This window comes from Ictidomys tridecemlineatus, chromosome 12, assembly GCF_052094955.1.
Source record: "Ictidomys tridecemlineatus isolate mIctTri1 chromosome 12, mIctTri1.hap1, whole genome shotgun sequence".
Lineage (NCBI taxonomy): Eukaryota > Metazoa > Chordata > Mammalia > Rodentia > Sciuridae > Ictidomys > Ictidomys tridecemlineatus.
In genome coordinates this window covers 64,540,991-64,685,169 of record NC_135488.1, presented here as the reverse complement: position 1 = coordinate 64,685,169, position 144,179 = coordinate 64,540,991, and the positions used below count along the sequence as shown (strand labels likewise).

At 38.3% G+C, this 144,179-nt stretch overlaps 2 protein-coding genes and 2 pseudogenes across 3 annotated transcripts; 3 read left to right on the top strand and 1 right to left on the bottom strand.

Annotated features, from left to right (window-relative positions):
- The first annotated feature begins 2,308 nt into the window (after positions 1-2,308).
- LOC101964738 (large ribosomal subunit protein eL8 pseudogene) lies at positions 2,309-3,043 on the top strand (annotated as a pseudogene).
- A 15,588-nt stretch (positions 3,044-18,631) lies between these two features.
- LOC106144769 (small ribosomal subunit protein eS24-like) lies at positions 18,632-19,318 on the bottom strand (annotated as a pseudogene).
- Positions 19,319-27,830: 8,512 nt separating this feature from the next.
- Positions 27,831-92,843, top strand: Anxa4 (annexin A4). Its single transcript, XM_005322108.5, has 13 exons — positions 27,831-28,200; positions 63,454-63,508; positions 70,716-70,803; positions 74,408-74,502; positions 77,903-78,016; positions 79,415-79,505; positions 81,422-81,501; positions 83,415-83,471; positions 85,241-85,334; positions 87,922-88,017; positions 88,604-88,662; positions 90,287-90,409; positions 91,795-92,843. Exons 2-13 carry the CDS (start codon positions 63,506-63,508, stop codon positions 91,852-91,854), a joined length of 960 nt encoding a protein of 319 aa, XP_005322165.1. The 5' UTR covers positions 27,831-28,200; positions 63,454-63,505; the 3' UTR covers positions 91,855-92,843.
- Positions 92,844-96,740: 3,897 nt separating this feature from the next.
- Gmcl1 (germ cell-less 1, spermatogenesis associated) lies at positions 96,741-143,878 on the top strand. 2 transcript variants are annotated; one of them, XR_005727254.2, is made up of 15 exons: positions 96,741-97,256; positions 103,756-103,879; positions 105,684-105,780; positions 106,834-106,931; positions 109,045-109,157; positions 109,801-109,866; positions 110,925-111,009; positions 112,950-113,040; positions 118,127-118,264; positions 123,325-123,394; positions 126,679-126,754; positions 130,941-131,086; positions 133,853-133,940; positions 141,554-141,769; positions 142,316-143,878. XR_005727254.2 is itself a non-coding variant. In XM_005322110.4 (14 exons), the coding sequence occupies exons 1-14, from the start codon at positions 96,997-96,999 to the stop codon at positions 141,680-141,682; spliced, it is 1,581 nt and encodes a 526-aa protein (XP_005322167.1). In that variant the 5' UTR covers positions 96,741-96,996; the 3' UTR covers positions 141,683-143,878. The 2 variants fall into 2 exon arrangements, 1 of the variants encoding a protein (XP_005322167.1); XM_005322110.4 differs by having other exon boundaries at positions 141,554-143,878.
- The last annotated feature ends 301 nt before the right edge of the window (positions 143,879-144,179 follow it).

Below are 144,179 nucleotides of genomic sequence, written 5' to 3'. Positions count from 1 at the left end.
TACACACACACACACACACACACACACACACACACAAAAGCACATCCTCTAAAAAATGAAAGGGGGTGGAAGTACATGTAGCTCAGTGGTAAAGCATTTGTCTAGCATGCATTAGGTCCTGCGCTTGATCCCCCACAGGACTAAATAAAGAAAACAAGAATTAAGGATTAAAAAGTATAGTACAGTATGTATATAGGATTCTTTACACTAGCATCATCACAAAAATGTGTTGCACTAAGATATTAAACAGTGGCTACCATGTCACTCACTAGGTGAAAGGAACTTTTTAGACCTGTTATAATCTTATGGGACCACCACCCAACATGACATATGATCTGTCATGGACTGAAAGGTCACTGCACGGAGTTTGACTGTGCTTCACTGTGAGCGAATCCAGCCTTCCGTCCAACATCTGTAACTACTAATGGTTGTTGCAGAATTGAGGGATTAAGAACTATAAACTGTCTACGGCAATACTTTTTCTGTGGAGTCCTGAGAGATTAGGGGAGGGACAAAGAAAAGGGATTCGATAATAACCCTGAGGCCTGGAGAAAACTGTGCCATAGGCTGAGTGCCTTTCAGTACCTTCTGGGTCCATACGTGTCTCTTCTGTGGAATATCTCATTCTCTGTGACCCTTCTCTCAACATCAGGTTCCTCAGTCTTCCTGATGCCCCAGACTGGTCCCTTATTCTGTTTGCTTATCCTAGGCAATGCCCAAACTCTAATCAGCCTGGATCCCTACGGTGCTTGCCCTTGAGGCTTGGATTCCTACCAGGTGGCAGGCCATCTAAGAAACTCAGCTCAAGCGACCTTTGTGATCCCTTCTGAACAGGATGTTTTAACTGTGGCCTTCTAGGCAAGAAAGCTGAAATTAAAAGTACTAGTTTTCATGGTGGAAAATCTGGCTAGAGAGATGCTCTCAAGAGAAGCACAGGGCCTTGTGTCTATAGTTGGGTGAGGCATAACTCAGCATGTTCTGCATCTCATAGCAGATGTTTGGTTTGGAAAGTCCCTCAGTTATTTGGCTTCCAGAGTCTTCTCTCTCCATGGGACTCCTCTGTGGGAAGACAGAACCCATCAATCACAATCCTCAAGTGTCCAGTGCATGCTGTGTGACCCTAGGAGAACCTCGCTTCTAGGTACATAACCCAAGCAGGACCATCTCCATCCCCATCTGCAAAGGTCCCCTAGATGGTCAGTTCTCAAAGAAGACTGCTAATGGGGGAGAAATTATAATACAAATGTCATCCGCATCCACTTTTCTTCTCTTCCTGAGATTCAGCCAGGAACCAAGAGTCTTAATCCAATCAGCAAATTAATCCCCCTGTTAGGGATTAGCTGAGTGGTAACTGAAGTGGCAGGGTGTGGCTGGAGGAGGTGGGAATTAGGGTGTGGCTTTGGGGTACATATTTGTATCTGGCAAGTGGAGTCTCTCTCAAAACCCAATCATTTCTCCTCTGAACCTCCTTGCATTGTCTCACACGTGAGCTTCTGGGGGACATCTCACATCCAAACCATAACACCAGTCCATATTCCAGCTTTGCTTGGGAAACGCTTAGCCAGAAGCTGGAGGAGGGCTCAGCAGGGGCCGGAGCATGAAGGACCTTTGAAGTATGCAAAGCTAGGGGTCCTGATGTTAGGAAGCAGCCATGGGAGGGTTCTGAGTAGGGCAGTGACTTGATCAGATTTATGGTTTTAAAAGATTCCTAATACTGCAGTGTGGAAAGCTGACCAGAGGAAACCACAGCTGGAGGCAAGAAGTCCAGTTGGCAATTTTACACTCTCTGGCTGCGCACGAAAATCACCCAGAGAGAGATATAAAACAGGTAGGGCCTAGACATATTTTTTCTTTTCTTTTTCTTTTTGCCTCCAGCTCCCCAGTGATGTCTGTGCATCCCACTGCACTAGACTGGTATGACCAGAGTTCAGCAGAACCTGGGAGTAGCCAGGAAAATTATGTGGTAGAGGGAGCTGAGGTCCCTGTCTTCTGTGGGTAGCATCTAGACTATTCTGTTTTCTCTGATTCACACCATTGTTGGTCCAACTCATTTTTAAATTTGAAATTATCACCAATATTAAAAATACAGCTCTCTCCCTCTTCATCTCTCCTCTTTTCTCTCTCTCTCTCTCTCTCTCTCTCTCTCTCTCTCTCCTTCTTTCCTTCTTTCTTTTCTCTTTGTTGCACTGCTACAATAAAGATCTTTTGGTTGCTCCGAGTGTTGTGGTCACTTTTCTTTCACTGATAGCTTTTTTTTTTTTTTTCACATTTCTTACATTTAAGTATGAGTTCGGCTCTCCTCCAGTCGCCCAAGATGCCAAAGGGAAAGAAGGCCAAGGGGAAGAAGGTGTCCCCGGCCCCCACCATGGTCAAGAGGCAAGAGGCCAAGAAGGTAGTGAACCCGCTGTAGGAGAAGAGGCCAAAGAACTTAGGCATCGGACAGGACATCCAGCCCAAAAGGGACCTTACCTGCTCTGTGAAATAGCCCTGCTACATCCAGCTACATTCACCCAGGCCTCGGTCAGCCAAACAGCCACCCAGCTGCTTAAGCTTGCCCACAACTACAGACCCGAGATCAAGCAGGAAAAGAAGCAGAGGCTGTTGGCCCGGGGTTAAAAAAAGGCTGCTGGCAAAGGGAATGTCCCCACAAAGAGATCACCTGTCCTTCGAGCAGGGGTCAATACTATCACCACCTTGGTGAAGAACAAGAAGGCTCAGCTGGTGGTGATCACACAGGACGTGGATCCCGTAGAGCTGGTTGTCTTCCTGCCTGTCCTGTGTCGCAAGAAGGGAGTCCCTTACTGCAGCATCAAGGAAGGCTAGGCTGCCTGGGACATCTGACGTACCTTCACACAGGTTAACTCGGAAGACAAAGGAGCTCCTGGCTAAGTTGGTGGAAACTATCAGAACCAACTACAATGACAGATATGATGAGAGAGATCGTTGCCACAGGGGAGGCAACATCCTAGGTCCAAAATCTGTGGTTCGCATTGCCAAGCTGGAAAAGACAAAGAATAAAGAACTCACCATTAAACTGGGATAAATGTACTCTTTTGCATTTCTGTACATAAAAATAATAAATCGTCCTTCAACCAGTATCTTGGGCTGAAGGGAGTAAACTTGTTCCAGGCAGTAGCAAGGGCATGCCCGTAATGTGAGAGCTTTAGAAACTCATTGTGTAACTTGCATGAAAAGGCTGAATATAGCAGTAAAATGCTCAGAAACCAAGCCAGGGTTTTGTGATTGACCAGGCACTGCCTTATTTAAGATAGCAATGAATATGAGTCTATAAAGCATTTATTTATACTGATGTTACCACTGTAAGGGTAAAAATTCTAAGCTGATTCTAAGCCACAAAGCCTGAGTTAAAGTGTAAAAGACCGGGCATTGTAAAGTTTTGTAAGCTACAAGGCCTGGGTTAAAAAGTAAAAGACCAGGTATTGATAAAATTCCTCTGCTACCCCCAAAACCTGTAATCCCTGTAGCTGTTAGGACAATACTGAAACTGCCCAGTAAATAATCCCACTAACTCTCTGGTTGTCTAATAACCTGGGATTCTGTGTAGTTTGTCACATAGTTATTTAGACCCTAAAACCAATCAGTTTGAATGTGTACCTCGCTTAGGAGTGAACAATCACCCCCCTCCAATCTGTTCCCGCCAATGAATGTACTAATCATGTCTCAGAGTTGTTGTTTAATTTTCCCGCGCCTCATGATGATTTGTTCTGATGTATTCAAAGCCCCCCCGCCCTCCCCAAAAAGTGTACTTAAGCTCTGCTTGACCTCTGCTCTGGGCTCTGGGCTGCTCTCGCTTTTTGAGTGAGCCTGCCTGGGGCCTCAGCATGCTGAATTGGATCCTCAATAAACTCCCTCCTGCTTATTGCATGAAAAAAAAAATACAGACTGCATGCAAACTATCCAGAACCCTGCTTCTCTGAGAAAGCGAAAAGGTCTGGCTACCCCTGGGCCATATTTTCTCATAGTACCAAACCAAGTACTGACTGTCCACCTTAGAAATGGCTGGCACTCCCCACGCCTCTGCAGCCCTGCAGCTGTGTCCATTCCCACCACTGCAGCCAAATGGAAGTAGCTATTTCTTACCTAGTCCCAGCTGCTCTGCTCATAGAAGTTAATTGCCTAGTCCCAATACAGGCTGGAGTTAAAACTCAAGAGCTGGACTTGGGGTGGGAATACCTGTTAAGGATTTTGGAAGTATTGCAACACCAGTACCCTGGGAGTACTGCAACACCATTGGCAGGTTTCACACAGAACAGTAATGTGATCAGATCTGTTAAAAGATCAGTCTGAGCAAGGTGCCACCATGGAGCTTATCTATAATCCTGGCTCCTCAGGAGGCTGAGGCAGAAGGATTGCTCAAGCCTAGGAGTTCAAGGTCATCCTGGGCAACAGCAAAACTCCATCTCAAAAACAATTTTTTTTTTTAACTAAGCAATGATGACAAATCAAGACACCCACTCAATCTCCTCCAGCTATTTCACAGAAAAACCTTTAGTTATTCCTGTAGTCAATTTTCAGGAAGAATGGCTATTTTCACCAATGATTTGTCAGAAATAACAGGAAAAATAGCAAGACAGGAAAAAAAATTGAATTGAACTAGAAACTGAAAGATTTAAAGCTGAGTCCCAGCTTTGATATGGGTTTCTTTTCCTTTGCCTGCTTCCTCCATAAAATGGAAATACAGACATTCCCAAGTACTTCACAGGTCATCTTGAAGGTCAACTCAAGATCTTGAGGACTTTATACATAAGCAATGATTTATAAACTGCAAAGTGATTCATAAATGTAAAATAGTGTCATTTCCTATTTATTCACCAAATTTATGGTCCTACTATGTATTTGGTTTATGTTATGCCTGTGGATATAAAAATGAATAAGATAAGTTTCAAGGGCCCATGATCTACTGGAAATAGCAGTGATGTAAAGAAGTATTACAGGCCCAGTGCAGTGACCGGCAATCCCAGCGACTTGGGAGGCTGAGGCAGGAGGATCTCAAGTTCATAGTTAACCTCAGTAACTTATAAAGACCCTGTTTCAAAAAAAAAAAAGGAAAGTAATTATAGGTATGTACCCCAAAAATTAAATACAGAGATTCAAATACATTATTAGATGCCAATGTTTGTGGGAGCTTTATTCATAATAGCCCAAAGAAAAAAACCACATTTTTAAAATATACATGCAATGGAATATTAGTCAGCCATAAAAAGGAATGAAATTTTAATACATTACAACATGGATGAAGCTTTAAAATGTGCTAAGTGAAACATATGCCAAACACAAAAAGATAAATATTATGATTCTACTTACATGAAATATGCAAATTTTTAGAAATAGAAAGTAGATTAGAGTAGTAGAGTGTGGAAAGAGGAATGAGAATTTACTGCTTAATGAATATAGAGTTTCTGTTTGAGGTGAAAAAAATTTGGGGAAATAGCAGTGATAATCACATAACATTGTGAATTTAACATCACTGAATTGTACACTTTAAATGGTTAAAATAGAGTTGGGGATGTAGCTCCAAGGTAGAGCACTTGCCTAGCATGTACCAAGCCCTGGGTTCAATCCCCAGGACCACACACACACAAAAAAAAAATTGTTCAAATGGCAAATTTTATGTTACATATGTATTTTGCTGCACTAAAATATGGCTTGACTGAGTTGTAGAGCACATACTTAGCATGTGTGAGATCCTAGGCTCAATCCCCAGCACCAAAGAAAGAAAGAACACAAAAATGGTCTAATGTTGGACACAGTGCACAGTGGTGCTCAACTATAATCCCAGCAACTCCACACGCTGAGGCTAGAGGATCACAAGTTCAAAGCTAGCCTCAGTGACTTAGTGAGGCCCTAAGCAACTTAGCAAGACCCTATCCCAAAATAAAAAATAAAAAGGGCTGGGGATGTGGCTCAGTGGTTAAAATACCTTGGGTTTAATATCTGGCACAGAAATAGATAGATAGATAGATAGATATAGATGGATGGATGAAATCTGGGGATGTATCTCAGTGTTAAAGGGCCCTTGGGTCAATCCTTGGTACAGGAAAAAATTACTTAAAATGTATCACAGTTCAGCTAAAGATATTAGAAGACAAAGAACAGAGTAAAACCAAAGAAAGTATGATAGAAAGAATGAAGAGAAAAGCAAATATTGTTGAAACAGAAAACAAGCAGTACAGAAATTCAACAAACAAAAAACTGAGTTGGGGAGGGGAAGCTTGAAGGATATGGAAAAATGACAACCCCCCCAAACCGTCTGATCCAGAGGAAGATGGAGGAGGAAGGCAATCATTAATCCTCTCCCAATACATCCTTTCCCAGTAACAATGGGCCTCCAGGGTTCATCCCCAGCATCTCCACCCAAAGCAAACATTGACCCCTTCCCAGCCACCAGGGGTCCTGAAGGGAGGAGGCAGATACTGAACCGCTGGGCCCTGGACTTTCACCCTTTCCCACTGCAGATGAGTCCTGGGAGGAGAAAAGCAAATAGTGAAGCTCTGGGGTAACAATGGGTCCCAGAGGAAGGAAGATAAGCAATGAACACTGAGTTCTGAGCTTTTCCCAGTGACAATGAGTTCCGGGCTTTTTTTTTTTTTTTTAACAACTCCTTTCCTGACTATCCAAACCTTCAGTCTCCAATAATTAAACCACCCTCATTGTCAACTATAAAACTCAGAGTCTCTCTGCAACTGACAGCCATTTTCGTACTCAGCAAAAAAGAGCCCTTCAGTGCCTGACTGATTGACTCTGCAGCCAAATAAAGGAAAGCTGGCGGACCCGTTTGAGATCTGCTTCTGTCCCAGTTCTTTGTGTTTTCCTAACGGTGCCCAAACCATGTTGGTTATTTTTGCTGACAAAGCTAATTAAATCAGTGTAAAAATTATAATAACATGTGATAAAGTGTAAGAGAGGTGAAGAAGCTGCTGGTTATAGAGCAAGGAAGAAGACCTCATAGAAGATGAGCTTCCTGAACTGCGAATTGGGGAGAGGAGATTGGGTGTTTTCTAAGGCACAGCAGGAGGTGGATGCTGCCAGGTACAGAGAGACTCTTGTTCCAGTCACCTCTGTCTCTGTTTTCCCGTTCCTGGGACCACCTATGGACTCACACCAGGGTAATATTTAATGTTTGCTGCAGGCAATTGAGGTGCTTGCAGAAGATACCGATGCAGCAGCCCATGGTTGTGCAAGTTGTCCACTGTACACGTTTTTCTGACAGAGGAAGGGGAGGGAAGCTGAAATACAATCTGTTTTCCATTAACCAAGCTGTTCACCCTGGGGCTTCCTCCACCCACATGAAAGACTTTTCTAATTTGCACAAATGCATGAGGAAGTGGACTTTGAGGGAATCCCCTCAGTTCTCTCCAGTTTCAAAGCATCTTTTCAAAAGATCCTTTCAAGCCCTTCAATGGGTAACTGACGCACCCCCGGCGATCCACCGTGGGAGAGTTACTTTCTGCCAAGCGACCTGGGTTCTGAAATTCGTTCTCGCCTGCAGCTTTCATTCCCTGTGGTAACCTCTCTCACCACTAGATGGCAACCTCGCCCATGGACTGGAAGCCCATCACAGGTCTGACCGTGAACTTGGGAGGGGAGGGCGGGGGTTAGGGGGATGGGAAAGACTCGAGGCTGGGACTCTCGGGTTGCCAGAATTGAGTCCTTGCCGGCTTTTGTTACGCAATTTGAAAAACACCCATCATCCCGCCGCACGGTTTCGTTAAACAGAACCTCAGTTCCCGGTGCTCATCCAGCTAATCAAAGTCCCTCCTTTTCTTAGGTATCCGACTCCTTCAGTCTGCAGATTTGTAACCCCAGGAGAAACACGTGGAGCCTCAGGGATCCTGCTCCCATCGGACACCCTTCTGGAAAATGCCACCAGGACTTGTTGAGGACGTAATGAGGAGGGAGTCCCTTTGATGACCCCAGGTCCAGGCAACAAAGAGCTATTCATCATTTTAGATTTTTTTTTTAAAACTGGAGCATAATTTACATACATTCAGAGTCACGAATTTTAAGTGTACAGTCAGTGAGATTTAATAAATGCATACGTCACCACCCATTGGAGGTAGAGTGTTTCTTCTTCGTTTTCTTGTTCACCTCCAAAGTCAATTTCCTTGACCTGAGGAAGCTCAAGGCCCAGAGGCCAGCAGACAGTGGGTGAGGCAGGAATACTGGACATATTCTTAAGGCTAATGTGCACTACCACAAGCTAAATACAAGTATTCATTACTCAAGGCCTTATGTTATAAATTTTATTATTAAGACTGAGGAACTGGGAGCCGGGTACTGGGGATTGAACACAGGGGGGTTTTACCAATTACATTAAAGCTATATCGTTTTACTCCAATAATGTTGCCATACGCTATTCTATAATTTATGCTTCTCAAAGGTCTATGATCTTTCTTTCTTTTTTTATTTTTATTATTTTTTTAATGCAGTAGGGATTGAACTTAAGGGTACCCTATCACTGAGCCACATCCCCCAGCCCTGTTTTTTATTTTGAAAAAGTCTTGCTAAGTTGTGTAGGGCCTAAGTTGCTGAGGCAGCCCTTGAACTTTTGATCCTCCTGTCTCAGCCTCCTGAATCGTGGATAACAAGCATGCCTGGCAAGTGATCAGCTATTTTAAAGAAAGAAACAACATTTTAAGAAGCAGCTCAATTTACCGAACATTTTATTTTATTTTATTTTATTTAAAGAGTGAGAGAGGAGAGAGAGAGAATTTTTAATATTTATTTTTTAGTTCTTAGCGGACACAACATCTTTGTTGGTATGTGGTGCTGAGGATCCAACCCGGGCCGCATGCATGCCAGGCAAGCGCGCTACCGCTTGAGCCACATCCCCAGCCCTACCGATCATTTTAGTTATAGAATTTTCTTCCACATCTTGGAAATGCACAATGTTCTCTAAAGTGTATGCAGTCACTGTATCATGATTTATTTATTTTTGTGACATTTTTTTTTACTATGCAGTTAGGCTGCAGCTGAGAAAGTTATCAGAACGGTTCAGTAAGACCAATTATTTGTTTTAAAAATAATTTTTCCTTCAGAGACAATCAAAACATCCTTCAGCCTAAGAGCTGGATCTATTTGTTGTTTGTTACACACTAGAGAAATGCACTGATTTCTATCAAGAGACAGGTTGTTTCATGTGCACTCTTTATGGAACCATCACATAACATAGGGGAAAGTGCACAGTTCAATGAATTTGCAGGGAGTACCATGCCCATGTAATAAGGACCTACATCAAGTATTAGAATGTTTCCAGTGCTCCAGAAACTCTCCATTTGCTCCCAAGGTAACCATTATCTTGACTTTAAAAACACAGATGAATTTTACCTGCTTTTTGAATGTTCCACAAGTAGAATTATATAATAGGTACTGTTTTATGCCTGACATCCACTACCCAAGGTTTGGTTTGGAAAAAATATCCATGTTGTGTGAATTTATAGTTTGATATTTCTTTTGCTGTAGAGCTCTCTGTTATGTGACTATACCATAACTTATTTACTCATTTCGTTACTGATGGACATACAAATTATTTCCAATTATTGGCTATTAACAAATAATACAGCTATGAATTTATTTTTTACTTGTCTCAACCTCTGGCCTCAAGTGATCCTGCTGATTCAATCTCCTGAGTAGCTGGGACTTTACAGGTACACACCACTGTGCCTGGTTTAATGGACATTTAAATTTTTTATAATGATTGACTATGACAAATAACACTGCTATAAAGTTTTTGAAAATATTACTTGAATACATGCCTGTAATCCCAGCAACTCAGGAAGATGAAGCAGGAAGATGCCAAGTATGAGGCCAGTCTTGGCAATTTAGCAAGAACCTGTCTCAAAATTTAAAAACAGGAAAAAAAAATTAAAAGGCTGGGGATGGGGCTGGGGATGTGGCTCAAGCGGTAGCGCACTCGCCTGGCATGCGTGCGGCCCGGGTTCGATCCTCAGCACCACATACCAACAAAGATGTTGTGTCCGCCAAGAACTAAAAAATAAATATTAAAATTCTCTCTCTCTCTGTCTCCTCTCTCACTCTCTCTTTGAAAAAAAAATATTAAAAAAAAAAAAAGGCTTGGGATGTAGCTCAGTGGTAGAGTGCACCTGTGTTCAATCCCCTGAACCACAAAAAATCTTTTGAAGAACTTTACATACATTGCTGAGTCATAGAATATATATTTGTTCATCTCACATTGATGCTACCAAACTGTTTCCCAGTTGGTATCAGTTTGTACTCCCACCAGCAGTGTGTGAGTAGAGCCACACTGACATTTGATGTAACTAGTCTTTTTCATTTTAGACATTCTGGTGTGAGTGGTGGTTTTTCATCGGGTCTTTAATTGGCATTTCCCTGATGACTAATAGAGCTGGGCATTTTTTCATGTGCCATTTGGCTAACGGTATATAAAAGGAGTTTTATAAAGTGCCTATACCAGTCTTTTGCCAGTTTCCTGCAAAAATACTTGCACAGGCACTTCATGAAGATTTCATTTTTCCTTCAGTTTTTCATTTTGAAGTAATCTCAGACATTGACAAAGAGAATTCAAAATAATCCTATATTTCCTTCATCCGTCTTGATATCTTACATAATTGTCATCTAATTATCAAAATCAAGACATTATCAGCCAGGTGCAGTGGCACACTCCTGTAATCCCAGCAACTCAGGAGGCTGAGACGGGAGGATTTCAAGTTTGAGATCAGCTTCAGCAAATTTAGTGAGGCCTTAAGCAACTTAGTGAGGCCTTGTCATAAAATAAGGAAGGAAAAAAAAAAAAAAAGAAAAGAAAAGTTCTGGGATATAGCTCGGGGTAAAGATATATATATATATATATATATATATATATATATATATATAGAGAGAGAGAGAGAGAGAGAGAGAGAGAGAGAGAGAGAATTCGGGCATGCTTGAGCGCCCCCAGGTTCAATCAACAATACCCTCCTCAAAAAAAAAAAAAAAAAAAGTTGAAAAAAAAATCAAAAGAGATTGTCATTGACACTCCACAGTAGATCTTATTAAAATGTCATCACTTGTCTCACTAATGTCTTTTTCTGGACCAGATTTCAATTCAGGATTATGTGTCTTATTTACAGTCTTTGATCTGCACTAGCCTGAGACAGTTTTGCTATCTTTGTCTTTTATGGACTTAATACTTCAGAAGAGAACTGGCGGGCTGGGGATGTGGCTCAAGCAGTAGCACGCTTGCCTGGCATGCGTGCGGCCCGGGTTCGATCCTCAGCACCACATACAAACAAAGTGTCCGCCAATAACTAAAAAAAATAAATATAAAAAAAAAAAAGAAGAGAACTGGCCAGTTATTTGGTAATATACCCTCAATTTGCCTCAAGAAAATCCTCAAAATTAAATTCATATTATGCATCTTTGCAAGGAGCGATGTATCCTCAGTACACAAAATCAGAGCAAGATGATGGGGATCTGTCTTATCAGTGGTAAGACTAACTTTGATCACTTGGTTAAAGTTCTGTGAAGCACTATTGTTTTCTTTTTGTAGTCAATGAATATATAATGAAACAACGTGTAAATATCCTGTTTCTCATCATGTTTTTGCTCTGCAATTTTGGGGATTTCTTTTTTGTGTGTGTATGTGTGTGCTTGCTTGTTCTTGGTTTTTGGTGATGCTGAGGACGGAACACAGGGCCTCACACATGCAAGGAAAGTGCTGCACCACTGAGCTACATCCTTAGCCCAACAGTGTTGTTTTTTTTTGTTTTTGTTTTTTTTTTTTACAGGATTCTTTATACATGCTTGTTATTAGCCCTTTTAAATACATGTATTGTAAATATATCATTCCACCCTAAGTCTCACTTTTCAAAATTTTTCCTCATGTCTTTTGATGAACAGAACTCTTAAGTTTCATATAGTTACATTTGCATATTTTTTCCTTTATGGTTAGCAATGTTTGCATCCCATTTAAGCAATCTTTACCTATCACAAGATCACAAAGATATTCACCTATGTCTTTGAAGGAATGTAGGGATTTTAACCTCCAAATAAGGCACCCTGATGCTACTAATTTTATATTAAAGTCACTTAGAGAGCAGCAGATTCTGGAGGAGGTTTTAGTCAGACACTTCCTTGTCTGCTTAAAGGTGGGACTTGTCAAGGAGGAAAACAATTAACTCTGGTACCTTCCATAAATTCTCATTAACCAAATTGATATGGCAGGAAGAAAGACCTCACCTGGTGTCCAGACAGGCTTTTGTCATACACCATTGTCTTTATTCAGTCCCACAAGATATTCCAAAGAGAATCATTTACAATACTTTGTCCCAGGCCATTGTATACTTCTCTAGACCAGTTAAACTGCCCTAAAAAATAATATGCTATCATGGTTAATCAGATTTGCATTGTTGTCACCATAATACCACAAGAACAACTCAGAGGAGAGAAAGTTTATTTTGGCTCATGGTTTCAGAGGTTCAGTCTGTGGTTGGCCAACTCCAAGGCAGAAGCGTCATGGCAGAAGAGCAGGAAAGCTGCTCCACTCAAGGCAGTCAGGAAGGAGAGAGGGGGTGGGAAGAGAGAAGAAAGGGCCAGATATAGTCCCCATAGCCACACACCCAGTGACCTACTTCCTTTAGACCCACCTATCTGCCTACAGTTACCATCAAGTAGTCAATTTCAATGATTAACCCATCAAATGGATTAATCCACTGGTGAGGTCAGTGTTCTCAAAATGCAATCTTTTTCCCTCTGCTACATTGCCTAACACATGGGATTTGGGGGCACATTCCAGATCCAAACCATAATCACTGTCTCTCAAAATTTGTCTGCTTCTTCTCTTCACCTCTCTTAAGAAAAATATATTTAAGCTTCCTCTATTTGACCTTTTCTTTGAGACTCATGTTTTGTGTAAGACTCCTATGCAGTGATTTTTTTTCCTGTGCACATTAATAAATTGAAAACATTTTCCTCCTATTTAACCTATTTTCAGTTCATTCCAACAAACCTTCAGAGAACAAAGGGAAGCCTTTTGTTTTGTCTTGACGTCTTCTTCTAAAAACTTTTTCTTTCATGTTTAAATCTCCAATATGCCTGTAAATGATTCTCACTTAGGTAGATATCAAGATTCATTATTTTTTTTTCATATGGTGTCCAATAGATCTAGCACCATTTATGGATAAGTCCATTCTTTCCCTCACTATACTGCCACCTGTGCCATAAATCAGTTGACCTTATAGGTGAGGGTCTGTTTCTCCTTCTATCCTCTGTTCCGCTTGTTTATCAATCTTTGTGTGAACAGCATATTGACTTAAGTCCCATAGTATTAAGTCTTGATAATTTTATGCCTCTACCTTTGATCTTTTTCTTTAAGATAGACTTGGCCAATTGGGGCCCTTTGCATTTTAGTCAAAATTTTAGGATTAGTTTGTCAGTTTCCACATGCATACCACAACTTCTGATGAAATTCTTTCTTTCTTTCTTTGTGGTGCTGGGATTAAACTCAGAGTCTTGTGCATGCTAGGCAAGTGCTCTACCAACTGAGAGCTACATCCCCAGCCCTGATGAAATGATTTTGATTGCATTGAGTTTATAGATCAATTTGGGAACATTTTATATTTAAAATATTGAGACTTCTAATTTTGCACATAGCACCACCCTCCATTGAATTAGATCTTTCTTCTCTCTCAAGGTCTTGCACAAATTCCATTGATTTTCCCCTGAGTTTTTAATATTTGAGAATTTACTTTTAAATATAATCACATAAGAATAGCATAGTATAGAGCAGTGGATCTCACTGGGAAGTGATCTCATTCCCCAGGACACTGTTGGCGATGTCTGGAGATATTTTATCACATGTGGGTAGTGGTACTGGCATCTAGTGGATGGTCAGGGATGCTGCTAGGCACCCTACAATACCAGGGCAGTCTCTCACGACAGTCATCCAACCCAAAATGTCAACAATGTCCTTCTCAAGACATCTCGGTTCAGAGTTAACACTCTCAGAAAGATGTCAACTGAAATTCATTATTTTTGTATGTTACTCATGGATTTTTGTATTACACATGACGTAGTGATCTACAGTGACATTTTCATGATATTAAAGTTAGTTTTTAAGAAAGCTAATCTTTATTACTGGGATGTGAATCAAAGTTGGCATTTTCAGAAGTTTATAATAAGATCCATAATTATTGAGATAATTCTCCATGAGTTTTGCTTTTCTTGACATTTTCTGGACAAAAGGCATTGAGAGTCTTGTTTCAAAGATGCTTGCATAACAGACAGCCTTGGGAAGATAAAAAGAGCAACTTCCTACAGAGAGATATGGAGATGTCCCTCCCTAAAGATATTCTGAGGTATTAAAGCTAGAGACCTTACTCTTCCTTTCCTGGGAAAATTTGTTCACATTCCAGGCTAATAAGACCTGGGGGGATAAACAAATTTGCTAGCAGTACCCTTATAAGACTAGGGGCTTCCTAGGTTTAGTGTTCCTTGGCTGTAACAGATTCCAGTACCCATCTGGCATCCGTCGGGCTGCATGTGGCCCATGGGACTTGGAGTGAACATGAAGCTCATGCCGTTGTTGTAGGAGAAGACCTGTCTTCTAAGAAGGATCTAGTCAAGTTCCAAGAGAGAAGGGAGAACTTGTCTCAGACCAATGAGGTTCTTGGCAGATGCGATGGAAAAGAATTCCAGCATGTAAGCCAGTTACAGATATAGATAGAGGTTTATTTAGGAAAGCAGATACACATTCAAGGTAGAATGTGGGCTATCTACAGAGGGAGTGTGAGGAGGGCCTTGGGCCTGAGCCTAAGCAACTCCACATTAAAACTCCAGTTTGAAACCTGCAGTCTCACCAGGTATACCCAACGAAGCCCTCCAGTGTGGCTGTTAGGCCATACTGTCACAAACAAGTCACTTCTCCCCACCCTAATAAACTCAGAGTGAAGTCTCTGGCTGTCCTCCCCTGATAAGAGAGAAAGGCGAGAAAATCAGGGTAGGGATCAGCAGACCAGATGTTTTAACCCCAGGCCAGGGTAAATGATGTCACTGGGAGATCCAGTGGCAGCTGATGAGGATTGAAAGGGGAGGGGGTCAAAATCCCCAAAATTTGATATAAATAATATAGAGCAAATGAAAAGACTTTCATCCAGCCAATACTGATGCCCTCATGCTGAGAGCCTGATGAGGACCTGGACTGACATCCCAACACTTCTCGTCATTTGCTGATCCTCTGCATTTTCCTCACTGCTCTCAAACTCTACAGCCACATCTTGACCCTGGTGAGAGCCACGACTTCTCCCCGCGACCCAACTCTCTCCTTGACCAGCCATCAGCTCCACCCCAGGAGAAGCCTGCCTTGGTTCCTGATCTGATCACCTGGGTCTGAGTGAGTGTGAATCTGCTGGACTTAAAGTCTAAGGCTTGAGACTCTTGATCTGACACTTGAATTTAGCATGCAGAGGGAATGTCTGTCATGAGCCTGTCATGATTAAGTGTGTTTGCAGTGCTTAGAATTAATCTAGGATTGTTTGCTGTGAACTAATTAATCTAGAATTCTTCACTGGGAACTGATTATGTCTATTGCAGTGCCTAGCATTAAGGATTGTCGTTTTCTTGATTAAGAACCTATAGAGTGAAATTGTATGGAGTGATCTGAGTGAATAAAGCATTGACTAGGGCAGAAGCGCATAGACATTCTTTCTTTCTCTCTCTGGACTGCATAAGTTGCTCTTTTTTGCCCTTGATGACAGACAACAACCTGTAGGTGTGGGGTGTTAATATTTATAGAGAGACAGTTGCAGGGGCTGGACGACAGGTGGAGCTATACAATTTCACACCAGTTTTCCTTGTGCTTTTGAATAGCCCGAATGTTATAAGTGAATGGGTCAAGGTCCTAGATCAAGGGCACGGGGTGCTTAGGAATTGCAGTTTGTTTCATGGGTGCTTTCTGCATTTCACTGGTTCATGGGAACTTACTTTGAGACTCAGTATTTCTCCCTTTATCCCCAAATTTCTATCTCACTCTAACAAACTCTTAAAATCTACCTGAGCTTGTGTTTTCTTAAGGCTGAATCTAAGGGAGTGAGGTAAACTGAACTGGCAGTTGCAGTAATCTCTGCTGCTTAGGGATTGCTGGACAATGCCCATCAAGACCTACCTCAATGTAAGAAGGGCAGGAGGCTCTGCCAAAGTCATCTATTTGTTTTCTCTATACTGTAGTTACATTAGGGAGGTGTGGTTAGGTAAGGCAAAATTGTGTTTCAATCAAGGTTCCCCAAACCTGCCTCTTAGGTACATGGGTTTATATTATGGGATATGGGATATGGGGTATAGGTATATGGGTTTATGTATATGGAATACTGGTTTTGAGACATTCAGAAGAATCAAAAGCCACTGTGTCATTTTTTGTATTAAAATTCATGACTTAGTTATAGCCATCAATAGGTCTCCCTGGGCCAACAGAATGCAGAAGGATTGACAGTTTGGGTCAATCCCACCCTATATTTGAGACTTATTTCCCAAAGGCTGAGTTCTATTCCTGGGATCTCAGAACTTTCTTCAGAGACATCTCTTCTTCCCTCACAGGGTCACCTGCAATTACTGGGTCTTTGTCATTTAATTAAGCTTAACATGACTGGCTTCTTCCCATCTTGCCTGGTCTCCTCAGACCTCTGAAGGACCTTTCCCACCAATTTGCCAAACCTACCCAGACTTGCTTGAACCTAGTAGTGGTCATAACCTCAGCTCTACAAAAATAAAATTTAAGCCGGGCACCGTGGTGCACGCCTGAAATCCCAGCAGCTTCAGAGGCTGAGGCAGGAGGATCACAGTTTCAAAGCCAGACTTAGCAATAGCAAAGCACTAAGCAACTCAGTGAGACCCTGTCTCTAAGTGAAAAATACAAAATAGGGCTGGGGATGTGGCTCAGTGGTTGAGTGCCCCTGAGTTCAATCCCTAGTTCAAAAAAAAAAATACAAATATTTAGAACATGGGTTATGATAATTTTCATCCTGGAATATTTGTGACTGCTGTGTTCTATGGTAGCTAATTTAACTGCAGTCTCTTCAGGGTAATCCACATCCACTTGGAGTATTTGGGAAAACAAATGAGACTATGTTTGTTCCTATGATCAGAGCTCATTTTCATAGTGATGGTTTGATTTGATGAGGCTGTGTGTAAGCTGTAGTACGGCAGCAGGAAAGGCACAAGGTAGAAGAGAAAGTGTTTTTAAAACAGCAATGTGGGGCTGGGCATGTAGTTCAGTGGCAGAGCAAGCCTAGCATGTGGGAGGTCCTGTGTCCAATCCCAGCACCCCTAAAAAAAAAAAAAAAGAAAAAGAAGAAGGAACAAATAACAATGGGGGAAATGCCCTTCTGGCTGCTGTCAATCTTCTGAGTAGAGTGAGAAATGGGGTGGGCATTTCCCTGAGGGTAGCTACAAATTTGTTGTCATTTGATTATCAAACTATGCTAAACTACAGAAAAATGCAAGTGATTAGCCTCCCTGTGGTCACAAAAGTTTTCCCTTTTTGTTGATCTGTAGTGTTCATGATATCCAAAACAGGTTTTCAGTTTTTTTGGGAGATGGAGGTATTAGGTATTGCTCTTTAAAGGCAGGAAAAACTGAAAATAGCAAGTGCTGCTGCTTATCCTTAGATATATTTCCTTAGATATATATTCCTGAGTGTAACTGAGTGATAGAGCCGTTGCCTAGCATGCACCAAGCCTTGGGTTCAATCCTAGCACTCCCATTCCCCACAAAATAGATAAGAGAGATGTATATTTACTGTAGAATATACATACACAAATATGTTGATGGACAATGATTTAGCAGCTGCAGTAATCTCTGTTATTTGTGGATTAACATTGGGAATGAGACTGGAGGTGTTGCTCACTATATCTGTCCTTTCGGCAAACATGAAGTTCTGAGATCTAGCATCTGGTAGTGAGATAATTGGGCAATGGGGGTTCTTGAAGACTATCATGCTGCTGAGAGAGGATCCACATCAACAGGTGTGCTAACTGCAGGTGGGTAGTCCATTGGTCACCATGCTGTGACTTGTGTGGCTTAGGAGCCCAGGCTGGAAGTGAAGCAAGCTGAGGCGCTATCTCCCCATCAAGGAAATGATCTGGCTCACTTACGGGTGTGAGGTAAGGGGGGGGGGCGGCACAGAAGATGGATCTGGTTTCAGAAGTTAGAGCTGCCACTACCACTGAGGAGTGGGGTGGAGGATCTTTTCTTCATGCTTAATTTAGTAGATTGAAAATGGAGATTTTTCTTTTAATGAGACTCTCTTTTATGGAGTTTGTGTAAACATTTTACTCAGCCTAATGCAAGCCTAATGTGATAGAGGTGCTCTATTAGATAAACTAAGAGATCAATGCACTTTATGGTCCCCAGATGGGTTGGTGCCAAAGCAGCACCAAGTGTCTAACAGAAAGACAGTACACAGAGGAGAGGGAAGCCTGCTCCCTCTTTCCCTCCCTTCCTTCCTTCCTTCCTTCCTTCCTTCCTTCCTTCCTTCCTTCCTTCCTTCCTTCCTTCCTTCCTCCCTCCCTCCCTCCCTCCCTCCCTCCCTTCCTTCCTTCCTCCCTTTCTTTCTTTCTTTCATCTTTCTTTCTTTCTTTCTTCCTCTGTCTCTCTTTTTCTTTCTTTCCCTCTTTCAAGTATTTGCAGTTTATCAAGCCTCTCATGAAAATTTACACAATCATCACAGACAAGGTCATTCATTGCAGAATCTTTACTCCTGCTTTTTGCCAGCACTGACATTGGCCTTTGAAGTCCCCTTGACTTTCCTCCTTATATTCTTGTATTCTTTTCAATGTTTCCTTGAGGTCTTTTACTTCTCCTCAGCCCATGTCCTGTAAGTTCACATCTGGATTCATTTTTCTTTAATTAATCTAAGGCATCTTAAATCATTCCCAAGCCAGTTACCTTGTCACTACTAAAATGAATTCTTATCCAAGTACAAAGGTGACATCTGGAATGGTCTTGTACATTTGGGCTAGTATTTCTAGAATTCCTTTCTTTTCTTTTTCTTCACCCCCACCCCACCCCCACCCCCTGCCCGTACCAGTGTTTGAGACAGGGTCTCACTAAGTTGCTTAGAACCTTGCTAAGATGCTGAGACTGACTTGGAACTTTCGATCTTCCTGCCTCAGCCTCTTGAGTCTCTGAGGATTACAGGTGGGTGTCCTGAATTTCTGTCTTAGATGCCATCACCTTCCCAGGATGAAGGACATCCAATGACTGGTTGTTTCCCCTGAAGTAGTTGGTTGGTCGTGAATGTCTTGGTCTGCATAATTACTTTGTGTTCATGATGGTGGTCCTCAGGCACCTAGGAAGGAAAACAACTGCTGTTTCTTTCAACAAGACTTTCAGCTCTTAAAAATATATGTCAATTAGGTAGGCTGGGGTTGTGGCTCAGCAACAGAGCATCGCCTAGCATGTGTGAGGTCCTGGGTTTGATCCTCAGCACCATATAAAAATAAATAAAGATATTAAGTCCAACTACAACTAAAAAATAGATAATCTACAAAAGAAGAAGGATCAGTTTAATATCAGATTTTTCTTTTCTTTTTCTCGGTACTGAGGAGTCAACCCAGGAATTCACATATGCTAGGCAAGTTTTCTACATGAAAGCTACACCCCCAGACCCTAGATTTTTCTTTGATACCAATAATTCTAGTAGATAATGAATCTTAAAGGATGGTGTCAAAATCTTGAAAGATGGCCTAGTTTCCTTTAGAGCTCTCAAACATGGCATCTTCATAATCAGGTAGTAGAAAATACTATTGATAGTGGTTGGCCATGGTTGGTTAAAAGTTTTATTACCAAGAGCTGGGTTGTAACTCAGTGGTAGAGCGCTTGCCTAGCACGTGCGAGGCCTTGGGTTCAATCCTCAGCATTTCTTGCATATTTAAGTAAAATAAAGGTCCATTGACAAATACATACATACACACACACACACACACACACACACACACATATATAAAGTTTTATTACCAAATTTTGATTTTATTTAACTGTGATCAGAAAAATAGCCAACTATAACATATGGTTTAGAATAGACCAAGTACTCTCCCAAAAGTTTAATATATATTAAGTCATTTTATCCTCATAATTTAGTCCCTATTAGGAAGGCACAGTCATCATCCCTATTCTAAAGATAAGTACATACAGAAAAAGATAAATGACTTTCTTAGAGTTACCAGCTTAAAAAATGACAGTGTTAGGGTTCAAACTCTATTCTTACTTTAGAATTTTGGGGTTTCTTTGACTTTACTGGGTATCAAATCCAGGGCCTTGCACATGTTGGGCAAAGTGCTCCACCACCAAGCTGTACTCCCAGTCCTATTTTAGAATTTAATGAGGTTTTCTTTGCAAATAAATATTTTGTCAGTTTTTATAAATATTCAGTAGGTGATTCAGTAAAATAATGGAATCTAGTCTATAACCATTAATTCTATATCATAAATAATATTCAGATTAGATCTATATTTTTGGTAAGTTTTATTTATGCAAGACATAGCAGACGCTGTTTAAAATTTATTTCTGCTTTATGTTGTAAAACAAGACAAAAAGTCACTCTTACCTATTAGGTGTTACATTTTCTAAGTTCTAGAAATTTTTTATGGTTCTATATATTATTGATGCTTACTCATCCTTGAAAGTTTAAAAAGCTTTGCTTTTGTCCCCTAACAGAATGAGCTAATTCTTTCTGGATCCCTGCCTAACTCTTTGGATGCTGCTGGAATCTTCCTCTCATATCTTAGGCTGCAGGGCTGGTTACCTTCCAGCAGCCTGAAAGGATTGTGGAGAGGGCCAGCTGGCAAGGAATGTCACCTGTGTAAACTTTCTTTTTAATGCTCTGCAAAGTCACTGTCCCTGGGGGCCAAGGGTTATCTGGCCTCAAGCCTCAGCTCCTTCTTGGCCAGTGGTCAGACTGGATGTAACCTGGCTATTATCCTGAAATTGTTGAGAGTATCAGAAGAGAGACTTGCCCCTCAGTGAAAATTCCCTCTCATTACATGCTTTATGCCATTTCAATGAGTATTGGGAAGGGAGATTCAAAAGTCTGGTTTAAAATCCCACTTTCATATGGAAGTGTCCTGGATATCTATTGCTCCAAGAAGCATTTGTGTTGTGAAACAAAGTCATTTACTTTTTTTTATCATTCTTCACAGTTTTGAAGATTGAACCCAGGGCCTCATGCGTGATAGACAAGGGCTCTAACCACTGAGCCACATCCCAGTCCAATAGTTTTTTGTTCTTCTTCTTTTTTTATTATTATTTATTTATTTTTTTTAGTTGTAGATGGTCACAAAACCTTTATTTTATTTATTTATGTGGTGCTGAGGATTGAACCCAGTGCCCCACACATGCAAGGCAAGCCCACTACCACTGAGCCACAACCCCAGCCCTAGTTTTTTGTTATTCTTATAACTTATGATCCTGGTGACAGACAGGGCTCAGCAAGATAGTTCTCACTGAGTGTGTCACCTGGATTCCATGAGGCAGGAAGCATGCTGAAAACATTTTAAATCTTCCTCATTCTCCTGTGCAGCATTGGGATCGGGATTGGGAAAACTCAAACTGCCGGGGGCTGGAAGAGGCAGCATTCCTGATTCCCTCTTTGTCTGTCACCTATCCACATGGTCACTGGAGCATGGTGGTTTCAGAGCAGCTGTATGTACGTGCTCCAAAGGCATGTGTGCTAAGCAAGAGAATTGGATGGAAGCTAGGCCACCTTTTGAGCCCCAGCCTTGGAGGTCACAAATACAGTACTTTTTTTTTTTTTTCAGCCATAGAAGGCTTTCCAATAAGATAACCCTGTCAATGGGGGAGGACTTCTGTTGATGGAGGAGGGCAGGGTTTTTAAGAGATGTGGGACTGAATATAGTTTTGCAGCCAATTCTGAAAAAGCCTTCCATAGGCAGTTTAATGCAGTATGGTTGAATTAATAAATGATTGTATACATTAATAGTAATGCTTATTGACACCTATGCAAGTATGTGCTTAGCAACTCAGCTCTGGTGAGGATTAACTAGTACTATATATGTAAAGCACTTAGAATGGTGACGGGCACACAGTTAGTGCTTAACTCTAAGTTGAGGAAAGCTAGACATCCATAGCTATAGTGTTAACTGATTGCCTTCCCACAATCCAATTTTCACTTGTTCACTCTGCTATTTGCCATTTCTTTCAAATCCTAAGGTTTAGGTCCTTGTTTTGAGGGAACACACCATCTGAAAGTTTTTTGATGAAAAGTACACAGGAGGTAAATATTTTGAAATTGTGAATGTCTGAAACTGTCTTTACTCCCCTCAACTTGGCTGCTAGTTGGAATGGATATGGAAATCTATTTGGAAATTATTTTCCCTCAGAGTTATAAAGGCATGATTCCACTGTCTTTCAGTTTTTTGTGCTGTTGTTGATAAATTTGGTGCCATTTTTATTTTTACTTTTGCAGTATAGGAAATTAAACCCAGGACCTTGCACATGCTAAGCAAGAGCTTTACCACTGAGCTACATCTCTAGTCCTTTTTATTTTATTTGAGACAGGGTTTTGCTAAAATGCCAAGGGTAGTCTTGAACTTGAGATCCTCCTGTCTCAGCCTCCCCAGTGGCTGGGATCACAGGTATGTACCACTATGCCAACTTCCCACTTGATTCTTGATCCCTTATACGAAACCTCCTTTTACCCTCTGGTTGCTTGTAAGCTCTCTAAAATTTTATTGTGATGTGCCTTGGTGTGGTTCTCATTTTATCTATTGTGCTGGGCTTAGCAAGTGCTTTCAATGTGGAAACTCACACCCTTTAGTTCTGAAAAAATATAATTGAATTATTTTATTGACTTCTTTCCCTCTGCCTCCTAGATTTCAGGACTAGCTTTCTAATTTTCTTATTATTTCCTACCTCTTTCTCTTCTGTTTGCCTTTTGTCTATGTAAGCAGCTCTCTGCATGTATAAATTCAACCAACCATGGATCATGTACTATGTAGTTAAGCGTACAGCATGCACCTGAATGGAACATCCATAGACATTTTCTTGCCACTATTCCCTGCACAATACAGTGCAACAACTATTTACATAGCATTTGCATTTTATTAGGTATTATAAGTATTCCAGAGATGTTTCAAAGTATATGGGAGGATGTGCAGAAGTTAAATGCAAATACTAGGCCATTTTATCTAAGGGATATCCAGAGATTTTGCTATTCACAGGAGTCCTGGAACCAATCCCCTAGGATACGGAGGAATGACTGTGCATTCTATTATTTTCCAGCTTTATATTCTTACTACTCTGCTGAGGTTTTTTTTTTTTGCTATCATATTTATAATTTAAAAGACCTCTGTTTTATTCTCTAAGTACTAATTGTTAAACAGTATCTATTCTGTTTTTTTTTTCTAAATTTATTTCTCAGAGGAGACCAATAACAGATCATCACTTTTCTTTCCTCTTTCCATATAGTCTGTTTCTTCCAAGCTTCTTTCCTGTTATACTTTTGGGATTCTTTCTATCATGTCAGATTCTTCCCTTAAATTCTGAGGATCTATGTTTTTTTTGTTTTTTTGTTACCAGGGATTGAACCCAGAGGTGCTTAGCCAGTGAGCCACATCCCCAGCCTTTTTTTATATTTTATTTAGAGACAGGATCTCACTGAGTTGCTTAGGTCCTCCCTAAGTTGCTGAGGCTGGCTTTAACCTTGCAATCCTCCAGCCTCAGCCTCCTGAGCAAGTAAGATTACAGGCTTTTGCCATGCCATCTAGCTATCTATTCTTTTTTTTTTTTAATTTTAGTTGTAGATGTATACAATACCTTTATTTTATTTATTTATGTGGTGCTGAGGATCAAACCCAGTGCTTCAGGCACTCGAGGCAAGTGCTATACTACTGAACCACAACCCCAGTCTTGGCTATCCATTCTTAAGTGTGCCAAATTTAGCAAAAAACAAAACAAAAAACAAGACACCTAGTTAAACTTGAATTTTACATAGACAACAGATACCTTATAGGAAAAGTACATTCTGTGCAGTGTTTAAGACATGTTATATATTTTATACTTCAATAAAAATTATTTGTTGTTTATCCAAAATTCATATTTAAGTGTCCTGTATTTTATCTACTAACCCTAAAAGTGCAATCAACAATACTTTCTGGACACCTTTGTGCGTACGTGAGTGGGTGAGGCTTGACAAGGATAAATTTACTAACAGGTTGCTCAGTTTCCTTGAGCAATTGAATACAGTCTCCTTAGATCTTTGCTCTTAGATTTCTCCTGAGAGAAATACTCCAAACTGTTAATGAATATAAACTCTTAATGAATATAATCCTGGCTGCCAGTTTCTAGCAGGAATCAAGTGGAGGAATAATATTGAACAATTAGTTCAATATTCATTTTCTTAATTTTCATACGACTCTTCAGTTTCAGTACAGAAGGCCTATCCTTGTGTTCATTTAGTACCCAAGATTAAAGATGGCTGCAAAATCTTTGCACACACACATTCATTCAGGGATGGAGGCTGATTCTCCTTTCCTTGAAACGGGGCTGGTCTCAGTGATTTGCATGATCTATAGAATGCAATGGAAACGATGCTCAATAGTTTCCAAGCCTAGATAATAAGAAGCTTAGTAACTTCTGCTTGTATCTCTTGTATTATTTTTCTGGAAACCCTGACTCTCCACATAGGAGATCTGACACCCTGAAACTGCCATGTGAAGAGAGAAGGTGTAAGTGCCCTGGGTATTAGTGCCAGCTGAGATCAGCCTTCCAGTTACTCTTGCTATGGAGTCAAATATAGAAGGAGTCTTCCAGACTGGCTGAAAACCACCATGTAATTATACTTTGTGAACTTCGCTGATGCTTCATGGAACAGAATTCCCCAGCCAAGTCCTATCCAATTTCAGACCATAAAATCATGAGGGACAACAAAATGGTGAAAAAATGGTCATCGTTTATGGCACCAAGTTTTGGGATCGTTTAGGTAGTCTAACCAGAACACGGCAACAATATCTGGGTGTCTCCATTCCAGGGATCCTGTTCTTTATCCCTTCTGAGAAGGCACTTCAAGTCTTCCATGCACATTAAAGAGGGACAACAGCAGCTGTGCAGGAGGGGATGAGGGACACTAGCTTCTTCCTGTGCAGCTCACAACCAATCCTCCAGGAGGTCTCAGGCTCACCTACTTTCAGAAGCACCTGATGCTGCAAACTCTCACATCCCCAGAGATCTACATTGTCATCTTGCTTCCTGGCTTTCCCTTCTCCTTATTCCTTAGTTCTCTCAAGTCTGCTAAATCAATTATCCTGTTTCTCTACTTTCCAGGCTCCAATTTTTTTTATTATTTTTTTTCTGTCTGGTTCCCTTGTTCTTGTGAGATTTAAAAAAAAAACAACTTTTGCTTTACTTGAATTTTGAGAGGATCTGAGATAACTATAGGTATTCATTCTGCTATCTTTAATTTAAAGGCTCCTTTGAGCCTTTTGGACAATTCTGATACTGAAAGGTTGATCCTTGTCCTGGAATTGGATCCAATAACGAAGGCAAGGTTTTGAGAAAAAGGAAAAAGAAATTGTATTACTTTGCTAACAAAGGAGAAATAGAGGGGACTCCTATCCCAGAGGCTGTGATTCTAACTGCCAGAGGAAACAGAGGGCTTTTTTTTTTTTTTTTTTTTTTTGGTACCAGGGATTGAACCAAGAGGCACTTTAACACTGAGCCTTGAGTCTTCCATGCACATTAAACAGAGGCAGCAGCAGCCTTTTTATATTTTATTTAGACACAGGGTCTCCCTGAGCTGCTTAGGGCCGTGCTAAGTTGCTGAGAACAGCAGGCTTTTAAAGAAGGAATACAAAGGCTACATTCCAGCTGTGCCCTGTCAGAAGTCATCTGTAGCATTGAGAGATAGCTGTTTCTCAGACCCGCTGGTGCCAGCCCCGGGGCGAAGATTGCTTTATTCCTGTAGGTCAGGAGCCAAAGGACGAATAACTGGGCCTAGGATGGGAAGAAAGTTAATCTGGCTTCTTTCATGGTGAGGGAGGCAAAGAGGGAGAAGGAAAGAAAAAACAAATATGTTAGTTTAAAAATAGACCATAGTGGCAGAGAAGCGAGGGTTGTATTCTTTTTTTTTTTTTCTTTTTTTTTCTGGAGTAGGGGTACTAGGGATTGAACCCAGGGGCATTTAACCTTTGAGCCACATCCCCAGCCCTTCCTATTTTTTATTTTGAGACAGAGTCTCACTAAGATGCCTAGGGCCTCACTAAGTTGCTAAGGCGGAAGTGAGTGTTATATTCAAAGCACTAAGGGGACCCCTGTTACAATTCTATTAATTTTTAAAATACCCTGTCTTAGATCAGGTTACCTAGAAGCAGAGCTACACATAGGGATTCTCCTGCAAGTATTTCAGTGAAAATATTCTCAGGAAACCCTGTAAGTGAAGGAAGTAGGATATGGCCTAGAGAGAAGCTAAGCAAAGATGTGATTCCTTTTGTAGTTAAAACTCAGGCTGACACACTAGAGGAGTTTTGGCCAGATTTACTTCTGGCCTTTTGTGCCTCATGAAAGCCTCTTTCTGTGGCTTCCCAACCTGTTCCAAATTCGAAATTTTGGGGAGGAGGCAGTAGCAGGGATCTGGGGTCTGGGTACAACTGTGTAGTAAAGGTTCTTCAACTGGGTGCTAAGTTGTTCTTTTTTCTAAGGGATATAATAGTGTCTCTAATTTTTCTCAAGAGGGAATTATTATTGTTTGTGTGTGTGTGTGTGTGTGTGTATGTGTGTATGTGTGTGTAGGGGGGTACTGGAATTAAATCTGGAGTGCTTTACCACTGACCTATATTCCCAGCATCCTCCTTTCAAAATTTTGAGACAGGGTCTTACTATGTTGCCCAGGCTCCCAGGCCTGGGAGTTTGACCTCACACTTAGAATCTTCCTGCCTCAGCCTCCCAATTAGCTAGGACAACAGATGTGTGCCACTGTGATGGCCTTATTGCATTCTTTTTCTACTATTGGCCCTGTTAATTTTGTTTCCTCAAGGTCAGTTCCTAAACAGAAACTCAGAAACTTTTAGGTTATCAAATATATATAAAGCACAGAACCAAGTCTGGATCCTAAAACTCATGCTCTGAACCACATTAAACCACCTCCTCTAGCTACATGTTTATGAAGTAATTTAATGTTGCCTCTTCACCTTTAAAGGTTTTAATAACCACTTGGATTTTGGTCCGTTGAATAGCAAACATTCCCCAAAGCTACCTATCCTTTGTCAAATAAAATAAAAATTTGCTGGTAGTTGCAACAGATTTCTCTCCAGCATTCACTGAGCACCTACGATGTGCCAGAAACAGAATCCTGCGCAGGCACAAAGACAACCTAGACCTAGGAAGTGGCTTCAGGAGTGTTGTGTTCAGTGGGGGTAAGAAGATATGAACACACAAAAGTGTGTCCTACTAGTGTTTACAGGTTTAAGAGAGAAAGATCAGCTCTGCTCCCAATTTTCTATTCTGGAAGTTTCTCTGACCTGCTAGGTGCAACAGGAGGGAGAATTTTTCTCCTCAAGGGAGATGTGGAACTGCTGGACACTTTTTGGAATGTATGTTTTATGTGACAGAGGGAAATGAAAAGTGCCATTCAGATTTCACTTTCTACTTTTCCAGCCACAGGCTCCCCATGATCCTGCTGGAGTGAGAAAGTGCCTTTTTCCAGGGAGAAGGCTGGGATTCCAAGCGTGACTCGGGACAGGGCACTGAACTGGGCGCTGCCCACGCAGGGAAGGAGAGGGCGAGGTCGCCGGGCTTGGGTGGCACCGCTGGGGACATCGGGACACCCGATAACTCGCGAACACACTGGTCCACTCTGCGGGGGCAGGAGCGGGGCTGGAGGTGCCGGGCCGGCTGGGCGATCTCGGCAGCGGGACGAGGCGCGGGAGTCGGGACCCCGGGATCCGGGGACTGGTCGCCGCCTGGGGCTCGGGCACGTGCGGGAGCAGCCCACTCGGGGCCAGGCTGGCTTCTCGTGGGCGTCTGGGGCTCCAGGTGCGCTTTGTTTTGGGAGGGACTTTCCGGTTCCGTGGGCAGAGAGACAACCAGGAACTCGGGCTCAGTCTCCACCCCGAAGTGGGGCGGATCCGCACGGGATAAGACTCGTTGCAGGGCCTGGACGCGGGTGTGACCTCCGCAGCCACAGAGGACTAGCGAAGCCGGGTCTCCGCACGAGAGGTAAAGGGATCGTGGCCCGGGGGTCCTGGGCTCCGGGAGAGGGGTGTGGCGGCCCGGGAGCGCCTCTCGGGGATGCCAGTCCCCAAGCTGATTCCAGTCCCCAAGCTGATCCCAGGAGAGGGTGCCCGACGCCGGCCTGCGGGCGGGCCTCAGTGGCCCGCAGGGTGGAAGCAGGGCCAGCCGGCTGGGACTCGCTCTGGATGGGCCAGAGGGAAACATCACAGTCCCTACCCTCTGACACCAACCAGAAGGACACTCAGAACAATGGGTAGAGCTCAGGATGCCAGTCGGAGTCCATGTGCTGAGCTTGGGCGTTAAAACCCAACGATGGAGTTAATACTGCCCGGAACTAACTCAGTCTAACACCTCTTAGTTTTACTTTTTAAATCTCTCTCTCCTTTCTCCTAGACTTTTGCCTCTTTATTCCTGTGTGTATCTACTGATCCCAACACAGTGCCTGGCATGTAGAATCGTATTAAAATATGAGCCCCATGTTGTGTGTCTGTCAGCGGCACAATTTCGCTTTCCCCCTGTCTTTGGTCAGCCGGGCGTCTTGGGGACCAAAGAGGATGGCTTTCCAACAGGCCACCAACTCATAGTGTTCTCCAAGTAGATGCAGGTCTTCTGTGAGTGTTTTGGGTCCCAAGTCACTGGTATCTTTCATGAAAACTGGGCATCTGCTCTCTCCAGCAGATAGTGGGAGGATGGATAGGGTACCCTCCTTCAAATTGCCCATCCAGCTGACCATAAACTCCAGGACATCCCACCTGCCCTTCCATGCAGATGGCTACTCATAACCAAGCCCTACTCTTCAGTTACCAAAGGAATTCTCAGATGACAGACAGGTGGAAGAGCAAGTTGGAGAGGAAGGGGACAGGAATGAGAAAATGGGTAAGCACAGCCATCCAAAAGCGGCTGACTTCCCAGAGTTCTAAATGGCCAAGATCAGAACAGGGACTTGATACATACACACACAGACATAAAAGCACTGGACCAAGGGATTCTATGAATTTCCTCCTAGACAATCTTGCTCTTGGTCAAATATAATTTTTCCTCCAGAGCATTTTTAGAGGGTAACATTCATCATCAGGCTGGACCCATCAGCATTTAAAGGGTGAACTTCCTTGATGTCCCCAGATTTGTGTCCTGAGGCAGGTTTCTTTGTGTACAGCTTTCATTTATTTTCCTGATCTTGCTAATCTGCTCCTAGACTAAGCCTGCTCTTCTCCAAGGGAGATCAAGGTTAGTGGTAGGCATGGGGGATAGTGGTCAGTGTGCCAGAGACTACTTGAAGCTACAGAATAATCAAGAAGGGATTTTCCTTGGGCATCAGTTTTACCCAATTATTTGAAGGTTTAAAACATTTTTTTATGCTGGGCATTGTCGTGCCCATATATAACACCAGCTATTCAGGAGGCTGAAGCAGGAAGATCACAAGTTCAAGACCCACCTGGGCAACTCAGTGTGAGTGAGACCCTGTCACAAAATGAAAAAAAAAATAGAGGGGGTGGGGGTGGAAATTGGGAATGTAACTCTGTGGTATAGCACTTTGCAAGCATGCGTGAGTTCCCAGGTTTGATCCCAGTACTGCAAAACAAAACAAAAATCCCCACGTCTTAAATGAAAACAATCACAAAAATTTTGAAGTAGAATCCAAAAATCATATGCATTTTATATCTAAAACAAAAAGCTTCGGAAAAAGTATTGTTTGGCCTTTGGACAGCAATTTTGCCCCAATCTAGCCCCTGAGGGTTTGTTCTCCCTGCAGTTAGGGCTACTTGAGGAGGCAGTTTGGCAGGTACTTCCGTGTCTTCCCTGGAGCGACTTTGAGTAACAGTTATTTTATCGTAGGGTCTTCTCATTTAACCTTCACTTCAACCTGTTGTGAGATTACTAAGCTTGTTCTACACATCCCAACGCTCCAAATCATGGTCTGTGGTCAAAGTCAGACCCCTTGGGAACTGAGGCTTAAAACCACTGTGGACACCAAAACCTGTCATTTTATCCTCTCTACTCTACTATGATTTGATTAGTGCCTGGTTCATAGTGATTTGGTATCTAGATTTATGGTATCCTGGCTTATTAACTAAATCTTGATCAACTATTTTTCTTGACTTTCTTCTTCTCAGGGTGTTAAATGAAATAGGAGTGAAAGAAGTAGAGCTGTTTTGATTAGAAAGGGAAGGTTGTGGGGGCTGGAGTTGTGGCTCAGGGGTAGAGTGTTTGCCTAGCACATGTGAGGCCCTAGGTTTGATCCTCAGCACCGCATAAAAAAATAAAAATAAATAAAATAAATGTATTGTGTCCATCTATAGCTAAAAAATAAATATTAAAAAAAAAGAAAGGGAAGATTGTTCTGGGTGTAGGGGCACACAGTGGCCACTCTAAAATCTGTTTTGTTTTGCAGTTCTGGGGATTGAGTACAGAGGTGCTCTACTACTGAGCCACATTCCCAGCCCTTTTAATTTTTTATTTTGAGACAGGATCTCCCTAAGTTGCCGAGACTGGCCTCTAACTTGTGGCCCTCTTCCCTTAGTGTCCTTACTTTCTGGGGTTACAGGTGTGTGTCACCACACTCAGTGTTGACCCTAAATTCTTGAGGGGCTTGGTGTGTAGAAGAGGGAATAAATTCAGTCTTTGTATTGTTGGGTAGAGTTTTGGAGGAGTCTTTCAAATGCTGCATTTGGTTGAATAAAAAGATGTCTTTTGAAACCTGTAGTCTGGGTGTCCTTGGAGTTGGTGACTCTTATCAGGTAGATGTCTAGGCAGAGGTTTAGCAGATTCTTCTTTACTTTTCTTTCACTGGAAATTGAACCCAGGGCCTTGAGCATGCTAGGCAAGCACTCTACCCCATGATCTACATGCCCAGCCCTTTATTTTATTCTACTTGTTTATTTTTGATACTGGGGATTGAACCTAGAATGCTTTACCACTGAGCTATATCTTCAGTTCTTTTTCTATTGAGACAAGTTCTTACTAAATTGTTGAGGCTGACCTTGAACTTGTGATCCTCTTGACTCAGCCTCTGTTGCTGGGATTAGTCATGTTTAACCTCGCCTTGCCATTTTCAGTTTTGGGGACAGGGTCTGACTAAATTGCTGAGGCTGGTGTTGAACTTGTGACCCTTCTGCCCAGGGAGCAGGTATGTGACATGCATCTGTCGTGGCAATCCTTTTCTGATGGGGCTGTGAAGGGCAGAACATTAAACTAAAGCTTTAGTTCTCAAACTTCAGGGTGCATTAAAGACCCTAGGAAACTTGTATAATATGCAGATTCTTGCCTCACTCCCCAAAATTCTGATCCAACATTACAGGTTGGGATCCAGGAGAATTTAAAGGGATCCCAGATTCAAGTGTTGTTAAGGCCTCACTTTGAGAAACTATACTTTAGAAATACTTATATGAGCACATGTGGTGGCACATAGCTCTAATCTCAGCGGTGTTGGGAGGCTGAGGCAGGAGGATCACAAGTTCAAAGCCAGCCTCAGCAACTCAGTGAGGCCCTAGCAATTTAGTCAGACCCTGTCTCAAAATAAAAAGTAAAAAGGGCTGGAGATATGGCTTAGTGGTCAAGTACCCCTGGGTTCAATCACCAGTATCAAAAAATAAAGAAAAGAAAAGAAAAGAAAGAAATGCTTATATAAATATATGCATACTTGATACACTGAATAAAGCATTAACTAAACCGTGATATTCCCAAGGGAATTTAGGCCTGTGGTCATGCTACTAAATGCTAGGTAATGTAATAAATGCTAAAATTCTATGTAATGGGGGTAAATACTAAAATTTTTCCATTCTCAGTAATAGTTCTTTGTTTTATCAATCTCCTTTTTAATTTGATTAACAGATTTTTTTTTCCTCCAAACTCATCTCTTAGTTTTACAGTGCTTAATACCTCTAGACCATATGGCATTCCAACTAAAGGTTTTTGGTTGTTGTTGTTTCATATAATTGAAACTGAGATGGATCCATCCATGAAGATTAATTTCCTTAGGAATTTTGCATTTCTGTTTAAGGCCTGTTGGTTTTATTGGGAGTAATTTGTTCATGTTTGAACTAGACTGAAGGATATTGCTGTGGAAACCTAATCCTCCATCTTGGAAGACTCCTTTTCAAAGGTTCAAGTAGTTTGAAGTCAATAAACAGACATAGTGCTTCTTGGTTCAGTGCTTGGTGTAAAAACTAAAGTGAATGTTATATTCACAATTAGCAGCAGGGATAAATGGCAGCTAAAGGCCAGACTGTGAATACTATGTAAAAGACCTTTTGTATATCACCCCCCCCCCACACACACACAGCATTAACCTTTTACAACTAGTTGCAGAGCATAAGCTGTGTGACCTGTCATACAGTGGGAACACCTCCAAACTGCACCCCACCCTATTGCTCTGGAGTCATTTCTCTGAGTCAAGGTGCTCAATCCCCTAAAGAAGTAGCAAATCAAATCATTACCAGAAGCTAACAGAGGGGCCCTGTGGTTACTGGGAACAAATTCTGATTTATGATGGGGAATTGAACCACCCCTACTGGAGAACGGAGTAGGGGTGAATATCAGCCCCCTGCATCTTCTCCCTCCTCTTCAGGGAGCTGAGGCAGGTTTTCTCTGGATCCTACGTAGTGTCGACTTGTGCTTTTCTTCTGTTTGCTATTGTGCAAAGACCTATTGACCCAATGGTTCTTATTCTCTTAGAGATACAAATTCCTGTAAGGCTGTGATTAAAGCTATGGATCCTCTCTTAAGAAAAATAAATACATACTTCACGTTTTTTATACAGTTTCAAGGGGTTCACAAACATCATTTCAAACCCACTCATGGATATCTAGAAAGTTCCTAGATGTTGCGTTAAGAATTGCCCTGAAATTTGGCAATGTTTGTCAAACCAACAAAAATGCATTTACCTTTGTTCTAGCCATTTCAGTTATAGTTTATCCTAATGATACTTGGGCATGAATACAGAGGCATGTGTACAGGATGTATGCATTGCAGACTTGTTTTAATAGCAAAAGATTGAGAAGGAATAAAATATCAATCAGAGAAGGACTGGTTAAATTATGGAATATCCATGTAATGCAATACCTTGTAACACTGAAAAAAGATTCAGTTTGATAGGCAATGAATAGAAAGATATTGAAGTATATTTTTTTTCTTTTTTTAAAAAAGCAGAATATAGTTTAGCATGGTATGCTACCATTTCTGTATATGAAAATGATGGGCACTATATTCTTATGTACTTGCTAATGCACTAAATACTTCTGGGAAGATACACAGGAAAATTATAACAGTGTGTGCCTTCAGAGAAGGATGTGAAAGTCTTACAGACTTATAACTATGTACTTTTTTTGTACCATATGAATTTTTATCATATTCATATATCACCTATTTATTTTTTAAAAAACAGAGAATTACAGATAGTACCTGCCCCTTAACATTGTTTATGAAGAGGGAGAATGAAGTAGAAATGAGGAATTTATAATTATCCAATTTTTCAACCTCAGAATTAACATAGGATCCTATAGTTCCTTATTTGTATACAAAGAACTAGCATGCAATCATGGTCCAGTGTCTAATGAGATGCAGTAGCAGCTGCTCATTCTTCCCATATGTTTTCATTGGGTTATTGATTCATTTGGCTGTACTCCAGCTGATTCCAAAAAGAATATAAGATGCCTTGAATTTGATGGTGGGGAAAGCTGTTTTTAAACAATCTGGTGTTTTTAGGTAATCCAGTGTTTCAGAAGCAGAGAGAGGAGGTAAATGGGGTGTCAGGACCTATTGAGTAGATGTAAGTGGCTTACAGTCTCCATTAGTTAGGATAGATGTTGTCTTTCTCTCCCTATCCGCTCCTCCCCACATCACAGGATTGTATAAGTGGTTTGATTCACTATGTACAGACTTTCATGGAATTACAAGAGGTATGCTTAGGTTCATCATGGATGGTCAGAGAAGGCTTCCAGGAGGGGTAGCCTTTACATTGAGGATGGGATAAGTGAAGAAGGCTTATGCATGTGCACAGGGTTCACAGAGCAAGGCCAAGGCATGCTGGAGTTGCAGCTCATGGACCAGAGCAGGGTAGTCCCAGAAAATGGAGCTGGAGGGTCTCAGAAACTGAAGTTCTTTTGTAAGCTGTGGGAGATGGAACAGATCTGTCTTGGGTAACAGGTCTTAGATGGTCCAAGGATCCCATAGTAAGAACTGGCCTGAACTGTAAATCCTATTTTCTTTTACATCTGCTCCATTGTCTGATGCAGTTATGTTGTAAATGTTTTGGATAAAATTAAAAGTGCTGACCAGATACCAGGAAGGGAATGAAGGCAAAGATTTCAAAACTCAGAGAAACACGACTGCTTCCCTGCGCTAAACCTGGCCATGTCACCAGAATTCATCTTAGACATCGTCTTCTTCCCTGGTTGACTTCATCTGGGAAAGAGGCCTATCATATGTGCTCCTGTGTCTCTCCATGATTTCCCTTTGCAACGCTGTTCAGACGTCATTCTGTCTGGTCACATGCCTGTCTCTGCTACTTATCAGATCCTGAGCCCATCTGAGGGCAGAGACCATGCAGCCCCTATCCTCTGACCTAGCACTATGCTGAGCACCTCGTAGGTGCCTGCTAGAGATGTGCTGAGTGAATGGATGATTTCCCATGACCTGGAAAAGGTCATCCAGCCTCCAAGCCTGGCCTGCCACAAAATGATTCAGTTTTGAAAACTGCTTTTGTAGTCTTTGTGCCTGTTGACCTCTTCATAGTGTCCCTACATTCCAGGCCAACTCCAAACTAAATACTCTTTTTCCAAATAAATCTTATGATTTGTAGCCATAGCTGAAGCTTCATTTTTATGGGCCTTCCTGACTGGAAAACTCTTTCCCTATTGAAATGCATTGTTGTTCAAAGCCCAAGTCAAATGAGAGCTCTTTGAATCTCTCAAGGGATATTTTACTCTGTCTCCTGCCACCTTCCAGCCCCAATGAGAGTTCTTACATGCTGCTCTATCATTAGGTTAGCTCTACACCTGTTGTTTCTCTGACTAGGTTACCTACTCCTTGAGAGCAAGATGGTGTCTCTTCCATCTTTGTTTCTTCCTCAATGCCTAATAGACAATAGGGGCAAAATAAATATTTAAATACCTGTACATACAGCAAATGACAGTTCTGGAACTGGGATCTGAAGGCCACCTGCATAAGAGTCAGACTGGACTATGCTGTGAGGAGAATGATCAGGAATACTTATTTAAGCCTAATGAATAAGGCCTCTGGGTCCCACCCAAGATTTACTGACTTAGGTTTTAGAGTTCAGGGTATTGATCCCCACCCTCCAATTTATATTTCTAAATGCACCCAGGTAACATTTGCACACTTTGAGACTTCCCCCAGATACCATGCTAAGTGGCTTACCGTCTCCATTAGTTAGAATCCATAACTGCAAATATCATAGCCTGACAACATCCAAGACCAGAAGAAAGGGGAAGTTAGGAGACCAACTTTTCTTTTTTAGACTGGAGAAATTTCTTTCCTGGAAGACTCTAAGAAGGTTTATCCTTATTTTTCACTGTCCAGAAGTGGGTCACAGGGCCACACTTAAGTGATTCATGGCAGTTGGAATGGGGGCTGCCTTGACCCAATTATTATAACCTCCTGGGACCAGCCCCACCTTCCTGGTTTGCCAAGACTAATCCCTAAACAGAAAGAAGGTTATCTTAAGGAGGAAAGAAGTTGTAATGAAGGTTGATGATATTGCCTATTCATTTTTTTTATGTTGATGGAACTTTATTTTATTCATTCATTTATACATGGTGCTGAGAATTGAACCCAGTGCCTCACACTTGCTAGGCAAACACTCTACCACCGAGCCACAATCCCAGCCCAATATTGCCTGTTCTTGAAGAAATCCTGCACAATAGCCTCTACCATCCCAGTTTTATGCCAGAATAAGTCAGTTTTCAGATGTGGGTTAAATCTAGAAGACAGAGCAGGAACTGGAACTCAGCTTTTTCTGGATTCTCTGCCTGCTCCCTGTTACAGTCTATACCAATACCCATGTGTGTGAAGAAAATTGAACTTGGAGTTTCACAGACACTGTAAAACAGATTAGGCCAACCAGGAGTAATGCATACTTCAGTGGATGTTTTGAGAATTTTAATGTTTACATAATCTTTGGCAAACACAATTTTTATGGAGTTCACGTTTATGCATTCCCCTTATTATTATAGTCCCCTCTTCGCTTATACTTGATGTAAGATCATGAATGATAGTCCATACCTATGAAATGCCCACAGGGTATTTTATAGACCTTTTCAGGCATCAATAGAACCAAAATTCTCAAACTCAAGAATGCATCAGAATTGGGCTGGGGATGTGGCTCAAGCGGTAGCGCACTCGCCTGGCATGCGTGCGGCCCTGATTCGATCCTCAGCACCACATACAAACAAAGATGTTGTGTCCGCCGAAAAACTAAAAAATAAATATTAAAAATTCTCTCTCTCTCTCCCTTTAAAAAAAAAAAAGAAAGAATTCATCAGAATCATCTGGAAAAGCATCCTAAAATCCAAACTGCTGGGTCTCACCTTCAGAGTTTTAGATTCTTTAGGTATGATATTAGGCCCAAGAGTTTGTACTTTTTTTAAAATTTTTTTTTAGTTGTAGAGGGATGCAATACCTGTATTTTATTTATTTATTTTCATGTGATGCTTAGGATTGAACCCAGTGCCTCAAATGTTCTAAGCAAGCACTCTACCACTGAGCTACAACCCCAGTCCAAGAATTTGTACTTTGAATAAGGTCCCACTGGTGATGGTGATGCTGTTGGGTCAGTGAATTCGACTTTAAGAACAATTATTCTGGTGCACTCACTGAAGTGGGTGAACTTCTTTCAGATTGAAATACTGATCTGAATTTATGGGGAAAAAATGATATAATAGGATGTAATTGTGTATGTGGCACATTCCACTTTTCCAAGTTCTTTTGGCCTCCTATTAAAGTTGCCCTGCTGACACCTGCCCTCTGGTCTCCCCATGTCTGGTCTGATTCACCTGATCTTCTGTACTTTCTGATTGTGAGCTGGGATTATTCTTTGGCCATGAGAAGGCCATGGATGGTTGTTTGGATACTAACTATGATCCTAAAAGTTGGACTTATAATCTAGCTTCAAACTTAAAAACGAATGAAATTCTGATACATGCTACAAAATGGATGAAACTTGAAAATATTATGCTAAATGTAATAATCCACACACAAAAAGGACAAATATTATGTGATTCTACTTCTATGAGGTATCTAGAGCAGTCAAATTCCTAGAAACAAAAAGCAGAAGTTACCAAAGGCTGGGATGAGTGGGAAAGAGGGAGCTAGTGTTTGTTCAATGGGGACAGAGGTTCCACTGAGGTGACGGAAATGCTCCAGGACGAGACATTGGTAATGGTTGCAAGGCACTGTGAATAGACTTAATGCCACTGAATTGCTAATGATAAATTTTGGGTTATACCACTCTTGAAAATATAGATTGTACTTTCATTACTATTTATCTCTCAGTGGTGTGTTGGATCCTTATACCAGCCCATTGAGAGGTGATGATTAGATATTTAGGGGTTTTAGGTCAGGATGTGGCTCAGTGGTAAAGCACTTGCTTAGAATGCACAAGGCCCTGGCTTCAGGCCCCACCACTGAGGGGAGAAAATTAGGGGGTTTGCAACTTGATTGTTAACTATAGCCATTATTTAAAATTAAAGCACATGAACTTATGATTAAAATATAAATATCTGTAAATATGTTATATTTTGAACAAGTCATTCCCTAATTCTTTATTACTGTGTGAGTGTGTATGTGTGTGTGTGTGTGTGTGTATGTGTGTGTGTTGCTGGGATTGAACATGAGCTATATCCCCAGGCCCTCTTTTTACTGAGTTCTGTTATCTATTACATGCATACAGTGGAAATAGCACGAAAGTGTATGCTACTGCCCTTCTATTCCTGACTTTGGGTTCAGGGACATTACATTAATCTTGAAATCCTTCAGGTTGGAAGTAGTTACACCAAAGAAATGGCTACAATTCAGAGTTCTTTCCTTGGAGAGTTGCCTGTTAGGCTGATCAGCACACCCCCAGCCCTACCATTTCTAGTGGGTGGGGTTGCGGAAGGTTTGTGGGACCTACCAGCTCAACTTTCTTTAACTGAGCTCTGCCCTTTTCAAACAGCCGTGCCTTTGGGTATTTTTGCTGTGTCTAAAAAAGAAGAGGTTGTGAGTAAGTTTATTCATTGGGGAGGGGAACAAGATGACTCACACAGTAAGCAAGTTGATTTAACCTTATGGGCAAGAGTTTCCTCAACTCTAAAATGAAGGGGATGAGAGAGAGAAACTAGTAGGAATAAAACAAAACGATTATTCTAGCAATTGGGTAAGATTTTTTTTTTAAGTTTTATTATGGGAAATTTCCAATATATACCTAAATAGAGAACAGCAAAATGAACCCCATCCAACTAAACAATTATCAACATTTCACCAAAAATGAGACTTTTTAAACCATTGAACTAATAAAAGAGAGGAGTACAAAAGAGGAAAAGATGGACAGGTCTGATTTAAAATTTTTCTCCTATGTTTTGACTGTATAAAACTATAAGGAAGATATTACATTGGAAAATACTTATGATTAATTTTTAGGTATAAGACATTAAATTTTATAATATATTCACAACTTATATATAACTGTTAGTAAAGCATCAAGATCCTAAAAATGAGCAAAAAATGCTAACTGATAATTCACAAGAAGGAATATAAGTAGGTAAAAAAGAGAAAGATTTAATGTTCTTACTACTAATTGGAAAAGGCAAATTAATAAAAAGTTTTAATATAACATTTAAGTATTAAATTGTAAATAAATAAGCAAGAAAGCAAGCTGGCAGATGGCTGGCTGGGCTTTGCACATCATTATAAATTTGGAGGACAACTGGAAATATTCATAATTATACATCACAAATAATGAGTCAAAAGAAGAAGAAAATATCCATAAAGCTAATTATAAAGATTGTTATTATGGTATCAAAAAACAAAAAAAACCTGTGGTGCATACTTGTAATTCCAGTGACTCAGAAGGCTGAGGCAGGAGGATCACAAGTTCAAGACCTAGTCTCAAAAAATAAATAAAAGGACTGAGGGTATAGCTCATATTAATGTGCCCCTAGGTTCAATCCCCAGCTCCCCTCCAAAAATGTTGAGCAACTAATAATATGGACATTGAGTAAATTATATCAATGATGGATGAATAAAAATTCTGTAAAATGATAAATTTGAGTCAGATGAGCATGCTACTTGAGAGGCCAAGTCAGGAGGATCATGAATTCCAGGCCAGCCTCAGCAACTTATTGAGACCCTGTCTCAAAATAAAATAAAAAGGGCTGACAATGTAGCTCACTGGTAGAGCACTCCTGTGTTCAATCCCCAGTACCACCACCACCAAAAAAAAAAAAGAATATAAATATGGTAATAATGTAGACTGTGGAAAGTTAACTGGAAAGAGTAGACACAAAACTCATATACATACTGTGATTACTACTATGCTAAAACACTAAAGCAACCAGAAAATAAAAGTAGATGGTATGTTTACATTGTTTTAAGATGTTCTTTTCTATGTTGAAAGCTGATTTAATAATTTATGAAATAAAATGAAAGGGAAAATAGATTGCTAAAGACCTTCCAGTCTCTCAAATTCCATGAAAGTTAATCTTTTCCATTTGTAGACATGGAAGATCAATTATTTTCAACCTTGCAGTGGAAAATTCTGCCTCTCCCCATTCTTTGGAGTTTGGGAAAGGAGTTTTATCAGATCACACAGGCAACTTAAATAATAACAGGGGGGAAGTGAAGTTATAGTGACAAAGTTAGTGCTAATAGTCTGTGATCCATACTTCATTGTTACTACTGTCCAATCTTGAGGTTGCTAAAACAGAAGTAAAGCCAAATAATTCATTCTGTCATGTACATACATTATTTTTTAAATTCAAAATAAATAAAGGTTGAGCTGGGTATGGTGTTGCACACCTGTAATCCCAGCAGCTTGGGAGGCTGAGACAGGAGCAAAACCAGCCTTAGCAAGTGCAAGGCACTAAGCAACTGAGTGAGACCCTGTCTGTGAATAAACTACAAAAAAAAATACAGCTGGGGATGTAATGCCTCTGAGTTGAATCCCTGGTACCAAAATTAAATAAATAAATAAACAAACAAATAAATACAATTAAAAAAATAAATAAAGGTTGTTTGTAAAAAGTAAACTGATATTTGTTTTATCTTTTCTGTGACTTCTTAAGGTGTTAGATTAAATTTTCTATGACCTCTGTAAAGGGTCTTTGTTTCTTTTAGAAGGATTCTATTTTATGTAAAAACAATTTAGTGGAAACCAAGCAGTAGGGGGAAAAATGATATTGAGATATGATTTGGTAAGCCCTGTTAGATATACGCATTTTTTTTGTAGATGGCCAGAATGCCTTTATTTAATTTATTTATTTTTATGTGGTGCTGAGGATGGAACCTAGTGCCTTACACAAGCTAGGCAAGTGCTCTACCACTGAGCTACAACCCCAGCCCTCACATGTTTTTAAAATCAAAAATTTCTTTTTACTTGAATAAACTGGAAGAAAAGAAGGATCCTAGAAAATTAATCTTGACCTTGATGTCCTAAGTATGGGATATTTAAACCAGAATCATTCATCTTAAAGGATTTGTTACTGTGCTAGTCATTTTTCATCTCCTGTTTAGAATATTATGTTATTCTCAAACCTAACGAAATAAGTATGTTCACACAAACAATTATTTAGAATAAATTATGACATGTCAGGCACTTTGCTGGCCAATGAGGGTAGAGTAGTAAATAAGATAAATTTAGAACTCATCCTCTATCCAGCAGGCTTCTCAGCCAAGAAGAAGTTTCTACACATGTATTTGGGTGTGTCTTTTTTTTTTTCCTATGAGAACTTAGCTAATCTGAGACTTTAACTACCTATGCTGAGTGTCTTCAAAATCTTTATTTTGCCTTAGACCTTTCTTCTCAGCTTGTTTTTTCTATTTATTTATTTTTAGAATGCATATTTTTCCCTTCCTTTTAAAAATTTATTTTTAACATAAAAAAGTAAAAATTAAACTTATCAATGGGATATCATATAATGTGTCAATACATGTATATATTGTGTAATGTTTAAATCAAAGTAAATATCACCTCAAACATTTATCATTTCTTTCTAATGAAAACTTTCAAGATCCTTGTAGTTTTTTGAAATGTACAGTGTATTATTGATATCGATAGTCACCTTACTGTGCAAAAGCACTCCAGAACTTCTTGCTGCTTTCTAATTGTAATAATTTAGTACTCATTGATCAACTTTTCCCCATATTACTCCCCCAAGGCTCAGGTAACTACCATTCTACTCTGGACTTCCATGAAATTAACTTTTTTAGTTTCCGTATGTGAGTGAGATCATATGGTACTTGTCTTTCTGTGCCTGACTTATTTGCTTAACATAATATGGTTCCATCCATATTGCCTCAAATGCAGAATTTCAGTCTTTTTTATGATAGAATTCCATTGTGTAAATGTTCTATATTTTCTGTATCCATTCATCAGTTGATAGACACTTGGATCATGTCTATTTTGGGCTATTGTGCATACTGTTGTAGTGAACATGGGCATGCAGACGTCTCTTTGACATATTGATTTCATTTCCTTTGGACCTATACGCTCTGGTAGGATTACTGAGTCACATGGTAGTTCTATTTTAATCTTTTGAGGAACCTCCATACCGGTTTTCCATAATGGCTGTACTAATTTACATTCCCACTATTCTGATTCTCCACATCCTCACCAGCACTTCTCATCTTTAATCTTTTTGATAATAGCTATTCTTGTTGGAGCAAGGTTTTGATTTGCATTTCCCTGATGGTTCATGATGCTGCATAATTTTTGTGTACCTGTCTTCTTTTGAGAAATGTCTAGTTAAATCTATTGCCTAAATTTATTAGGGTTTTTTTTTTAAAAAAAAATATTTGTTTTTGATGTTGGGGACTGAACCCAGGGCCTTGCATATGCTCTACCACTGACCTACACCCTTAGCCCTCTTCTGAACTCTGGAGTCCCAATGGAGATCCACTCCGATGTTGTAAAGTTAGCTGGAACTCAACATATCCAAGAACGAATAAATGGGATGCCAATACCCAATTGTCCAAACAAAAAGCAGGTTCCATGCTTGACTCTCTACCTTCACTAACAAAACTGGGACAAAGTTCTGTCTGCTCTCTCTTTAACATTTCTCAAATTTGTCCCTTCATTTCCATCCTTGTTACTGTTCTTATTCAGGCCCTCATTACTTTTTACCAAAGCCAGCATATTCTTAACCTGTGCCAGGGTGGCAATAATTTAAAACCTCTTACTGTTCTTACTATTGTCACTCTTCAGCTTACCCCCAAATTTCCTAAAGGTGCCCAATTGCCTAGGATAAATTAAAACTGCTTAGTTGTGACTGGTTTCTGCCTACCACCTAACACACACATAAGCAGATACTTGGTTCAGCTATTTGTTCTGCTTGGAATGAATTAGTTTTCTTCTGTGTCCTGGTAGCAGTTACCCATCCTTTAAAACTCATCCTCTCCAAGATATGCCTCCCATCTGCTCCCATGAAGAGATTTGGGCTAAGTGTCTCCATAGTCCTTGGTACATGAATATATGAATGGCAAAAGAATGTTTTGTTATTGTTATTGTTAATGTTATTCTGTCAAACACTGAGGGTGCCCAATAGTATTCTGAGGTTTTTTTTCCTGAATGATTAAATTGTTTTTTTGTTTTTTGTTTTCAGAATAGGCTGTCCTTTAATAGGTTTTGATCCTTTTGCCTTGTCATGAGGCCATGTTGTATCTACCCGTCTCTCTTCCGTCCTTCCCTCTTTCCTTCCTTCCTTTTAGAAAAATGGGGAAATGAAGACACTAATAAGATAAATAAACTTTTTTGTGAGATTTAAAGAGATAATAACCATGCATGTGAGTTATTAAAGACAGGATCTGACTGTGATGGGTTTTTGGTCAACATTAGCTGTCATAACTCTGTCTACAACAGTGCCAGGCAATGCAGTATCAAATGAGCCACGAATGTAAGTTGGATTTTCGGTAGTAATATTTAAAAAGTGAAAAAAAAAGACATGAAAAATTAACTTTAATTATATAGATTTGGAACAAGGGTGTAGCTCAAGGGTAGAGCACATGCTTAGAATCTGCAAGCCCTGAGTTCAATCCCCAGTACTACTACCACCACCACCACCAAAAAGATGATTTTACCCAGTATAATCAAAGTATTATCATTGTAACACGTAACCAATATAGAAATTCCTAATGAGATATTTTACAGTCTTCTTTTTATTCTATGTAATAATCTGGTGTGTATTTGACACTGACGGCACATCTGAATTTGAATGTTAAAGTTTCATCTGTGTTTAGATTTCATACAGTTTTCACCTAAATTCAAATGCTTAACCTATCTCAAACATAAAGTTTTTTCCAGTGACTATATCAAGTTTCAAAAATTTTTCCCTTAATATTTGCATTTACATTGAAAAAAATGGTTCATCTTTTTAAGAAGAGTTTGAAGTGATAAGCTCATCACTTTCAAAGCTGCATCAATCCAAGTTGACTGAATTCATTAAATCTTTTGCCAGTTTCATCTCTTTTTTGTTTATTGTGCTAGTTGTAATTCTTCTGTACTCCATGCATTTCTACAGCAGGAAAAAGTCTTCATTTAAAAAATTGTAAAGTCCACAGTTATTTTTTAAACTAAAAAAGGACTTAATTACATTATACTTATTAAAGTAGTAAGAAAAAAGAAAATGGAATTATGACAATATACATAGTTACCAGTGTAACTTATGCTGCCTGCAAATCATATTCAAATAAATACATTAAAATATCATGTCAGTGCCTAGGAAAACATCCAAAGCAAAGAAAGATGCTGGCACCAAATAGATTAGTGGTTACGTGCAATACTAGAAAGATGCCATGTGCCTGCTGGGTACACTTACCAGGCAAGGGTTAAAATGAAATGTTGCTCTATGGAAGCAATGAAGTTTTGTGTAATGGGAAAACATGCTACATCAATTTTAAAATTTAATGAATTAGAATGATATAAAATTTAAAATGTGGTTTCACCATTGCTCTAACCACTTATCAGTTGCTCAGTAACCACAGGTGACTTGTGGCCACTGTGTTGTACAATGCAGGTATGGAGGCTGCTTATCAAAAAGACAGGTGAACAGCCAGACATGGTGGCGCACGCCTGTAATCCCAGCAGCCCAGGAGGCTGAGGCAGGAAGATTGCGGGTTCAATCTTCCCGCCTCAAGTGTGAGGCACTAAGCAACTCAGTGAGACCCCCATCTCTAAATAAAATACCAAAGAGGGCTGGGGATGTGGCTCAGTGGTTGAGTGCCCCTGAGTTCAATCCCCAGTGCCAAAACAAAAACAACAACAACAAAAAACAACAGATGAACAAAACACCCGAGGCCTGTCCTGGATACTTTTTGGTGTTGGCATCAGCTTTACAGAAGGAAAGGGATTGTTTATACAGTACTGGTCTGATTCCCAGTTTCTACTGGGTTTTCTTTTTTTCCTCTGTTAATGGTTGGTTGTCTGAGGAAAAATAAAATACCAAACACACGCATAAAGTGTACACACAGTGTATAAAATATACCTCCCAGCATGCATTTCTCCTAAGGTTCTTCTCACTGAACACATCTCCCTGCATCTATTCTGTCATCATAGTTGCCACACCAACACCCCTTGGCAGGTGTGGGAGAAAATGGCACCAGTAATTGGCCTATGTCATAACTTTTCACCTCAGAGGCAGTAGGGTGAGGTGGGGTAGAGTTTTCTAGATAGATCCCCATATTTGACAGAGCTGATAGAAAACTATCTTACAGGGCTGGGGTTGTGGCTCAGCAGTAGAGCACCCGCCTAGCACATGTAAGGCCCTGGGTTCGATCCTCAGCACCACATGTAAGTAAATAAATAAGGATATTGTGTCCAACCCACAGCTAAAAAATAAATATTTAAAAAGGAAACTATCATACACACACACACACACACGTTATCCAGCATCATCTGCCTTAAGTTATTTTCAATTCCTCCCAGCTTCAGACATAATCTCACATCAGTTCTAGTCTTCTGAGTTTTGTCATGAAAGTCTTCCTTCTCTCTGTGCCTTCACAAGGCTTTCAAAAAGAAATTGATAGGAGCTTCATCAGAAAATAGCAAATTTCCTGTGTGAATCAGAAATCCACTATGGAAGAAATTTAACAGTTCTGTTTTTGTGTTCTTCTGCCAAAGTCAGCTTGGATTCTGGAAAGATTTGGGGAGGGAACCCAACCCTGGCCCAGTGAGGGTGTGGCTTGTCCTGGGGGAGGAGGAGCTAGCTGCCCGCAGAGCTGGGAGGGGATCATTGGCAGGACACAAAGGCCTCAGAATAAAGCCAGACATTGGAGAGAGAAGTGTTTACCCTCTGCTGGCTTCCTATGTAAATGTGGGAAGGAAAACTAAGCTGCTATTAACAACAGATGTGGTGGTGGGGTGCCTGTACAGCCAGAAAGAAAGGACTGGGCTGCGCACATGTGTATTCCCACCTACAGGTAAGAAAACCTAGCAAGATGACTGGAAGCCTGGCCACATGACTGAGGCACCACCAATCCCTTCCCCACTCTAATTTACTTTTTGAATTTTTATTTTTCAAATTGTGAATGGACAGACGATAGTTGTATATATCTGTGGGGTACAAAGTGATAGTATGACTTATGAATAAAATCCAGAAAAATTAAATCATATTAACATATCTATAATCTCAAATACTATTTTTTGGTGGCGAGAACATTTGAAATTTACTCTTTATGAATTTGAAATGCATAATACTTTATTATTTACCATATTAACCACATTATAGGGTAAACAAGTCAAACTCCCAGATTCCTCTGGTGTAATTAGGGCTTTTGTACCCTTTGGCCATGGTCTTTCTATTCCCCCTACCCTCCCAACCTCTAATGGTAACCTCTATCTATCTATCTATCTGTCTGTCTGTCTGTCTGTCTGTCTATCTATCTTTGTAGATGGACAGAATAACTTGATTTTATTTATTTATTTTTTATGCTGAGGATCAAACCCAGTGCCTTACACGTGCTAGGCAAGTGCTCTGCTACTGAGCTACAACCCCAGTCCTCTCATGGTAACCTCTGCTTTGGGGGTTAGAGTGTTTTCGATTCCACATGTAAGAGGTTCTGTCTTTCTGTCCTTGCCTTATTTAACTTGGCATAATGTTCTCTGCTTCAACTCATATTATTGTAAATGACAAAAAATTTCAAAGCTAAATTGAGGGGTGCAGCCATACAAACCTGTACTACCAGCAATTCAGAAACCTGAGGCAGGAAGATCACAAGTTCCAGGTCAGCCTCAGCAACTTAGTGAGGCCTTCAACTACTTAGAAAAACCTTGTCTAAAAAGTAAAAAATAAAAAGGGTTGGGGATGTGCAACAGTGGTAAAACACCACTGGGTTCAATTCGCAGTACCAAAAAATACCTAAAAAGTATTCCATTGTGTGTATACCACAGTTTCTTTGTCTATACATTTAGGCTGATTCCATAACTTGGCTACTGTGAATAATGCCGCAATGAACTTGGAGATGCAGATATGTCTTCAACATACTGATTTCAAACCTTTGTAAATATCCAGAAGTAAGGCTGTTAGATCATACAGTAATTTTGCTTTTAGTTTTTTTCTTTTTTGTGGTGGTCGTGGTAGTGATGGTCCCAGGATTGAAGGCCTCAGTCAGACATGCTAGGCAAGTCTCTACCACTGGGCTACACCTCCAGCCCTGTTTTTAGATTTGTGAGGAAGTTCCGTACTGTTTTCCATAATGGCTGTACTAATATTCCCACCAACAATGTACAAGTTTCCCTTTTCTTCACAACCCTTGATCTTATTTAGATCCAACCTGTTCTGTTCCTTTCCTGCATAGTCAGGATTTCGTCAAGAAACACGGATTAGATTTTAATTTCTCTGGAAAACATTGTAAGAGAAAGGCCATGTACTAGAATCTGGGTTCTTACTTTTATTCTGATGAGGGACACTTGCTTTATCTTTAAGACTTATGATGTTTCTGAAGGAGGAAAATGGAATTGAGTGACTTTGCATGTTTTCTTGTGAGGTTTTGATTTTAAAATAATTCTGATAACAACCAGGAAGTATGATGTAACCCTGTGGCAGAACCTAACATGCTTGTCAGATTTTCTCTTTAGATAATTGTTAAACCTGAAGAGACGTGATTTTAACCACGATGCTGTGCAAAAGCCGTGGATTTTTGGATTTCACTCAGTTGGATTTTGCCTTGACTCCAAGGATAATCAGGATTTTGTCAAGAAACACGGAGTAGATTTTAATTTCTCTGGAAAACATTGTAAGAGAAAGGGTAACAGTAGCTGCTTCCTGTGAGAGGTGATCATAAGCTCACAAGGCTGAGACCTTGACCTCAGGTTGTATATATGCATACAAGTAATCATGATCGAGGTAAAGTATGCATACCACAGAATGCACAGATCCTAAGAGGTTAGAGGTGTTTTTGTTTGTTTGTTTTGTTTTGTTTTGTTTTGTTTTTAGGAGCTCACATGTAAGATATTTTTTGATTATAGTAAAATACACACAAGATAATATTTAGTATTTTAACTTGTTAAAGTGTACAGTGCAGTGGCATTAGGTACATTACATTGTGTTGTAGCCATCACCATCCATAGAACTTTTTTCATCATATAAAACTGAAACCCTGTACCTATTTAACTGTAAAGAGCTCACTAAACAGATAATCTAGAATATGTAGATGTAGTGGAATGCCGCAGTCTGGCTGGGCACAATTCAGGAGCCACTTGTCAAAAGAAACTAACTTTATTTTTAGAACTACAAACGCCAAACAAAACAGCTCCTCAGGAAAAAACCCTCAGAGCCCAACTGCCACCACCGGCTTCCCACAAGGCTCTCACTCCACGCAAGCCTCACCACCTCCCAATACCCTCCTGCTCTTGAGGCCGATTGGCTGGGTCGCGTGGGCAGAACCAAAGAAGTCCCCCAATGAGCAGCTCCGTTATCTGAAAGGGCAGGGAAACAGCCCAATGAACATCACCGCAGAGGAGCCAATCAGCTGGAAGTTTGCTGGGGCCCCTTTGGCTGTGGCTCTCAACAGTGGATAAAGGTTACTTGGACAGAATAGTGTATGGATTTAGCCCTGACGTGACTACAGCCATCTTGAGTCCTAACTGCCGTGATTGCCCCTGAGTAATCCTGATGATTTTCCCTGCATCGTTTCCCAGCTTATCCCAAATAGACACAAACCATTTCAGTATTCTGTGGAGATGGACATCTGGACCCTAATGCCAAGAACAGACCTGACTCTTTGATATTAGCTTGAGAGAAATTAGGTCTCTTCTTGCTTGGGTGAAGATCCTTTTGTCCTAGCCACTTTATAAGGCCCTGTCTTTTTGACCCAAATCATGAGAATCACCTTATCTTGCTGCCACACTTAATCAGTAAGTCCTCCATTGCGCTCTGTGCAATCCTGGATCTGTCTATATTTTTCAGTCTCATGGCACATTGGAGCCTGTTCTCGTACACTGGGTCCAGGTTGTCCTGGAGCAAATAGTAATACAAAAAGAGTAGCTAGAATTTATTGAGTAAATATGTGTTTGTGATCCCATGTACTTTATATGATTAATCTTTGTAACAACATTATAAAGGAACTATTGTCATAAATTCCACATAAGCAAGGAGTAAGGCACAAGAGACTTCGCCTTGGTTCAAATCACATAGTTAGAAAGTGTGTCTACTAGGATTGTAAATCCAAGGGGTTCTGCCCCAGGGCTCCAGGTACTTTTTTATGGAGGGAGAATGGTGTGGTCCTTGTAGAAGAAGGTTCTGCTCCTCTGAATGACCATTATTGACTAAGCTGGGAAATTGCTTGTGCCATTTTTTAGGTCTGGACCTTTCCATTGCCGATTCTCATTGGCAGGATGGCATGGATTCTCCAGTCCTGGGGTGTACCTGTACTGTCCATGATGTCAGCATCTTTCAGACCTTGGGTCAGCTGAGAACCCAACACATTTTGACCCTGCATATTACCCAGAAGAGGTCCCATCACTTATCTGTAGACAGAAGTGTTTCTTACCCACAGAATGAAGGTGTGGGCTGGGCACTCTCCAAAGTCTTCTTTACCCTGACAAATCCAACCACCATGGAGGAAATATACTCTTTCTGGGAACAAATATCCACACGCCCTCCCCCATTTCCACTTCTGCTTTCTTTGGGTGCTCACATTTCATCCTTGGAATTGCTCTCTCAGCTTTGGCTTGCTTAACAGTATGATCTGAAGCAGGGAGAAATCAACTCTGAGTGAGCAAAAAAAGAGCTGTGTTTAAGTTTGGGGGCACAACCCCTACTAGCATGAGTAGCATGGAGGTCTTGGAAAAAAACATGTCAGAGCTGTGCCAACCTCATGTTAAGCTTTGAATGAAAGTCCATAGTGTTTTCCATTCATCACAAAAGCTGAAAGAGTTAGTTCTGGCCTTCCTTTCTCTCCTTATTGTTATAGACTAGATAGGCTTAATATTGCTGCACTCAGATAGACATAACCAAACGGAGCCATTATGTCTAACCTCCTCTGACACTGAATTCAGAGGAACCCAAGGGCACGATGCATGTCTATATTGTGGTCAGATGAGTCATGACCTCCCCACCTGCATTCCCAGGATGCTGGGCCCTGTTCTGTTCTAAAGCAGAGCACAGAATGTGCCTGGTTGGAAGGCTTCTGCCCTCTCAGCTGGAGATGGCATGACTCTGACCATGTGTCTGCTCGAAGGGACATTACCACAGAGCTGGGTCAAGTTGTTCTCTACCAGAAAGGCTGGGAGACCCTGTCAAAAGGCAAATCTGGGAAAAGAGTGTTTTTATAATTGTTGTTTTGTGTTTCTCATGTACCATATTAAGGGTATGAAGAACAAAAAAAGCATCTAGCTCAGCAAGAAACATGACAATTTAAAGTTTTTATTCCATTATTATTTGAAAAGCTTCTAAAACTGTCATCTGCCTTAATACTTTTTTTTTTTTTTTTGGTACTGGGGATTAAACCCAGGGGCGCTTAACCACTGAGTCACATTCTCAACGCATTTTTATATTTTATTTACAGACAGGGTCTCACCAAGTTGCTTAGGGCCTCCCTAAGTTGCTGAGGCTGGCTTTGAACTCACGATCCTCCTGCCTTCACCTCCAGAGCCACTGGGATTACAGGCTTGCACCACTGTGCCTAGCTTATACTTAATTATATGTATAAGTACACGCACCTGTATTTGATGTGGATACAATATAAAGGTCTATAGAGTCAGACCTGTGAAAACACCTTTTCTTATCATCTATTATTTGAATGGCCTGGAACCCCAGGTGTAACTCCTCTAAAATGTAAATTATCCTTTTGGATTCACTGGATAATGAGAGGGCAAAAATGACATAGTATTGATAAAACACCTGAACATTCAATACAAATAAAGTCTCTCTAGCTCCAGAGGACAGAACAAGGAATGTTAAGGCCAGCTTTCCTGCTGCTGAGAGCCACTGAGCAGGGAGGAGTAAACCCCAGGACCAGAGAGACAGATGATGACAAGAAGCTGAGAAGGTGACCAGAGAGAAAGGTTGCAAGGAGAGTCCTCACACTGGGGAAGAAGTGTAACCAAGTCTTTGTCAATGGTCTCCAGGATTTTTGTTTTAATTTTTTTTTTTTTTTTTTTTTTTTACTAGGGATTGAACCCAGCAGCATTTTACCATGAAGCCACATCCCCAGTCCTTTTTATTTTAAGACAGCGTCTTGCTAAGTTGCTTAGGGCCTCACTAAATTGCTGAGGCTGGTCTTGAACTTTTAATCCTCATGCCTCAGTCTCCCGAGCCCTTGGGATTATAGGTGTGTGCCACCACACCCAGCAATGTCGGGCTGTTCTTAAACATAGGGGATAATAATTTGTAATAAAGAGAATAGAGGTGGAAATTAAAGTGTGTCTTGTAACACCTAGAACAGTACCTGGCGTGGAGCAGGCAGGCATTCAGATAATACTGGTTGTATGAATGAATGAATGAATATGAGACAACAGTGAAAACTATTCTATCAGTCCCATGAGGTGAGCAATAATCACTGTTGCCTATACATCAACTTCTTATTTCTATGGTCAGTGGCCTAAGACAGGAGGACTCCAATTTGCCTGTAATTGAGAGAGAACAGTTTTTCAAAGTTACCAAAAAAAAAAAAAATCCATCCAATCAAATTCCAAAGGTCCCTAGTCTATATGTGGTGCTAGGAGCTACTCAGATAACCAAATAAAAGGAAAAATAATGACCAAAGACAACCTGAAGCACTAGATGATGCAAGCTGAATACAGCACCCAGAGACACAAAGGAGATCAGATGCACGTTTATAAAGTTTATTATAAGAGGCTCTTATTTTCTGTCCTACTTGAAACCATGCCTGGGAAAATGAGACAAGATATTTAACAAGGCAAGGATTAAACAGAACATGCAGGATCCAAACAGTTCTCATTTAGGCTACATTGGATCTTTTTTTATTTTTATAAAACTTAGATATTTAAACGTACCTCTTAAAACAATGTAGAACTAAACCACAGCCAGTTTTTGTTGTATCGTTCAGCTGGCTTTCACAATGGACAAACTGAGTGTTTTGTCCCAGCACAGCAATTTGCTAACCATATGACCTCAGCACATTACAAAACCTTTCTAATGCCTCACTTTTAGCTTACAAAATGGAAATAATAACCAGGATTCCAGAGGTTACTGGGTAGATTGTTAAAGATAACATAGAAAAGTATTTAACGTATGTTCCTTGCCTCCTTGCCCTGCCTTTTAGATAAAGGAATTATTGGGAAAGAGTTGAAACTTTAAGATTTTGGCCTGATGTGGAAAGATTGCAGGAGTGGAAAGGAGATGTTTTAAATTATATGGGAATTCCCCTTTTTTGAACTTATAAGTTGAAATTGTTATTGTGTTTCAACACAATGTTGAAAATAAGTACTAAATTTGGACAAAAGATTGTCACCTGCTGAGTTGGAGTAGATTCTTACCTAGGTTTGCTTAACAGGCTGGTGTTAAAAATGAAATTTCAAGCTGGGCATGGTAGTGCCTGTAATCCCAGCGGCTTGGGAGACTGAGGCAGGAGGATCATGAGTTCAAAGCCAGCCTCAGGAAAAGTGAGGTGCTAAGCAACTCAGTGAGACCCTGTCTCTAAAATACAAAATAGGGCTGGGGATGTGGCCCAGTGGTCGAGTGCCCTAAGTTCAATCCCTGGTACCCCCCCAAAAATTGTTTCAAGAAATTAAAAAATTGAACTGGCTTTTTTTTTTTTTAAATTGATTCATGAATTAGGCAGTATCCTGTCTATAAAACAGAGGGAGCTCCATTGAGGATGACCGGACAGTTGGCTTTTATGATAGCTCAAGCAGGCACAGGGAACAGCATAATACAAAAAAATAAAAAATAAAAAAGCAGATCAGTTACTTCAGTTACTTTCCTTGTAATCATTAGAGCAGAGATGAATTTCTTATGCAGAGTCACAGCCAGTGGCCCTTTTCTCCAGTCAGTTATTGTGAATCTCCATTGTTTGTTGTTGTTGTTGTGTTGTTTTCTGTTTGTTTATTTGTTTTTAAAGTGTCCTGTTTGGAGATTTTCCTGGTTTTTTGTTTGTTTGTTTGTTTTTTAAGTTTCAGTTTTATTGCATGGCACTTAGCATGAGTGACTGCATTTTTAAAAAATACTTTTTTAGTCGTTGATGGACTTGTATTTTATTTATTTATATGTGGTGCTCAGAATCGAACTCAGTGCCTTACACCTGCTAGGCAAGCGCTCTACCCACTGAGCCCTTGCCCCAGCCCTGAGTGACTCCATTTTGATTTGGTCAGTTGGAACCTAGTACAGGAGCTCAATTCAAAACAATGGTCCTACATATATTTTATTTATCACATGATGCCTGGTGAATAAAACCTCTTAAACTTTAGAAGGATCTAAGTTCCAAGAAAAAAGAAAAAAGATAAAGAATTGCCCTACTTCATAGGCAGTTTTGAAAATCTTTAGTGCTTGGGTGGGGCCCAGTTACACCCTCCACAAATCCACAGAGCAGAAGTTTAAATTTGTCCTCTTGTGGGATGTAAAATGAAACTGTACCAAAGAGAAATGGTGAGTGACTCACTCGCATGTGCTCTTCCAGGGAAGTGAGCCTGTGCCAGAGTATGAATGTGCCATGGACAGCAAATCCCTTCATGATGAAGGATTGGGTTGCCTGTCCTGGGAGGTGGTGGGAGGCCACCAAGTTTAAGTTGGAGCCTCAAGGATGGTATTTGTCCTGGATGAATTCACTACAGTGCAACATCCAGTAGGCATAGAGAAATTGTGTTTATCAGCTCACCAAGAAGGGGTGCAGCCCTCAGGAACAGGCACACACAGACACACACAGACACACACATATACACAGCTGATTTGTGTATTTCCTTGTGTAGTGGTGCACACCTGTAATCCTATCAAGTCAGGAGGCTGAGGCAGGAACATGGCAAGTTCGAGGTTAGCCTCAGCAATTTAGCAAGAACTTGTCTCAAAATAAAAAATATAAAGGGCTGGGGATGTAGCCCAGAGATACTGGGTTTGATCACCAATACCAAAAAAAAAAAAAAGATTGTTACTTAGACAAAAATCCTCTTGCTCCAGGTTTATAGAGGAAGCCAAACCTTAGTCCAAAGGTTACTTGGAAACCATGGAATCAGAACAGAATATTAATGAATAAAATCACAGTAGGGACATATCTGGCCCCTGTACTGCTGGATCCCCCTTTTCCTATAGGGCAGGACTTGGATGAATATTTCAGAGTAAGTTTCTATGATGGTGTGTGTATAGATAGATAGATAAATAGATAGATAGTAAGTGGACACAATATCTTTATTACTTATTTTCAGGTGGTGCTGAGGATCAAACCCAGGCCCTCACACCTGTGAGGCAAGCGCTCTATCACTGAGCTACAGCCCTAGCCCCTCTATGATGGTTTTGAGTGGCTCTTGTATTGCTGGTGGACACAGTTCTTCTTTAAATATGCTAATGCCTTTCCGACAAACCTGCTCAGCCCAGGAAATTTTCTTTCTCACTGAGATGAATTTGCATATCTTTGTTTTGATGGGTATTTGCTGATTTTACTATCTAATGCTCAGGGAAAAATCTACTTTGCCTGTTTCCAAATTCTCCTTCAGATGGGGGGAAGCCCCTTACTGCTGCCTCTACATATGGTCTACCAATAGTGCTTGAAATCAGAGGTCCTTTCTCCCACATACCCGCAATTTGCCAAAAGGATGTAAGAAACTGTGGACTTGAGTCAGCACACCTGGCTTGTTGCAGTGGTGCCCTACAATGACAGTGTGGTACAACAGGGTGATTTATGGGACAGTGCACAATTATCCTGTACATCACTCTGAAAAACAATACAGATGTTTTATCAACATACCTGATTTTTCTTTATGAATCCATTGTGAATTATTTCTGACTTTATGTAACCTTACCTGAAATAGGCTGAATTTATTTACAACTTTTTTTCTGTATATAACTGCTATTGGCATAGGTTTCAGATGTTTATTTCCCAGCTTGTTTTCCATTGTTCTTAAACTATGTCTTGAAAACTTCCCTATCCCAAAATCTAGTGGTAGAATTCCCTTATTAAGAAGTTGCAATCCCAGAGTTGGTAGTGGTGGTGCACACCTGTAATCCTAGCAGCTCGGCAGGCTGAGGCAGGAGGATCACCAGTTCAAAGCCATGCTCAGCAATTTAGCAAGGCCCTAATCAACTCCGTGTGACCCTGTCTCTAAGTAAAATATAAAAAGGGCCAGAGATGTGGCTCAGTGGTTAAATGCTCCTGGTTTAATCCCCAGTACCGAAAAGAAGAAGTTGTGGTCCCCCACATACTGTATAATTTGGGTTTTTTTAAGACATCTCTACTAAAATGTGCCACCTTCGGGCTTCCATCTTGGAGTGTCCTGATGTGTTTAGGGTCATTTGAATCACTCCTGAAATGAGAGTGTGTTTGCATTTTACAGATATAAAACTGAGGCATGGTTGCTCATTATTTTGCCTGTCTATGAAATCAAAGCTTTTAAAATCCCAACCCAAAGTCTTGAGTCATTGTGAACCTGGTCATATGGTTCAGTTTATGGAATTGTAGGAAGGCCCTCAGAGAGAAAGAAGAAAGGAATCCAGGAAGCTGAGGTAGCTGAGCTTCTTGCAAAGGATCTGCAAAGAGCTTGACACTAGAGGGCAGGTAGGAAATGCTGGAGGGCTTTTGTAGGTGAACCTTCTGGAAGCAGGACCTTTCATCCTTCAGGGCAGATCGTTTTATGTAGCAAGAAGACCTTCTGTGCTGGGGAGTGTAGTTCTTTCCTTCCCTCTCTGCTCCTCTTCCCTTGCCAAGAGTCATTGTGCCTTACTAGGAGCCTGACACTACTAGAAAGCAGTTGGGTGGACTAACTTGTGTTATCTGATGTGTAATGAAAGAACCAAGGAGTACCACTTTCTGCATTCATTTCTATAAGCTAGTTAGAATCTCCTTTGGTGCTAGTAGGACTTAAATAAATACACAACAGCTGCCTCTGTATAAATAGACTTAAGCTGTGTGCTGTCCACATTTCAAAATAAACTGTCTGGCTAAAAGCACCTGGTGTTCAAGTATGATACAGGCTTTTCCCTTTGGTAGAATATTTCTAGCTCATTCAATAATGACTCTCAGTATTTCCAGCAGGCTTTGCTCAAGCCAGCTTTCCACTTCTTAGTGGAGTAAAAAGGAGTAGGAATGTTCCTATTAAAGGTTGCTTTTGCGGGTGGGACCTCTTCCCTGCCTCTTCACTTGTCATTTATTCCAAAGCTTGAAGCACAAGGAGGGCGCTGGTTCCTAAAAGCTGCAGCTGCCAGAGTTTTTCAGCCAGTCAGCAGCAACTCAATTCAACTCACGCAGAAATTATACTGAAAGCCTAGTGGGGTGGCGCAAGCCCTATAATCCCAGTGGCTCCAGAGGCTGAGGCAGGAGGTTTGTGAGTTCAAAGCCAGACTCAGCAACTTAGTGAGGCCTTAGGCAACTCAGTGAGACCCTGTTTCTAAATAAAATACAAAAAGGGCTGGGGATGTGGCTCAGTGGTTAAGTACCTGTGGGCTCCATCCCCAATACCAGAAAAAAAAAAAAAAAAGGAAGGAAGGAATAAATTAATTATACTGTTAAACTGAAAGAGGGAGATGGGTGTCCATTCCCATGATATAGAACAGTGCCTCTACACAAAGCTATGGCTCAGGACTATAAAAGTCTCAAAGACCTCTCTCTGCTCCTGACAGGTTTTTTTTTTTTTTCCTGTTTGGCTTCTGTCATTATCTGTCTCATTCACCTTATCGGGGTTTTTTTTTTGTGTGTGTGTGTGTGGTATTGGGAAATGGAACCCAGGGGTGCTCTATCACTGAGCTACACCCTCTGCCTTTTATTATTTTTATCTTCAGACCAACTGACCAAGTTACCCAGCCTGGCCTTGAACTGTGATCCTCCCTCCTCAGCCTCCTGAGGGGCTGGGATTACAGGTGTGTGCCACCTCAACCAGCTCATTCACCTTATTTTTTTTAGTAATCATTTAAGATTTCCCAAACATCTAAAAGCAGTCTCTGAGCTCTGTGTCTTTTTTTTTTTTTCATTCTCTTGTTAATTAATCACAGCATTTGTCATAATCCGGGTCATTGGTGTACTCGGCAGGTGAAATCCTCCTTATCATAAAGCCAGGCCCACGCAGCTTTTATAAGGAGCATATGCCTCCTCTGCAGCGCTTCACTTGGCATTTATATAGGGAGTGGCACAGTCTCCTTTTTCAGAGTAATCAGACCTCACATTGGCTTTCATTCAGTTCACCACTCTAGTGTTCCCTCAGGAGTATCTGGGGTGTGTGTGTGTGTGTGTGTGTGTGTGTTGGGGGATCACGTACATCCACCTAAGTTCTCCATCTCTCTGTGGGTGCCAACCGGGTGTCCTGCACTTTAACTCAATTCCCTAGTGAGCTGTGGGTCTTGCAGCAACCCAGACACATTCCTCTCTTCTGCAGCATTCAAAACCAAAGATTCTACCCCTAAATTAGTTACTGGCTTGAGTCATTTTAGTGAGGGCTCCTGGAGAAACTGGTGATACCCATCTACAAAAGGAAACAATTCCTGCACACTCTTCTCCCTGGTTCTAGCAGTGTCTCCCGTCTGGCCTTCCTCCCATGTGACCAGAGTTCTTAGCAGTACTTTCTATAGTCTCTGTGTAATTTTTCCTGAAGGGTTGTCTATGAAGTTAGTGATCAGAGCTCAGACTCACTGAAATTTGAGCTTGGTCTGGCACCCAGGGCCAACTTAGAGCTCTCTTCTTATTTCCTTTTAGCTCTTACAGATAATGATAATCAGGAGATTTCCGTTTCATGTTTTCTTGTTGATTTGCAATTCCTTATGCATTCAGTGAGCCAACTGGTCCATGAGGCCACTCAGGAATGGAAGATTGTCATCCTTTCTCTTCCCAAATCATGTTTTTGTGGGCAGCCATGTTAGCAAGTCTCATTTCTGACACCAACTAGGTAGAGAAAAACACCTTTTCACTGGTTCTGCATTCATGAATTCAGCTAACTGAACATAGAAAATTTTTGGAAAAAAAATCCTTGCATCTATCTTGAATGTGTTATAGACTTTTTCTTGTCATTATTCCTTATTAAATACAGTGTAACAACATTTATATAATATTTATATTATGTTAGATATCACAAGTAATCTACAAATGACTTAAAATATATATGGGAGAATATGTATAGGTTGTATGCAAAATACTACACCTTTTTACCTAATGGAATGTAGTATCTATGGATTTTGGTATCTGAGTCCTGCAATGAATTCCCTTTGGGAACTGAAGCACAACTGTGCTCTCAATACTTTATTTCTGGCACTGCGTGGGCGGATAGGTGTGGTGCCTTTCCTCATACATCTTAAAGTTCATAGTTAACACTCTTATAACAAAAAAGACAGGATAACAAGGGAAAGGCATTAAAAAAATGTATTTAATCAAGGTTCTACATGATGCAGGAGCCTTCAGAATGAATACCCCCCAAGACGCAAGGAAAAGTCTATATCTATGCTTAGGTTTAATGAAGCTTGGACAGCCATGGAGAAATGTGATTGGACAGGAGAATATGATCTAATGGTAATCGAGTGAGTGTAGAAATCCAGCAAGACCCGTCTGTTCAGATTCATTCCTTTCTTTTGGAGGCAGAGCAACTGTAGAACGAGTATCTTATGATCTACTTTCAGAATAGGTCAGAGAATTTCTTTATGGCCATTTCCTACACAGGAAGATGAGGGAAGACTAGAGTAATGTTTTTGAGCCTTATGATTTGCTTTGGGGCAGGAGTTCTAGTTTCTATGATCCACCTTGAAGAAAAGGAATTCTAGTTTCTGGAATTGCCTTTGGGAGAGTCAAAGAGGGTTGAGAGACAGGAAAGCAGAACAAGGTCAAAGTTCTTGGTTTTGAGACTGCTTCCAAGACCTTCCAGTTTGCTTTGGTTCAAAGAACTCAATATGCCAAAGCACTATACTTTGGGATATTGTGATCTGAGCTCCAGCAATCAGATGTATGTGGGAGGTTCCCACATCAAGCAATTCTGCAAGTATCCAATTCCCAGTGCATACCAACTGGGCATCCTACAGTTTAACTCAATTCTGATACTACCTGGAATTACAGATGAGGACTTAGTCCTATGGGACTGTCCCTACCTCTGATGCCAATCCCAAGTCCAGGTTTTGCTTCTGACCAACTAGCCATAAATCAGAGGTTCCCACAATCCCTGCACTCATTCTGTTCAATTGTTTGCTGGAATGGCTCTCAAAACTCAGGAAAACAGTTTCCCTACCAGGTTATCAGGTTTCTATAAAAGGGTACAACTCAGAACAGGCAGAACAAGCTCTGAGGGGGCATGGAGCTTTGGTGGATGCTTTCTTTTTTTTTTTTTTTTTTCAAATCTGTGCATTTATTTATTTTATTTTTTTTAAAGAGAGAGTGAGAGAGGAGAGAGAGATAATTTTTTTTAATATTTATTTTTTAGTTCTCGGCGGACACAACATCTTTGTTGGTATGTGGTGCTGAGGATCGAACCCGGGCTGCACGCATGCCAGGCGAGCGCGCTACCGCTTAAGCCACATCCCCAGCCCCTGGTGGATGCTTTCTTATGGTGGATTAAATCATCGACCGTTTGTGATTTAAATCAGTCTTCAGATCCTTTCTCCTGTGGAAGTTGCAGCCCTCAAATCACATAGTCAGTTCTCCTGGCAACCAGTTCCCCATGCTGTAGTCATGTAGGACTTCTCCAAAAGTCACCTCCTCACACAAACTCAGGAGAGGTTGAGAGGGGCTTGTTCTGAATAACATAGATGTTTCTTTTGCCATTTAGGAAATTCCAAGAGTTTTTGGAATTCTGGGTGGGCAACAAGATGAAGACCAAATACATATTTCTTATCATAAGTCACAATATCACGTAACCCTACTCCATCTTTATCTCATGCCACTCTTGCACTTGTTCAGGAGACTTTTGTTCCTCCTTCAAACACAATAAGCTTTTTCTGCCTCACAGCCTTTGCACTCTGCTCATTCTGCATAAAAATGATCACTTTCAGGACTTGAATGGTTATTCCCCTCATGTAGGATTTAATTTAGCCCAGATATTACCTCTTCAAAGACACCTTCCAGATCCCCATCCTTGCTGGCTCCTGGCTGGTAACTTATCTCCTGATCCTCCATATCATAGTAAATATTTTCATCTTTGTGAACCCTATGGTGATCTCTGTTACAACTACTCTTGTAGCATAAAAGTGGCTATAGACAATATATAAGTAAATGGCTGTGGTTATAAGGCAATAAGTCTCTTTATAGAAACTGTTAAAAGATTAAATTATAATAAATCTGGTTTTGCAGATCTTAATTGGCTTTTTTTGTGATTCCAGAATCAGGTTAGCCTAGATCCAAAATTGTTCAGCATGCTCACTCTATAACACGGGCAGGTTTTATTTATGCTCACTCTATAACATGGGCAGGTTTTATTTATAGACAGAGAAAAGAAAGTGATTTGCAGAAAACAAAATGAGGCCAGGTGCCGGGATGCACACCTATAATCCCTGTGGCTTGAGAGGCTGAGGCAGGAGGACTGAAAGTTCAAAGCCAGCATCAGCAACTAGCAAGGCCCTAAGCAACTAAGTGAGGCCCTATGTCAAAATAAAAAATAAAAAGGGATGGGGATATGGCTCAGGGGTTAAGTGCCCCTGGATTTCAATCCCTGGTAACAAGGAAAAAAAAAAAAACACCAATCTGAGATACAGAGACAGCCCTAATGGTTTTTAGTCCTCCTCTTGTTTGAAGATGGGTTGAATTGTTGACAGTCACCCATGATTGGCTAAGACTCAGCTACCTGTTATAAGAGTAGGTTACCGTCTGTTTGCTCTTTAAGTGAGGTTACAATTCACTGTGTGGATAAACTTGAAAGCCAAACTTAGGATGCATTGGGAGCAGCTTTAGAACAAACTTAATAGCACTGAAGTTTGAATTTCATGAAGATTTCACATATCATGAAATATTCCTCTTTTTTGGTCAGCTATTTGATAACGTGAAAATCATCATTAGCTTGTAGGTTACTAAAGCAGGATTTGACCCTTGAATGATTGTGCTTTACAGCTCCCTGCTCTATATCATTATCCTTATGTTATGTTTTTATTTTTCCTACTGTCTGACATTATCTTACATATTCATTTGTTTGTTTTTCTCTCCCTCTTCTGGTAAGCTCCCTGAAAGCAGGTTATTTGATGTATCCACTGCATTATTTCTATTGACTGAAGCTGTGCCTGGAACATAGAGATGGTCTATGAATATTTGGTGACTTAAAGAATAAATTTATATTGTAGGAGACTGCCACATCATATGACCAGTGTTTTTCCTCTCCTGATTGGTTGAGGCTCTGTCAGTCACTTCCAGTGATCTGGCCACTCTTAAGTAGCTAAAGATGGTAGCCCCAATCTTGGGATTAGAAATAATGCAACCAAATGTGTCTTCATGCGTGGGCATGCCTTCCTACATCCCCAGGGATTGAGCTACACTCACCTGTTCTTTTGAGATATTACCCCTTACCCTGTTTGGGATAGAATGTTCCATGGAAACGCCCTTTGTGTGTCCCCTTCTCTTTCTCTGCCTTTGGGTGTGGCCTTCCTAGATGTCATGACAGCAGACATCATGAAGCTAGACTCAACCCCCTGAAACCTGACCCCTTGCCTCATTTGAATAGCTTCTCCTCAATAAAAGGGTTCAGTGCGTCCTCTCGCTCTCTCTTTCTGTGGACCCTTAAGGTCAGAGGAGCCATCACAGGAACCCAAAGAAAAAGGTATCTCTGTCTCTTGTGTGGTTATTTGGCACAGCCCAGTTCCCCTGGAGTGACCCCTGAGTGTTTTAGTCGCGAGCAATGTGGCATTATATAGTTCCTGAGTCACTATATCTAATAAGGTCTCACCTTTAAGCATCTCATGTATATCATATTACAGGTGACACACCCTATCCAGGTCTTCCCCTCTCCCTGGCTGTTCCTATAGTCATCTCTCAAGCCTTCCTGACCTCTCGCCCCTCATTCCAGTCCCTCTCACTTGTGTTATATACCCTGATAAAGTGTTTCTTTTATCATAGCCTTTCTCAGAAAATAACAACTTATCACTGTCTTTCCCATACCAAGCCCACCCCCCTCCTTTGGGCATTCAAGGCCCTTACCAATCAATTTCCCTGCTTTGCCAACCTGTCCCTGGGCCTACTCTGTAAGGAGCCCTCTGCTCCTGCAGCCTCGTCTCCTCATTGTCAAAAGAGCAGAATCTACTGCTCTTTTCCGGCTCAGCTCTTTGCTCAGGAGGTTCATCAGAACCAGTTGGCTTTCCCTGTAGGAAGGAACTGGACCCCTTTAGAATGTGAGGTCAGTGTGCAGCAAGTGGTGGGGAGACCAGGAAGCGAGGCACTGGGCCTGAGGAAAGCTGGAGGATGGTAAGTAATCAGGACCAAACATGGCAGAAGAGTTAATACGCGAGTTAGGAGGGTCTTAGTTATCATTGAAAAACGCTGCTTGGTTGGGTGGACCAGGCCAATTATTATTATTTATTTTTTCAACCCACTGTGCAAACAAACATGTGGAGAATCTTGTTAAAATGAAGATTCGGGAAGTAGGTCTTGAGTGGAGGCCTGAGGTTCTCCATTTTTAATAAGCTCCCAGGATGCCCAAACTTCTGGTTCTGAGATGATTCTTTGAATGTTGAGGGTCTAATTAAATGCTCAGAAAAAAGTGCTTTGTCCATGTGACTTACAGGAACAGAAGGCAGTCGGCCTATCCCTCCAGGGCCTGCCCATATGTCATGAGAACCCCACAAAGGAGTGAGCCCACAGCAAAGACGTTTCTTACATTCTAAACGACTAACAGAAATGTAGGATGACTCAAGTCTCCTTGATGATGAAGGGGATGCTGGAAACTGAGGACAAAGCTGAATGTGTGAGGCGGCAAGAAAGGGAAGCAGCATCTTTAATCCTGAGATGGTGGCAGTAAAAATAGCCGCTGTGAAAAAACAGATTCTAATGTTGGCTGGCTGGCTGGCTGGCCTGCACACACACACACACACACACACACACACACACACACACTACACTGTAGGCTGAAGTGCTATACTTTTTTTTTTTTCCTGATACAGATGGATTGTCTCTATGGAGAAGAGAGATAATCCATCTGATCATCTTCTGATCTACCATAGAATACAGTTCAGAATCCATTTCTGGCTTGAGGACTAGTCATGGTACTTTACCCTATCAAAACAGCTTGGGTTGTTTCTGTCATGTGCATCTCCAAACAGAAGAGTATTTTGTTGGTACAATAAATGTGACTCTGATATCAGTTCCTCTTTAACGATTAGCCTGGTCCTTGTATCTTTGGTTAATCATTAGCTGGTTTTTTTTTTATGAATTTGTATGTCCTTTCCTCTTGGCCTTTGTCAAACTATAAGGTATCGTAATGATTTTTAAGGCCACTCTCCTCATCACAGTGATCTCACCTTTCTTTTTTTTTTTTTTTTCCAGAGGAACTTCTACTCGCGTGACTGGACTCTGATCTTGGCATAGAACCGTGGCAATGGTAAGTTGTGGAGTGTCTCACCCTACTTAGTGCCAGGTACAGTCAGGTACAGGATGTGTATTCAAGGGACTGTTGATTTAAGCAAAGTGTTGTTTGCTCAACAAAGAGGAAGTAGGAGGGCATGAAAAGACAGTTCCTTTCTTTTTTTTTTTTTTCATTTTTTGAATACCATTTTAATTTTTTTCAGGGGTAGTGAGTAACTTGACCCTGAAAATTAATTCAAACAGAATCCTTTGAATTCTTTTGAATATAGAAATGAGAACATAGACATGAGTTAGAGTTTTCTCTCTGCAGAAGCGCATTGCATGATCAATTTAGGCAAAAGAAAAAGGAAAAGTAAGAGATGACTACTGTGACCATTTTGATGTGGCCCCATCGGGACAGGCTAATCCCCAGGGGTGCTTCTTAGCAATGTGTGCTGGTCGTCTGCCTCCTGCTTTCAATTAGGATCAGGCTCCTTGGTTATCTGATCTGTGGGACAGGCATGAAATTGGATCCCTTTGAGAGTTCTGTGAAGTTCAGTGCTGATATGGAAGGGGGGAGCCTTTTGGCTACAAACGTGGCTGTACCTAAGGTTGGCCATCTGTTCTTCTCCCATCCAAAGTAGGTTTCTGAATAGGCAGGAGATTTCGATCCCTGGTCTTCTGGGAAGAAATACTAGAAGAAGCAACTTATACCTGGAGAACAATTAAAGATCCTGACAGCTCTGAATGACTTCTTTTAGGAAGATGGATATGTAAACCATCCTGAACACATGGGAATATAATAATAATAATATAATAATAATGTAGATGGACACGATGCCTTCATTTTGTTTATTTATTTTTATGTGGTGCTGAGGGTTGAACCCAGTGCCTAACACCTGCTGGGCAAGCACTCCACCACTGAGCCACAACCCCAGCCTCGGAATATACTCTTAAAAAATGTTTTTTGCATTTGACATTCCAGAATTTTCTTCATGATCCCTGACACTCAAAGGCTTATTCATGTTTACACCAAATCTCTTACGCTTTAATTTAAAATCCACTTCTTGTTGCTTGATTCTTTTTGGACACAAGAACAATTATTCAGAATGTTTATGGTGTCCTTTCTGTGTTCTGGGTGTAGTACTAAGATCTGGGGACTCAACATTAGTGGATACTATTCCTATCTTCAGCAAGCTCACAGCTTTCCTCTACATGAAGATTGTAATCCAGTGATTTTTTGGTGTGCTCTAGAGAATCACCTCAGTTGTTTCCCTCTTTTCTTTAGAACCTGTCTTTCCATCATGACTGTCATTTCACTGGACAGAGTAAGGTCATTTTTAAAAGAAAAGAAAATCACACGATACAGCTACAATGTTGAAATTCCCCACTATTTAATATCATTTTACTTTAGACCTTACTCTCATGTAAATGATTTTTAAAATTTTTTAGTTGTAGATGGACACAATATCTTTCTTTATTGATTTATTTTTATGTGGTCCTGAGGCTCAAACCCAGTGCCTCACATGTGTGATACAAGTGCTCTACCATTGAGCTGCAGCCCCAACCCTGCAAAAATGATTTTTTAAATAGTAGTAACAAGAGGGTAAATAACATTTTTGAATTCTGGGGTTTTTTTTTCCACTTAGTATAAGAAAATGTTCAAAATAAAATGATAAATGAACTAGGATACAAAAGTTATGTATTCAGGCTGGGGATGTGGTTCAAGTGGTAGCGCACTCGTCTGGCATGCGTACAGCCCGGGTTCGATCCTCAACACCACATACAAAAAAAAAAAAAAACAAAGATGTTGTGTCTGCCAAAAACTAAAAAATAAATGTTAAAAAATTCTCTCTCTCTCTCTCTCACTCTCTCTTTAAAAAAAAAAAAGTTATGTATTCACTCCAATCTTATGTTTTCTCTAATCTCTATGTTAACATTTATTTATATTACATTTTATAGCATATTAAAATTGTTTACTCTAATACTAGACTAAAATTATTTACTGTAAACTATGGGTGTTTGTTTAGTTTTCTTAATTCTTTAGTTTGTTTTGAATTTTCTGATTCTCTACAATGACCGTATGTATTTTGGAGCTTTTTATTTTGATTTTTTGCAGTACTGGCTATTGAACCCAGGGGTGCTCTACCAACTGAGCTAATGCCCAGCCTTTTCAATTTTTAATTTGAGACAAGGTCTTGCTAAGTTGTCCAGGCTGGCCTCGAACTTGCCATCCTCCTGCTTCAGCCTCCTGAATTCCAGGTGTGTCTCACTGCTCCTGGCTGGCTGACCATACATTTTTTTAATATATTTTTTTAAGTTTTTAGATGGACACAATATCTTTATTTTACATTTATATGGTTCTGAGAATCAAACCCAGTGCCTCACGCATGCTAGACGAGCGCACTACCATTTGAGCCACATCCCCAGCCCTGACCATACATTTTAAAAACCATTGTATTCAAGTATTTTAAATGATTTTTATGAGTTGTAAGTTGCTTTTAGTGAGATGCATAGACTTTAAGGTTGCTGGAGAGTTTTGACCAGATTTACTACCCAGGCAGCCCACTCCTCCATCAATACAGTACCTTTTATCCCTCCAAGAAGCTCCTCCATGCCCTCCCAGGTCAGTCCCCTCTCTGCTCTGCACTCCATCCCATAAACACAACTACTGTTTTGACTGTCATCTCCATAGAGGAGGTTTGTCTTTTCTAGCACATCCCACAAGTGGAATTAAAGCATGTGACTCTTGTGTCTGACTTTTCTCTGAGCATTATATTTTTTGTAACTCATCCATGTATCTGTATGAGTTGTCGTTTCTTCCACCTTTCCTTTTTATTGCTCATTAGTATACCACTGTATTGTACTAGAATCTTTCTGGTATTTATTGTTTTTCTTATTAATATAATAACAATAATACTTCATTGATTATGGTATAGCACCTACTTCTTCCTGCCAGTCCCCCAACCCCAGTACTGGAGATTGAACCCAAGGGCACTCTACCACTGAGCTCCATCCCCAGCCTTTTTTATTTTTTTGAAACAAGATCTCACTAAGTTGTTGAGGCTGAGCTTGAACTTGCAATTCTCCTGCCTTAGCCTCTCAAGTAGCTGGGATTGCATACGTGAACCACTGCTCCTGGCTGGCATAGCACCTATTTCTAGCTATTCACTTCTATCATTCTTTTCTACATGCTCTCTGTTTCCTTTGCCTACTATTACAATAAGCCTTCCTGGGATGGATGAAAACCATCCCAGGTTAATGGTACATTGTGCCCCTCAAATTTAATTAATACAGATACTTAAAGGACTAACAAAGAATAATTTTTTTGCCTTAGTTTTCAGGGGTGGGGGGAGAAGAATCACTTAGAATGCAAATAGATAAATTAAACTGCCCTTGCAAGTCCTTCTATCAATTTATCTTGTTAGATATTAATTTTAATCCCATAATAGTCTCTCAGCAATGCAGTTTGCTTTACACTCGAATACAGTATCTGAATACCATCTACAAATTTTTCAATACTGGAGCTGAAAAAGAACCTTGTAAAATGTAACTCAGAAAGCTGCCTCAGGGCTGGAGATATAGCTCAGTGATAGAGCTTTTGCCTAGCATGTGAGAGGCCCTGGGTTCAACCCCCACCACCACAGACACAGAGTCACACACACACAATCTCATGAAGGGGCAAAGGCTGTTAGGCCATATTGAAATTTTGATAGCAAATCATCAATTTGCTTATTATTAAAGATATACAGTAGAGGAAAAGAAGTAAGGTGCCTGTATTAGGTTCAGAGAGCTGCTGTAACAAAGTATCCACAAAATGGGTGGCTTAAAATCATAGAAATTTATTGCCTCACAGTGTTGGCAACCACAGCTCCAAAATCAAGGTGTCAGCCTGGCCCCTGCTCTCTCTGAGACCTATACGGAAGACCTTCCTCACCTCTTCTGAGCTTATGGTGGTTTCCTGGTGATCTTAGGTGTTCCCTGACTACCAGCTGTGGAACTCCAGTCTGTGCCTTTGCCATTATACTGTAGTCACACTGTATCTGTCTCCATGTGGCCATCTTCTTATAGGATGGCATCTTAACTATGTTGCAACGACCTATTTCCAAATAAAATCACAGTCTGGAGTACTGGGGGTTAGGACTCTAACATGTCTTCTCAGGGATACAGTTGAACTGACCACAGTGCCCGAGGAGGCTGGTGTCACGGACCTCTACTTTCCTCTGGTCAGTTGTATAGTGGGTAATGAGTGAGTGTTGGACATTGATCCTATCCAGGACATGAAAGCCTGATGTTTCAACAGAAGCCCATGCCCAGTGGTACCCTGGGCCTTGGATGGGCTCAATGTGCCCACAATCGGCCAGAGCAGTCCAGGCCAAGACAGTCTAGCATATACAACTCAAATTTGATTTGCTGGAGAACTACTCTAAGAGTATGAAAATCTTGCATCCCTTTAAATCTTGAGGTATGTCCTTAGATCAGATTAAATTATTAAAAGCTTTAGCTCTGTTCTACACTGTTTTACCACCTTGTACCAATGCTCCGCCTTGTTTCTGCTTTGGCATTGAGGAATATTATAAGAAAAAGACAAAAGAATCTCATTATTATATTTATTATGGTAATGTGGTTACAACCATATTAAGTGATGATGATGATGATGATGATGATGATGATGATAATGATGGCAGTGATTATAGCCATCTAATTTCTTTTTGTTTTAGTATTTTCTTTTTGGGGGGGGCAGGTTCTGTGCTAGCTAAGTGCTTTCCTTAATTATCCTATTGCATTATTATAACAACCCTGTAAGTTGATATGCCCTGTGAATTTATATATTCTCAATATGCAGGTGAGAAAAATGAGGGCCACACAGAGAGAAAGGATTGGTGACAGGTCTATCCCACACGAGTGCCTGTGCTTCTTTCCACTGGGCTTCTCACTGCAGCAGGGGCTGACCACTCCCTCTATCTTTAGCCTCTGGACAATGTAATCTTCCGGGTTTCCTTTTATCTCCAGGGCTGCTCCTTCTCAGTCATTCTTGATGGGTTTCCTTCTGCTGGACCTGTAGTGTCCTAGGTCTTGTCCTTATCCTCTGCTTTCTCCCTGGGTCATCTCATCATATACTGTCCACTTGCTGAGGCAACCTAAGTATATATTACTTTAGACTTGCTTTTCAGGACTTGTCTTGTATAACTTTAATTTTTGACAACTCCACTTGGATGCCTAATGGACATCCCAAACTTCACATGTTGAAAATAGAACTTTCAAATCCCACCCACCCCCCCACTACCACCCCAAATCTGATAGTCCTCCTCCAGTTTTCCCCATCTGGGGGTGAGTGATAGCACTCTTTACCCAGATGCTCAAAGAAAATGATGGAGAGTTATACTTAATTCTTTTCTTTCCTCACCTCCCACATCAGCCCATCAGCAAGTTCTGTCGCCTTTGCTCCAAAACATGTGCTGAATCTGCCTGTTTATTTCCATCTCAGCTATTTCATTCTAGTCTAGCAACACTTCCCACTCCCAATCTTGGCCCAGACTCTCAATTGGTCTCTGCATCTCCCTACAGCAGCCCAAGTGATCTTTTTAATGTGCAGACCGGATCCCTTGGCCCCATCTCCTTCCTTAAAACCTGGCGGTGGCTTCCTCCTACCCTTAGAATAAAATGCAAACTTCTTATCCAGCTCAGAAGGGCTGCCTTGCCCAGACCCCAACCTGTGTCTCTAATTTTCTTTGCTTTTTTTCTATCTTTAGTTTTTATTATGGAAAAGTTTGAACATATGTAAAAATAAACAAGTTATTATAAAGACACTTTGGACACCTATCGGTAATTATTAACTCATCGTCAATATCATTTCTTCTTTACTTACTTCCTCCTACCTGTGTTCTTTGATAACGTATTTCCAATATAATTTCATCTGGAAGTTATTTCAATTCTATTAGAGTAAATGTCTTAACAATTAAAATATAACCATAGTGCCATTATCATATCTAAAAATCTCAAGATGCCTTAATGTCGTTAAATATCAACTCAGTGTTCAAATATCCAATTGTGTCATAAACCTCTATTTTTTCTTTCTTATTGTTTGATTCCGGATCCAAATAAGGTTCACACAATCATGATTACTGATATGTCTTTTTAAACTACAGTCCCTCTCCATCTGTCTCTCTTAATATACCTTTTAATACCCTTTGCAATTTATTTGTTTTTTTTTTAAAGAAGAGACAGAGAGAGAGAGAATTTTTAATATTTATTTTTTAGTTCTCGGTGGACGCAACATCTTTGTTTGTATGTGGTGCTGAGGATCGAACCCGGGCCGCACGCACACAAGGCAAGCGCGCTACCACTTGAGCCACATCCCCAGCCCCTGCAATTTATTTGTTGAAGCAACTAAGTCTCTCTCTCTCTCTCTCTTTTTTTTTTTTTTTTTTTCTGCACTGGGAATCCAAGCCAGGGCCTTGCACATGCTAGGAAAGCACTCTACCTCTGAGATACATCCACATCCCTTAAATCATTTGTTAAATAGTGTTTCTTAGGCTGGATTTTGCCGATTGCAATCTTTTGGTATGTTTTAACATTTTCCTCTTCTATTTGCTATAATTTTTTTTTTTTTTTGCTCTGGAGGCTTGATTGGATTCAGATTTGATTTTTCTTTCCTTTTTTGAGGGTGTGAGACTACTTTGTAGTTGATGGTATAACTTCTTGTACCAGTCACCTTCATCCCACCAACTCAGCCACAGTGACCTCTGGTTCTTTCTAGAAGCTACTTGCAGCCTCAGAACCTTTGCAGTAACTGTTTCCTCTGCTTGTAACACTTTCCCTCCATCTTTGTATGGTCAGCTGCTTCACGACATTCAGCTCTCAACCTAAGTGTCACTCATTTGAGCAGCCCATCCAGGCCCTCTCTATCTGCTTTGTAGCACTTCTCACCACCAGGCATTTTGTGTAGGTGCTGGGGATTGAACCCAGAGCCTCATGCATGCTAGCAAGTACTCCACTAACTACATTCCCCAGCCCACCACCAGGCACTTCATAGAATATTTATTTGTTGGCTTGTTTGCACTCTGCCTTCCCTTGAACCAGAACATCAACTCCACAAGGACAAGAGCCTCATTCACGGTCACTGCTGTATCCTCAACGTATGGTCTGAGCCACTGTAGTTACTCAGCAACTATATGCTGAATGAGCTGCCTCTGTGTTGGTGAGATGCTGCTTCTCAGTCACCTTATTCTCTCTGTTCTCAGGCAACCAAAGGAGGTACCATCAAAGCTGCATCAGGATTCAATGCTGTTGAGGATGCCCAGACCCTGCGGAAGGCCATGAAAGGGCTGGGTAAGTGTCCTGCAGGAGGTGAATCCTCCCTTGTGTGTTTATAGGAGAATCACATGGGAGGATGCCATGTGCACTGGCAACTGGTAGTAGGTCTCCCCTTAGGAAAACACAGTGAGGCCTGGGATGTAGCTCAGTGGTAGAGCACTTGCCTAACATGTGCAAGGCCCTGAGTTCCATTCCCAGCACCACAGAAGAAAAAAAGAAAGAAAGACCACAGGAACAAATTGGCTTTATAAGACAAATAGGATGGTAGGGCATAAAAAAATTCTCCACTTAATACAAAATTTTAAATTTAATGCACTCATGATGGATTTCTCCAGTTTCTTAAAGCTGCTATTTGAATTATACCATGAACCTCTGTATAAAATTTCATGTATTTGTTTTCTAATAAGTGCTGGTCTATGTATAGTGCCATAGCTTTACCAAGCACTGCCACAAACATTATCCCATTGGATAGATACAACAAACCTGTGACTTAGTGCAAACGGCTATTGTCATTTTAGCCCGATTTTACAGATAGAAAACAGACCCAGAGAAGCCTAATAACTCTCACCAAGTCACATAGTAGGTGCAACTGAGCTTTGGCTGGCTTGCTAGAGGTGGTTCCCAGCCTCCAGCTCAGGCCTGCCAATTCTAAGTCCCTTGAGTTCCTCTGCTTGGAACTGGGGTGACTGGCACAGCCACAGCAACACCAGTATGAATACAAGGAATTTTAGGTAAGAAGGCTGGTCGTGTCTTCTATGACACCGTCCTTGATTTATCTCCACCACCCCCAGGGCCACAGGCCTTGCCCTGAATGAGCAGAGTCAGGTGGAGAGCACTGTAGCTACCCTGGCCTAGTTCCTGCTGCCAGAACCTCGTCAGGGCACACTTTGAATCATAGAAGTGTCCCTGGGTTCTTAGCTATTATTTAGAATCTCTTTTGAGATTTGGGTAAAATCCCTCAACCATGGGATCTAGTCAATCCTTCTATCTAAAAAAGAATTTATATTTGACTTAACTTTGATGCTACTAATAGTAACAGCAGCACTAACAATAATAGCAAATTAGTCTGCACCATGTGAGAGGCATAAACATAGATGTTTTACGTGGATTATTTCCTTTTAACCCTGAGAGCAGCTTACTTCACTTATGAGAGAGAGGCTGAGGTGTAGGGGGGTTAGCTGACTTTCCCAAGGTCTCAGAGCTAATATGTGATATAGTCAGGAATCCAGGAAATTCCAGGTAGGCAATCTCAGGCCATCTGACTTCAGAGCTGGAGTCTGGGCCCCTGTGCTCTCCTGCTGACCCCCTCTGAGCAGAACATTGCTCTGAGTCTATGTGTTCTTCTCAGTTTCTTTTTCTTTCTTTCTTTCTTTCTTTTTTTCTTCTTCTTCTTCTTTTTTTTTTTTTTTGCCTCTTCTTGCTCTTTTTTTCTCCTCTTCCTCCAAGTGAAATAGAAAATATACTGGACTCACCTATTATTTTCAGGTTCATCTTAATTATTTGGTGTATAACATGAATATAATTTAGAGCAAATATTATATAGCACTTGGGATTCTCAAAACAAGAGTGGAGACATTTGGCAAAATCAACCCTTTTCAGTGGTTGCCTTGTGTGTGCCAATGAGAGGTTGGACTGTTGGAGGAGGAAGGATTATAATACCTAGTCATGGTGATCAATTAGTGCATGGACATCACTGAGCTAGGCACAAAAAGATCTATGTGGGGATGCTACTTAGAAAGCCACCTCCACATACCAGAGAGAACATTCCACCTTTTGTTTTGGGGAATTACCTTATTTTGTTTAGCTCGATATTTTTTAGCTCTATCCACTTACCTGCAAATGCCATCATTTTATTCTTCTTTATGGCTGAGTAATATTCCATTGTATGTGTCTTTCTTTTACATTTTCTTTATCCAAATACACTCTACTGTCATGTATATTTAAAAAGAAAAAGTTAAAAAGTCACTTCAAAAAAAACCAATAAAAAAATGAATACCAAAAAAGAAAAGAAAAAGAAAGAAAGCCACAGACATGGCAGGTAACAACCAATTCCAGAGTCATGACCCTAAATGCAAAGGGCGAGGGAGACATCTAAACTGACAGGAAACTGGGAGAATTGGGTGCGGTATGGGTGGGTGGAGTACAATAATCCAAGAGCTAAATCTGTGAATGCAGCTGCCTGGTGTCCTTTCCTTTGGGAAAGGAGAATGAATGAAAGATTGAGGAGAGCCTCCAAGGCCAGCCACAACCCTATGGGAAATCCAGCCACAAGGGGGAGCCATTGTGTATTTCCAAGCAGGCGAGGAACATGGTGAGCTTTTCCTTTTAGGAAAAAGAATCTGGCACGACTCTGATAAGACTAATTAGAAGGTAAAAATATTGGTTAGCATTTTACAGTTGTCTAGGAAGAAATCCTGAAGCCCTTAATTGGAGTGGTAGTGCTAAGAGTCAAAAAGAGATCATGGATGCAAAAAAAAAAAAAAAGGTATTTTTTTTGCATGACTTGGCAGGAAATTTAAATATGGAGGTGGATTAAAAAAAAAATCAAAGCTATTTTGAGAATACAAACTTGGCCAACTGGAGGAAGGGTGGTGTCTTTCACAGAAATAGGAGCTGAGAAAAAGGTAAGGAAACTTCTTCCTAGCTGAGAGTTCTAAAAGAGAAAAAGATGGTTGTGTCTGATCTTTTTTTTTTTTTTTAACACCAACAGAAAGTAGGCCCCTATCTTACGTGAACTTAATTTTCTCTAGCTTTACTCCCCATACCTCACATTTTTCCAGATCTCTAATCTTGCAAAGAATAACTATGGTAAACCTATATGTTTTTCATTTCATTCCAAAATAGTTCAATAGAAACACTTTTATAAATACCATCACAACTTTCCATAAGGCATAAACAATGAGGAAGCAGAAAAGTTACTAAATGTTCAGCTGTTAAAAAGATGAGGGGCCAGTTTGAAAATCTGCATAAAGTCCCCTTATAAAAAGCAAAACTTGGAACATTTCTAATGTTAAGGTTGGGTAAGATATTGTATCATGGGAATTTGTCTTTAGTTTTAAAAAGGGAACCACTGGAGATGGAGAAAGATAGCTCGAATGAAATGAAAAACACAATCACAGGCTTTAAAGTACAGTGAATGCCGTGGCAGCCAGTTTAAACTCTGAGAAACACCCCATCTGAGAAATTAAATACAAGTTTGAATTGCTTCAAAAGGCAGAGGAAAAACAGAAGAGGCAAAACCCTAGAAGACAGCAGATCTGAAAGACAAGAAGAGAATCCCAGAGAAGAATTTTCCTAGTTGATGTTTATTGGGTATTGAGTAGGTGCTGGGCTTTGTACTGAGTTCTTTGCCTTAGCCTTTGCAGTAACTTGGTGAGGGAAGTCCTGTAATCATTCACGTTTATAGATAAGGAAACTAATGATTAGAGAGGTTAACTATTCTGCTAATTAAAGAAGCTAAGACTTAAACTTCCATCTGTATTCAATAAAATAGACACACGCTCAGAACAAGGACTTTTTTTTCCCAAGTAAGCTGTCTTATTACTGTTGGGGTAACTCCAGTGTCTGCAGAGGAACCCATTTTCAAATCAGTCACTAATTGTCACCATCTTATCCCCAGGCACGGATGAAGATGCCATTATTGGAGTCCTCGCCTACCGCAACACGGCCCAGCGCCAGGAAATCAGAACAGCCTACAAGAGCAACATTGGCAGGGTAGGTGCAGCCTCTCTGCTCTATTCTGGTGACAGGGGACTTGTCAGGCAGCAGGGAAGCAGGACCTCTCCCAGAGGCACATGTCTGAAGGATCCTTTGTTTTAAAAGATGGATCCTTCATCTTGTTGAAAGATGTTCTTGTGCTGGGCACAGTGGCACATGCCTGTATTCCCAGCGGCTTGGGAGGCTGAGGCAGGAGGATCTCCAGTTCAAAGCCAGCCTCAGCAACTTAGCGAGATCCTGTCTCTAAATAAAATATTAAAAAGGGCTGGGGATGTGGCTCAGTGGTTAAGTGCCCCTGGGTTCAATCCCTGGTACTGGAAAAAAAAAAAAAAGATGTTCTTGAAGACAGTGGTTACTGGAGTCTGGGAAGTGTGTGATGAAGGCAGGATGGGTACCTGGAAACAGCTGGAGAGGAGGAATAAATTTTAACGTTCTATAGCACAGAAGGATAACTATGGTTATTTATTAATTGAATATTTCAAAATAACTAGTCAAGAATATTTTGAATGTTCCGAACACAAAGAAATAATAAATATCCAAGGGGATAAATAGATATAATCAGTTATACTGATTATATACACATATATACACGATATATACACATTTTATACATGAATTGAAATGTCACACTGTACCCCATATATATTCATCATTACTAAACGTCAATTAAAAACACTTAATATTGCCTGGGTGCTCATGTCTGCAATCTCATCTTCTCAGGAGGCTGAGACAGGAGGATGGCAAATTGTAGGATTGCCTTGGTAACTTAGTGAGACTGTCTTGAAGTAAAAAATAAAAAGAGTTGAGGATGTAGCTCAGTGGTAGAGCACTCCTGGGTTTAATTTCCAGCACTGGAAAAAAAAAGTGTTTTCAAAAAAATTTTTTAAAAAGATATTCTTGGTAAGATGGTGATGACATGGACATCATTACCCTAGGTATATGGGGTGTGGTGCTATATCATGTACAACCAGAGAAATGAAAAGTTGTGCTGCATTTGTGTACAATGAATCAAAATGCATTCTGCTATTATATATACCTAATTAAAATAAATTAATTAAAAAAATAAAATATAGACATTTATTATATCATTTGCTCAATAAATAATTGGAAAATAAAATACCAAAACAAAACAAAAAGATATTCTTGGTATTCTCTACCATGCTCATCAAGAAGTGATTTTAGGGTTGAGTCAGAGCTCAAGGCCAATCTTGATCCTTTTAGACAAAGTCCTCGACACAGTGCCTGGGTCTATGGCCTCAATCACTGCCCTTCAGAGCATTAGGCAAGGTTGAACTTCCAGAGATGGTTTCTTGGCCCTGCAGATGAAGACTTGCCAAACTGACTAAAATATTCAAACCAGGGTGTTTTAAATAGTCTCTTCTAGGACGTAGTATCCTGACTCTTCCACATAAATCTATTTGCAGAATATGTTCATTCCTTCAATGAGACTCAGTTGAGGGACACCCTCTTAAGTTCTAAACCAGGGATGTATGTGTGCTCACGTATGTAAATATATGTATGTGTTGTAGCTGATGGATTGGGAGAGTGTTCACTCCCCACATTTTCTCCTTTTGATTTGAATCCCACATCTCTCAGGAACTCTAGTCTTTGTTTTCATGGACTCATTCACCAGAATCTTTTCCATCAAGTCTCGCCATCACTTTGGAACACCCATGAGTATGGTTATTGAGGAAACCACATCAATGAGTGTCTCCAGACCTCAGAGTAGAGTGACTCTATGGCAAGTTTGCCTCTCCTTGAGAGATTTCACAGCCAGGCAAACGGAGGCTGCTTCTCAAAGAAAGGCACCTCCCTGTTGGGTAGGGCTGTGCTGGCCCAGCTGCTCCCCACAGCATCTGCTTGCAAACTCTGGGTATCCCTGTAGGGATGGGGCATCCATGATCAGAGTGCCTCTATATTCTGGACATTTTAAGCTCTTCTCCTTTTCCAAAGAAATTGAATAAGCACTAATAGGCATGAATGTGCACATAACAAGTGAACTTGAGACCAAAGTGGTGTTGCCAAACACATTCAGGGGTGACAGCCAACCTGACGGTAAATTTGTTAAGATGGCCAACATTAACAGATCAACCAAGCACTCATTTATTTATTCATTTATTCAGTGTGTTTGGATGTAGGGTAAAAATACCCCCAAGAGATTAGCATAAAATGTTGTGGGACTGGGTTTGTGAGAATCAGACAGCTGGATTTGAATAGCAACTCAGTTTTCATTGTCAGTTGTTCTGAAACAGGTTCTTAAACTCCCTGACCTGTTGTAGAAGGAAATGATTTTAATGTCTTTTGAATTTGGTTCTCTGTCCAAATAATTACACTTTTTCTTAGAAAGCAAGCCTTAATAATCACAGATGATCACAAAGATACAACTCAGTATCTTCCGTATATAATAGTGGAAAAATATAAACTTGGAACGTAGTGCATGTGTAGGAATCTCTGCAGCTGTTAAAAATGTCATAGGCAAATACTGACTTGGAAATATATGCCTGATATATCATTAAGTAAACAATGCATTTCGGTTAGTTTCTGAGAGTATTTCCATCTCAGAGCCTCCTCACACCCTTCAATTATTGAGTCCTTTTTAAATTTGTGTGAGTTATATCTATTGGCCATGTTAGAAATTTAAAAAATTACATTTTAAGACATACAGCTAACTTATTGAATATATTACTTACTACTCTAACATTTTTATGAGAACTAACTATTCAAGAAATGTGATGAGAAGATTGGCATTATTTGGGCTGGGGATGTGGCTCAAGTGGTAGTGCACTCGCCTGGCATGCGTGAGGCCTGGGTTCGACCTCAGCACCACATACAAAGAAAGATGTTGTATCTGCCGATAACTAAAAAATAAATATTAAAAAATTCTCTCTCTCTCTCTTTAAAAAAAAAAAAAGATTGGCATTATTTAACATTTTGCAAATTTCCTTAATGTCCAGCTCCATGAGAGGCCTGGATTCTCATATCTGCTTGAGGTATATGAAGAAAATCTGCTCTTGTGTAGACAGGCAGTTCTAGGCAGTGGGGAGTATTTGAATAGCCTTTGACATAACTGTAGATTTATAGATTTGTAATCTTTTTCCTTTTTTTTTTTTTTGGTGCTGGGGATCGAACCCAGGGCCTTGTGCATGTGAGGCGAGCACTTTACCAACTGAGCTATATCCCCAGCCCCTAGATAATAATCTTAAGAAAACTCCATTGTACACACTTGAGAGTATGACAATAAAAAGGCAAATAATGTCTTCATGTAATTGTGAAGATGGTTTTGACCTTGCTTGCCTCCTGGAAGGATCTTGGAGACCCCAAACATCTGGGGTCACCCTGGGAGAATGGCTGATTTTTTACTGCTGCAGCTAAGCAGGGCTGCTTTCTCTCACTGCAGGACCTGATGGATGACTTGAAGTCAGAACTAAGCGGCAAGTTCGAGCAGGTCATCATAGGCATGATGACACCCACCGTGCTGTACGATGTGCAGGAGCTGCGAAAGGCCATGAAGGTTCGTGCTCCTCCCCTTGTGCCCTCAGAGCTGTTGGTACCAACACGGACCAATATCTCAAGAAACTGCGGCCAAGCCCTTCTAAGAATGGGAGGATAAAGTATAGGAGAAAGGTTTTCCCTCATTATGACAACTTAAAAATGTTTCAGCAATTTTAATTTTAAAATTGTTTTTCTAAAATGTTAGAGAATCAGCCGGGCATGGAGGTACACACCTGTAATCCCAGCAACTTGGGAGGTGGAGGCAGGAGAAGCATAAGTTTGAGGCCAGCTTCAATAATTTAGCAAGGCCCTAAGCAACTTCGTGCCTGTCTCAAAAAAAAAAAAAAAATATATATATATATATATGTGTGTGTGTGTGTGTGTGTGTGTATGCACATGTATATGTATATGTACATATATGTATATGCATACATAAATAAAAAGGGATGTGGCTAATTGGTAAAACATCCCTGGGTTATATCTCCAATACAAAAAAAACTGGGGCGGGGAGAATCATTTGATCCTTCCTGTGACTCAGTAGGAGTGATTTTAACTGCCTATTTATCTGCAGTGGTGGGATTTAGCCCAGGGCCTTGTGGAGGCTAAGCTTGTACTTGTACCGAAAGGCTGTGTTCCACCCCCAACAGATATTTGTGCTTTTGGTGCAGTTCTAGAAACTTTCTTGTTGTGCTAGGTACTTTTGAGGCATGGAACTTTGTGAGAGTTCTCTGCTTAGAACTGACAAAAGAATTCTTGGCCTCCTTACACGACCAGTCAATCTACTGCACCCTAGCCCAGGTCTGCAGATTTTCAAGTATGAAAATACACTTGACCCTCTGCAGCCATCTCAATAAACACTTGGCCTTGTAGAAGGCTCAGGGTGAGGCTCTGGGAAAACAAAAAGGTAACAAAGTCTTTGCCAGAAGATTGTGCCTTCAGAAAATAAAAGAGGTAAAGGAAAGATTAAGCCCGCAGAAGGCAGAAATAGTATCTATCCTGACACAGTAACCAACATATGGTAAACATTCTATAAATATTTGTTATTACTGATAATGATCTGGTAAAAACATTGGGTTTGGGGTATTTAAAAGATAACAAATCCTGTTGCTAGAATCCATGGGTTTGTATTTATCCTCTGCAGGTTGATAGCTGTATTCCTTCTGTGTTTGGGACACAATTTTTAATTTTTATTTTGCAGATAGGCAGTTAAAATCACTCATACTGAGTCACAGGAAGGACCAAATGATTCCCTTCTTTTTAAAAAATATATATTGGAGATATAACCCAGGGATGTTTTAACTGATACATAAAAATATAAATATAAAAATATAAAATATAAATATAAAAATATAAAAAAATTATACTTCAGCCTTGTAAACTGGCTCATACTTCCCTCTCCTCTGGTTTTTGTATTTAGGGAGCCGGCACAGATGAAGGATGCCTGATTGAGATCCTGGCCTCCCGGACCCCAGAGGAGATCCGTCGCATCAACCAGGTTTATCAGCAGCGTATGTAACATCTTCAATGGCCCTGGCTGATGTTTTGCCCTGATTTAAGAAAGAGACTAGCAGCAAGTGGTTATCCAGTGATTACACTCCTCTCTTGGACACACTGACCATGAGTAATCCAAACTCTGTTTTGAAGCAGACCCCTGTCTACGCAAATGACTAGCTATTGGCATCATTAAGACTTCTTAGGGAAGGACGCCACTCTGCTTAGGCTACTCCAATGCAGTGTTTTTGTTACCCTAAACATTGGAAAGTTGTTCTTTATAACCAAGCAAAGAACCAAAGGTGGTTGTTCAAAATGCTGGCACCAGTTAGGCGTGTGGTAGTATATTATAATCCCAGTGACTCAGGAGGCTGAGGCAGGAGGAACGCCAATTTATGGCCAGCCTCAGCAAATTAGTGAGGTCCTAAGCAACTTAGTGAGACTCTGACTCAAAAAATAAAAAGAGCTGGGGACATGATTCAGTGGGAAAAAAAAAAATGCTGATACCAGTGATTCCTAGCATTTTAAGCAATGCCCTAGAGGCACTCACTGGCCCAATTTCTGACCTCCAGCCTGGACTATATTTCCTCTATCCATCTCAGAATACTGGCCACTTATTCCCCTCTTAGAAACTTCCAGAAGACAATGTGTAGGAAAATTCTTTAAAAAAGTACTTGCCTCCCTCTTGATAGATTTTTGTTTACATTGGTGATATGCGTTTGCCAAGATTCATGGAACTGTGCACTTAAAATTTTTACATATCACTACATATATATTTTACCTCAACAACATGTTAAAAAAAATGCCTGAGCATTTTCTTATTTTTTTTACTCTAAATAAATAAATTTACACTAAAAAATGTAATGCCAGTTAGCCCTAAAAATAGAAAAAAAAAATTCACAAAGGGTTAGATTCTGTTTATTCAGTATTTCTTAAAATTTTTTTTTAGTTGTGGTTGGACACAATACCTTTATTTTATTTATTTATTTTTATGTGGAGCTGAGGATCAAACCCAGTGCCTCGCGTGTGCTAGGCGAGTGTTCTACTGCTGAGCCACAACCCCAGCCCCTATTCGGTATTTTTTATATTAGCTAAACATGTCCAGTTGTAGTAGATTGCACCAGTTGTAGTAGATTGGCTAAACAATATAGGGTACACTTACACTATGGATAGTATATCAATAAATCTTATATTGCAAAATTATTAGATCATATTAAGTGATGTGGTATACAGATAAGTGAAAAGATAAGTCAAAAAATAATATGGTATGATACCATTTTTAAGAAAAGAAAATAATGCGTGTATGTAGGAGGAAAATTAGAAAATATTCTTATCAAAAATGTGATCAGTGATTATGATTTCTGGGTGACTAGATTATGATAGAGTTTCCTCCCCTGTGTTTTATTTTATTTTATTTTTCCCCTAAATTCTCTTCAATCAACATGTATGACTTTTGTAGAAAGAAAACAGCACAGTCAGGGCTTGTGGAAATTCTAAACCTTGGGAGTTTAGAATTAGCACCCTGATCCACCCTCCGTCCTGCAGAGGGTTGGAGCCCCTAGGGGGAGACCTCCCAGAACCTGTCCCCAAAAGGCTGGTCTGGATGCTTCCCTCTGTGATGTGGAGGCCATTCGCAGCAGCCAGTCAACCACTTTCCAAACAGAGCCCTGGACACTAGGAACCAGAGAAGGGTTTTGGCCCCCTTCTCAACTCCCCTCTTTTAAGGAACAGAGATATCTCCTTTCTACTACAATGACTCTATCTTGATCATTTTACCAGAGTTTAGCTTTTAAAAACCTGTGTACAGGGGAGAAACCTTGACATGAGCTGCTTGGTAAATAAGCTGTTCTTCGAGGGACAGACCTCCCGGAAGGTGACACAGGGTGGGAAAGGACACTTTATTCTTATGTAGCTAATCCCACTCTCTTGCTAGAATATGGACGGAGCCTTGAAGATGACATTTGCTCGGACACATCCTTCATGTTCCAGCGAGTGCTGGTGTCTCTGTCAGCTGTAAGTCTCCACCTCTGTCTCTGACTTCTGATGGGGGACAGGTTTCCTTGACATGTTCACTCTCCTTCCCCTTTGCCAGGCTTTATTCTCGGGCCTCTTTGTTTGCAGAGACCCTGGCTAGTCCTGTGTGCCCTTTTGTTCTATACTGTATTTATGTTTATGTTATCATAAGGGGATATGTCAGGTACATAAGTTATTATAAGGCAAGAAAAAATTAAATACCAAAGAAGAGGCACATAGCAAGAGGAAGACTCAAGGAGACATTCTGGATGCAGACACAGAGAAAAGCCTTCACAGCAGGGATGCTGGTTCAAAGATTTATAGGATCAGGGACTTCCAAGAGGTGGAGTCGTGGGTGGGTGCATTCCAGGAAGGAAGAACAGCAAGAACAACAAAAACAAGTCAAGGAGACAGGAAATACTGTGTGTTTAGGGGATGATTGGCTGAATAGTCAGGCTGGCGGTTCTAGAAGGGAGCTGGAAGGATAGACTGTGAGTCCTACTCTGGGAGGAGTTTTTCCTTTGTCTGGAGAGCAGTAGGGAGTAGGTTTGGGAAAAGCAGCTGATGTGATGATGGTGGTGATGGGAGAGGGATGTGATTAGAATTGTGTTTTCTAAAAGAGGAATGTCATCGTAGCGTGTGGGACCAACAGGGGCAAAGAACTTGAGGCTGGGAGACCAGGTGGAAAGTTACATCCGTGTTCCAGATGAGACCTCAAGCAGGACTGGGCTATTGTGGGAGCAGGGCGGCCAACAAGAGAAGACAAAGCTCTAGATACCTCACATGACCCCCAGCTTTGTCCCTGCCCTCCTTTCTGAGTATGAGGCTTGTGTTTTCCAGTGCTTTTTAGATGCTTCCTTTTGGATATTCGACTGTCACTTCAAATTGCTCCTCAACCAAACCCAAGCCAGGCATGATGGTGCCTGCCTGTAATCCCAGTGGCTTGGGAGGCTGAGATAGGAGGATCACGAGTTCAAAGCCAGCCATAGCAACTGAGCAAAAGGCCCTAAGAAACTTAGTGACACCCTGTTTCTAAATAAAATATATTAAAAGAGCTGGGAATGTGGCTTAGTGGTTGAGTGCCCCTGGGTTCAATTCCCAATATCAAAAAAACAAAACAAAAAACCTTAAACCCAAAATAATTTTCTCTCCAAACTAACTCTTTCTCCTCACTCACTCGCCCCATTCTATTCATGCAACAGAACCCTGAGCAGAACCCTAGAGATCATCTCCACCTTCCATTTCACCCTTGTCTCTGATATTTACTTCCACAATACCTGCCTGTTTCTCTTATATCCTTCCCATATTTTCCTTTCCTCCCATATTTTCCATCCTGAGGAGCCATACTTAGACCACGGAATATTGAGGAAGCCCAGCACTAAAAAATAGTCTAAAAAACTTGAAGAGAGCAGCCTCTTCTGTTGCTCTTTGGCATTCTGGGAGGCCTCCCCTCTGCCTCCCATGAGCTGGGGTTGTTGGTGTGAGTGTGTGAGATGTTTCCTGTGCTCCTCCAATCCCACCCCAGGTTCCAGATTCTCTTGACTCTTCTCTATTCCAATCCCTTTTTGACCAAAGTTAATCCGAATAGATTGAACAAGTTAGGCAGCGAATCAGCTGGGAAGACAGATGCAGTGAGAGGAGCTAGGGGAGGGAGGGGAGAGTAGAGGGAGCTGTCATTCTCTCCTTGGCGCAGCATGGGGGCCACAATGGGGTACCTGGTAACGCTGGCAATGTTCTTTACACACAGATCAGAGCCATGGTAGCAGCGCAGGCACATTCAGAGGACATCTGTCCTGCCTCCCTAGTCCCGAAGTTGCTACTGTGTCCTTGGGTTCCTGAGCCTTCTGTCTTCATTTTTCAGAATCTTCATGAATGCTCTCTCATTCTCTTTGGTTTGTTTTTCTCATCCTCAGGGTGGCAGGGATGAGGGGAATTTCCTGGATGATGCTCTCATGAAACAGGATGCCCAGGTGGGTAGAAATGCAGCTACCTTCTCCCAGTTTTCGTTTCTTTGCCAGTAAGACAAGCCAGAGTCAGTGGACACCCTCTTCTGTTTCAGAGTATATTAGCCAGTCTAGGGTAGATGATGAAAAAAAAAAAAGGTGCCACGGATGGACTTAAATAACAGAGGTTTTGTGCAGAAGTACTTGGGACTTGGGGGTAATACTGGACTTCATTATACCTGAACTCCTGGATCCTAGACTTCTTGACACTGGGTCATTGTGTGTCAAGCCCAGAGAATCACTGGGTATCCTCTGAATCACTTGAAGCTGGAAGGACCCACCTTTGTCTATTTACTTTGTATTTCTATTTCCCCAAAGAGGACATTCAGTAGGACTTATGTAAAACAGTTTGGCACAGCATATATCCTGAGGGATAAAATTAATACCAAACCCAAAAAGGCAGATGATTCCCTGGTACCAACCACTGAGACCAGATAACACTAAAAATAATAGCTCATAAAAGTGGATTCTTCCCAGGTCCTTACACTGCCCTAGGACTTAACATTAAATAGATCATCAAATCCTTGCAATGCCCTGGCAGTTGAGCATTGCAATCCTCATTTTACAGACAAGGAATTTGAGGCGCAGAGAAAAGTTCCTTGCTCAAGCTCAGACAGATAGTAAATGGAATAACTAGGATTTGCATCTGGGGAGGGAGGGAGGGAGGGAAGGAGGGAGGGAGAGAGAGAGAGAGAGAGAGAGAGAATTTTTTAGTATTTATTTTTCAGTTTTCGGTGGGCACAACATCTTTATTTTATTTTTATGTGGTGCTGAGGATCGAACCCACCACCCACACATGCCAGGCAAGCGCATTATCGCTTGAGCCACATCCCCAGCCCCAGATCCTGTACTATACTCTTAACCAATACACAACCATAGTAAGAAATTGGTTCTACTCCAATGTAGTATGAACCACTATGGTTTATGCAGAAGAGAACCCGTTGCTTTCATTAGAGAGAAGAGGGTATGTGTGTGGCTTGGGCTTTTCAAAGTGTGGCTGCTGGGTTTCAAGAAGGGGCACCCCAAAAGCAACCATTCCCATAGAACCAGTAGAAGCTTCGATATTATTTATACTTCAGCCTCAGAAATCAGTGTCACTTCCACTGTACTTTATTAATTGAAGTCGTGTATTAGAGATTTCCAAGAAACAGAACAAATAAGGTGTATAGGTATATGTGTGTGTGTGTGAATATACACATATTTATAGATTTATATACATCCATATATTCCTTAATTCATAAGGGGATTGTGTCCCAGTGAACCTATTGCAAGTTGAAAATAAATTTTAAGTTGAAAATGCATTCAATACACCAAACCTACCGAACACCTTAGCTTAGCAACACATTCCACTATAGCGTATTGGTTGTTTATACTAATGATTTTGTGGCTGTCTGGGAGAGTTACTGCTGCAGCTGCTCAACTGCAGTAAAGTATACTGCTTATGGCCCAGGGGAGGATCAAAATTCAAAGTATAGTTTCTACTGAACACGTATCACTTTTGCACCATTTTAAAGTTGGAAAATCATAAGGCAAACCATTGTAAGCCAGAAACCCTCTATTAACAGAGAGAAAGGGAGGGGATTGTGTGTGTGTGTGTGTGTGTGTGTGTGTGTGTGTTCCCTCTCCAACCAACAAAATTAAACAGCAAAATCAGCTCTTTGAAGTTCTTGAAATATTTGCACATGTCCTGAAATGTCTTCTTTGGTGTTTCAAATTTGTGCTTTGTTTGGCTTCAGGACCTGTATGAGGCTGGAGAGCAGAGATGGGGGACAGATGAGGTGAAATTTCTATCTGTTCTCTGTTCCCGGAATCGAAATCATCTGTTGCATGGTAGGCACTTATTTCACTTCCCAAAGAAACTCTTTGAAAGACAGTGAAAACTGGCCCATAAATAATTGATAACCTTTTCCCCTTTGTTTGATGAAAAGAAAAAAAAAACACAAGTGTACTGAACCATCTCAGGTTCTTACCTTGGAAATGTTATGAGTCCAATGACATGAATGAGAGCTAATTTCTGAAAAAATAATTATGAACAACTAATACATATGCAATGTATTTATAGAAATTTGGCATTCCTGTTTCTAGGAAAACAATCATCACAGCCAGCCCTTTCTCTGAAGCAGCCCCAAGACTTTCATTTTTGTTGAGTTACATAAGAAAATAATCTTCGTACATCAGGAAGAAATAAAATAGAAGTGTTCATTTATATTTATTCCTGTTTAACATCCATGCTGGGTACCTAAAAGAAGTGAATTCTCTAGAGGTTATATTGCATAAGATGAAGAGTGGATCATTTCAAATTTTATTTCCTATGTGTGATGTTTCTAATTTGTTTCTGATAATTCTAAACTTCATAATGAGCTTTTAATGTCTGCAGGGGAAAGATTATAAAACTGTGGAGCATTTGTTGTCAGGGTTTTATATCCTTCTTGTAAACAGAAATAAGGATTTAATAGGATATTTCATCTTTTATGTAAACTTTTTGGGTCTTTATGTACATCATAATTTTACAAACCCACATACCCTTATCACACACACAGATTTACAAAATTTGTGGGGTTTGAGAGGAATGAGTTTGCTAAATTGAAAACAGAGTAATTATTACAGCTATTCTTCAGTGACAAAAAAAAAAATAAGCAATTACTTCTCTTAATAAACATCATGGGCTACCACGAGATGAACCAACTCGTGGCTCAGCTACTCATTTCATTGCCTTCCATGGTCTGATTACAAATAAAACAAATCTCCCCCTGGTGGTATTTTTCCAAAACTGCAGTTTCCTCTAAAGTTGCTGTAGCGCATTTGTAAGAAATTTCCCTTCCAGGCACACAAGTCAATAGTTGGACAGTTATAAAATAACTGCTTGTAAGTCACTAAAAATGCTTGGGTTTTTTTTTTTTTTTTTGGTGGTACTAGGGATTGAACCCAGGACCTTGTGCAAGCACTCTACCAACTGAGCTATATCCCCAGCCCCCTAGAGAAAATACTTTAAGCACTATTTGGATAAAGAAAGCATCAGAAATTGCTTACCAACCAACAATAATGGCAAACACACCTGTAATCCCAGCGGCTCAGGAGGTTGAGGCAGAAGGATCCGGAATTCGAAACTAGTCTCAGCAAAAGCGAGGTGCTAAGCAACTCAGTGAGACCCTGTCTCTAAATAAAACACACACACACACACACACACACACACACACACACACACACACACAAAAGGCCTGGGGATGTGGCTCAGTGGTTGAATATTCCTGAGTTCAATTCCTGGTACCCGTCCTCACCACCACCCCATAAAAAGTGTGTCAATTAGATTATTTGATTCCAAGCAACATATACTGATTCTAATTAAATAATATGGATTGGGGCCAGAAGGAAAATAAATAGAAAATAATACAGGTGGCTCACAAAATTGAAGGAAGAGTTGAACAACTTCGTGAAGAACAAAAATGAAGGCAGTTCTGGGAACCTCCCTAGAAGTGAGTCACAGCTTTTATTTTTAAGGCACTGTTTGCCAGTGCATTAAAAAATGCTGATTTTTGAACCCCTACTCAGATTGTATGAGTTGGAATCTCTGAGAGTGACACTCAATAGTTTGACAGGTTTGAGAAGTGATTCTTATGTTCTTTGAGGGTAAGATGACTTAGTGCTTTTGGCCATCCCCTTGATATGCTCAATTTAAAAATTCCCAGGAGGGCAAGTCTGATGGAGCTGACCGGCTGAACTGCTCCCTTGTTTGGTTTTGGTTGAGGTTATGGTGTATGTTGTTGGTTATGGGTGTCCTTTCACTGACAGCCCATAAGAATCATATCCATGGGGGCAAGACAAAGAAGGTGATGTTAAGATATCTGCTCTAAGAAGGCTCCAGAAGAAGACAGCAGGAGAGAAAGACATGTTTATCACATTCAAAAATACTTGGCAAAAAAAGCAAGAAAAAAAATTTTTAATTATGCTAAAATCTATTAAAAGATGCAACCGGCTGTTATCAACTGTGACTCAGTTTTGAAGAGGCTGAAGTGCTCTAGTTTTGATGAGCCAAAAGGAAGATGAACACACAGGTGATTGCCAAAGTCAAAATTACAAAGAGACACCTTCTGCATATTAAGGAAGCAATGAGGAAAGACAGCAAATTTCTCCAGAGGTTGTCTCCATTTTAAATGTAAGGCAACAGGGTCCCAGAAAAGGAAAGGGACTTGCCTGATATCCTCCAAGAATCATAGTGCTCTTTCCTCCTTGCCTTCAGCCATTCCACTGGGCCATCTCCCTACTGAATTCTCACCCACATTGTTAATTAGCTTCCCCTTGAAATATGCCAAAGAATAAAGAGTGTAAACTAATTAAAAGATGCTCATTCTCTCCACAAGGTTTAGTTTCCTCTATTCTTTTTTATTGTTGATAATGTCATTTTTGTTGTTGCTTGTAGTGTTTGATGAATACAAAAGGATATCACAGAAGGATATTGAACAGAGTATTAAATCTGAGACATCTGGTCATTTTGAAGATGCTCTGCTGGCTATAGGTAAGCTGGTAGAGAGTGGGGAGAGGAGACACAAATGTCTATAGACTTTTCCTCTTGTTGCCAGTTTCTTGTCTTGGGGATATAGAATTTTATTTTTCAGAAATTAAAGTTGTTTAAATCAATCATGGGGTGTTCCAGATTTTACCGGAATATTGTATGAAACCTGATTGTTATTGTTTTATGTGGTTTATATTTTTGATATCTTCTTTGATTGCTTTTATAATTCATTATGTGAAAGATCATTTTATACTAGGTGCATCTCGCATGTCTGTGGATGGCCGGAACTAATAATTGTCTCATATTGTAAAAATCATAATCATTTTGAAACTACATGCCACCTTTTGCTTTTGTGGCCTTTACTAATTACTTCTCCAGGACCTTTATGGTAAATTGAGAATGCTTGCCATCCCAGGAAATGCCTAGAGTGTAGCCTATGTTCATGAAATGTTAGGCTAGAAATTTCTCCATCAAAGTAATCAAGAGCTGTTTCTTGATACTTTGTAGAAACTGAGGGAACTAGCGTCCATTTCTTTCTCTTAGGTCATATATATAATCATTTCATTTCTTTTTGTTTTTCTCTTGACAGTAAAGTGCATGAGGAATAAATCTGCATATTTTGCTGAAAGGCTTTATAAATCTATGAAGGTAAATGGCCTTATTTTTAACATCTGAATGATTTTGGCACATCTTGTGTCACCTTAGGTTTACTTATATTCCCCCAGATTTTAGCCTGAAATATTCAATTCAATTTGTATAGACTTCACTGAGTGATGCTACTAATAATACCAAGTGGGATTTATTGAGTACTTACAATGTGTGGATCACTGTTATTCCCCAGCCCCCACCCCACCTTCAGGTCCTGGGAATGAACCCAGGGCTTTGTGCTCTAGTAGTATGAGCAGGCAAGAGCTTTACCGAACTCCCAGCCCCCAATCACTGTTCTTTTTTTATGCTTATATTAGTTCATTATAGTTATACATAATAGTTGTGTTCATTTTGACATAATCCTACATGAATGAAATTTAATTTGCTCCATTTGAGTCCCTGGTGCCTCTTCTTTTCCTCTCCCCTCCTCATTCCTCTTTCTCTACCAATCTTCCTTCTATTTATTTCAAAATCACTATTCTTTTTTAAAATTTTTTTTAGTTATAGATAGACACAATATCTTTATTTTTATTTATTTATTTTTTTATGTGGTGCTGAGGATCGAACCCTGGGCTCATATGTTCGAGGCAAACACTCTACAACTGAGCTACAACCCAGCCCTCAAATCAGTATTCTCTCTCTCTCTTTTTTTTTTAGTTGTAGTTGGACACAACACCTTTATTTTATTATGTGGTGCCGAGAATCGAACCCAGGGCCCCACATGTGCTAGGTGAGCATTTTACCTCTGAGCCACAACCCCAGCCCCAGTATTCTTAATACTTTATATGTACGGATTAATTTTATTTCCACAACTTTATGGGGCAGGTACTATTATCAAAACCTCCATTTTACAGATGAGGAAACTGAGGCACAGAGAGGATATGCAATTTGCCCAAGGTCCTCAGTGAGGAAGTAGTGAAACAAAGATGCAAACTCTGCCAGTATAGCTCCAGGGCCCATGCTCTTAACCCATGGATGCACCCATGCTGGGGTCCATGAGAGGTACAGGAGAGATCAAAATGTAGCCCTTGCTCTCAAAGAACATCCTGGCCTTATAGGGAGGCAAGTATGTGAAAAACATCAATAATACAGAAGGAAAGACAGCAGTCGAAGGTCCAAATATTATAGGAACATGGAGGAAAGGGTGGGGTTTGTTTTTTCAATATTTGTTTTTGTTGGGGAGGGGAGGATACAAAAAGAAAATATAAATAAATTGGGGACTGGGGGTAGAGCTCAGTGGTTCAGCATATGACTGGAGGCCCTCCTGCATTCCATTCCCAGCACCAAAAAAAATAAAATAAAATAAAATAAAATGGTGTACTTGAGCAGGACCTTTAGGAAAGTTTACATGGGAGAAAAGAGGACTCATGGAAGGTAAAGCAGACAGGTTGGGTCAGGACAGCACAGCATATGTCTCTAGAGAGCAAAGAGTAACTTTGGGTTTGAATATAGAGTATTGGAAAAGTAAATTGGGGGGTCCTTGAATCCCATGGTGAAGGCCCTCAAGGCTGTGAAGCAAAGGACACCACAGGAAAGTTACCCATCCCTTGCCTTGCCAGACGGGAGAAGAGCACTCTGAAAACCAGCTGGCCTTTCCTACTGAGGGATCTCTTTTCTTCCCTAGGGCTTGGGCACTGATGATGACACCCTTATTAGAGTGATGGTTTCTCGAGCAGAGATTGACATGCTGGACATCCGGGCAAATTTCAAGAGGCTCTATGGAAAGTCTCTGTACTCTTTTATCAAGGTGGGTCACAGCAGCCTTGCCTTGGCCCAGGGGAAAGTGCCATAGAAGGAATGGGGCCTCTGATCTCAGCATTTAGAACTCCAGGTCCCCTTTTTCTTGGCATCTGTCATTTCCCATACAAATGGGCCTCCACTTCAGATATTTCCAGACTCTCTTCTTTCACACACATCTTTAAACCTTTGCCAGGTTATAAGCTGGTAATTTTTGCCTTGTAAATCAGTAATGAGTTCACATTGACCCCAGAGAAAAGAAGTTTACATTTTATTGAACATCTTTAAGAGCATGATTTCCATGTCTTCCTAATAAATGATAAGAGAAGCAACTGAATTCAGAATCCTGTGCAGGGTAAGCTGAAGTCTGCTGGTAATATGGGGAAACATAAGTTTTCCTAGATTGCTATTATTTACCTGATACCAGACATCTAGGAGTCCTGAGATGACATGGGAGTGATGAGTAAATGATTCACATCCCTCAAAACCCCTCATTAGTGGGTTTTGCTTCTTGAGGAAGCCAGAAGAATCTCATAAACACAAAGCTGAGACTCCTTTTCCTGGAAGCTGTGGTTGCATAACAAACTTCACATCAGGATTTGATCTGTGAATTAAATATTCTGAAAAATAAAGGATACATTGCCCACTGGGTAACAGCTTGTCAAAAGAAGCAGAGTAGTACATGTAAATAATAGAAAAAATGACCACAGATAAAAATGTAAGTTATAATAATAAAAATAAACTCTCAGGTTAAGTAAAAACATGAACTCCAATTTCATGTTGCTTATAAGGAATAGCTAAAATACAGGGGTATGTAAAAAAGTTTATGGAACATGGCCAGGGAAAAGAACATTTGACAAATACAAAAAAGAAAGCAGGTTCACAGTATTATCAAAGAGAATCATTGATATTTTAAAATTTGGAACTATATAGATAGAGATTATATCTGTGTCTATGTCTATGAAGGACAAACACAAATTTATTGGGTCGAGGGTGTAGTTCAGTGTATGTACAAGGCCCTGGAGTCAGTCCCCAACACCCTCCACACACACACACACACACACACACACACACACAATGCAGGATACAGAAGAATACTACTATCCCATCACAAAGGTATCTTATATGCATAGAAAAAAGGACAGGAAACATATTCATACATCAAAATATTAACATTAGTAATCTATAGATGATGGAACTGTGAGTGATTTTTATGTTGTTCTTCTATGTCTTTATTCTCTACACTGAACAGATATTACTTTTGTAATTAAAAAAAATATTTTAAGAGCTGAGAAAAATCCAACCAAGCTTGAAGTTAACTTAGATGACTGTGATCTGTGTATTCTACTTAAAAACCCACTTATCTGACTGTAACTTTGCTTCCTTGTCCCCCAGGGTGACACATCTGGAGACTACAGGAAAGTACTGCTCATTCTCTGTGGAGGAGATGATTAAAATAAAGTCCCAGGAGGATTTTCTTCTCCACACTGAAATTTTTTTTTAAGTTCATTTTTCTACACTGCTATTAGCATTATCTCAGAATGCTTATTTCCAATTAAGACGCCTACAGTTGCCTCCTAGGATATAAACTGTCTGTATTATTATCATCTATAATTAGTCATTATGATGCATTAAAGCTGTACTTGTAGTTCAAAGCTTGTAAGTTCTAAATGGAGATTTAAAATTAGAAATTAAAATGTGCTCTGTGTTTCTAACAGATTTATGTTTCACAGAAATTGAATACATTAAATTATTTCATATTTTCTTTTCAGTAAAAACTTTTAAAATGGGATACTGGAAGACCATTCTAAAATCACTTTCTTCCCTAATCCTACTTTTAAAGAGGATGGTAATTTCTTCATTTGAAATTGTGAGCATCTAGCTAGTAAAATCCATTCTGTTTTCTATTTTGTGTGGTCATCGATGGAAAGCACCCACAAATCTCCTTTTTTGAGTTTTGTTTGTAGCATTTGTTGATCTTTACTCTTTGTCATAGGGGGCTTCCTTCATCTCATGTTGAGAACACTTTTCAAGGTTGAAGTGCACCAAATCACCAACTCATTTAAATAAACTAAAATCCAAGTGTGATTGTACAGGTCATATATGTCTGGTTACCAAAGATAAATGCTGAACATTCCACAATATAATAGTTAAGGTCTTCATCTAACTTAAAAATGAATGGGGGGAAAAAAGCAAGCTTCAAATAAGGTAATTCTGGTAAGGGTGTAATGCTCTGAATTTTGTTTGACTTAAAGAAATCTGTTTGTGCTGAAAATAAATTCTTAAATCTTTTTTGATTTTTTTGTTAATCCATAGCAATTTACATGTGCGTTGTGCTTCTTCAGCCCTATAATCATTCTGAAAGTGTGCTTGGACTTAACTAAAAAGTTCAGTTTGTATACAACATGGAAAGATAATTTTAATAAAAAATGATGACTTTAAAATGAGGTATATTCTTTGTCTACTGAACTTTTCCACTTCTGAGATTTTTCTTGCTGGACTATGAAAGGAGTTATTTTTGAAGGAGTTGTGATACTTAGTTCCTATTAGGGATTACAATTTAGGGGAAAAATAACATATTTAATCTTATATTTGCCTACTGCTATAAAACTAATGCTTACATATGCCAAACACTACCGAATGATATTAAACTTACAAACTTATTCTCTGGAAATGAACATGTTCTTGTTCTACTAAGTAAAACATTTATATTAAATGTTATATTGGGTGGAATGGAGGTGGAGCTCAATAGTATAGGGTTTGCCCACCATATGCGAGGCCCTGGGTTCAATCCCCAATCCTACCAAAAGAAAAATCCTTGACTGGGCACAGTGGCACATGCCTGAATCCCAGCGTTTGGGAGGCTGAGACAAAGTTCAAAGTTAGCCTCGGCAGCTTAGGCCCTAAGCAACTCAGCAAGATCCTGTCTCTAAATAAAAAAGACCTGGGAATGTGACTTAGTGGTTAAGTGCCCCTGGGTTCAATCCCTGGTACCAAAAAAAAAAAAAAAAAAAAAAGAAAGAAAAAGAAAAGAAAAGAAAGAAAGAAAGAAAAAATCCTTAACTTAAATGTTATATAGGGGGGGCTGGGGATGTGGCTCAAGCGGTAGCGCGCTCGCCTAGCATGCGTGCGGCCCGGGTTCGATCCTCAGCAGCACCACATACCAACAAAGATGTTGTGTCCGCCAAGAACTAAGAAAAAAAATAAATAAATGTTAAAATTCTCTCTCTCTCTCTCTGTCCCCCTCTGTCTCTCACTCTCTCTTTAAAAAAAAAAAAATAAAAATAAATAAATGTTATATAGGGGCTATGGGTGTAGCTCAGTTGTGTAGCATGTGCCAGACTCTGGGTTCAATCCCCAGCAACAACAAAAAGCTTACAGATATATGAGGAACACTTATATTCTTATTATGATAAGAATATATGCCTTCTTTTCCCATTCTATGTATAGATGGATTGGGGTAAAATATTAAGGATTTGCTTTCCAGTTTAGTGCTACTTATCTATTATAAGTGCTGGGGCTATTGTTGAAAGCTACTTATGTGAGTACTTAGTCATTCCAGTTAACTATAGGAAATAATACTTCCATGTCAATAACTACCCAGAAGACCATGGAATTTCCAAATCAAACTTATTTCACTTTGGAAGCATTGTGAGGGTTTTTTGTTATTTATTTTGGTAGAATTTTAATCTTTAAATGATACATGGCTTAGCCAGAATTTTTTAACAAATTGCATTTATTGACCAGAATCTTTCTAGAAAGCAAGATAAAGCCACCCTGGAGGAATGGTTATTTGTTATAGTGAAGAAGCGTGACTTTGAGATATAATTATGAAGCAAATTTGTTTCTCTTTCCTGCTTGTGCATTTTCATTTATTCAATGAGTCTAGTTCTTTTCTTGTCTTCAGATGTCAGTTCAGATAGAAGATAGAGTCATGACTTTTCTGCTCTCTCTTAGGTTTTAAATAATCTGTGTAGTCCCTTAAGGTAACAAAAAGTACCATTTCAGTAATTAATATATCTAGTCAAAATTCCAGTTGATTTACAGTTGGCTTCTTCCCTCATTCACTTCTGGCCTACTGCCAGTGAGATGCCACCTTTTGGGGGAAGGGGAGGGGGTAGAGTTCTTTCTCCACCAAGGCTTCCTTACATTTTTCCCCTTTTCCACCAGCCTACCTTTCCTGAGTTTTAGCAGCAGGGAGGAGAGTAACTGGAGCAAGAAGTAAGAAGTTACTTACCTGGCTCTATGTGGCGTGGTAAAAGAGAATCAGCCTTGCGTAATCTTATATATATATATTAGTTGTAGTTGGACACAATACCTTTATTTTATTTATTTATTTTTATGAGGTGCTGAACCCAAGGCCTCGCACGTGCTAGGCCAGCGCTCTACCACTGAGCCACAACCCAGCACCTAAAAGCGGATTCTTGTGGGTTCCCTTGTCAAACTTATCACCACAGAAACCACTCTGGGGTTCCTCTAGGAAGGTAAATGCAGTTCTTTTTCAGCCTTTCTGAATTTGGTGATGACTTTAGGTTTTGGGGGATGGAGTTAATTTGCCTTTGCATCCAGGTCTCTTGGAAGGGATATAGGATGACACCATAGTGGCTGTCTCATGATGGCCCACATCTGTTCCATGGGAAACACTTGCACATTTATGCTAACAAATTTATGCTAACAAATTCTGTGCATTCAAGCTGGTACTATTGCAGCCATCATTCTCTGCCTCCCACTTCCATACCAAGCTGCCTCAGCTAGGTTCTCCAGTTCAGATTTCTCAGGAATGAATCAGATACCAGTCCACTGGGACCCCCAAACTACACATGCTGCCAAGGGGAATATAAGTTGGTGCATTGATGCAGTCAATTGAGAGCAACTTTAACAATAGCTGGTAGAGTTGAAGATTTCCCAGCAAACCCCCTGTTGGGAGATCTACTTGATGAATCTCTTGCATATAATGTTCATTTTTGCTCTGTTAGAGAATTAGAAATAATCTGACTCACTAAGAGAGTGGATAAACAAATTATGGGTCAGTCTTACAATGAGCAGACAAAAATGATCTAGAGATTTAATCAAAAGTATCATTTTGAGAGAGGAAAAAGGTGCAGAATGATGGGTATTATATGATTTCCTTTAATTATATGTCTAAATGTGCAAAATACATTGTTTATGGTGTGCATGCAAGGATATGCATGGGAATAATGACAGTGATCACCACTGGGAATGGAAATGGAGATGGAAAGTGGGTACACAGGGAACTTCATATTTTTATTGTCCTATTTTAAAAGAAAAAATCATCAATTATATGTCAATAAAGCTGGGTGGAGGGTTAGAATAAATCAACTACCATAAAAAAATTTCAAGTCAGTGGCGGGGCGGGGGGTTGGGGGGTGTCCACAGGTGTTCACATTACTCTATTAGATTTCATTATAAACATTTTACTTAAAAAGTAGCAGAAGTTGCCAGGCACGACGGCCCACACCTGGAATCCCAGTGATTGGAAGGAAGGCCGAGGCAGGAGGATTGCAGGTTTGAGTCCAGCCTGGATAATACAGTTGGGCTACCTGCTAAGTAAAAGGTCTGGGGATGTATCCCAGTGGCAAAGCACCCTTGGATTCAGCCCCCAATACAAAAAGGGCAAAGGGTGGGGTTGGGGTGGCAGAAAGAGAGGCAGCAACCAAAAGCTAGCTGTCCAATCTATTGCAAAAATTGCTATCCCACGCAGACACCTGTTAATTTTGCTAGGGCCTCCTGAAGGTATTTTTAAATTCTGACAAAGTTTCAGACGTCCCACTGGTGCTGGGAGTACAGGAAAAGAGTGCAGAGGGCTGGGAATGTAGCTCCAAGGTAGAGTGAGTGCGTAGCATCTATGAGGCCCTGGGTTTAAAGGGCGAGGAGGAGAGGGTAGTGCAGGAAATGTTTGCCACAACCCAGGGCTGAAGAAACTCGGGAGATCCACGTAGTTCCGCCTTTTAAATGCTCTTCTCACAGGAAATCATGCCCCAAACCTGCAGGGTCGGACCCCAGGAAGTGAGCGCTCCTTCGAGAAGCCTGAACAGAAGGTGTTCTTGCTTCTCGTCTAGCACAAGGCCCAGTAATTATCTGCAGCCCAAAGGACTTTGTAGAAAGAATGAATGACTTCTGATGCAAAAGACGTGTGTGAACTATAGCGAACAACGAGAACAGCCCTACAGTGCACGTTAGCAAAAACACCAGGTCAACCGCAGGCGAGGAAGCCCTCCGCGGTACCCGCGCGCCCCGTCCTGCGCAGGCTCCCGCAGCCACGCACTCGCAGTTCCCCGCCCCTTCCGGAGGCTCGTCGCGCGCTTGCGCCGAACGGTCCGCGCTTTGTTTCGATAGGCCGAGGCGGGGGAGGGGGCGAGGTTCTGCGGTCTCGGCGCGCGGCGCGGCTGGACGCGGCGGGCGGGGCCGAGGATGGAGGCGGTAGCGTCCTCTTCAACCGTTGGGGCTGCGCGTGAGAAGGTGGCTGTGTAGGCACCTGGGCTGGGAGGAGGCCGGCAGCGGCCGGGCCATGGCGGGAGACCCTCTCCTCTGGGTGTCCTGAAGCGTGCTCCCTGAAGGACCAGGGAGCGCTATCCCATGGGCTCGCTTAGCAGCCGAGTGCTGCGCCACCCTGGGCGAGCCCGAGCTCCACAGGAGCCCGGTCCCGGAGTCGGGGGCTCTGCCCGGAGGCCGGAGACTGGCGGCGACGCTGCTGGCCACAGCTTCTGTTACTGCCCGGGTAGCCGCAAACGCAAGCGGAGTAGCGGGGCCTTCTGCTACTGTCACCCTGACTCCGAGACAGACGAGGATGAGGATGAAGGCGACGAGCAGCAGAGGCTCCTCAACACTCCTCGAAGGTACGTGGAGGGGCGCTCCCCAGCTGACCCACACCCGCACCTGCACCTGTTGGGCCTGGGGTGGAGCCGGCGTCCAGTGTCCTGGCTGGATGCGGCGTCCCCCCGCCCGTAAAGAGTGGACGTGCCCTTGACCGAGTAAATGAACGAGCCCTGCTACAAGGCAGATCCGGGAGACGCCTGATGTTCTGCCTTGTAAACCACTGACGCTGCCGGGGTGTTGTTTCAGCCTCGGGATGAGACTGAGGAACGCCAGCTAGAGCTTGCCTCTCTTTCAACCCTGGAGAACGACCGACTGGCTGGCCTTCCGTAGTACACCTTCGCCCTCTCTGAGCGGTTACCGCAGAATAAATTGTTTTGCATCCGGTTGCCAAAACAGTATACAGGCGTAAATTTGATGCCCAAGATGGGCACCTTTATTGTCGCTCATTCAGTAAAGGGGAAGTAATTGCGCCCAGTTCTCCTTATGTATAAACGCGAAGTTTATCAAATAGTGTGCCTTTATTCCTAATAGGGAACAAAGTCTTTCAACGTCTGTAGTAGACGAAGTCATTGACCGCGGATCTGTCAAGCTGTGTGCTGCAGAGAGCGTGCTTACCCTTTTCTTGGAAAAGTTGGAAAACAGAATATTTGCTGGTGAACTAGAATGCAATTTATAAGTAGAATATTTCTTCACTTAACAATTTTTAAGGTCTTTGGTGGAATCAATAGATGTATTTTTTAAATGAACCTTAAAAATGATTCAAAAATTTTTGCTACAGAAGTGTTACATATTGTAAAAAAGCGTCACGACGGTAGTGTAACAGATCAATGATAGAGGTAGTACTTAAGTATCATGGGTAAAAGCTGTTTAATAGTTTAATTTATAAAACTTTTCATATGGTTTTATGTTAGTTTATATTTATTTACCAAAAAAATTGACCCCTACTCCCCCCATATTTTTATTGGTTCATCATAATTATGCATAATTGTGGAATTTATTGTTCCATATTTGTACAAGCACAGGATATTTTGGTCAATATTGTTTCCCAGTATTTTCCTTTTCCTCCTCTGCTCCCTCCTTCAGTAACCTTTCTAAAGAGTCACTGTAGCACAGTTTTTATTTTATTTTTTTGTTACTGGGGATTGAACCCAAACACTGAGCCACATCCCCAAACCGTTTTTATTTTTTATTTTGAGAGAGAGTCTGGCTGAGTTGCTTAGGCTGGCTTTCAACTTGTGATCCTCCTACCTCAACCTCCCTAGCTGCTGGAATTACTTGGACATGTGCCATAGCACTCACTGTAGCAGTTTTAAGCACTTAGATTCTAAGTTCATGTCTGTATTCTGTACTTCATATTCTTCATATGTAAAATATAGATATTAAAATAACTTCATAGTTAACATAAATTTGAGAATGAATATGGTGCACAGTGTCTGCCATATACCCACTCAGGATTAAATGGTCCTTTTATTATTACAAAATATTCATTCCTCTTTGTCCACTGGCAATATAGCCACTACAACTTTCTTTATTTTTTTTAAAATTTTTTCTCTTTCCACATTTTTTATTGGTGCATCATAGTTATACATAATGATGGAATTTGTTGTTAAATATTCATACATGAACAACATAACAAAATAATTTGGCCATCATCACTCCCCAGCACTTCTCCCCTTCCCCCATTTCTCCTTACCTCCCACCTCCTGGTCCCTTTTCTCTATTGATCTCCCTTTGATCTTCATGAGATCCTGCCCCCTCTCTACCTTCCACATATGAGAGAAAACATTTGACCCTTGACCTTCTAAGTTTGGCTTATTTGCTTGGTCTAATGGTCTCTAGTTCCATCCATTTTTCTGCAAATGACATGATTTCATGAATAAAACTCTGTTGTGTATATATACCACATTTTTTTTTTATCCATTCATCTGGTGATGGAAACATAGGCTAGTCTCATAGTTTGGCTATTGTGCATTGTGCTGCTATAGACATGGTTATGCATTTATCACTGAAGTATGATGACTTTAATTCTTTAGGATAAATACCAAGGAGTGGTACAGCTGGCTATATAGTGGTTCTGTACCTAGTCTTTGGAGGAACCTCCATACTTACAGTGGTTGTACTAATTTACCAACATCGTTCCATAGTGATTTCCATAGTGGTTATACTAATTTGCCAACAATGTAAAAAATGTTCCTTTTTCTCCACATCCTCTCCAGCATTTATTATTGTTTGTATTCTTGATGACTGCCATTTTGACTAATGTGAGATAAAATGTAGTTTTGATTGCAAATGATGTTGAACATTTTTTCATATATTTGTTGGCCATTTGTATTTCTTCTTTTAAGAAGTGTCTGTTTAATTCATTTGCCCATTTATTAATTGGGTTATTTGACCACTTTCTTTGATAATTGTTATATGTATTTATTTATTTATTTTATCCTTTCACTTTTTACCTGTGTCTTTATATTTAAAGTAGATATCATAGAGACAGCATTTAGTTGAGTCTTGCCTTTTTTTTAATCCAATAGAGCAATCTCTGCCTTTTAGTTATTATTTAGACCACATATTTTTAATATAATTATTGAAATATATGTCAGTGCCCATTTGAAAGAAACCACACCGTAATTTGAACAGGGATAATTTAAATATAAACATTAACAGAAACAGGGAATTAACTGCTAAGGGCAAATATTAAGGTAAAGAGATCTCTTAAAAATATAGGGATAGAAAATACAGGAAATAGTCACTTTTTGTAAGGCTGAGGCAGAATATCCAAGGAAAGAACAAATTTGAAATAGGTCCCTCCGTCCCCAAGCTAAAATTTGCGAAAAAGTGGCAAAAAAGTTTGCTAAATGTGATAGGCTGGGACTGGCGAGTAGAAAACTTTCCATGGGAGTACCCCCAAAATTGCTGGGCCAAAGCTGAAGATTTTTACCATCTAGACCATTACAGAAAAATGTGCCAATTCCTGGACTACATGGGCAGACTATAAGGGAATGTCTTTGAAGTAAGCTTTACTAGAAAATGCTTATCAGAATGTATGTTTTCATGGAAAATAAGAAAATATTGAGACCTACAATTGTATGTGTTAGCATTAATACACTTCTCGAGGTTGTTTATTGTGCTTTCCTGCCTAACAGACTACCTCAGAAGAAATTTTATCTTCTAGGCCTACTTTCTACCTCATACCTTTGGTTAAGTGCTTGTCTTACTTTTTCATTAACAGGACTATTAAAATCCACACTGTTCTCCAACCAGTGCTTTGTCCATAGTTTGTGCCTAAAAATTGAAATCTAGTAAACAGTATTTATTGTTATAACTATGTAAAGATTGCTGCAGAGTCAAGTAGTGTGCTAGGATTATAAATCATACTTGGTGAGTCCAATGTCACAACCTTCTGTTCAAAGGGAGAAATTTTTGAACCTTATAGTTAAGTGGAATCTTAAAGTTGGGCTGTTTTTGTTTGTATCTTATTTGGACAGTGCCTTTTTGGATTGCTTTTTGTTGTCTCAGAGTTTCTGGCTGCCTTTCTGACAAAAGAATAATATCTTCAGATTTTTCTACCTTCTGAAACACAGTTGCATGGAATTCATCTCCTCTAAATCCTAGACTTCCCTCCAGGGTTCCTCCATCCTTCTTTTCCAATCTGAATTTGTCTACTCCTATTCTGGGACTTTTTTCACCCCATTTTAGGATTGGATTAGAGCCACTGTTTTCTGTGGCCTGTATTTTTTTTCCCTTTTTTTCATTCTTTTAGTGATCTAAATCTTCCAAATATTTTCTCATGAAAGAGCACAAAATAGGATAATTTATGCATATCTAAATACAAATTTTATCTCTTTCATTATTCATACTTTGGGTCTGAAACTCTATAATAACTTTATATCTTTGTCATATTACTTCATTGTCTTGTGTCTTACAGCATGGTTGAAACATTTGATCCTGATCTAATTCTCTTTTCTTTTTAGGTGACTTTTCTTTATGACACATTTGGATTTTTTTTCTCTTTTTTTAAATTTATATTTTCTTAGTTGTCAGTGGACTTTATTTATTTATATTTGGTTTTGAGAATCGAACCCAGTGCCTTACACATGCTAGGCAAGTGCTCTACCACTGAGCTACAACCCCAGCCCATCTCTGGTGTTTTTAAATTGAACTAGAATGGACCTAATTATGGGTCTTTTGATGGACTTGATAATTGCTGGAGCCTTACAATCTAGAGATTCATAATAATAGTCTATAAGAACTCTTTCTTGTTCTGAGTACTTCTTTTTCATAGCACCTTATAAGTGCAATAATCTGAGATATCTAAGTATATGAATGAGAGGGTTTTGAAATTTTCTTTTCTTGAATTAGATACTTCTTTTGGTCATTCTCTTTTTATTTTGTTGGGTAATCCTTGGTTGTCCTCTTATGTTTAAGAATGAGTTGCTGCTTTGTATGTGTACATGTGTTTTAATAAGCAAATAGTTGTATTTCCATAAGCCTCTTCTTTGAGTAGGAAGATTGACTGAATTGGAAACATGTGGGTTTTCTTTGTTTTAGAGTAGAGAGTTCCAAACTTTCTAGGTTCACAGTGCCCTTAGTGTCATAGTAATTTTGTATAGTACCCCTTAATGCAGAAGAAATACCTGATGGTTAAGTCCAAACAACTTAATAGTGGTAGATTACGTGTTGTCTAAAAAATGTGTTTTCTTCAAATTTAAAACATGCTATAGTGCCTATCTAGTTTGCTGCGGTGTTCCAGGTATTTTGGCACACAGTTTGGGAATCGTGACTGAGGATGAATGGGTTGGGAGCTGATAGGCTACAGATTCCTCAAATTCCAGAGTAAGGATTGCTTTGTCTGGATCACCAATACTTATATTAAAAGCCTTAGATCTTCTGGTAGATTGTTTTTTTGTAGAAAAACCCTGAAGTCTTTTTGCCTGGGTGTTTGTACTCTGTGTTCATAGAGTAAGGGAGGCCACTAAGGAGGACAAATTTTCATATTTCCTTCCTTCCACCCGCCTCACAGGGTTCTGAAAGACACAAAATCTTAATCTCCATCTGAGCCCTTTATAATATATTTTGTGCTGTGGCTTTCTCTACTTTTTTATTACAGTTTATTCTCTAATTTTCAAATTCCTAATATGTCTTATCAGATGATGAGCCCACTGTCATATTTTTGTTACTGTGAACGTAATATTCCTTTTTATGCATTTGTTCTTTAGTGAGATTTGGGAGGGATGGGAATCAAACATGTACTTGTGGTACTATCAGGAATCAGAAACCACATTGTCTCCTTTACTTCTCACAATAACTGAATGAAGTAGATATTATTCATATTATCTTTTTACAGTGTAACTGAGCTGTAGGAGACCAGGGCCTCAAACCCATGTCTATCTACCACAAAAGTATGTGCTATTTTTGTACTTTTTTTTTTTTTTTTTTAGGGAGGAGTCTTACTGTTTTACCCAGGTTGGCTTTAAACTTTTGAGTTCAAGTTACCCTCCTGCCTCAGCCTCCAGAGTAGCTGAGACTACAGGAATATGCTACATGCCCAACCTACTGTGCTATGTTTAATATGTGTTGGGAAGAGGTATTAAATACACTGGTTCAAGATGCCATCTGAAACAATGACTTCATTTTTAAGAAGAAATTTAAAAAATTTTTAACCACTAAGAAATTTTGAATTAGTCAAAAATTATAAAAATTATAAAGACTGATCAGCTTTTGCCTATGCTTTCCTTATTTACTAGATCATCTTGCTTAATGATTTCTAAACTTTTTAAGTCTTCCTTTAAGTTAAATCTTATGCAGAAATCCAGTGTGTTTATAGAGGTAGTGGCTGGTGTTGCTCTGGGTGAAGTTAGGTGTCTAGAGTTCACTGTTTCCCTCTCCTTGGTAAACCCTAAAATGCTTCTTTCATGAGCACAACTTCGAAAACCTTTGATTTAAGGTTTCAGACCATTTGTCCAAACAAATGGGAGTTAGTTTAAAACCAGTCATAACTAGTCCAGTTTGGTATCCAATAAGGTTAGATGTAAATTATTTTACTAATTACTTGGGTAGGGAATTTTCACTCTTGTTCTTCATTTTTTAGGTGCACAGCAAATTGTTGCAGTTATATTGAAATTCTCTATAACTATGCTGATTCCTAAATAAGGAAAAAAGCAAAAACCACCATGCTGACTTATCTTCTTAATTTATTAAATACGTAATTAAAATTAATTCAAAGATTTAAAAAATATATAAAAGGTGCGTAGAGAAAGGTCTCCTTCCCATGCTGCTGCCTCTATCCACTGTTGGTCCTCCCTGTGAATGGAGTGCCCCAGAGGTGGCTACTAGGTATTATCTTCTGTACTCTTCTAGAAAATTTGAATATATAATATTCTGTCCCCTTTTTTTTTTACACAATGGACAAATAAACTCTCATTGAAATTGAACAAAAGGAGTATTTTAAAATGTCTTCAAAATCAATAAAACATTCAGGTTTTTATATATATATATATATAACTTTTACATGTCTTTCAACAGGAAAAAATTAAAGAGCACATCCAAATATATTTATCAAACATTATTTTTGAATGGTGAAAACAGTGACATTAAGATTTGTGCTCTCGGAGAAGAGTGGAGCTTACACAAAATATATTTATGTCAAGTAAGTATTTTATTTTTCTGTTGGTTACCAGTTTCTTTACTTAAAGAAACTCAAACTTTTGTTCTTCCTCGTTGCATTTCACAGTAATCTTTTGCATGGACAGTAATAAAATCTTTTCATCTGATAATAAGTATTTTACTAGAAAGGGGTTGGGTTTATGGCTCAGTGGTAGAACACTCATTTTGCACATGTACAAGGCCCTGAGTTAGATCCTCAGCACCACATATAAATAAATAAATAAACAAACAAATAAATAAATAAAAGGTATTGTGTACGACTACAAAAAAAAATTTTTTTAAGTAAGTATTTTACTAGAAAGATGGTAAACATTGTCAGTGGAAACTTAGTTTGGCCTAAATAAGAGACTTGAAACTCACTATCATGCTAGCCCAGCAATAGTCATTACTTCAACAAGGTGGTTATTTCAGTGCCCTCTGTTGATAAAGAGGGAAAAGTCAGGAGAAAATGGTTTATTAAAGTTAATATTGCTAAATTTATTTTATTTGTGATTGTTCATTTGCATAAATTCATCTGAAATGTTGCTTTGAAGTTCAAGTTGAATGTGACTGAAAGGCTCTTGACATTTAACCCTTTATTCTGTCTTGGGAAACCTAGTTTAGTTAAAAACAAAATGAGCCAGGTGCAATGGCACATGCTTGTATTCCCAGCAGCTTGGGAGGCTGAGACAGGAGGCGAGTCAAAGCCAGACTCAGCAACTAAGAGGCACTAAGCAACTCAGTGAGACCCTGTCTCTAAATAAAATACAAAATAGGACTGGGGATGTGGCTCAGTGGTCAAGTGCCCCTGAATTCAATCCCCAATCTCCAGTTACCCCACCACTACCACCACCACCAAAAAAAAAAAAACCAAGATGAACAAAAAGTATGTATAAACTATGTCATTTAGAATTTAGCTGATGTACCTATTTTATGTTTGTGCTGATAATTTTCCTGTCTGCTATTGTTAAAGATTCAGAACTTTCAAAATAGAATAAAATAGGGGCTGGAGTTGTAGCTCAGTGGTAGAATGCTTGCCTTTCACGTGTGAGGCACTGGGTTTGATCCTTAGCACCACATAAAAATAAATAAATCTGACGGTGGTTTAAAAATATCCAGAAAAAAGAAAATTCCATCTGCACTAAGACACATACAGACTTTTCTTATCATTATCCCCTAAAAAAAAAAAAAAAGTGTAAACTAATTACATAGCATGTACATTGCATTAGGAGTAATCTTCAAATGATTTAAAAGTAAAGGAGAAGATATGCATAGATTACATAGAAATATAAGAAACTTGAGCAGCTTCAGATTTTCTGCAAGGGATCTTGGAACCATTCAAAGGGATAACTGTAATAAAGAGTAAAATTTTTAAAATAAATTAGTTCATATTTGATCTATTCTGAAGTACTGTAATTCTGAGGGATACTATTTGTAAGATAAGTAAAGACTTCCTAGATTTCAGGTTCATTCTGGATTTTTCTGATTAAATAAAATCAGAATTTTTCCTGGTTTCTTTGGGGGAACATACTTATGTATTAACTTGGAACTGATCTAAACCCTTTATCACCATGAAGGCACAGTAAGGATTCAACAGTGGACTATTCAGATAGTAATATAAAATTTGATTTAGTTTGTGTTAAAATTGTATTAAACTGACATAATTTGATATACCTAATAATGGCCTTATCTTTATTTCTTTTCTTCTATGGTCATATTTGACAATTCTTTTTCTCTGGAAATTGGAAAATAAGTTAGGAGACAAAGTACTGGATAATCATTGACTTTTTTTTTTTTTTTTTTTTAAGTCAGGCTACTTTTCTAGTATGTTCAGTGGTTCTTGGAAAGAATCCAGCATGAATATTATTGAACTGGAGATTCCTGACCAGAATATTGATATAGAAGGTACTTCCTCCATAATTACTATTATGCAAAAATCATAAAACATTTCTTTCATAAAATTTATTATTTTGATAGAAAATAATTATTTCCTTCTAACCTTGTCAGCTAGGAAAAAGCTCCATTTAACATTGGAAGCTAATAATTTTATATTAATTTACTCTAATACTATATCAGTCTTGTTCTTCCTGTCCTAGATCTGTTTAGTCTTGTGGACTTTGTCAAATTTGTTTACTTGCCTTTGTAAATATGTCTGCCTGGGATATGAAATGTAGGGGGAAGGAAGGAAATGTATGACCACTTATAAAAAATTAATGTGTGAAGATTGTTTTTCTGGAAACAGGAAGGGTATGAATCATGTAATTTGTGTTATTTTAGAGTGTAGGGATACTTAATTGAGGAATTCAAGGTCTAAAGAGATAGGGACTTGTTTTGGATCTGAGAACAGTTTAGTGATCCTGCAGTCACACTATTTCTTTCCTTATTCCTATTCCAGTGCTCCTTCTGCTCCCCTCATTGATAGTCCAAATGGGGGATACCCAGTGCTCGCCACAAAGGCAAAAAAGAAACTTGAGAATGTTTACAAAACAAACCACGTAGAACACTGATGAGAGTAGCAGTGGAGAGAAGGATGGCCAGGCCTAGATAGCTGTGAGTGTGGTGTGGATAGGACCAGGAGCTATGTACCATACTCTCCAGTGGTGAATCACTGAACAAGGCAGAATTAAGATTATCAGTGAGAACTTGCACTTAATGATTGCTCTACTCAGGAATATCATAAAAATTCGAAAGACATCTTTATTCTAGTCAAAAACATCAAGATTAGACTTTAAAAAATGCAGCCAAATTTCATAAAATAAAAAAAATTTACAACATTATTATATTAAAATCATCAATGAGTAACCATTACTACGATTTTAATTATGATACTTCTTTTATCCTTTTATGTGCATATGAGATTTAAATAAATATCACCGTGAAGACAGTCATTACTTTTGCAATAATCTTATAGATTTAATTATTGTTATTTAATTCTACGTGTGCACTTTCTACTTTCAGCACTGCAGGTTGCATTTGGATCACTGTATCGAGATGATGTCTTAATAAAGCCCAGTCGAGTTATTGCTATTTTGGCAGCAGCTTGTATGCTGCAGTTGGTAAGTATGCACATTATTTTTTTAAAAAAATCGGTGTTTTCTTTGTTTCAACATATCTTTCCAAAAATAAAGTTAAGCCTTTATAATTTTAAAATGAAAATTAAATGTATAAATGTATTATTTGTTATAAATCATTTAAAATGCTTAACCAAAAGCAATTTATTATAACTGGGGTGGGGATTTATGTCTGTGTAAAACGAATACAAACTATTTCCATGTCACTCTCTTTGTATGAATGTAATATGGAAAATATTTACTTGTCTAAGTCCATTTACCTATTTCTATTAATGACTTATTTACACTATTAAACATATGTTTTCTGATTACTAATTAATTTAGTTCATGAGTTCAAAAAACATGTATGTTACTATGTAAACTTTTTCTTAGTTGTTAAATAATTATGTGTAAATCACATTTATATGTTTTAATCTTAGAATGACAGATTTATTCATTTAACAAAAGTGTGTTGACCAATATGTCAAATTAGGCATAGAGATCCAAGGGTAAATTAAAATATAGTCCCTAAATACATACAATTTGTGTGTGTCAATTTTTGAAACAACAATGTAGTCCTACCTTCACGAAGCTCACAGTATAGTATATGTATGTGTGTGTAGAAAGGGAAAGGGTTGATATATAAACCCAAAGGTAAAATAAGAGCTGTCCAAAATTAAAGGTATAAAAATCTTGTAGGATTTAGTAGATCCATAAAGAAAGAATTAGTCATTTTATAACCCAATAGTGTCATAGGAGGATGTTTCCAAATTGAGTCATACATTGTATGAAGAAAGAGGGAGGAAGAGCATTTCAGACATAGGGAACAGAGTAAGCTAAGACCCGAGATGTGAAGTGATGGAGGACTAGAGAATCTAAGAGGAGCATGGCTCTAGCAAAACTATAACAGGGCTTGTAGAAAGAGAGGCAGAAGACAGATTATGAAGTTCCCTGTATATATTCCTATGAATTTATATGTAAGTACTTTTGGAAGATTTTAATCAGAAGAAAGACAAAGTTATGCTTTAGAAAGAATATTTCAGGATCGATGTGTGAAGAATGTATTGAAGAGAAAATGAAAAATGAGTACATTAGAGACAAAAGCCTATGGGGCAGGAGTCCAAGTGAAGTCCAAGTTAAAGTAGTTGCAATAAACATGGAGTGGAAAGATGGATAGCCAAAAGATTAAATAAGGATAATCCACTGGGTAAGGTGACAGATGAAGTGTTAAGAGAAAGGGGAGGAGTCTGGAATGATTGTCAGGTAAGTTTAAAAACCATTTTGTATCAATGTGTTAATTTTTTTACAAAATGCTTCCTTTTATTTGGCATTTATAACAACTTGCTAAATATCCTTGGTAAAAATTTGATTTTTAAAAATATTTTGATCCTTTCAATACTTATTTCCAATGAAGTGTACTTTATTTTCTAACTTAAGTTGTTTTGGTTTTGTTCTACATTGACTTTTTCTGCCTTATTTTTGTAATTTACTAATTCTAACTTAATAATATACTTGCATGATGAATGTATTTCAGAAATTTGAATGAAAAGCATCATTATTCTTTCTATATATTAAAGTTTTTTCATTTGAAACCATATAAACATTTCAGATTAAAATTTTAATGTAAGTTGTTTATACTATACTTGTTTTATGGGAATGTTTTAGATATTGATAGGTGTTTTAAACTTTAATAGGAACTCTCTGATAATTCATATTATTTACTTGTCTAACCTGTTACATGGTTAACTGGTTGATTATGTAGAGAGTTCTTAATTTTAAAAGAACAGGCAAGACACACTAAGTGCTGCCAAAGAAATTTGCAAAGGTCCCACAGAGGGGGAAAAATAGAAAACAAAGAGAATAATAATATTTATATTTATTTACCTTATTGCTCTGCCCCAATTTCCATTTTTAAGTTCCAAGTATTAAGTTGAATACTTGGGGAATTTTTTTTTTGTATTTTTATTGGACTTAAAAAAAATTTAGATTTGCTGCACTTAATGAGTTTTCTTTCTTTCTTCCTTTTTTTTAAAAAAACTTTTTAATATGTAAAAGCACATATCAGAACTAATTTTTCCCACATGAAATGGGCCTTTCCAGTGCTTATTTATATTTACAGGATGGTTTAATACAGCAGTGTGGTGAGACAATGAAGGAAACAATTAATGTGAAAACTGTATGTGGCTATTACACATCAGCAGGGATCTATGGATTAGATTCTGTAAAGAAAAAGTGAGTTTACTTTCCTTGTTTTTCTTCCCATTCCACTTCTGGGAATTTGGTTGCTTTGATTTCTTAAGAGAATGTATGTAGAGTTGTAAGAAAATAAAAGAATTAAGAAAAGAAAAAAGACGAGGGGGATAGAATCTTATTATTTTAAAAGTGCCTTTTTCTTTTGAACTAATTAGTAAATTCCTCAAGAGTGTTGTCTTTTTAAGTGACCATGAGTGTGTTATACGAGCTTATAAAAACTATGGTCACTCTACATTTTCTATTAAAATTATTTAAGGAGTAGGTTTAATAGATATTTTATCAGTGCAACTCTTGACAATTTTTTTTTATAACTCTTGAGAATTGCAGAACTCGTTTTGAGATCTTAAAGATATGTGCAAGCCCCATCATAAACTATTTAACACAAACCTGAAATGGTATTTTTTCTTAAGTAGAAATGTTTTTCTTAAGTAGAAATGCTATAATATCAAGGAAATATTTCCTTAATAACCACTGACAAAAGCAATACTAAATTTCATATTGTTAAACTAAAAATTTTGAGCATGTCCTAGCAAGATTAATATTCTGTTTTTATCTTAATTGTAAGACCTACTTGGTTAATTATAAATATATATAATGTAATAATTAAGTATTTTAATTTCAGGTGCCTTGAGTGGCTTCTAAACAATTTGATGACTCACCAGAATGTTGAGCTTTTTAAAGAACTCAGGTATTTGAATTTTAAATAACTTTGTAATTAATATCCTAGAATAATGTTTTTCATTTGTTAAAGTATGTAAGTTATTTTTGTAGAACACAAAACATATTTTTACATCCATGAACTGAAAAATGCTACACAAATTTCTTTTCTTTATAAAATGATGATACTATGTCTATTTTGTTTAACCAATTTTAACAGAAAAATATGTTGCTACTATAAGACTATAGAGAAGTTTCAGTGTTACTTCTGTCAGGCTCTGGAAGAATTAAAAGTTTCTTATATTTCTTAAACTGTATTTGAGAAATTATATTTGAGGAAAATAATTTTAAAATTTTTGCTAAGCCTAATTAAATTAAATTCACAATTAGTTTGCTTTTGAAATTGTTTGTTTATTATCCCCCCTTCTCTTCCCTTTCCTTCCTTCAAAAAATACTTTCTGAATGTCCATTATATATTAAAGGTATTCTTTTAAGAGCTATGAGGGATGAAGAAGTGATTATGTCCTTGTTTCTACTGTCAGGGAGCTTTTTTGTAATAGTGAGGCTAAGATATATGATGGGGCTGAGAAATTCAGGGTGGAAATGAACTTTTAAAGGATTTAGGATACAAATGTCAGGAATATGTGATATTCTGGAGGAAATGGTATAAAACCAAAGATAGCATTGTTTAGCTTCCTGAGATACCAATTTTGTTGGTTTGGGGGTGGTCGGGGGGACAGGTGAAAAAAAATTTTTTAAATACATTGTGGAATAAGGGAAGTTCAAATATCTTTTTAATTTTCATTTTAAAACATAGTTTATAATTTTGTTGTTGTTGTTTAATGGCTAGATTTTTTTTCCCTGTCAGTGTGAAAAAAAGATAATTTACTTTGTGAATTATTAGTATTACTGTATTTTTATTACTAGTATTATTGTATTCAGATAGATTATTAACCAAGATAGGTCTTGGGCAAAAGACTGTTATCGTTTTTAATTCCATTTTTGTTTGATAAAAACAGTTTTTCATTCCACCAGCATCCTTCAGTCTGTGTGAAGATTAAGCTCACGCTTCTGTTTCATCTTTTTCAGTATAAACATTATGAAACAGCTTATTGGTTCATCTAACTTATTTGTGATGCAAGTGGAGATGGACGTCTATACAGCTCTTAAAAAGGTATTCACATAATATGGTGTACACAAGGATATCCCCTCAGCCTTGCTCATTATAGTGAATACCTGGCAACAGCTGGTATCCAGTGATAAAGGCATGGTTTTGAATGCATGAAAAAGAACAGAAGCTACAAATGTTCCTTGACTTGTGATGGGGTTACATCCTGATAAACAAACTTAACATAAGTTGAAAATATCATTGTCAAAAATGCATTTAATACAACTAACTCAATGAACATCATAGCTTAGACTCATCTACTTAAACATGCTCACATTGCATACAGTTATACAAAAATCATCTAACACAAATCCTATCATAAAATAATAAGTGTTGAATAATTCACATAATTTATTAAATACTGCACTGAAAATGAAAAAGTCATGGTTTTATGGGTACACTTTGTACCATCATTAAGTTGAAGAATCTTAAATCAACCATTGTAAGTTGGAACTATTTGCTAAAATGTTAAGTATATTTAGGGATTTCATGAGTGATAACTTTATTTTTTGTTCTTTTCTATCTTAGGAGTACTTTTTGTTTTTTCCCAGAATTTTTTCAACCATAAACATGTTTTTGTTATATCTTTACATAATCAGAAATGTTTCATGTAAAAGATGTTATCTTAGAATTTAAATATTTTATATGGTTTTCAGGAATGTTTTCAAAGTTGAGCTTTAGTAGAATTCAACATTTTATGATGAAATTTTCACAAATAATTTTTCTAGTAAAAGGTGAAATTATTCTTCTAGAGGCCTACCTGTAATTCATCTTTTTGAAAGGTTTCAACATGTTTTAATCTAATTTTCATAGTTCTGAAGAAATAAATCAGCTGTTATTCTTTTACTACAGTAGTGAGACTCAGAATTCTTTTAATGACTAAGTGGCAAAGGCCAGGTATTATGAGTTCTGCCTCACTGCTCCCTTCCAATTACATAATTTTGCCTTTAGCCTTTTGTCCCTGACTTGGAGCACTGTCTAACATGTAACATAGTTGTGAAATTTGGGATTGAGACGCCTTCTGGGTTATATGATTAGGATTGTTTATCTCTATGGCAGAGGTGGGATTCCATTACTGTTTTTCTTAAGGAAGTTTAGTGTGTGGGTTATTCATAAAGTTATAGAAGGTTCATTTCTATCTCTAAACTAAGATAGTATTAATTATTTCATACCATTACTATTACTGCTTTTATGCTAGTAATGATAAATGCTAACACTTACATGGTATCATCTCCATTAGGCCCCATTCTATTAATTCTTTTAATATCCTATAAGGTAGACACATTATCATGCTCATTTTGCAGTTGAAGAAATTAAGGCCCAGAAAAAAAATAGGCAATTTGTTGAGCTATTAAGTAGCATATCTAGGATATAAAAGTCCATACTCTTAACTACTCTGGATACTGTTTCAACAGCAATAAGATAATCCTTAATTTTATTTATTTATTTATGAATGGGATGGGCTCTCACTATGTTGTGTAAAATGGTTTCAAACTTCTGGGCTGAAGCAATCTTCCTGCCTTTGCTTCCCAAGTAGCTAGGACTACAGGCATGTGTCAATGTACCTGACTTTGATTCTTTAGCCTTACATAGTATTTAGTGAAATTGACTTGTTAATTAATGAATAAGTTAGCATAAAGTTGATGATATGCATAAAATAAGATTTATTTAACACATTAATCTAAGTTGTATCCATGACCATAAATTTTAGGGATTAGCTTACTTCTTGACACAAGCACTTTTGGCTTTTATCATTGGACTATGATTAATGCCATGATGAATTTAAAGCTGGTAAAGATGTCATATAATAGTTATACTTTTTGTTTGTTGCTTATAAAAGAGTAAATTTAAAATTTTAAGGTGTTGTGTTTAAAGGTGGGAGCAGTTTGAAAATATAATCACAAAATGATGAAATCAAATGTTTTTTTCTTTTTTTTTAAACTCAGTGGATGTTCCTTCAACTTGTGCCTTCTTGGAATGGATCCTTAAAACAGCTTTTGACAGAAACAGATGTCTGGTTTTCTAAGCGGAGAAAAGGTATGCCTAAAATTTAAAGAACTTATCTTTATTTTAATGGGATTTATTAAAACTGGGCCCTGACTTGTTTATAGACTTAATTTAGATCTGGAGAGGACCTTAGCAATTATCTAATTTAGTCTCTTAGTTACAATGAGAAAATTGAAGTTAGATTAATAAAAATACCTTACCTATGGTTATCCCTAAAACTGTTCTTTCTCGCATTGACTCACCAACAGATCGTGGTTATCGAATTCATTCTTTAGTTTAATCACATTGAATTTTTCTATAACCGATTATCCTATCTATTGGCAACAATTCTAAAAATGAGAGGCTATGGACAGGCTTCTGTGTGTGTAAATTCCGAATTGGCTAGGTACATGTGTGCTATCTGCATTTTTGGAGAGGGGGGAGCTTCTGTATCTTTTATCAGATTTTCTTAGGGAAATTATTCCAAAATTGATTCAGATCAACTGCTAACAAGGTCTAAAATGGGTAGAAGGAAGTATATAATGTATTTATTTTTTAGTTTGCTAAAAAAAATCTAGGAAAAAACTTCTAATGGCCCCCAGGTACAAAAAAAGTAGATAAATAATAATCTTTTGTTCTTCATTTTCTTAGCATACTATCATTTTTGGTCATGTATGGCCATCTTTTTGAGGTATTTTTAATAATATATTGAACCTCCATGAACTAATTTTAATTTTCTCCCTGTAGAGTGTACTTCAGTGTCCTTTTGTTTTTCTCCTATTAAGTCCCTCTTACTTTCCCCAACCACTACATTGAATTTTGTGTTTATTTTTCTTTTGCTTTAAACAAAATTTTGCCACTTTATGCATATATCTCTTGAGCTATTAAGTGGCAGCAGATCTAGGAAATAAAAGTGCAAATCTTTACATAAATGAATATATGTCTTAACATAGTGGTGTGCTAATGAGCTGACTCACTGAAAAACCAGTCCCTGATTTGTAGCAAAGTTTTCCATGGCCAAAATTCTCTTCACATGGCTGATTTCTAGCTACCAAAATAACATCACTGAATGCAGAGTTGTAAAGAGAGGCACACAGCTCCTGTGAACTAACATGAGCCAGCTGCAGCGTACCACTGGACAATATATCATTTTGTTTTAGTTGTTATGAAACTACTTCATATTGTGTCTTAATTTTCATTTCCTTGTTAACTAAAGAGATTAAATGGCTTGTATATGTTATATTAGTCATGTTTTTCCTTTTCTATGAAATTATGAAATGTATGAGTCTTTTTCCTTTTTTTTGACATAATACATTCATTTTGTTTATTTAGTTTTTTTATGTGGTGCTGGGGATGAAACCCAGTGGCCTCATGCATGTTAAGCAAGTGCTCTACCACTGAGCCAGAACCCCAAGCCATGATTTGTAGGTAATCTGTATGTATTTTTTTTTAATATTTTTCAGTTCCAGGTGTACACAATATCTTTATTTTACATTTATATGGTGCTGAGGATCGAACCCAAGGCCCTACACATTCTAGGCAAACACTCTACCACTGAGCCACAATCCCATCCCCTTCTTTATGTGTTATTGATAACCAATCATTTGTCATAAATTCATTTTACATTTATCTTCCAACTTGTAGATTATCCTTCTGCTTTCTTAAAGATGTCTTTTGATGAATAGAAGTTTGTTTTTTGGAAGGGAGGTACCATTTAACCTAGGGATAATTTACTACTGAGCTATATCCCCCGCCTTTTTTTTTTAATTCAAAGTATAGTTACTTTAATAGGTTTACCTTATTTCTATTCTGAATTGACTAATTGCCTTTGGATTTTTAAAAATTTATTCTAATTTGTTATATATGACAATAAAATGTAATTTCAATTCATATTACACAAATATAGAACAATTTTTCATGTCTCTGGTTGTACACAAAGTAGAGTTACACCTTTCATGTTTTCATACATGTACTTAGCGTATGAGGTATGTCTCATTCCATCGTCCTTCTTACCCCCATGCCTCCCTCCCCTTTGCCCTATCTGAAGTTCTTATATTCCTCTCACACTGCCCCCCAATCCCCATTATGAATCAGCCTCCTTATATCAGAGAAAAAATTCAGCATTTGGTTTTTTGGGATTGACTTACTTCAGTTCATTATATTCTCCAGCTCCATCCATTTACCTGCAAATGCCATGATTTTATTCTCTTAATTTTTAATTTTTTATTATTAATTTTTTAAAAATTTTTAATTATTAGGTCAGATCTGAGTTGCTTAGGAACTTGCTAAATTGCTCAGGCTGACCTTGAACTTGCGATCCTTCTTTCTCAGGCTCCCAAACTGCTGGGATTACAGATGTGCTCCACTGCACCTGGCAAATGTTTCTTTTGTTTTGTTTTTTTTTTTTTTTTGGTGTACTGGGGATTGCTTGGCACTTGCTAGGCAAGCACTCTACCATTGAACTACATCCCTAGCCCTGAATAGAAGTTCTTTATTTTAAAGTGTGGTGTTCTTTTGTCTTATTTAAATAAATTTTATGTAGTGAAATTTCCTAGCTCAAAGCAAGAAAAATTATTCAAGCTACTGAACTAAAAAATGTATGAAAGACATATCAATAAATTCTAATGATTTACTTGAAGAACAAAATATTAAGTTTATATATTAAATTATATTTCAGTGTTACCTTGTGGCAATTAAGGGAGGATTAGAAAAATTATAGAGGAGGAAAGTATAGGAAAAAATTTAAATAAAACACAGAATCTGGAGGTGGAGAAGTTAGAAGGACAAAAGGACTTCATAGAAACAGTAGTTAATGGATAAATGTTGCTATAACTTCATGCTCATTTGTGCTCCTGATTAATCAAACACAACAACCCATCAATAAGAGAAACTAATCTCCAGCCCACCTGGCAGAAATCAGAATAGGAAACTATGGTCCATTTCTGTTTTTCCCACCCCAGAATCTTCATTCCAGTCACAATGTGTAACAGTATACAATATAGAATTTTCAGAGAGATATTTATTGCATAAAGGAAAATATGTGTCTAATGCCATTGTTTTTCTGTGAGGTCTTTGTAAAAGTCATTTCAAACAGTTTTCAAAATTAGAAAACATACTTAGGAAATAGAGAAAAATCACTTGTCCTTTTGCCCATTATAGATTGATATATCTCTTTTAAGTTTTATTTGACTTTCCACTATGTGGATCAAGATGAAAAGAAACAACAGAAATTTCGGAAAATTTGTATACAGTTACACCTCAGTATTGCTATTGAATTTGAATGATACAATTAATATAGTGACATGTTGGCCAGCAAGAAATTTTTATTTCTTGTTTATTTTTTGTTTCCATGAATTAATTTTGGGGGTTTAGAGTTTATAGTGTAACAGGGGGTAAAGGCTTGAGAAAGTACTTAATGTTTGATTAACTCTCCAGAATTATTTCCCAAGGACTGAACACTCCAGTGAAACTCGAGCCCAGAAGCTTCAATTGAGGGTTTTTCATAAGATACTCCAGACACAGAACACCTTTTGGGAGTATTCTAATATGTCTCAGCAAAAATAAGACACTGTCATTACAGATTTGCAACTCATGGGTAGTATTAATTTATTACTAAAATAAGCAAATAAGCCTATAACCTTGAAGGAAAGGCTCCATGGAATAATTACCAGTTTTTTATGAGACAGATTAGATTTTTATAACTTGCTTATGTGACAGAGTAACTGTAAAAACATTAATGATATTCTTAATACACCCCATGAAATTGCACAGTTAATTCAGCATATGAACTAGAACTGTTTTCATTATAGAAAAAGGCGGAGAAATAAATCCAGTCACACACCTATTGTGTAAATAATCAACGTTAACTATTAATTTTTTAAAAGTATAATACTTTCTTTTCTGCTCTGCTTGATTCTTGGTAGATGCCAAAGGAATAAAAATAAAAAAGTATGAAAAAATTTGAAAATTGTGAAAATTCTTTTTATTAGATGTCTTTTCACAATTTTCAGGAAAACTATTTCGGTGCAAAATACTTTTCTAGTTCACAGAAAACTTGTGTTTCATGGCTTGAGATATAATGGTCTATAATAGCAGCTCTCATCTCTTATCCTTATTAGAAACAAGGGTGAATGTAAGCTGGATCTTATGCACCAAATTAATTCATGTTTAATAGCAATACCTAAACATTTTCTTCACATTTGTGAAAGCACATTGAAATGCAATCAAGAGTAATTTTTTGGAATAACCTTAGATTCTCCCTAAAATTAAAAAAAAAATTATTCATGTGCTTCAGAGACTGGAATTATTTTAGTAATAAATTAATACTACCTATGTGTTGCAAATCTGTGATGACAGTGTCTTTTTTTAATTGATTTTATTTTAAATACACAACAGTGGAATTATTACAATTCTTATTACACATATGGAGCACAGTTTTTCATATCTTTGTATAAAGTATGTTCATGCCAATTCATGTCTTCATACATGTACTTGTTTTATTTTTTGCATTACAATTCTTATTACACATATATACCACAATTTTTCATATCTCTGTTTGTATATAAAGTAGGTTGACACCCAATTCGAGTCTTCATACATGTACTTTGGATAATGATGTCCATCACATTCCACCATCCTTGCTTATCCCCTGCCCTCCTCCCTTTCCCTCCCTTGAACAGTGTCTTGTTTTTGCTGAGAAATATTAGAAGACTCCGAAAGGTGTTCTGTGTCCTAAGAATCTTGTGAAAGACCTTCAAGTGAAGCTTCTGGGCTTGAGTTTCACTGGAGTGTTCAGTCCTTGGGAAGTAATTCTGGAGAGTTAGTCTAAACCTAAGTACTTTTCTCAAGCCTTTACTCCCTTGTTGCACCACAAACTCTAAAGCCCCCCCCCCCCCAAATTAATTCCCAGGCCAGCAGTCTGACTAGGACCAAAGTTAATTTTCTGGGACTTTGTCTGAATCTCCCCAAGTTTTTATCCTCACATGTTAGGTTTATAAAATTCTTCAAAACTTTGAAATAACTAATTTGTATTTTAAGGACTGTGTATGTATGTGTGTTTGTGTATCCCTGTCCACAAAGACATTTAGGGATAAAATAATAGGTTTGAAAATAATCACTTATTTTGTTTTTTCAATAGATTTTGAAGGTACGGCATTCCTTGAAACTGAGCAAGGGAAACCATTTGTTTCAGTGTTTAGACATTTAAGGTTACAGTATATTATTAGTGATCTGGCTTCTGCAAGGATTATTGAACAAGATTCTCTAGTACCGTCAGGTAAGAGAATATGATGAATTTATAATTTTAAGTAATGTTTTTTCTGATTTTAACAACAATATATATCATAGAAAAGAATAATGAACCAAATAAGAAATTAACCTAAATTCAAAAGTGGTATATATATTTTTTTACACCAGTACAATTATACCGTATAGATAATTTTCTATGTTCACATTATATATTGTGGATGTTTTCCCATATTTCATTAAATATTCTCCAGAATAGTTAAATGACTAGTGTTCTGTAATATGGATATTCTTTAATTTAATTATCAATACACTGTTTTGGATCAGACTTTTAAAAATGACTTTTGAGCCAGGCACAGTGGTGCATGCCTGTAATCCCAGTGGCTCTGGAGGCTGAGGCAGGAGGATCAAGAGTTCAAAGCCAGCCTCAGCAAAAGTGAGGTGCTAAGCAACTCAGTGAAACCCTGTCTCTAAATAAAATACAAAATAGGGCTGGGGATGTAGCTCAGTGATTAAGTACCCCTGAGTTTTAAAAAAATACTTCAGAAGTATTTAAAATTCATAACTGCTTTTTCTATTAATACTACTTAAATGTGCTTATTTTCTGTTTTTTCTTTCCATCTAAGGTTTTAAACTTGATGTTGAACCAGATATAATATCCTTGCTAATTATAATTTCAATTTTTTTTAAAGAGAGAGAGAGAGAGAGAAAGAGAGAGAATTTTTTTAAAAAAAATATTTATTTTTTAGTTCTCGGCGGACACAACATCTTTGTTGGTATGTGGTGCTGAGGATCGAACCCGGGCCGCACGCATGCCAGGCGAGTGCGCTACCGCTTGAGCCACATCCCCAGCCCCTAATTTCAATTTTTTGAAACCAACTACTGATTTCATTTTCAAAGTTAAATCTCTAATGTTTCAGAAAGATTCAGTTTAGTAATACATAAGGATATAAGAAATACAAATACAGCATGTATTGAACACCAGGCCTTAGCAGTGATTTAATATTAGATGCCAAAGACAATTATACTTATTTCAATTTTACTTCCTTTTAAGTCTCTTTAGAAATGAATTTTAAGGGTTAGGGATATAGCTCAGTGGTAGAGTGTATACCTGGCATACACCAGGCCCTGGATTCAATCCTCAGTAATGAAAAAAAAAAATAACTGTTCTAAAATAGTTTAATTTAGGTGTATGTATGATGCAGGTGGATAATCCTTATATTTTTTGGAATTCATGATGGGCACAGATATTTCTAGTCTGAAATATTTTATTCAGTATAAAATAATTTAGATTTTTATTCTGGTCAAATTTCAGTCATGTTTTTCTGACTTATGGGAGAAATCTTTTTAAAAATTTTATAAAATACCCCATCCTACAAATATAAATCTGCAAATAGATTTTCCTGTATGTCCAAATAAAAGTTGCAGTTTTAAATGCAGAGTATAAAGTAAAGATACATACCACATCTTGTGAGGGGACAGTAATTGGTTATCTAGCTCATATTATTGAGATAAATTAGTATATGCTCTGAGTTGGAAGGTATCTCAGCTTCGAAGTAAATGGAAATAATTTTGACTAATCAACCTAACATTTATTGATCATTTTTCAGAAATAGTGCCATTCATCAGTCTAGGGAGATTTTATATCTGTTTACCATCTTTAAGTCAAAAATTTAGAAATGCCACTAACCTATCTTATTACTGTTCCTCCCAAATCTTTCTGGTATTTGCCCTGAATGTCTGGGTCAACAAAATCTCAGAATATTCTATCTCTTCCCTCCATTTATTTCATTCTACCAGAAGCTATTTTCTCTCTGGGTAGGACTTCATCTCTCACACCCTGCTAATAAAAGCCTGATGGTCATGGTCCTAATTCTTCTGTGTTCTTTCCAAACCAATATTGCATGTGATCTGACCCTCTGTCCTTCTTTTCCTGAATCTAGTTATTTTTTCACATTCGTTTAAGACTTGGTCACTTGATTTAATATCTTCCTGCTGTCAGACCATAAACGATATATTTTTCCTTTCACTTACACAGCAAAATTCTGGGCAAGTTAGGAATGTGATTTTTTGTTTGTTTTTTAAAATCTGTAAATATAGGACATTAGATTTTTAAATGATATGGTTCCCATTTCCTTTGTTTAAGATAAGGGAATAATCTAAATTAATTTCTTCTAATTCATATCATTTATTTGTCACTGGGGATAGAACCCAGGGGTGGCCTGCCACTGAACGACATCCCCAGCCCTTTTTAAATTTTATTTAATTTCTTAAAAGTTTGAGGCAAGTTCTTGCTGAGTTGCTGAGACTGACCCCAAACTTGGCAAGCCTCTCATCTTAGCCTCCTGAGTAGATGGGATTATAGGCAAGCATCCCCATTTCTGGTGAGTCATAGTTTCTTGAAGGCTTTTTCAGAATCTTTCTACCCAATATTCTGTCAAAAAGGATTTTAGTATGCCCACCTGTATTCCTAGCAACTCAGGAGGCTGAGGCAAGAGAATCACAAGTTCAACGCCAGTTTGGGCAGCTTAGCAATACACTATCTCAAAGAGGATTGGGGATATAGCTCCGTGTAGATCACTCCTGTGTTTAATCCCGGATATATTAAAAAAAAAAAAAAAGACTAGCAAATTCTGTCTAATGACTGCCTTCTGGAGATACGACTGCATATAAGCATATTAAAAACTGTAGGGGTGGGGTTGTGGCTCAGAGGTAGAATGCTCACCTACCATGCATGAGGCACTGGGTTCAATCCTCAGCACCACATAAAAATAAGATAAAGATATTGTGTCCACCTATAACTGAAAAAAAAACTATGTAAAAGAACCTGTTTCACTTATTTTCATCTTATATTGTACCAGATTATTTTTCTGCCCTGTTGTAATAATTTAATAGTGCATTTCAAGTTGTGTTCCATTGACTTGTTTTTGGAATCCTGCTTTTAAGACATAGGTCCTACAAGCTTTTATCTACCAGTGACAAGATTTAAAGTTTGACTTTTCACTCTTTCAAACTGGAAAGACAGGAGGGACAAAAATATGCACTCATGTTTTTAATTTGTTAAAATGTTTTTGGTTTTAAAGGAGATTATACAAAGTTTGTCAATTTAAATGTTAAAAAACATTTTCATGCAATATCTCTCACATGATACTGAGAATATATATGTGTAACCCTTTCATTCCAATTTTACAAATCATTCATGATAGGCCATAGACACAACTCATTAGTAAAATTATCATTTTAATGGATAGGAACCTGCATTTTACAGTAAAACAAAATTTAAAAATCCAAATGAATTGCAGATATATATATGTGTGTGTACTGAGTCACATAAAATTTGTCATGAGTTTACCTAGGAAGATAAATTGGCATAAACATTTAGCAGTTAGTTATGCCTTTTAATAATAGCAAGAATATTATTTTGGGGCACTGAAACATTGAAAAATGTGTTTACACCGTGTTTTAAGGAAGCATACAGTAAATCATTGGAACTCATCTGGATCCCAACCCCCTCACCCCATAACCCACAGTGCTAGAGATCAAACACAGAGCCTCATACATGCTAAGCAAACACTATACCACTGAGGTACAACCCCTGCCCTGGATACCTTCATTAAGTACAGACTTAGAAAGTGAAAATCCAGATTTTAATTGCACTGGTGTTTCTCCCCTCCTTAAGGTAAAAATTAAGAACTTGAAAGAAAAATAGTCCTTCTTTTCCTCTCTTCCAACCCCAACCCCCCTTTTCCCATTTGTAGTCCTAGGGGTCAAACTCAGAGACCCTGCACATTCTAGGCAAGTACTCTACCACTGAACTGTATACTATATACACTCAGCCTACAAAAACAACTCTCTGGTTTGGGGAATAAAATAGCAAAAAGATAAATATAGTGCTAAGCAATTCTACTTTTATTTTTTAAACCTTTTTTTTCAGTTGTAAATGGACACAATTCCTTTATTTTATTTATTTTTATGTGGTAGTAAGGATCGAACCTAGAGCCTCACACATGTGAGGCAAGTGCTCTACTGCTGAGCCACAACCCCAGCCCCATTAATCTATATTTTTATCTAAATAACTAAAATTTCAACTTGTCCAGACTTGTAAAAAAAAAAATTACATGCTTATTATTAAAGAAAATCTCGGGTTGGGGTTGGGGTTCAGCGGTAGAGCGCTCACCTAGCACATGCAAGGTGCTGGGTTCAATCCTCACCATCACATAAAACTAAATTTAAAAAAATAAAGGTATTGTGTCCAACTACAACTAAAAAAAATTTTTTTTAAAAGAAAATCTCTAGTTATAAATTTAATAATAATTAGAATAAGCTAAAGTCTTGTGTGTATGTGAGAGAGAGAGTGTGAGTATGTGACTAAGGATTGAATCCAGGGCCTTATGCACTGAGCTACATTCCCAACCTTTTTTATTCTTTATTTGGAGTCAGGATCTCCCTAAATTTCCCAGACTGGCCTGGAACTTTTGATCCTCTTGCCTCAGCCTCCCAAGTCACTGGGATTACAAGAGCATACCAATGTGCCTGGCAAAATGTTTTATTTTTAATGATAGTTATATAAATCTAATATTCCAAAATTATTTTTTAAGTAATCATTTTTCACTTGCTAATTTAATGGTGGTTTATTTCAAAAAAAAAAGTTAATTACTTTTTGGTAATTTAAATAAAGGAAAAATTCATTATTCAGTTTTCTGTTAAAACTTTTGTAAAACAAAGTATTGTTTTAGAAATTATTCTCACAAATGAAAATTAACATAAGCTGTGAAAAGGAAACCTTTTTAACTATTAAATGCAAGAATTAATAACTTCTAATTAACTTTTAACTAAGGATTTAAATTCTAATTTAAGTATATGTAATCTAAGTAGAATCTAGACTGAGGCAAATTTGGATGAACTTTACCACTTAAAAGATCATTAAGCCATATTGTTACTGCACATTTGTAAAATCTAAGATACTTGCTTTTTAAATTACTATTTTAAAATTTAGAAATAATAACAATTCTATCAACTATTTAACATGTTTAAATCCTGTATGTCCTTCCATTTTTATTTATTTTTAATTAATTAATGTTTATGCTTTAGAATGGCTATCTTCTGTATATAAGCAGCAGTGGCTTGCTATGCTCCGGGCAGAACAAGACAGTGAAGTGGGGTAAGTATATTTCATTTTATTATTGTTCATTAAAAAAATAATAATAAACCTTTTAACCAAGTGTGCTACCATACACTTGTAATCCCAGCAACTCAGGAGGCTGAGGCAGAAGGATCACAAGTTCACAGCCAACCTGGGTAAAACTTAGTGAAGACCCTGTGTCAAAATAAAATTAAGAAAAGTCTGGGGTATAGCTCAGTGGTAGAGCACCCTGGGTTTAATCGCATGTACACAAAAGTTGGATAGATAGGTAGGTAGGTGGGCAGTTAGATAGAGGAAAGGGGGAAGAATGGTGGAAAGAAGAAGGGAGGAAGGGAAGAAGGAAAGAAAGGAGGAGGGGAAGAGAGGAAGAGGAGAAGGAAGGAAGGAGAGAAAGAAGGAAAATAAAGAAATTGAGCTGATGATGTAGCTCAGTGATAGAGCCATTCTGGGTTCAATTCCCAGTACCGTAAAACCATTTTGGGTTTTTTTTGTGTGTGTGCTGGAGATCAATCCCAGAGCCTCTTGCATGCTAGGCAAGCGCTCTACCACTGACCTATATCCCTAGTCCAAAAATAATATTTTCTTTTTGCTTTGAATTTTTAAATGTATTCATTATATTGAAAAATCATTGCTGTATTGAAGTAGAGAAAAGATATGTAATCAACTTTTATTCTTATATACATTATCAATCTTTTACAAATTTCTGGTCAGTTAAAATAGTAAATAGAATGTTTGAATTGTCACTTGTTATGTTAGTAAAATTGAATAATTCACATACTTTTTCACTTATTATGATTTCCTTTTAACATTGAAATATTACTTGGAATGATGCTTTCATAAGTTTATTTTTCATACTTATCTATAGATAAAGCTGATTTTCATATTTGTGGTAGTATTATCAACTTCTGATTAATAAAAAGGTTTTGAAGATCTTTGAGTCTAAAATGAATTAAATCTATCTGGTTACAGGTGTTTCCCCAAAAACTTCTGACCCCCTACAGAATATTTATGCACTTTCTTCATTTTAAGGGAAAGAAAATAACCTTTTCTTTAAATTTGTAGTGCTTTGCAGTTCACAGAAGTACTTTCACATTTATTGTGTGTTCCTTATGCTATCTCCTTGAAATAGTGTGAAAGACTTTCACCTGTAAGTATATAGAAGAGGCCTCAAGAAGTTTAATTTTTTTGACCCTAATATCTTTAGCCATTTTTACATACAGAAGAATTTCCTAAAATAATGGTCTATTTATAAGTTCATATCTAAACAATAAGTATGAAGTTATTATCATCCAGGGTTTTGTTGGGGTTGTTGTTTTATTTTGATTTGGGAAAAATGGGATTATAAATAAAATAGAAACTAAATAATAACACTTCATTATTTTGTATATTTAGCTTTAAAATTTTGGATGTTCTTTATTTTTCAAAAAATTTCTCACTTTTATCCTTACTGAGGTTAGTAAGAGTCTTAACCTAAGTGTCTGATTTTCTTGACCTCAGAAGTATGTGTATAGAGACAGGGATATATCTCAGTGGTAGAGCAGTTATCTGACATGCATGAAGTTCTGAGTTTAATCCCCAGTACTGAAAAAAAGAAGTATATGATTATATTTCCATTGATGATATATTCTATTCTGTGGGTCTGCAGCATCTGCCCACAGCTGCAGCATTGCTAAAGTGAGGAAGGTAGTGTATTTCCTGGATACTAGGTTATACTAGTTATATCTCCCTCCAGGGTTCTTTTTGTCCAAACTCTCTTATGTATTGCCAAGAGGATTATTTGTCTAAAACAGAAATATAGTTGTGTTACTTCCCTGCTTAAATGTGTCCAGGACATTCAGTACTAATGGTTAAATAATTATCATTGCTCAAGATTATTGAGACTAGATGTTGAGATGGGTCATTATGTAATTTTGTCCACTATCATGTTTGCAATATTTCATAATAAAAAGTTGAATAATAATAAAACTAACATCTGGGAATTCTACTGCCTACAGGAAAAGTTGAAACTTTAATTAGCCTGGCCCCTGGCAACCTTCAGCAGTCTATCTCAGATGCCTTTAGCTTCATCCGTTCTTCTGTTCATCTTATATTCCAGCTGCACTAAATTCTTTCTCCATTTATATTCTATTCTTCAGTCCCTTTTTTATATGTAGCGTACTGTTCCTTCTGCATGTATTCCTTCTCACTGTGCAGATAAGCCTCCCACCTCCAGTCCAACACAAGTCCTACTAAACACAAACACTCTGTCATAATCTCCCCCTCTACTCTGGGCAATAAATCTGTGCCCTTGTGGTTTTAACATAGCGTCTCTTTCCACATTATTATGATCATTAATTATGTCCAATTATTTACTAGGGTGCAGTACTTGGACATGAAGAATATGTCTTATTTACATTTATTTATTATGATTATATATTACGTTCCAGTTTCTAGGCACTTTATATGTGAACTAATGAATATAGTGTATTTTATTTGGAATACCAAAATAATAATGCCATTTGTTATTACAACTTAAAAGCACAAGGTTTCTCTCAGTTAACTAAAGTTTTTAAAGTAAGGAATAAACTGAAGGATAATAGATAGTATTATACAGCTTTTTTTTCTATGACAATGATTTTGTAGAGTTATACTAAATGAAACTGGCTTACCTATAAAATAAGTACTATCAAGTGATAGGTAATAATTGGGTCACATCTTATAAAAATAATAGACTTTAATTTATTTTACTTAGCAATTAGACTTTTAAGCATTATATTTTCCTGGTAAACAGCATTTTCATATTTTCCCCCTTTTCTCTGATTTGGCTGAGCCCTAATAAAAATAAATCTAGAAGTCAGGGCAAAAGTGAGACATTGAAGAATTTTGATTTTTTTTTTTTTTTTAGCAAGGTAATGGACTAAATTTAATCAACAAATTCTCAATTCTTTTTTATTTATTTATTTATTCTTTTGCAGTGCTGGGGATTGAACCCAGGGCCTCATTATGCTAGGCAAGTGTTGTACCACTGAGCTACACTCCACCTCCAGCCCAATACATTCTTATTTTTATCTATACATGCCCCCCCAGCAAAAAAAAAAAGTGTATGTACATATTTAAATCAAGTAGTGAGACTTTTTGTTTTATTTATTTTTAATTTTCTAATTTTTATTTTATTTATTTATTGTGATACTGGGGATTGAACCTAAGGTACACTGTCACTGAGCTTTATCCCCAGCCTTTGTTCTTTTTAACTGTTTGCAGCTCTTTTTCAATTACCAGTTACCTATTTTCTATGGAAGTTCTTGTCTTATGTATGTTTTTAGGCCTCAAGAAATCAATAAAGAAGAACTAGAGGGAAATAGCATGAGATGTGGTAGAAAGCTTGCCAAAGATGGTGAAGTAAGTATGGGTTGTGATTCTTAAATTTTTCTCATACACATAGTTGAGAAAGTGTGGTTCATTGAACTATTTTTTGTACTTTCATATGTTTTCAATTCTTCATAATAAAAACTAATAGAACAAATGTCTGGGAACTCTATAACCATAATGCACTTTGTATATCCATTATGATACCTACTATGCTTATGGAGAGCTTATTTGATAGTTCTAGTAGTATGTTGTCCTAGGCAATGAGTTTCAGCTACCATGCTCAGTGGTAAATTACACAGCCTTGCATGAGACTGTTGAACTTAAATTTGGGATCCAGATAAGAGATTTGAGAAGAGGATCCCTCAGCAATTCAGAAATCAAGATAAGGAAGTAAAATGAGCCAGGCATGGTGGCAAGTACCCATAATCCCAGCTACTAGGAAGGCTGAGGCAGAGGGATCACCAAATCAAGACTAGCCTGGGCAATTTAACAAGGCCCTATCACCCCTAAAAAAGAAAAAAGGGAAGTTATGTGGGAACATTACATAGTCTTAAAAGTCATTCTGTTTTTTAATTACCCTAAATCAAAGATAGTCAAACCCTTTGATTGCTAACTATATTAAGAATCACCTTTTTTGAGGGTGGGGTTATAGCTCAGTGGTAGAGCGCTTGCCTAGCACATGTGAGGCACTGGGTTTGATCCTCAGCACCCCATAAAAATAAATAAATAAATGAAATAATTGTATTGTGTATTTTATTGTGTAAATGTATTTTAAGAATTATCTTTTTGCAGTGGCACATAGCTGTAAGCCTAGCAGCTCAGGAGGCTGAGGCAGGAGGATCCTGAGTTCACAGCCAGTCTCAGCAAAAGTGAGATTCTAAGCAATTCAGTGAGACTATGTCTCTAAATAAAATACAAAATAGGGCTGGGGATGTGGCTCAGTGTCAAGTGCCCTTGAGTTCAATCCTCAGAATCCCCCCCCCAAAATTACCTTTTTATCTTACCATGATGTATGTGTATATGCATATTTATAAATATTTAAAATAATACTTACCTTTGCTGTGTCCAATGAACTTATTTTCTATTTAATTTTTTAAAAGCTGATTGTCATTTATTAAATTGATTTTAAAGCCTAATCATGATTTTCATTTTAACAGAAATTTTAGCCTAATTTGTATACCCATTTGATCCCTTTTCTTCCACATTTACCCTCATTTTTTTTTTTTTCCTTCTCAATACTCGGGATTAAACCCTGGGCCTCAATCATGGTAGGCAAGCTCTCTACCACTGAGCTACATCCCTAGCCCTTTGTTTTGTTTGTTCATTTTATTCTGAGATACAGGGTCTTTCTAAATTGCCCAGGCTAGCCTCAAACCATGATCCTCCTGCCTCATTACTGAGTAGCTGGAATTATAGGCATGTGCCACCACATCAAGCTTAACTTTAATTTTTAAAGTTAATTATGTTTGTATTCACAATTGTGATAAATGTTCTGAGTGTGCAAGAGGAACAGTTGTCTTATTTATTCTTGTTCTTCTTTGTTGCTGCTTTCAGATTTTGTTCCTCCTCTGTCCTTCATTGGACTACAGCTCCTTTGAAGCAAATTCTTCTATTACACTACCTAAGACCCTTATTGTGGCCATCATTCATAGGCTCACTGTCATTACTTGTCACTACTTTTATTACCAGTCTTGGTGTTTTCAGTATGTCTGTTCCCTTATCTTCCCCCAGTGATCTTGTGCTTCACCCTACCCTGAGGACATCCTAAGTTTTTTTTTTTTAATCAACTAACTACCATCTTCAAAATCTCTTATTTCAAGCATCCCTTTTCAGGCTTCACTTCCTCTTATCTTTCTAGCTCTCTCCCTCAAGTATCTGGACTCCAGCAATTTTTTAACCACAGTAGGACATACAATACATTGTTCTTACTGTCTTTTATCCAGTACTACTTCCCTTATTTTTATCCAGTGGTCTTGCTTCTTACTACAATAAGAAGAGAATCTATACATCCTCTTACCAACAGTTCCACCAATTTGTAGCTGTGCACTGTGCTTTTTTTCTTCAGAGAATGCCTGACCTGTCTGCTTCTGTCCTAGTGCATCCCCTGTCCTCCTACTGAATCCCATCCCTTCTCCTCTGTTCAAAAATTTTATTCCTACAGTAATAACTGCCTTTTCCTGCATAATCAGTTTTTCTCTTCTGTTGGCTTATTCACATTTAGCATATAACATCATCCTGCATTGCCACCCATCTTAAACAATATTTTGACTCCACATTCTCCTCTAGCTACCACTCCATTTCTCTTCTCTCCCTTTAGGCAAAACTCATTGAAAAAAGTTGCCTGTATTTGTTCACTATATTTCTTCTTTTCTGATGCCTTCTTGAATCTACTCCGTAGTACAACTTCACTGAAACTGTCATGCCAGAATCAGCAGTGATCCCACATTGCCAAATCGAGTAGTTCAAGTAATCAATGTCAGTTTTCTTCTGAAAACTCTTTGGCAATATTGACAGTTTTGTTCACTCACTCCTTATTGAAAGATTTTCTCGACTTCTAGGACAGCATACTCTGCTGGTTTTCTTCCTACTTCATTGGCTGCTCCTTCTAGTCTTTGCTAAATCCTTCTCTTATTCAACAAATGTTGCTTTAACTAGAGGCTCAAGTCCTTGAACTTCATCCTACCTGTGCTCCTCATAATTGATCTCATAGAATCTCATGATGTCACAGCCTATCTGTACCCTGATGATTCCTACCTCTAAATTCATATATCCAGCTACTCAAATAGCATCTTCTTCAAATACCTAGTAGATCTCTAATATAATAATCCCAAGCAGAGCTTCTGTCTTCCATAAACCACCTCCTTCCCATATATTCTGCAGCCTGTAGATAGCCCCTCCATTAGGCCATTGCATAGGCTCCAAACTTTGGATTCATTTTGGATTCCTCTTTCTTTCATACCACTCTCGTTTTCCATAAGAAATTTTCAAGGATTTATGCCTTAAATACATTCTTAGCATGTCTAACACTATCACTCAAGTCCACATCACCATTCTCTCTTGCCTGGGCTGTTGGAGTGGCCTCATTAGTGCTTTTTTACTCTTGCCTCCTTTACATTCAACCAAGTGATCTTTTTAAAATGTAAGTCACTCCCTTCCCTAAATAGCCTCCATTCACCTTCCACCACAATTAGAGGAAATCTAAGCTCTTTCTTACCATAGACCATTAGACCCTATCTTTTCTGGCCCTCAAATTCCTCTATGAATTCATTTCCAGTTTCTAACACTGTCAGTCACTGCCCCATCCATATAGCCTGTCTTGCTGATCCTCACATATGCCAAGCATATTTTTACCCTTAGAGCTTTATACTTGCTGTTACACTCTTTCCCCAGATAGCTACCTGTTCTGATCCTTCACCTATCCTCCTCAGAGAGATTTTCCTGTGTACTTGTATAAATTGGCAGGCAGGCTTCTCAACTGCAAGCCTCCTCCTCTACCCTATGACTCTTCTGACTTTCTCTTCTCTTCTAGAGCATGTGAATTGTACATCTTCCATTCTACCACACAAACATTCACATAGTGGAATATAAGTTCTGCTAGGGCAGAAACTTTATTTACTGCTATGTCTCCACTGCCTAAAGCAGTGTCTGGTATATGTACTCTGTGTTGGCTAAATATTGAATTAATGTTTTAATTCAGGGTGCCCATCAAACCCTTGAAGCCCTAACTTTATTTCCCTATCCCGTGGTACCTTACCTCTCTTATTAACAATTAGCTGGTAGAATAAGCAAACTTACAACCCTATGATGGTATTGAGAATAACCCAATCATGTGTCTGTTTGATTAATTACTTGAGGTATTAGAGTGTTTTTAAAGTAAAGTGGATTTTAATGGGTTTTTGCCTCCATCTGGACTCCCAGTATGTAAGCAATATTACTTAGAATTATAGTGAAAACCTTATTATTTATGATAGAATTGCAGTATGGAGAGCATGAAGAGGCCATAGTAGGAAAGCAGCTTAAGGAATTATGGTCATAAAGGTTGCTTTTCTGACTAGGTATATGGTTCTCTGGAAAGCCTTAAGAGAAAAGCACTGACAAAAGTGCTTTCCTTGAGGGAAATACCTGGAGTTAGGAGGGAAAAAAAGTAACTTTGAACTTTTTATTTTTTACTTGCTAATGTGGTTAACTGAAATAAATCTCTCTTTTGTGTCTTTAGTACTGCTGGCGATGGACAGGTTTTAACTTCGGCTTTGACCTACTTGTAACTTACACCAATCGGTACATCATTTTCAAACGCAATACACTGAATCAGCCATGTAGCGGATCTGTCAGTTTACAACCTCGAAGGAGCATAGCATTTAGGTAGGATGAGATTTACCTACTCCACTCTCCTCATGACACAGGAAATAGAAGAAATAAAATAAAACCTTGATAATTTATACCAATTTAGGTAAGATACAGAATATGCAAAAGTGTTAGGAACTGGTAAGACTCCATTTCTATGAAATATATTATTAATAATCAAAATCAAAAGAGCTAGTATATTAGAATGAATAGGCTGGAACATGAATGATAGAGGACTGATAACTGAGTTTGAAGCTTTGTTGCTATGGCTAGTAAATAAAATATCCAAACTAGAAATATAGCAAGGTGCTTTTCTACCAATATGTCTTGTATTATCCTTAACTTTCTACAAGATTTGATATATCCAGATTTGCCTGACAGATGAACTGGCAGCCTTTTACTGGAGAGTATGCTATAGGCTAACAAATGGGGAAATAGTTAATGAACAGATTATTTCCATATTAATTATTTATTTTGGAATTAGAGATTAAACCTAGGGGCCCTTCACCATTGAGCTACATCCACAGACTATTTTATTTTTTTATTTTGAGACAAGATCTTATCACTAAGTTGCTGATCGTCTCACTAAGTTGCCAAGACTGGCCTTAAACTTAGGTTCCTCCTGCCTCAACCTTCGAGCAGATTGTTTTTAAATCATATATTTATACTTATATTATACTATATATAAAGATCACCTCAAGGTGGATCACATTTATTTGGTAATAAGAGTTAAAACTGGGGCCAAAGAAGTAGCTCAGTGGTAGAGCACTGGCTATCAAAGGACCTGGCCTCAGAAGAAAAAAACAGGGTAAAATCTTTACAACATTTGATTAGGCAGTGGTTTCTTTGATAGGTCGTCCAAAGGTTGGGCAACAAAAGAAAAATAGATAAATTAGACCTCATCAAAACTGAGGACTTTTGTGCATCAAAGCACACTGTCAGCATTGGAATGGGAGAAGATATTTGTAAACTATATATCTGATAGGAGTTAATCAGAATGCATATAGAAAAATTTCTATATGTACATGATTTAAAAAAAAAAAAACAATTAAAAAATGAGGAAAGGAACTGAGCACACACCTGTAATCCCAGCGGCTCGGGAGGCTGAAGTAGGAGGATCATGAGTTCAAAGCCAGCTGCTGCAACTTAGTGAGGCCCTAAGCAACTCAGTGAGCCCCTATCTCTAAATAAAATATAAAAAGGGCCGGGGATGTTACTCAGTGGTTCAGTGTCCCTGAGTTCAATCCCCTGGTACCAAAAAAAAAAAGAGCAAAGGTAGTGGTAGAGGGCTTGCCTAGCATGTAACAGGCCCTGAGTTCAATCCCCAGGACTTGTAGGCAGGGATCATAGCGCAGTAGTTGAGCATTTGCCTAGCATGTGTGAGGCACTAGATTCAATTCTCAGCAATCCATATAAATAAATAAAGGTCCACTGATGAAAAAAAAATATTGTAAAAAAAAGGGGGGACTTGTATAAAATTTCTCCAACATGATAAACAAGCAGCTAATGAGCTCATGAAAAAAATGCTAAGGGAAATTCAAATCAAAACCACAGTGAGATGTTACTTCACCCTAGGGAGGGCTATTATTCAAAACAAAATAAGTGTTGACAACAATATAGAATAATTGGAATCCTGTGTACTACGGATGTTGCCCAGTGGTAGAGTGCTTGCCTAGCATGTGCAAAGCCCTGGGTTTAATCCCATGCTCTCCTCCCTCACTCCCCTATAAAAAAGGAAAGAAAATGTTATGATGCTTTCAAAGAATTTAAACACAGAATTACTATATGATCCAGCAGTTCCTTTTTTGCCTGTATACCCAAAAGAATTGAAATTAGAGCCTTGAACAGATACTTGTATACTCATGTTCATAGCAGCATTATTCATAGTAGCCTAAGGTTAGGAGCAACCCATGTGTTCATTGACAGATTATGGCTAAAACGTGGTAACATACATATAATAAACATTATTCAGTATTTAAAAGGAAGGAAATTCTAACACATGCTAAACTTGAACAAACCTCAGAGACATAATAATAAGTGAAATAAGCATGTCACTAAAAGACAAATATTGTATGACCACTCATATGAGGTTCTTTAAGTGGACAAATTCATAGAGACAGAAGAGGAATCTCATGAAAATAGAAGGGTGACCAGTAGAAAGGGACCAGGGAAGAGGAGAAGGAAAGAAGAAATTCTAAGAAATAATATTGACCAATTATTATATCATGTGCATATATGAATGTATAATAGTGAGTTGCATAATTCTAGTACACCAAGAAAAAATATGAGGGGGTACACATAAAATATGTTGACAAAAAAGAAAATTCATACAGATTAAATATGGTTGCCAGGGCTGGGAAGGGGAAATAGTGAGTGTTTAATGGGTACAAGAGTTTCAGCTGGAGAAGAAAATGTTTCAGAGATGGGTCATAATGATAGTTGCAGAGCATTATCAGTGTATTTAATGCCACAGGGCTGCATAAAAATGATTTAAATGAACAATTTAAATCATGTGTACTTTACTATAATAAAAAGTCATTTATATCCTCTGACTTCTCCCTCCCCAAAAAAAGATTTTTGAAAAGTCATTTTCAAATTATATTTCACATATGTATACAGCATAGGTTTATAAATCCAAATGGAATCAGTTTATAGTCTGAAAAGACTTTGAAGTCTCTTATAAAATAAAAAACAGAATATGGAAGAGAAAAAAGTGAGGGAGGTTTGCTTAAATTAATCTGTGTTTAAAATATCTCCTGTTTGTTTATTTTTTTTTAATTGCAGGTTACGTTTGGCTTCTTTTGACAGTAGTGGAAAATTAATATGCAGTAGAACAACTGGCTATCAAATACTTACACTTGAAAAGGATCAGGTATGTTTGATTACTTTCCTGTTGTCATTATAATATTCATGTTTTAAATCCTCTTTTGAGAATAGAATTGACATTAAAGCGATATTTGATTTAAAGATTGGTTTGAAAGTTTTTTTTTTTTTAAGTAAAGATGAAAGTGCTACATTCACTTCTGCACTTAGCTGATCCCACTACAGATTGAGTATCCTTAATCCAGAAACCTTTAATCCACAAAGGTTTTCTGAAATCTGAAATTTGTTGAGTGCCACACGTGTGTGACAACAAAATACTTGTAGTCACAAAATCATTAAAAATATTTTATAATGGGCTGGGGATGTGGCTCAAGTGGTAGCGCGCTCGCCTGGCATGCGTGCGGCCTGGGTTCAATCCTCAGCACCACATACACAAAGATGTTGTGTCCGCTGAGAACTAAAAAATAAAAATAAATTCATTCTCTCTCTCTCTCTCTCTCTCTCTCCTATCTCTCTCTCTTTAAAAAAAATATATATTTTATAAAAGTACCTTGAGTCTGTGTGTGTATGTTACATATGAAACATTGAATTTGTGTTTAGACTTAGGTCCCATCCCCAAGATAATTCATTATGTATATTGCAGATTTTCTAATATCTGAAACATTTCCTGGTCTCAGGCCTTTCAAATAAGGGATATTATATCTATAGAAGCATAACTGGGCCAACAAAAATGAAAGTACAAAACACAATTTGACTTGAGAGGCAGGGGAAGCTGATAATAAGGAAATGATTGTTTATCTTGAATATCTTCAAAAAGTTATGAACTTGATACACTGTATATCTAAGTGTATTTATTTGTACATTAATGGTAGACATCTTAAAAATAATCCAGTGTGTCTCCATAGCTCCTGAACATTAAAAGAACATTTTTCTCTAGCACATTAATTTTATAACAGATATCTGTAACATTCTCCAAATTAATTCTAAGTTCATTTGTTTTTTCATACATTACGTGTACGCAGATGTTTCAAAATATTATAACAAGGTAAACTATTTTCAGATAGTAAAATTAGAGTGTTAAAATATTGAGAAAGTTTATTTCTAATAAAAACTAATCAGGGGGCTGGGGTTGTGGCTCAGTGGTAGAGTGCTTGCCTAGCACGTGTGAAGTGCTGGGTTCAAGACCCTACCTCAAAATAAAAAAATAAAACAGGCTGGGGCTGGAGTTGTGGCTCAGCTGTAGAGTGCTTGCCTAGCACGTTTGAGGCCCTGGGCTCAATCCTCAGCACCAGATGAAAATAAATAAATAAAATAAAGGTATGTGTCCAACTACAACTAAAAAATAAAAATATTTTTTAAAAAAAGGGGGGCTGAGGAGGTAGCTCACTAGTAGAGTACCCCTGGATTCAATCCCCCGTACAAAAACAACAACAAAAACCTAATTAACATTTCAAAGGGTATAATGAAAGGATTTACAGCCTGGATAGTTCACATAAATTCTGAGAAGTTAGCAGTTTTCCTTAGACCAAAAAGACCATCATGGAATCCTCTTAGCATTGCGAGGAACCTTAGAAGTAACCTCACATGCCATGGATGAGGGAATTTCTAAATGGCATTTGTATAGAAGGTTCTTCAACCATTGTTGAAACTTTAGTGACAGAGATGAGGTAGGTAGTATATGAAAATTACCATTTCAAGGCAATACATAATGAGAAAATTAAAATCTTTCTCCATTGAAAATTCTCTATTGGTCCTTCCAAAACCTCTGAAACTGAAAGGACAATGACTGCCCTTTACCTGGAACTTAAGTCATAAATAAAAAATTATTTAAATAGATACATAGATAGATAAATAGTGATGACTTAAAGCAATCAGAAAAGTAAAAATACCAAACCAAGATATTTGTTCATTCAGCAGACATTGTTTCCCTACCTTGTACTAGGTTCTACGAAATAGTGAAGGAAATAAACAGGAAGAGCCTGTGCTAATGTAGACTGGTATAAATGGGATGAATGATAGGATAAGCTCAGAATAGCATGTAACATTGAGGGAGAAATCTTTAGCCCATACTGAGGGTAGGTATTAGGTTGAGGGGTAGGTATGGTTATTAAAGGGAGAGAAAGGAAGACAGCTCAAGAAAAAAAATATTTTTCTGGAAAAGTTGAAAAGTAAATGGATACCTCAAATGAGTGAGAAAGAGGAAGGGTACACATGATTTATTCATAGAACTCAAAGAGGGTTGGAAGAGTTCAATACAAAGAGAGCCAACACATGATGGACTGTAGATGGAATTGGGAAGGATTTTAATTATGGAGTTGTATATATGTGGGTTTTTAAAGTATTTCTTTTACTTATTGATATAACTTTATTTATTTATATGTGGTGCTGAGAATTGAACCGAGTGCCTCACATATTCTATTAAGAGCTCTACCAGTGAGCCATAACCCCAGCTCCATATGTATGTGTTTTTTTTTTTTTTTTGAGAGAGAGAATTTTTAATATTTATTTTTTAGTTTTTTCGGCGGACACAACATCTTTGTTGGTATGTGGTGCTGAGGATCATGCATGCCAGGCGACCGCACTACTACTTGAGCCACATCCCCAGCCCCATATGTATGTTTTAATAGCATAGATGTTTGTTGTAGGAAAAATAGAAAGCATAAATAAGCAGAAATAAAAGTCATATGTACATCATGGCTGACATTGTTATTTCAAAATAGGATCTATTCGCTATTTTATAACCTACTTTTTAAAAATTTTTATTTTATTTATTTATTTGGTACTGGGGTGGGAATCCAGGGGCACTAAACCACTGAGCCACATCCCCAGCCCTTTTTGATATTTTATTTAGAGACAGGGTTTCACTGAGTTGCTTTTTTTTTTTCACCTCACTTTTGCTGAGGCTGGCTTTGAACTCTTGATCCTCCTGCCTCAGCCTCCTGAGTGGCTGAGATTATAGGCATGTGCCACATACCCAGCTAACCTGCTTTGATGGTGGAAAAAAAGAAAAAAATATATATATATATATATATATTTAGAATGAACTGGCTGGGACTTTATTTAGATGACCCCAATTTTGTTAACAATATCTCAGACATACAGTCAGAAGCCAGTCAAACATGCCTTCTTCTCACCATCAGGCCTGAGCAGGGTATTGACCTTGGCCAGGTCAGTGTCACAGAGCTTCTTTGTTTGATCTGGTTCTTGCAACCTTGACATCCACAGTGAATAATATGTGTTGTCTTCTGTCTTCTACATAGCCTACATTCAGTATCGGGAATTTCATGATGACTTAGTGGTTAAGTCTTGGGAAGAGACAAAATGGGCTCACCCAACCTGGGCCTAGTAGAAAGAATGAGTCCTCGTTTGGAACCCAAGACTGGGAGAACCTGTGTGCATCAGATAATGAGATAGTAATTGATAACTTTTTTTCTTTTTAATTTGTTATACATAGCTTTTCTTACCGATAAATGTATAACTACAACATTATTTTTATTAACTGCATATTAGATGTTTTGGCTGTTCCTTTTTAAGTAATTTCTCCTTATTGGATAAAGTTGTTCTCTTTTTTCTTATTAAGAGATACACGTATCTTTGCCAAGCACAGTGATGCATACCTTTAATCCCAGTGACTTGGGAGACTTGAGACAGGAGGATTGCAAGTTCAAGGCCAGTCTCAGCAATTTAGCAAGGACCTAAACAACTTAGCAGGACCCTTTTTCAAAATAAAAAATAAAGAGTTAGGGATGAAGCTCAGTGGTAAAGCACTGGGTTCAATCCCTAGTACTCAAGACAAAAGAAAGAAATATACCTCTATCTTTGAACATTTCTGAAATTTTAAAGATAAATTTCAAGAAGTGGAATTCATATCAAATGGTGCATATACACATTTTCTAATGGCCAAAATTGCACTCCAAAAATACTGTCCACATACACTTCCTTCAGCAACAGAGTATACCCAGTATAGTGTATTATAATTTTTTAATCTTTTCCCTAATAAATTAAGTGAAAACAAATTATATTAGGTTGGATTTTTATTTCTTTGCTTGTTACTGATAGAGTTGTGTTTTGTATGTTTATTTGACTACCATCTTGTGTAAGTTGACAGTTTATATTGTTTTTTTAATCTTTTATTAAGGTGTTCATTTTTCATGCTAATTTTAACAGCTCATATAGGTGAAGAATACCATTTGTGATAGGTTGACTTTTTCAATTTTTGTCATTTATCTTTTCAGTCTTTAAGATGATTTATTAATCTTTTCCTTTAATGACTTCTTTTAGAGTGATCCTTAGGCCTCCTCATTCTTCTTAGGCATACATGGACATCTGTATTATTTTTTTCCTACTCCTTTTCTGATTTACATTAGAGTGTTTGATGATATCTCTGAAATGTACCAGGTATATCAATCAAGCCATAGCATATATATCCGTATAAACTTACTTTTATTTTAGAAGCGTTTTATTGATTTCTTTATTATAAAAACAACATTGCAATGTTTTAATTAGGTTAAATTTAAAGCACATTTTAATACCTAATAAAAAAAACACTTTCATTCTTTTTTTTTTTTTTTTTTCCAATAATCCCTGGAAGGCCGGGCATAGTGGCACATGCTTGTCATCCCAGTAACTTGAGAGGCTAGGGCAGGAGGATCACAAGTTCAAGGCAGGTTTCAACAACTTAGCAAGATCAGGGATGTAGTACTCTTCTTGTCCCCATTTTATAAAACACCCTGGGTTCAATCCTTAGTATTGCAAAACAAAACAAAAACAAAAATCCCTGAATTCTTTGTATATTATTATTCTCCTGAGTCAGAGGTAAAATCATTTTGTCAAATTTCATGTTGGGATTTTGTTTTCTGTATATATAGAATTGTTTGTGGGAAACTGATATTATCCCTCTGGCATATGATATTCTCACATAAACTAAGATCTTCCTTATATCTCTCTCTAGAATTTAGTTTTTACATGGTTCCTGTATACTTCCAGAAACTATAATGCTAATAAATATTTTATATATGCTAATGCAACATGAATCTCTTCTAATAATTTTATAACTGTTTCACAAGAATGTTAATTTGCATTATAGAAGGTTCTCTCAGGAATGTTTAAGAATGATCAGAGACATGATGATGACAGAAAATGATTATGTTGCTATGATCCAGATAAAAAATGATGAGAACCTTAACTTAAAGAGTGGAGATGAAGAAATGTGGATAAGTTCTAGAAATAAAGTGTATTTGACAGAATTCAGTGTTTAACTGTGTGAGGATGAGAAAAAGTAGTGAAAGATGTCTCCTGATTTTCTGACTTGGGCAAATCAATTTATAGTAGTGGTTTTTCTCTGAATGTAATTATAGGAAGGAAGATTAAATATTACTTAAAGTGTTGGTGATGGTAAAGAGAGAGGTGGTGAATTCAATTTAAGGCACATTTGAGAGCATCAGTGTGAAAATTTGATAGATTGGTAGGTAAATGGGCCTGGAGTTTGCAAATAATGCCTGGGCTAGAAATAATGACTGGAAGAGATAACCCATAGGAATTAAGAGAATACAACAAGATGGATATCCAGATAGAAACCACTGGTATTTAGTGGGCCAAAAAAACTAACCAAATGAGACATTTGAGAGCTAAGATGGGGAGTCAAAGCCAAGCTAGAAGAGTGAAAGCATAGATTACCCAGAAAGGAAGAAATAGATAACAGCCAGTAGTCAACTGTTTCAATTTGACTTGCTCTATAACTCTGTGAAAACCTTATGGTAGCAAGTTGGATTTATGGATCCTAGAATTTATAAACAGATAAGACAGGATATGGGGGAAGCAATAGGTGTATAATAGGTAGCATGAGGCTCTGAGAAGCAGACAAATTTATACATGTAGATGAAGAAATAATCATATGAACGTAGAATTGAGAACCTAGGAAGATGTCTGCTGCTGTAAATCAATGGGCTCCCCGGCTTCCATTTCCACAATGGAACAAGGAAAATGACATATAAGGTCTACACTGAACCTATAGGTGGAGTTAAAGATTTGATAAAGCTAGAACAAGATTGAGGATAGAGAATGGAGATGAATGTATTTTTTTTTGAGATGAATGTAATTTAATATTCAGAAATGGGTGTGCCTTTATAGGCTCCAAGTGATGTCCATATTCGCTTCCTTCTTCTCCCAGAATTAGCCCTTTTTGCCTGCCCCACCCAACCCCAGCCCTACAGATACTCAAAACCCAGACTGCTGATCTTAGAGCTGTTGCTTTGTCATGGTACAGAATCTTTGTTATTATTGTCATACCATCAAAGCATTTGTCTTTCACCCAAGTTACTGATACAAATTTTGATTAGGACCAAGTGACTTGAGCATCTAAAGATCAACTATGCTTTGACATCATTCCTCTCTGGTGACACTGTTAGCACAGTCAGCAAGGTGGGGGGTGTCTCAATATTGTCTTTTTTTAATACTAATACTGTTATTTTTAAAATATTTTTCTTTTTTTAATACTACTCTCCCGCTTTGAAGGGTACAGAGATTGTGTGTGTGTGTATGTGTGTGTGCACGTGTGTGCAAGCGTGTGCTTGGAGTATGTTTGTATTCCCTATCTTTATCCAATTATCTTGCTACTCCCCCAACACAGAATCTGTGTTCAATTAAGCCTACTAGAGTCAATCAATATTCTATTTTTAGTTCATTTTCATTGCTTCAGTAAAAATTGTAAAACTCTAGATTAAATAGTGAAACTAGTGCACACTATTGTATGGAATATATTTCAAATATTCAAAAAGTAGGAATTCTCATTTCACTATTGCTGCTGCTGCTTTTTTTTTTTTAATTTGCAGATGGACACAATACATTTATTTATTTATTTTTACATAACACCATGAGGATCAAACCTAGTGCCTCACACATGCTAGGCAATGTTCCACTGAGTCACAACCCCAGCCCCTCAGTGTTGCTTCTTTTACTCAGGATTTGTTTTGTTTGCTAAATGTTGCTGCTAAAGCATATGTTAGATTCCAAAAAGATCTGTAACATCAATAATGGTTATATTTGACATTCTTGGGTATAGAATTAGCTTCAGTCTTTGGAGAGAGTTCATAGCATTCCCGTGTTTATTGATATAATTGAACCTGAAATTGCTTTTACATGATAATGTTTTATGTGCCAGCAGACAAGTAACATGTTTGTCATTGGGACAGTGGGAACTTTTAAATGGGAGCAGAAACCCTGCTTGATGATGATAATTATGACTTCCCCACCTGAAGCCAAGTAAGAGGTTCACTTTACCAGTTCACCAATTCTTCCATAAAGTATATATGAACTTGACAGAAATTTTTGCAATAATGAAAATAACTACCACTATTATTTAATTTATAGCTGCTTTACAAAACCTTCTGTACATTGTCTCATTTGATCCCCAGTATAATCCTGTAAAATGGATATTCTTCTTGTCCCTATTTTATAGCAAGGAAGCTGCAGTTGACAGGATTACACATTTAGTGGGCAAGAGTTTTTGAGATTTGAGCTGTGGTTCTTGGTCTCCAGGCACAAACTCTTAATTCCATGTTACCTCTTTTGTTTCACTCAACTTAGTAGCTTGGTTTTTTAGTTAATTTGGCTTTTTAAATATTGCTATTCAGTTGTCATTAAACATACAAATCTGTCTTATAGGAACAAGTGGTGATGAACTTGGACAGCAGGCTTCTGATCTTCCCTTTATATATATGCTGTAACTTCTTGTATATATCACCAGAAAAAAGAACTGAAAACAGTCGTCACCCAGAAAATCCAGAAAATTGAGGATCCTCATCAGTTGGAAACAGTAGCACTTTGAAAACTTTTTAGGCCAGCTTTAATTTAATGGCCTTACTGATATTCACATCTAAGGTGACTAATATTAACAAAGGCCTTATGAACTGTGCAGATAATTCAGAAGATAGTTCTTACATTTGTCACATTTCTATGCATATATGAAAAAGCATTTTAAAGCCAAGAAAACATCCCAAACCATGCATTATAAAGATGTCAACCCATGCTTTTAATTTAGCATTAGTAGAAAATTGCTGTAGGTAAATTTTACATTTCTTTGCAACAAAATATACATTTAATTTTTATTAAAATTTGATCCTGCCTAATGTTAAGTGAACCTCATCCATCTGTAAATTTATTTTTATTTTGCTAAAAGAATGCTAAAGGAATAATTTGAACAGCCAATTACAAATACTATTTCAATTCGTGCCTTTAAAGCTGTCCTTTGATTTTTTTCAACTACTCATTTTAATTCCCCCATTTAGTTTAATATCATTCCAATCTACAGTCTACAGTTGTTTTTAATCATTAAATATGTTTTTCATGGTTTGGGGGAGACTAAGCTGAGGAACTTTTTTAAAAACTTAAGTATTTTCATGCTTTTTTTTTTTTTTTCTCATTTAGTTTTCCTGGGATTTCAACAGTAACAAAAGTCAGCTTTAGACCTTCAAATGAACTTGAATGAGGGAAAAATCAGTTTGATTCTGAGAATATTCCTTTGCCTTACATGGTCTTATCTTTGACATTCTGTATACTCTTATTATTAGGTTATGAATTATTTATGTATCAAATATTACAGTTTTAAACATTTTCATGTTCTCTGATCTTGAGAATTATTTATGTTCAAATTTTAGTTGGGAATCCTGTTCCATACTTAAGCTCAGGACTTTGTAATCTCTGAATTGAGTGCCTTTGAGTTATACATACTGATAGAAATTTCATAGTAAATGTACATAAGGTTGGAGGATCTAATATAAAAGCTGATAATAAAGCATTAATGTAAAAATGGAACTTATTTTTGTCAAAAACGAGATGTACACTTGTCATGATTTACATAAGTTGGCTTCTTGTATTTGTTGTTATTTTGAAAATAGCCATGCTCGTTTTCCTTTCAAAGTAAGTACTTTTGTGGTTAATGTATGTTTTTAGTATGTTTTTAAAAATGGGAATCACTTTTATGTATCTGTGCAAATAAAAAATGCCCATTTGAAAAAAAGCTAATAAATAAGCTCTTATTTAAAGTGGACAAAAAAACTTAATTAAACCTGGGATTTTTTTTTTTCGCTTTCTAGTCAGATATTTTTGCCCACTACTTTTATGTTTTAAATTTATTAGTTTTTCCCAGCAATATGTTGACAGGTTCATAAGTTGTTTTCATCCTTTGAGAATTTGTCCATTTGGTTAACATAAGGAACCTTTTAAATGCCTCCTGCTCCACTCTTAGAACTGTAATGTACATGTTTCTAATACAGTGATTTAGCTATATCAAGAAGCTACATTTTTTAATTTTATATTTGGCTTTAATTACATCTTTTTTCATGAGGTACTAGTTTTTCTTTATCATAGCATAAGAGATTCATTATCCTTTACACATTAAAAAACATAATGCTAGACTTCGTTGGATTATTTGAATAAATTTTTATGAATCTTGGAAATAAAGATAAACTGAGTATATTAATGAGGAAAATTGACTATTTCATTTCACTTATAAAAATGAACTGGCCAAATTGGAATTATATCTGATTCCTTTTCATTGGTTCTTTTCTAGTCAAGTTGCTTATGTCATCCATAGACAGGATAATTATTTCTTCTATCACAAGTAGTTTATATTCTCATTTGAGAAACTGGTAATTGCAAGCTAATTAAAAGTAAGGAATCTGCTTTTTATTTTCTTACCACTTAACTGTTTGTATAGTGTTCCTAAATAGGAATATTTTCAATAAAGTGGTAGTATCAGCTGAAGTAGCATACAAATTATTGTATATAAGCTTTTGTATTTGTCAGCTCTTGCCTCTACCAGTTTTTTTTTTTTGTTGTTGTTGTTATTGTTGTTTGGTTGGTTTTTTTACTGCTATTGCCGGAAAACAGTATTTATTCATTAAATAATTATTTTTGCTTGTCTATCAGTAAAGAAGAGATCTTTAAGAGAATATGTTCATGTTAAATTATTAAAAAGATATGAATGTACCTTTTTCTTTTCCTTTTCTAATTTTTTTTCTTATAGATTTGGATTGAAATTTAGCAAGATAGGCAAAATTAAATGCAAAACAGTAGTGAGTTACTAGCTTTTTTTAAACCAGATATTTAGCGGGTACTGTTCTATCTCTAAGACATTCAACAGGATTAACTTAACAATAAACATTTTTCACTATCAAATGCAAAAGTATGCCATTAAAATTTAGTTAAGAATTAAATTGACTCAATCAGTCACACTACCCACATTGGAAGAGTTTCGTAGCCACATGTAGCTGGTGGCTGCCATATTGGA

Coding starts and splice junctions, on each gene's coding strand:
- Gmcl1 (XM_005322110.4), top strand. CDS start 96,997: ATGGGCTCGCTTAGCAGCCGAGTGCTGCGCCACCCTGGGCGAGCCCGA. Junction 105,781..106,833: donor CCAGAATATTGATATAGAAG/GTACTTCCTCCA, acceptor TTCTACTTTCAG/CACTGCAGGTTGCATTTGGA. Junction 113,041..118,126: donor GTTTTCTAAGCGGAGAAAAG/GTATGCCTAAAA, acceptor TTTTTTCAATAG/ATTTTGAAGGTACGGCATTC.
- Anxa4 (XM_005322108.5), top strand. Junction 74,503..77,902: donor ACAAGAGCAACATTGGCAGG/GTAGGTGCAGCC, acceptor CTCTCACTGCAG/GACCTGATGGATGACTTGAA. Junction 81,502..83,414: donor TGCTGGTGTCTCTGTCAGCT/GTAAGTCTCCAC, acceptor TCTCATCCTCAG/GGTGGCAGGGATGAGGGGAA.